The sequence below is a fragment of the Garra rufa genome, chromosome 6 (genome assembly GCF_049309525.1).
Source record: "Garra rufa chromosome 6, GarRuf1.0, whole genome shotgun sequence".
Taxonomy (NCBI): Eukaryota; Metazoa; Chordata; class Actinopteri; order Cypriniformes; family Cyprinidae; genus Garra; species Garra rufa.
Window position 1 is genome coordinate 9,506,816 of NC_133366.1, and position 125,424 is coordinate 9,632,239.

A 125,424-nucleotide genomic window follows, 5' to 3' on the forward strand; every position below is an offset into this window, starting at 1 on the left:
CGATTAAAAATTTTAATCTAATTAATTAGAGGCTTTGTAATTAATTAATCGAAATTAATCGCATTTTAATCGCATGTAAATATTTGACCTGAGAACAGTGAGAATTAAGATTTTTACATGGATTTTTAGTATACCATTGAATAATGACTGAATACATAAGCTTAAGCAACAAAATATTGTTTATTTTTGTTCAACCAAGTCCAACAGACCAGTACAATATTGCCATTAAAAGTGTAGCAAGAGGCACGTTCTTTAACGAGTCTTTCATTCCGAGAACTCTGCTCTTGTGTTTGCTTAATTATGCATTTAAATTTTAATGACCAAACCTATCATTATAAATGTTGCTGCACATGGAATATAACGCGGATAACATTTAAAAAATAGTTTTTATCAGGTTACACACTGATTATTTATCACTCAAACCCCTTTCTCTACCTGTCCGTTGGTCGCGTATATCCTCCATGTTTGTAGTTTTTTAACACTTTTTATGCGTGTTTGTAGTTCTAATCGAATCCTCGTTCACGGCGCAGTGTGTTGCGGGCAATATAAGCAGTTAAGAGTGTGCATTGATCGTTAAGTAGTAGACCATCCGGGAATCTTTGGAATACTTTTTAAACATACTACGATTTGGGACATACAATACTATTTTGGCTTGTCTGAACGCTAGTTTGTGCTCCAGTATAATCGTTCCGCCGAATCTCATCTAGTGAGAAACGTTCCGCGGTGCAAAACGTATTGCGATTAAAATGCGTTAAAAAATTTTAACGCGTTATTTTTGTGTAATTAATTAATCTAAATTAACGCGTTAAAGTCCCGGCCCTAATATATATATATATATATATATAAATATATATAATAAATAATACATTTATTTATATATGTATTATAACATCAGAACATTAAAATAATTATATGTTTTAAATGCTATAATATAATATTAATATTTATATATGTACCAGTGTTATAATTCACTGTAATAAACAGCAATATTATAGAGTTAAAAATAAGCATTTTGAATTGTTATGCAAACAAACTGATATTAAATTGGAAAAATGCCTTGAGTATCACAGACTACATTTTGTTTAGTTCTGTTATTCTGTTTTACATAACTGAGATATGAAGCTATATCATTAAGCCCTGCGACTCTAATGCCGCCCACCCCAGACCTTCATTTGTTTGCTCTGACAGACCTGCGGTTCCAAGGAAGAGGAGCACGGTGATCCAGTAAACCCAGAAGAGCATGAGCGTGAGGAAGGTCCAGAAGGGCTGCAGGGCCAGCAGAGGCAGATAGGTGAACACTTTACCGGCCACGTGAAACAGAGCGATGGTGAGCGCCACACGCTTCCTCATGAAGAACATCAGCAGCAGCAGAATCACCTGAGATGTACCAGCAATAAAATATTACATATTTGCATATTAAAAGTTCTGTTTATATAACAGTATGCAACTCCAAACGTACAGTGAAGACAGTGGCAGCGATGGCGTAGATGAGCAGGGCTTTCTGGTTGTCTTTGGCCACCTCCAGTTCCACAGCCGGGAGAGTGGCGTTCACAGATTTGGACTGATCCACATACAGCCACCACAAGATCCCCGTCCCACCTGCAACAAACAGTGATTATGACCTTCAGCTTTTCACAGTGGGTGCTTGTCCTTTTAGTTATTTCTATGTAATACAGTCTCACCAATCGACCCAGCCACCACCACAGCTGTGAGAATCCAGACCAGAACCAAGGAGATGTAGCGGATCACAACCATCAGGATCAGAGACAGAACTGCAGCACAAACAAAAGACAGAATGGTGTTTAACTTCTGCAAATCAGTTATTATAAAACTAAAATAAAACCAAAAAAAAAAAAAAGTAATACTTAAAACATAAACTGAAAAAAAAATAAAACTCTTATTTCAGGTAGTTGTAAAACTATACAGATATATAATAAAAACAAAAACGAATAAAATGACTAAAACACAAGACAAATTAATCAAACAAATTAACTTAAAATATATATTTAGCTAATAATTAATAAAAATGGACAAAAACTATTAAAATAATATAATTCATTTAAAAAACTAATACAATTACTAAAACACAACACATTAATAAAACAAATTAATTTTAGCTTTAAAAATCAAACTAGCTAGTAATTAATAAAAACTGACAAAAATAAAAATAAATAAATAATAAAATTAAATGACTAAAACAACACAAATTAATAAAACTATAGCTGTAATTAATAAAAACTGACAAAAATAATACAATTAATAAAAATAAAAATTAATAAAATGACTAACATGCAACAAAAAATAATAAAACTAAAATTTACTTTAGCTTCAAAAATCAAACCTTAGCTAGTAATTAACAAAAACTGACAAAAAATACAGACGTTTAATAAAAACAAAAATGAATACAATTATGAAAACAGAACAAAAAGAAAGTTGTTTATATATAAGAAAGTTTAAATTGAAGCACTAAAATGTGTATAAATATATAAAATAACAATAAATTCAATAAAAAATAAAAACTACATAGTAATGTTTAATAAGAAGCAAAAATTTGAAAAACACAATATAAGAAAAAATACTAAAACTAACTCAAATTAAGTTAAATTAGCTCAAATTCAGCTAGTTGCCCAGGAAACATTGGTGACATTTTTATTTAGTTGAACTTGTTCTAAAACTAATAAAACTTAAATAAAAAAGTAATAAAACTATATAGACATATTAAAAAAAAAGAAAAATAATCAATCAAAAAAAAAAAAAAAAAAACTAAAAATACATAAATAAAAAATAACTAGGATTAAAATAGCACTGATGCAATTCAGGTTTTATATTTAATATAATGTATCATTGAGACTATTATTTTCCGTTTTCATTTTAATGTACTAGTCATTTGTTGTGTTTCGATTTATTTATTCGTTTTCTTTTCTTTATGAAGGTAAGACTTGAGAGATGTTAATGGAAGTTTTGAGCATTGTAATTTGTACTAATGTTGGTTTCATAAGTTTTCATGAGAACAGCCCCATGTAATAAGCTGACCGAGTGCAAGCAGACACAAGCCCATGATGATCTCTTTGGATGTCATCACTCCAGCGATGACCCGGTGCACCACGCTGTTGTCACTGATGAAAGTAATGAAGGCCTCTGCAAACTTGGCATAGCAGGAAATGTCCACAGGCATGCAGCGGTGAAACACTGGTAAAGATGCACTGCAGAAAGAAATGACAAAATATTTTTGATCGAATAAATGCAGCCCAAGAGACTTTCAACAACACACTTCTAAACAGTAATGCGTAATAACATTAGTTTAGTCAATTTTTAGGTGAGCACTAGGATAAACATTACCTCAGAGCTACAGACATGAACTAAAAGAAACAAAACTTCCAGAACAAAAATTTACTTCATAAAGAAGGAAAACATTTCAGGATTTTTCTCCATATAGTGGACTTCTATGGTGCCCCAGAGTTTGAACATCCAAAATGCAGTTTAAATGCAGCTTCAAAGGGCTCTAAACGATCTCAGCCAAGGAAGAAGGGTCTTATCTAGTGAAAAGATCAGTTATTTTCTTTAAAACAATTACAATTTAAATACTTTTTAACCTCAAACGCTCATCTTGTCTAGCTCTGTGTGTATTCCGGTTCAAGACAGTTAGGATATGTCGAAAAACTCCCATTTCATTTTCTCCTCCAACTTCAAAATCGTCCTGCATCGCTGTTTTACCTTTTTTCGTAAAGGGTGTTTGAACTTCTTTGCATGTTCACTTTGTAAAAACTGGGTCAGTACTTCTGCAGCGATGTAGGATGATTCTGAAGCTGGAGGAGACAATGAGATGGGAGTTTTTCGACATTCCCTAACTGTCTTCAACCAGAATACAGAGTTCCAGCAGAGCTAGACAAACGAGCGTTTGAGATTAAAAAGTAAATAAATTGTGCATTTTATTTAAGAAAATAACCAATCTTTCCACTAAATAAGACCCTTTTTTCTCAGCTGGGATCGTTTAGAGTCCTTTGAAGCTGCATTTAAACTGCATTTTGGAAGTTCAAACTCAGGGGCACCATAGAAATCCACTATATGGGTTTTTCGACATACTCTATCTGTCTTGAACCAGAATACACAGAGTTCCTGCAAATCTAGACAAACGAGTGTTTGAGGTTAAAAAGCATATATATTGTGCATTTTATTTAAGAAAATAACCAATCTTTCCACTAAATAAGACCCTTTTTTCTCGGCTGGGATCGTTTAGAGTCCTTTGAAGCTGCATTTAAACTGCATTTTGGAAGTTCAAACTCAGGGGCACCATAGAAATCCACTATATGGGTTTTTCGACATACTCTATCTGTCTTGAACCAGAATACACAGAGTTCCTGCAAATCTAGACAAACGAGCGTTTGAGGTTAAAAAGCATATATATTGTGCATTTTATTTAAGAAAATAACCAATCTTTCCACTAAATAAGACCCTTTTTTCTCGGCTGGGATCGTTTAGAGTCCTTTGAAGCTGCATTTAAACTGCATTTTGGAAGTTCAAACTCAGGGGCACCATAGAAATCCACTATATGGGTTTTTTATTTAAGAAAATAACCAATCTTTCCACTAAATAAGACCCTTTTTTCTCGGCTGGGATCGTTTAGAGTCCTTTGAAGCTGCATTTAAACTGCATTTTGGAAGTTCAAACTCAGGGGCACCATAGAAATCCACTATATGGGTTTTTCGACATACTCTATCTGTCTTGAACCAGAATACACAGAGTTCCTGCAAATCTAGACAAACGAGCGTTTGAGGTTAAAAAGCATATATACTGTGCATTTTATTTAAGAAAATAACCAATCTTTCCACTAAATAAGACCCTTTTTTCTCGGCTGGGATCGTTTAGAGTCCTTTGAAGCTGCATTTAAACTGCATTTTGGAAGTTCAATCTCAGGGGCACCATAGAAATCCACTATATGGGTTTTTTATTTAAGAAAATAACCAATCTTTCCACTAAATAAGACCCTTCTTTCTCAGCTGGGATCGTTTAGAGTCCTTTGAAGCTGCATTTAAACTGCATTTTGGAAGTTCAAACTCAGGGGCACCATAGAAATCCACTATATGGGTTTTTTATTTAAGAAAATAACCAATCTTTCCACTAAATAAGACCCTTCTTTCTCAGCTGGGATCGTTTAGAGTCCTTTGAAGCTGCATTTAAACTGCATTTTGGATGTTCAAACTCAGGGGCACCATAGAAATCCACTATATGGGTTTTTCGACATACTCTATCTGTCTTGAACCAGAATACACAGAGTTCCTGCAAATCTAGACAAATGAGCGTTTGAGGTTAAAAAGTATATAAATTGTGCTTTTTTTTTTAAATAACCAATCTTTCCGCTACATAAGACCCTTCTTTTAGAGCCCTTTAAAGCTGCATTTAAACTGCATTCTGGAAGTTTCATAGAAGTCCACTATATGGAGAGAAATTCTGGAATGTTTTCCTTAAAAAATATATAATTTCTTTACAGCTGAAGAAAGAAAGACATGAACATCCTGGATGATTAAGGGGGGCAGGTACATTATTTGTAACGTTTCTACCTTGGATGGACAGGAAGTGTTGGGCATTTCGTAGCCCTACTAGGGTGAGTTGAATATGTGTCTCGTTGTATGTCATAGGAGCATAAATCAGATCCTATAGATAAAAACACAGAAAAACAAAACAACATTAATCATAAATCAACTATTTACCTTTCATGACATTCGGCTGTATATGACAGCTTACCATTCACTGCTGAGAACTTTGTGAGATCCTCGTACGTCTTCAGCTCGGCGTCTGGACACTTCGAGACGCACAAAGCCACAGATTTAATTTTTCGCCCCAGTATGTCGATGTTACAGGGGTCCAGGAAAAACACATATCTGTGAGAAAACCATTGAACAGACGGTCATTCAACTTCTGTAAAATCACTGAATCAATGTACATATCTACAGAGGAAGCAGCTCTGTTTCACACACTTTCTAGAGGTGTGGTCGCGGCCGCTGAGCTCTATTCCTGGGATTTTGGCATTCTTCTGACCACAGGTGTTCCCGTAGCTATCGTACCCTGAAATGAGTCTGGAGGCGGCTCCTGTGGCTATAGCGAAGCCACAGATGCAGAGCTGCCATAGAAACACAACACGGGATCAGGACACGGGACACAAGCAGTAGCAAATATTAAACATGTTATAAATGGACAACATTTGCTCCAGAACTGGTTTTGAGGTGCAACTGAAATCATTTAACCCTCCCAAAGACTGCAGTATTTTACAAATACAAGCTTTTCTGAAAATCCAGGGCCTTATAAAAATGCATCTACAATAGATTACTTGCATATTAAAAGTGATAATGCCAATATATAATGTAATGTTTTTGAGTTATAGGATTTTTTCATAACAGCTGTGTCACAATTATTCAACCCCTATTCAACATTGCTGTTTTAAGTTACTTATTTTAACGGTAAGGAACAAAATTGCCTTAAAACGCAGTTAAGCCATTAGAAATTCTGTTAAAACAAAACTGAATTAGCTTTGAGTGTTACACATACATACATTTAGCCCATGCATGTGTTGAAGTTGAGTAGCAAATATGGTAAAGTCAACAGAGCTCTCACAAAAGCTATTGAGAAGAAATTGTTTATTATATTAGAAATTCTAAAATCTAATAAAGATTTCCAAGACATTAAGGCCTGGTTTCATAGACAGGGCTTAGCCAAAGCCAGGATTAGACCATAGTTCAATTAAGACTTTTAAGTAACTTTTATAATCATGCCTTGGAAAAAACATCACTGGTGTGCATCTTGAAACAAAACAAAGGCACTGATATATTTTAAGATCAGTCAGTGCAAGTTTCCTTCAGTTAAAACAGGTCAGACTTACATTTTAGTCTAGGACTAGGCGTAAACCTTGTCTGTGAAACCGGGGGTAAAAGTTCCCAAAGAGCTGGCAGCCTTACTCCTTTGAGGGTGTTGAACAAAAAAAAAATCACAATATCATAAAATGTTTGATCAGAGCAACTGAGAAAACCCTGCAATGTACAGCCAAAGACTTGCAAGACGACCCAACAAAAGAAGGAATATTTCAATGCAGAGTACAGGATGAACACTAGACAAGCATGGCCTTCATGTTGAGACATCTTGCCGACTACTACTCTTGACCAAGAAGAACAGAAAGGCAGAATTGTACATGCTAAAATTCATTTGTATAGACCTGTGGAGTTCTGGAAGAAGGTTTTATGGAGTGATGTGACCAAACTAGAACCTTTTGGACCTATAGATCAGTGGTATGTCTGGTGCAAAAACGCAGAAGAACACCATCCTCATCGTCAAACATGGAGGTGGATCAGTCCTGTTATGGGGTTGTTTACTGTAGCAGGGAGTGGAAAACATGAAGGATATCTTGATTTCTTTGAAGTATCAGGCCATTCTGGCAAGAATTGTGATGCCTTTAATGCAAAGACTGAAGCTTTTCTGTAGGACAATACTCTCAAAGCGTACATCCAAATCTACTTATGCTTGGTTCAGGGATCAGTCATAATAATGCTCTTGAGTGGCCTGTTTAGTGTCTAGATTTAATTCTTATTGGAAATATATTGTTGAATTTGAAGAAAGCAGTGGCAAAGCAGGCACCAAAACCAAGCGAAAACCAAAGATTATTGGTGATCTAAATGCTTTTTCAGGTGAGGAATGGGCCAAGATTGCAGTAGAGTGCTGACGGAAGCTTCTAAGCACTTCCAAGCCAGCGTTTATTGGTGGTTTTAAGGAATAAAAGATTCTGCACAAAACGTTACCTTTGGAGGTTGAATAATTTTGAACATAAACGTTTAGAGCCGTTTATTTTATTTTTTCGTTATCCATCAATTTACATTCTCAGAAATAGTACTCAAATGTGTTCTAATAAATTTTCTCTCTAGTGTACTGATGCCTTTGTTGAATTGGTTTCACAAAATGTAGTTCTCTGCAGCAAAATGTCTTGCAGGTTAAAGAGGTTGAATAATTTTGATTGCAACTGTATATGAAGGCACTTACCATACAAAAACAGACAGCATGCTGTCCAATTAATACAAATACTTAAGTTGAACCAATTAAATACATTTCATTTAAACACTTACAACCGTTACGCGAATATTGATTTGACAGGTCCGTTTTCCTACCATGCCGACATTGAAGAGGATGAACAGGAGCAGCCATGGTATATCCGTGCACTTCCTCTGCTCTAAGGGTTTCCACTCACGTGTTTTCTGTAAACGGGAAGTTGACATAGTTGATGTGACACATGCAAACTCTCTTTTAACATAAAAAATAGCTAAATAAATAAATAAATGTGACCCTGGACCAAATAACCAGTCAAAAGGCTAAATTTTTTGAAAATGAGATTTAAAATTAACCAAAATCACCTTTAAAGTCATCCAAATGAAGTTTATAGCAATGCATATTAATAATCGAAAGTTAAGTTTATATATATTTACGGCAGGAAATTTACAAAATATCTTCATGGAACATGATCTTTACTTAATATCCTAACAATATTTGGCATAAAAGGAAAACTTATACAATGTATTTTTGGATATTGCTACAAATATACCCATGCAACTTAAGACTGGTTTTGTGGTCCATTGTGACCAGCAGTGTCATTTTAGTATTATTTATATACATGATTTAGTACTTTTATATTTTCAGTTATTTTAAATTTCAGTTTCAATTTTAAGTTTTAATAATTCTGTTATGTGCTTTTTAAAAAAATATTTTTTACACTTTAACCTGTTTAATATAAAAGTTACTTTATTTCACTTAGCTGCAAATATAGTATTTTAAAACTGAATTTAAATTTATACACACTGTCAATCAAAAGTTTTTGAACACTAAGATTTTTAATGTTTTTTAAAGAAGTCTCCTCTGCTCACCAAGCCTGCATTTATTTGATCCAAAGTACAGCAAAAACAGTCACAATTGGAAATATTTTTACTATTTAAGATAACCGTTTTCTTTTTTAATATATTTTAAAGTGTAATTTATTCCTGTGATCAATGCTAAATTTTCAGCATCATTACTCCAGTCTTCAGTGTCACATGATCCTTCAGAAATCATTCTAATATGATTTGCTGTTCAAGAAACATGTTTTATTATTATTATTATCAGAATTTAAAACAGTCAAGTACATTTTTTCAGGACTTTGTAATTTTATACACCATACCATTCTAAAGCCAGTATAAGTAAAGTCAGTATAATTTTTTTTTCAAATAATACTTTTATTTTGCAAGGATGCTTTAAATTCATCAAAAGTGATGATAAAGACATTTGTAAAGTTACAAATGATTTCGGTTTCAGATAAATGCTGTTCTTCTGAACTTTCTATTCGATTTCTATTTCTATAAAGTTATTTTAATTTGTAAAAATAATTTAGAATTTTAATGTTTTTCCTGTACTTTAAATCAAATAAATGCAGGCTTGGTGATCAGAAAAGACTCTTGCTGTTAAAACTATTTTATTTCAGCTTCATTTCAATTCACGAAGTTAATAGTTTTAGGTAATAATAATATTAACATCAGTCGCAGTTTCCAAAACGACAAGCTTCTCTTTTTATCCTAAAATCTTATTGTTGGGAAGAGTTCAACTGCACAAAACACGAAAACACAATGAAAGCATCGTAGTGAATGAATGGGACTGACTAAACACACCTCACTCGTTCTCAGTAAAACCCGGAAATGAGCTTTACATTGTTGACAAATAAAGTTCTAAAATGATTTATTATTATTCTGGTGTGATGAAGGCGTTCGGCTCAATAGCTCCCTGTATAAAGTACACAGCCCTTATATTTAATAAATCAACAAGACCCTTGCTTGCTTATGAGTTACTGTAATTATGAGTGTTTGCTCTTGCGCTCACGCTCATAACTTAATGCAATGCATGTAGCAGTCAAAGTTAAAAAGTTTCCAGTTGTCAATCAGCATGCATTTACACGAATTGTGTTTTATATGATGTCTTACCTGTGTGCTACCGCAGCATCCCATAATTCCTGAGTTGGCGAGAATCACAAACACACATGAAACAGATACTATTGGCTAAATCAGGGAGTTGGCAGCGTGTGATCAGCGTGTCCTGCAGCAATTTCGGAAGAATGCAGTGTAAAAGTTGCACATTGGTAATAAATACGCGTAAATACCCTTAGAAACAAACACGCGTCCGCTATGGCAATCACGCATGAATATAAAACACAGTCAAGCCGCTACTGTTAGTAAATGGATTAGGATCTGTTTTTTCAGGATCTGACGTGCTGTAATTCTCCCTTGCGAATTCCGTGACAAGGTGAAGGCGGAGCTGTCCTGTCCTCCTCCTCCTCCTCCTCCTTCGTCTTTGTCACACTGGAAAGCATTGAACTAAGATCAGATATTGTACACTCCAGTTCCGTCAGTGTGACATTTTTGTGAGCTACTCGAGTTTGACTGTCCATACTCGAAGACAGATTAATAATAGAGCACGTTTCACGTTTGTTATGCTAGTTTTGTCATTGAAGGAATCTTGAATGCGCCTTTGAACAGATTCTTTGTAATGATTCGGTTCATATGATTCGAACTTTGTGAATCACTCGAGTGCAATGGATTGATTTTAACATATTAATCTTATTTCTCTTGAGTGTTAACTACGATAGACGTTGTTTAGGTGAAAACAATACAATATTGGACACTGCTGACACACCTTATTGGGAACTATTTTATAACACACACTACCAGCCAAAAGTTTTTGAACAGTAAGATTTTTAATGTTTTTTTTTTAGTGAACTCCCTTCTGCTCACCAGTTATTTGATGCAAAGAAACGCAAAAGCAGTAGGCTAATATTGTGGAACATTTTTACTATTTAAATTAATTGCTTTCTATATGAATACATTTTAAAATGTAATTTATTCCTGTGTTTTCAAAGCTTCATTTTTAGCATCATTACTCCAGTTTTCAGTACACGGTCTTTCAGAAATATTTCTGATATGCTGATTTGCTTATTTTTTATTTTATTTCATTTTGTTCAGGTTTCTTTGATGAACAGAAAGTTCAGAAGAACAGCGTTTATCTGAAATAGAAATCTTTTGTAACATTATAAATGTCTTTATCATAACTTAAAAGCATCCTTGCTAAATAAAAGTATTAATTTCTATAATTCCCCCCCCCCCCAAAAAAAAAATTATACTGTCTCCAAGATTTTGAATGGTATGGTGTTTAATGTTACAAAAACTTTCTATTTAAATGTTTTAAAATGTAATTTATTCCTGTGATTTCAAAGATACATTTTTAGCATCATTACTCCAGTTTTCAGTGCTACATATCCTTCAGAAATGTTTCTAATATGCTGATTTGCTGCTCAAAAAATGTATTATTACTAATAATATGTTGAAAGCAGCTGAGTAGAATTTTGTTCAGGTTTCTTTGATGGATAGAAAGTTCAGAAGAACAGCGTTTATCTGAAATAGAAATCTTTTGTAACATTATAAATGTCTTTATCATAACTTAAAGCATCCTTGCTTAATAAAAGTATTAATTTCTATAATGTCTTTCCCCCCAAAAAATTATACTGTCTCCAAGATTTTGAATGGTATAGTGTTTAATGTTACGAAAACTTTCTATTTAAATGTTTTAAAATGTAATTTATTCCTGTGATTTCAAAGATACATTTTTAGCATCATTACTCCAGTTTTCAGTGCTACATATCCTTCAGAAATGTTTCTAATATGCTGATTTGCTGCTCAAAAAATGTCGAAAACAGCTGAGTAGAATTTTGTTCAGGTTTCTTTGATGAATAGAACGTTGATGAAAAAAGAACAGCATTTATCATATAACATTATAAATGTCTTTATCATGACTTATGATCAATTTAAAGCATCCTTGCTAAATAAAAGTATAAATTCTATCATTTCTTTCCCCAAAAAAGTATGCTGACTCCAAGCTTTAGAATGGTATAGTGTTTATTGTTACAAAAGCTTTTTAATTTCATTAAATGCTGATCTTTGAATCTTTATATTCATCAAGAATCCTGAAAAAATTGTACTCAACTGTTTTAAATATTGATAATAATATGATATGTTTCTTGAACAGCAAATCAGCATATTAGAATGATTTCTGAAGGATCATGTGACACTGAAGACTGGAGTAATGGTGCTGAAAATTTAGCTTTAAACACAGGAATAAATTACATTTTAACAGATAAAACAGATATTTTAAATAGTAAAAATATTTTACAGTTGTTGCTGTACTTTGGATCAAATAAATGCAGGGTTGGTGAGCAAGAAGAGACTTTTTTAAAAACCATTAAAATGTAACTGTTCAAAAACTTTTGACTGGTAGTGTATACTAATGTAAGTAATACTGGAAACAGTATTGCTAATTATGTTTTATAACAGTGTTGATAAGACTGATAAGAAGTAATATTAATTAAAAATATATATTTGAGGATAGTGCGAAAACTTTCCTGGAAAGAATCGGTGAATCAGGTCTTGGAAGAGCTTCATTAAAACGAATCATTCGAACGAACCGATTCGCTACAATGATTCAGACTATTAAACTCGTTTTCAAAATATACAATATTAAGCTCGTTTTCTGTGAATTTAGCACCATCTAGCGAGGAAAAATAAGTAGTGTCCGCAACCATTTTATGGCTTCATTATGGAGTTCCAGTTGACATGGTTTGGACGCAGAGAAGCAATCGTGAAATTGGTAAAGTCACAAGACTGCAGCGTTGTTTTGTTACAGTCATTACCATTGATTTTCCTTCGAGATAAGGATCCAAACAACATACCAAACTGGTAGGATAAAACGTCAGTCCATCTGACAAAGTGGAGATGCCGGGGATTGAACCCGGGGCCTCATACATGCAAAGCATGCGCTCTACCACTGAGCTACATCCCCGCTGGTCCACTAGGTAGGGAATAGCGCTTATCCACATTCACACTAGGACAACTTGATTAATACGGTCTAATACCGCTCGTAAGCTAACATTAAATATGTTTACAAACCCTGTTTTTTAAATAACGGCTATAAAATGTTTTGTTTATATGAAAAATAAGCCCTTAGAGAGCGTCCCGCGTTGATTTGAGCTAATTTACCTGTCAATCACATTGTGCAATTGGTGTTACAGACATTTAATTGACTGACGTGACTTTAAAGGGCGGGGTTTTGGGAATTAAGGTGATTTAGATAATTTTTTTCTAGAATCTAGACCAACCAAATAATCAGTCTGTTTGTCTTTTATAAACTTTAAATGACATAGAATGAAAGAAAAAGACACGACAATAACGATTAAAAGATGATTGTGGTGTCGTTGAGTCTTTTCACTCTTGACAAAAACTATCCGCCTCATTTTCTCTAAGAGCGGACGCGGCCATTTGCATTGCAAATTTTTATAACAAAACAGCTTGTTTTGCTGCTTGATATTGCAAATTGATGTCTTACGCTATCATTTTAATGTATTATCTTAATTATGAACACACGGGTTTGTAGTGCAAACAGTTTTACCGTTTACCATTGTTATTCTTCTCGCCATTTTAGCGGCAATTAATGTAAACAATACCACTAAACCAAACAAAACTCGCATATTTTGCTGATTATTGCTGCTGGAAATGGTCAATTATTGGCACGTTTTGGTACTAATCGGCCAGACCAGGAAAAATGTTCGGAGTATTAGTAAAAGTTATAACAAATCAAGGAGAAGAGTGCAAAAAATGTCTGAGGAACAAAAGGCGTTTGTGGTTGGCCAAACTCAAGCACGATTTCCAAGGCAAGAATCTTGACATTTTTGTTTGTTCTTATCATTTCCAGTCAGGTAGGTGAAATATTAGGCTATTAATACTGCTTGTATGTATCTTTACCACCTATTAACTTTAGTTTGTCAAACTATTGTGCCCTTTCCAATATGATTTAGCAGCTTCCACATGTTTTTTTTTTGTGATTTAGACAACATAAATTAGCAGAAAAACATATTCAGTAGTACATTATCGGTGCAATCTATGCTGTTGTTTACATCCAAGTATCGCCAATATGGCCACGCATCTGGGTAACTGATGCAGGGGTCACCACACTCGGTCCTGGAGGGCCGGTGTCCCTACAGAGTTTAGCTCCAACCCTAATTAAACACACCTGAACCAGCTAATCACATCTTAATAGGTATACTTGAAACTTCCAGGCTGTTGTGTTGAGGCAAGTTGGAGCTAAACTCTGCAGGGCACCGGCCCTCCAGGATCAAGTTTGGTGACCATTGGATAAGTGCAAACTCTCTATAGTGGATAATGTACCGGAAATCTCGCTCATAGGCTTACTTCCATGTTGAAAAATAAATTGGATACTTTCTGTGAATTATTAACATTTATGCTAAGAAAACATGCTTTTAGCCATCAAAAAGTGTATTTTTTTTTAATTTGCCTGCATGTTTCTTAACGCTCTTTCCAGCTGTGTATATGGGACCCTGGACCACAAAACCAATCATAAGGGTAATTTTTTTTTTTTTATTATTATTCCATTTTTTTTCTCCATATTTTTGTTTAAAAATGAGATTTATAAATTATTTGAAAGCTTAATAAATAAGCTTTTCATTTATGCATGGTTTGTTAGGATATTTGACAATACAACTATTTGAAAATCTGGAATCTGAGGGTGCAACAAAATCTAAATATTGAGAAAATTGCCTTTAAAGTTGTGCAAATGAAGTTCTTAGCAATGCATATCACTAATCAAAAATTAGGTTTTAATACATTTACGGTAGGAAATTTACAAAACATCTTCATGGAACATGATCTTTACTAATAATCCCAATGATTGTTGGCATAAATAAAAATTGATAATTTTGACCCATATAATGTATTTTTGACTATTGCTGCACATATATGATTATATATGTGACCCTGGACCACAAAACCTGTCATAAGGTTAAATTTTACAAAACTGAGATGTATACATCATATGAAAGCTCAATAAATAAGCTTTCTATTGATGTTTGGTTTGTTAGGATAGGACAATATTTGGCCGAGATACAACTATTTGAAATTGAAATTGAAATTGAATCTGAGGGTGCAAATAAATCAAAATACTGAGAAAATCACCTTTAAAGTTTTCCACATTAAATTCTTAACAATGCATATTACTAATCAAAAATTACATTTTGATATGTTTACAGTAGGAATTTTACAAAAAATCTTCATGGAACATGATCTTTACTTAATTTCCTAATGATTTTTGGCATAAAAGAAAAATCAATAATTTTGACCCATGCAATGTATTTTTGGCTATTGCTACAAATATACCTCAGCGACTTAAGACTGGTTTTGTGGTCCAGGGAAACATATATGACATGCGTGATTATAGATGACATGTAAGTACACAGTTGAGAAATTACACAGTACACAAGAAGTGACTGAAATAGCTTTTTAATATTTAAAATGTAAACACATACATTGTAACACAGAAAATAATGGCCACGGTGGCACATCTAAAACTGTCTAGTAACTTTTTGTTAAACACTAAACGTCCTGTTTGTGAATTATGAATGTCAAGACCCAGTTTTTAACAATATAAAGTGCTTCAGTTTTGGACCAAAGACAATACTCTTTTTCTTTATCTTCTTCTTCTTCCACGTCATTCAAATGTGCAGCAGGGATTGTTGCATGAATTGATTTCTGAGGGTGTTTGACTAAAAAGCACCTCATGGATTTGAAAAACAAACTTAATTTGTAGCACCTCATTGCTTTTGGTCACTTCACGCTGCAGGCGAACAACGGTGCCAGTGGTCGAGATCATAAAAGTGGTTCAATAAACTAAAACTAAGCATCTGTGCAGGATAAGGAGGCACATCCTGAGATAAAATAACTCCTGTACCAGAGGCCTACGAATGTCATTTTTATGAAAAAACGTAGCTGTCGTCTCCCAAGGCCTTAATGTACAATGAAAGTAACAACAAATATGTAACATTTAGTAGCCTGCTGAGAGTCACTACAATAATATCCAACGTTTGATACTATGTTCCTTTGCTATGACTTCAAACCACTTGACCTGGTTTGGCACGGACATGATTTGTTTTTGTACAGTTTCACACAACATGAACTCGCCTCCGCTTCGTCCCGTTTCGGACACAAAAAAACAAGTCCTCGGCTCAAGATCAGCGAACACATCTGTTGAAACCCACACAGAAATACTTCTGGATAACAAAGCTGGAACATGCTGGAGCTTACGATGGCGTCCAAATCACGGCATCCACGTAAAGCATGCAATAAACTTGTAAAGTCATCCGCTCCGTCTTCACAGTAGACGTAAAATACCGCCGTAGCTACGCTGAGAGTTGTGCTCAGCGGAGTGTTGTTTCAAGGCACGACACTTTCAAACACTTGACAATAATAAGAATAGTGAAACATTGCACGTCGTTGCATCAAAATATCATTTGAGTATTGTCTTAAAATGCATATGTAAAAAAAGAGTAAAGTACAAAGACTAAGAGTAGTTGCTGAAATGCTGAAAAGTTTGAAGCCTGTGCTAAATGAGGAGATGAACTTCGGCCCTGAATTAGATCTCATTGGCAGTGTCTGATTGATATCTTCGCAGACGTCTCGTCAACCAAACATTCACCGCTAGTGGAGCGAACAGCTTCAAGTTTCCTCGAGACGGAGCGGCGAGCGCTGTGCTCTGCTTCGTTCGTTTTACTTCAATCTTCTTTCCTTTTTTTTGCATTGATTTGCATTGTTTGTTTCAGTAGTGTGTTTTAGGTCCAGCGCCCTCTTGTGGGCACGTATACACACGGCTGAAATTGAACAAAAAACTAAAGAGTACAAAAAAACAAAACAAATGACACTAGTCCAATGAAGGTGGATTTGTATCCATTGAATGGCGGATCACACCACAGTCTCTTTGGCCTTCTCGTCTGTGAGGAAGGCGCTCAGATGAGAAATGTCCACGACGGCATCGTTTTTGTTTATGGAAATGTCTTTTAAGTGGTCCTCGTCACTTTGGTCCTTGGCAAAATTGACAAATACCTGAAATGAACAGACAAACAGATATGTTACAACCGATGTCACTTAGATAAATTTATCATTTCATTTGTAATTTTGAGTTTTTGTATGAATTTTACTGTACATTTGTAGTTTTTGGTCTTTAGCAAACTTCTGTTTTTGTTTTTTAATTTGCAACGATTCAGTTAAAGGATTAGTTCACTTTCATAACAACAATGCACAGATAATGACCTCACCCCCTTGTCATCCAAGATGTTCATGTATTTCTTTCCTCAGTCGTAAAGAAATTATGTTTTTTTGAGGAAAACATTTCAGGATTTCTCTCTTTATAATGGATATGGATGGAGCCCCGAAGTTTGAACTTCCAAAATGCAGTTTAAATGCAGCTTCAAAAGGCTCTAAACCTTCCCAGCCGAGGAGGAGATGGGAGTTTTTAGACATACCCTAACTGTATTTACTTGAATCACACACACTTTGCATGTGCTGCGCAGAGATGAGACAAGACGAGTATTTGAGGTTAAAAAGTATATAAATTGTCAATTTGTTTTGAAAATAACCGATAACCGCCTTTTGAAGCTGCATTCAAAGTGCATTTCGGAAGTTCAAACTTCGGGGCTCCATCCATATCCATTATAAAGAGAGAAATCCTGAAATGTTTTCCTCAAAAAAACAATTTCTTTACGACTGAGGAAAGAAAGACATATTTGTGTTTTTTCTAGCCTCATCCATGCACTTTTAAATCTGAAAGGCATTGAAAATCCCATAAAGCGCTCTTACTTGGTCTAAAGTGGTTTGTGAGACAGAGTAGTCCTCGATGTGGAGCTGCTCTTTGTTGTTGGAGAGGAGGCTGAAGATGCGGGCGAGGGACGTCAGCGACGAGGGCAGCTGGTACTGCAGCATGTTCCTGTGCTTCTCCTTCAGGGTGCTGCCCGGCAGCTCCCTCTCGATGAACTCCATCACCGGTTCCAGCTGCGGATCGGCCCCCGTTACCCGCAGGATGATGGTGTACCCGTCACCGAACCTGGAACAGCCACAGCAGAACCATTCAGTGAACCGATTCAAAAGAGTCGACTCTCTGGAACGATTCAAAATGACGTGTAACTGCTTACTTGTTCTTTAAGTGCTGCACACTGCCCAGGCAGCGGAACCTGCCGTTCACCATGATGGCCATACGAGTGCAGAGCGCCTCACACTCCTCCATACTGCACAAACAAAACATACAAGTCATGCAAAGAACTCAAATTAAAGGCATAAGCCATTTTGACTAAGGGTCCCTCACCTGTGTGAGGTCAGGACGACCGAGCGTCCCTCTTTAATGATGCTGAGGATGCAGTTCCACAGGGCCCGCCGGGCTTTGGGGTCCATCCCAGTGGTGGGTTCGTCCTGTAACAACAGCGACAGCCAGGTTAACCGTCGCCCACAAATTCAGCAGGAAACACAAGCAGAACACCAGGAAGAGAAGGAAGAGAGTGATCATGTTCCTCTACTCTGATTGACAGCCAGCAGGAAAGTGGAGCGCTGCTCTGTCTCGCTTTAACTGCTAAGTGCGACCCAGTTTTTTGGGAATTAAACACTTTATGGTGTATTAAAAATGTGGCAAGAGCTAAAGGCCCACGTGGGTATCGCTTTTGTTCTGGGAAAATGAGGTCTGCCAAGTGGCCGATCTGAGGACTGTTATACAACAGCAGATCTTTTAATGAATTTTGGATGACCTATATAGAGTATGCCGTGTAAGAGCATCATTTTTGATGGTTTTGTGTATGTTTTGAATTTAGTGCATACATTTTGCTCTGGTTTAATGGTGAATGTTCTTTGAGGTCAATAATTCACCTCCCAAAACACACCATGGATGGCATAAAACATATGCTTGACTCATATGAACAGCAGGTGTTTTTCCTTCCTTTTGAATGCTGATAAAGTTTTTTTTTTTTTTTTTTTTTTTACTTTTATTCATTTATATGCTATACATTTTGATAACTATGCTTGGATAACTAAAAATGTTGAAAATATATAAAATTTATTTTTATTTAATTTATCTTATTTATTTTGCTGTACTGTGATAACTATGCAACATTTTTCAGTTTTTTTGTTCCTTCAAAATGTTGAAAATATTTAACATTTATTTGTACTTTTTTTTTATTTCATTTAGCTTTTTTTATTTTGCTATGCTTTGCTAACTATGCACAATTGCACATTTTTACTTTGAAATATCAATAATATTTAGCCTTTTAATTTTTTATATGATTTGGCTTTTATTTATTTTGCCATACTTAACTATACACAATTTTTTCATTATTTCTCATTTATTTATTTTAATTTTTTAATTTAATTTAGCATTTATTTATTTTGCTGTACTTTTCTAACTATGCACAATTGCACATTTTTTCTTTTTTTAATGTAAATAATATTCAGCTTTTTTATTTTTTCATACAATTTAGCTTTTATTTATTTTTCTAATTTGATAACTGTCAAATTGTTCAGTTTTTTTCTTCAGAACGTTGAAAATATTTAACAATTATTTAAAATGTTTATTTCATTTAAATGTTGATAATATTGATCTTTTATTGATTTTGCTCTACTTCAATAACTATAACCTTTTTTTCTATCTTCTAAATGGTTTATGTTAAGCATTTTGCTTTTATATTTTTATATTATAAATATTTTTTATTTTATTCTATTTTGCTATAGTTTTCTAATTATGCTTAACTGCATAATGTTTCCTTTTAAATGTCAATAATATTTAACCTTTATATTTATTTTTATTGTATTTAGTTTTTATTTATTTTTCTAACTATGCACAATTCTATAGTTGTGTCTTATTATTTACCTGTAGCCTTGTTTTTGCTTACTCTCCATAATCTATAAATACAACCCTGTGATGCATTTTTTGCTTGTGATCACACTCTTTGAATAAATGATCGCACACTCACCAAAAACACCACTGGTGGTCCTCCAATAAGCGCCATAGCTGTAGAAAGCTTCCTCATGTTTCCCCCGCTGTAGCTTCCTGCAGCTTTGTCTACATACTTCATCAGGCCCAGTTTACGAATACCCCAATCTGCCACCTGAAACCAACAAACAACCAATCAGATCCCTCAATAATCAGCCCTGACCTAAGCATTAGACTTTCCTTCTCAATGGCAGCTAAAAACTAACCTCGCACACTTCCTTCTCTGGGACGCCCCGCAGAATGGCGTAAAACTCCAGATGTTCTCGTCCAGTTAGCAGGTCATTGATAGCATCAAACTGCGGACAGTAGCCCATATTCTGATGCACTTCATTGATCTCTGTCAGCACGCTGCAGATAACAAATCAAGAGTTTAATACTATTATAAAAAAGGTCATGAAACGCTAAAACTAAAACAATGCAGGCATTATTTTTTAGCATATTAAAGGAGAAGCTTACATCCAGAGCAAAAATGTACAGATAATGTCCTCACCCCCTTGTCATCCAAGATGTTCATGTCTTTCTTTCTTCAGTCGTGAAGAAATTATGTTTTTTGAGAAAAACATTTCAGGATTTTTCTCCATATAGTGGACTTCTATGGTGCCCCCGAGTCTGAACTTCCAAAATGCAGTTTAAATGCGGCTTCAAACGATCCCAAATGCATTAGTAAATGATCCCAGCCAAGCAAAAAGGGTCTAATCTAGTGAAATTATCAATTCGTTTTTTTAATTACAATTTATATACTTTTTAAACCTCAAACCTCAAACTATTTTGAAAAATTCCCATCTTATTTTCTCCCGCAACTTCAAAAATCATTTCAAAGTCATCCTACATCGCTGCAGAAGTACCGACCCAGTGTTTACAAAGTGAACATACAAAAAAGATCAAACACCCTTAAAAAAAAAAAAGTAAAACAGTGATGTAGGATGACTTTGAAGTTGAGAGAGAAAATGAGACGGAAATTTTTCTACATACTCTAACTGCCTTGAACCAGAAAAAAAAACAGTTCAGGCAGAGCAAGGCAAGACAAGCATTTGAGGTTAAAAAGTATACAAATTGTATTTTTTTTAGAAAATAACTGATTGTTTCATTAGATTAGACTCTTCTTCCTCAGCTGGAATTGTTTAGAGTCCTTTGAAGCTACACTTAAACTGCATTTTGGAAGTTCAAACTCGTAGGCACCATAGAAGCCCACTATTTGGAGATAATTCCTATAAAGTTTTCCTCAAAAAACTAGTTCGTTACGATTGAAGAAAGAAAGACATGAACATCTTGGATGACAAGATCTGTACATTTTTGTTCTGGAAGTGAACTCCTTTAAATGTCCTCAAAGTAAAAAAAAAAACACTGTTTAAGATTGAAACCCATTAAATCAATGCATGCTGTTAATTTATGTACCTCTTTCCTGCCAAGTAGGCCTCTCCACTAGTGACAACAGAGTCTCCTGTTAGCATCTTGAAGGTGCTCGTCTTTCCAGCTCCGTTCACGCCGAGCAATCCAAAACACTGACGAGAAAACACAATATCATCAAAAACCTAATCAGCATCGGTTTAATCATACAACACCAGGCTGAATTAAACAAAAGGCTGTTATTTATTTACTAAGAAGATGATCTCACCTCTCCTGGTGGGATGCCTACACACAGTCTGTCTACAGCTGGCTTCTGCTTTCTCTTATAAACCTGCAGAATGAACAATATTATTATAGAACTGAACAACAACTGATGGAATAATTACTATGTGACAAAAAAACACAAACCTTGGTCAGCTGTTTGAGCTCAAGGATATCCGTCTGTCCACCTCCGCACAAGATCCTCTGTCTTTCTCTGGCCACGTCCTCATCTTCCTCTCCGATTGGCGTTAGCTTAGTGCTTAACGACCTATTAATACCAAAACAGGACATTTAGTATATTACATACATTGAAAATAGTTTTACATAACTTTGTTTTGCTCTGTGAGATATTGAAGTATCATCACCTGGCTTTGATGCAGAAACGGTACTGGATGAGGACGGTGATGCCGAAGAAAATCACACCCTCTATGGCCATGGCAAAGAGATTCTTGCCTACCATGTCCCACGCCAGAGGAGAACGGAAACGATTCTCACCTGAAAATATTCAGAAACGTGTCAGAAGAAGCCGAAACAGACTTCATGCACAAATGTTTAAAATTGCCAAGGTAAAATCTCAATACTCTAGTAAGTACAAAAATACACAGAGCACATAAATAGGTTTTAAACTATTTTTATCAATATTTTCGGTACTGAATGAATTATGTTTATAAATCTGTTCAAAAACACTTCCTATGTAGACAGCTCACTAGGTTTTGAAAGCAAGCCAAGGCCTTCAAACTGAATTCAGCTTAGTTCAGCCTTGGTGTCTTTCTTAGAATGTGATTATGTTCGGAGGAAAACATGTTTGAGCAGCTGCAATGCTAATGCATTTTCATGGAAATGATCCAGGACATGTTATGTCCACAACCTGATGTCACTTTGACCCAGGCGTGCAACTAAATCAATATCGGCAGTTATATCGCCAACAACACTGTTCAGTTAGAGTGGAGATTCTAAATCAGCATTCTAAATAGAACATTATTCTAAAAATAATAATTTGTGAGAAGGTTACACACCAAATCTCTCCAGTGCGTCAGCCATAGCTTGGTTCTTCACCATGTCAATGAGTCCTCTGCCCAGACAGAAGTGAGGGAAGATCAGGAACACGTTCTTCAAGATGTCATTGATTCCACCGGTCTCCTGATAAAACATAGAGGAGAAACAGACAGTTAATTTAGGGATTATTTTGAATCTGATTTCGTTATGCATATAGTTAAGGTCAAAATGCATGTTATTGTTTATTTAGTACTGACCTGAATAAGACATTTCACATAGAAGATGTTTACATATAGTCCACAAGAGAAAATAATAGTTACATTTATAAAAATTACCCTGTTCAAAAATGTACATAAACTTGATTCTTATTACTGTTTTTTTGTTTAGTGATAGTTGTTCATGAGTCCCTGGTTTGTCCTGAACAGTTAAACTGGCTGCTGTTCTTCAGAAAAGTCCTTCAGGTCCCATAATTTTTTTGGTTTTTCAGCATTTTTGTGTATTTGAACTCTTTCCAACAACGACTATGATTTTGAGATCTATCTTTTCATGCTGAGGACAACTGAGGGACTCGTATGCAACTATTACAGAAGATTTAAACGCTCACTGATGCTTTAGAAGGAAACAAGACACATTATAAGCTGGGGGTGAAAACTTTTGAACAGAATGGAGATGTGTACATTTTTCTTATTTTGCTAAATATCCTATTTTTTTCATTAAGTACTGCCCTTCGGAAGCTCCAGAAGACAAAATAAGTTAAATTTACCCTGATTTTCACCCCCTTGCTCTTAAAGCTTTGTTTTTCCTTCTGGAGCACCAGTGAGTGTTTGAACCTTCTGTAATATTTGCATATGAGTCCCTCAGTTGTCCTCAGTGTGAAAAGATGGATCTCAAAATCATACAGTCATTGTTGGAAAGGGTTCAAATATACAAAAATTTGTGGGACCTGAAGGATTTTCTGAAGAACAGCGGGCAGTTTAACTGTTCAGGACAAACAAGGGACTCATGAACAACTATCACTAAACAAAAAAAACAAAAAAAAACAGCCATGGATTATTCATGTAACAACACAGTATTAAGAATCAAGGGGATGTAAACTTTTGAACAGCTTCCTAATTTTTTGTATTTTCTCTTGTAGACTATATGTAAACATCTTTTAAGTGAAATATCTTATTCAGGTCAGTACTAAAATAAACAATAACATCTCTTATTTTGGTAAAATAATTAACATTTAGCAGATTCTGAAAAGGGGATGTAAACTTTTGACCTCAACTGTACAATCAAGCGCAGCTGAGAAATGTGAGCTTACATTGCTGCCGAAAAGCTCCAGGACAAATGTGGATACGCTGCCATTTATCCCAATGAGGATGTTAACGCTGGTCAAAACCACATATGCCGTACTGGGAATCTTAAAGAAGAAAGATGCTGGGTACATCAGGGGTGTTATGGACCACCTAGATGGACAAAAACAAATGAACACAACAAATGCTTTCATATTAGTGACATTTTTGGAGATGTCATACATATAGTCTATAAGTTAGGGCGTTTATGTTTTTTAAAGAAGTCTCTTCTGCTCACCAAGGCTGCATTTCTTTGATTTAAAATAACTGTTTTCTTTTTGAATATATTTTAAAATGTAATTTTTTCCTGTGATCAAAGCAATGTTTTTAGCATCATTACTCCAGTCTTCAGTGTCACATGATCCTTCAGAAATCATTGTAATATGCTAAATTGCTGCTCAAGAAACATTTCTTACTATTATCAATTTTTGTGGAAACCATTTAATGTTTTTTCAGGATTTTTGATGACCAGACAGTTCAAAAGAGCAGCATTTATTTAAATAGAAATCTTTTGTAACAATATAACTGTATTTACTGTCACTTTTGGTCAATTCAATGCACCCTTTCTGAATAAAAGTATTAATTTCTTTTAAAGAAATTTTTTTTTTGCATCTTACCCGTAGAGCAACAGCAGGAGAGCAAGAACAGGAAGATTGGTAGAGGACACATAGGCCTCTTGCTGGAAACAGACGAAGATGATGATGACCAGGGTCGCCGGGACAATGTAGTTGCACTGAAGGACAAAAATGCAATCAGTCAAATGGTATTTGAACAGATGTCGACACATTTAGAGTACAAGCATTTGACAAAATCCTCACCATGTCCCACACAAAGTTTGCAAGCCAGTAGAGGAAGGGCTGCACTCCACTGATGAACTGCATGTGTTTGGCTTTATTCACTCTCTCCTGAATAAGGAACACCACAAAGCTGGCCGGGACGAAAGACATGGCGAAGATGACGCAGATGGACACCAGCACGTCAACCGAGGTCGTCATTCTGGGAAGCAAATGCGGTCATAGGTCAGAGATATCTAGACTGCGCGGTTAAACGGAGTGGAGTGTGAACTGCGGTCAGAGTTACTTACAGCGCCACCTGTGAGAGCTGCTCTTTGGTGAGGTTGAGCGGATGGTTGAACGCTTTGATGCCAAATTTGGACCGATCCTCGCCGGGGGGCAGATTAGCACGCAGGACGGCATTGTTCATGACATTGAGGAACGCTCCGATACTGTGCCAGCCCTTATTATTGAACCAGATCTGCAATAGGACACAATCATGTCAGTCTTCTTGCTCTTCTAGAGCAACAAAAGCCCTTACAGCTTCTTGACTTTGTGCAATCAGCAATGTTTATGAGCTCTGTCCCGTCTACAAAAATAGATTAACTTTGGCCTCAAGTGACAATGTAGCCTTGTGTCAGCCTTCATATCTTAGATGCTTTCATATAAAAAAGCCCTGTGAATGCTTGTAGTTTCTTTATGCATTTTTATACATGAAGCTTTTATGTATTTTTGACATTTCATTAATGTACTTGTAGTTCTTTATTATATATAACGCAAATATAATAACTACAAGTGCGTATACAATTTACAATAACAAAATCTATCTGTCTATCTATCTAAAATATCAATAACTGTAACTATGTACATATTATCTAAGTAACTACAAGTACATAAAAAAATAAAAAATTAATTAGATATATATAACATTTTTATATTGTTTTATATAAATATATCAAAATATGTAATATATACATACAACATAAAATTATTTATGTACTTGTAGTTCTTTATTAGATAACATATTTATTACTATTATTTCAATATCAATAATAGTCATTATATAGTCATTAGTCAGTCTCTAACAGCCTTCACATCTTAGATGCTACGTATAAATATATATATATATAATAGCAATATTTGTAGCTATATATATTATCTAAAGAACTACAAGTACATAAAAATGACATCTAACTAGTTATACATATATATATATATATATAATATAAAATGGTTTATATATATGTGACCCTGGACCACAAAACCAGTCTTAAGTCGCTGGGGTATATTTGTAGCAATAGCCAAAAATACATTGCATGGGTCAAAATTTTTGATTTTTCTTTTATGCCAAAAATCATTAAGAAATTAAGTAAAGTTCATGTTCCATGACGATTTTTTGTAAAATTCCTACTGTAAACATATCAAAATGTAATTTTTGATTTGTAATATGCATTGTTAAGAACCTAATTTGGACAACTTTAAAGGTGATTTTCTCAGTCTTTTTGATTTTTTTGCATCCTCAGATTTCTGATTTCAAATAGCTGTATCTCGGCCAAATATTGTCCTATCCTAACAAACCATGCATCAATGGAAAGCTTATTTATTGGGCTTTCATATGATGTATAAATCTCAGTTTTGTAAAATTTAACCTTATGACTGGTTTTGTGGTCCAGGGTCACATATATGTATACAGTATATATATATATATATATATATATATATATATATACATATATATATATATATATATTTTTTTTTTTATTATTATTATTATTGTAAGTTGTTTATGTACTTCTTGTACTTCTTATGTAGTTCTTAAAACAAGGATATAAATACCTCACAAAACAATTTATATAATGGCTCCTTAAGTTTAGCCGATTTTCTAATGTTAACACTGTTAATAATGTGTTTACGCTTTGCCAGGATTGAAAGGATTGTTGAATTAATTGCACCAAGATGCATTTACATAATCACTTGAAAGTATTTACCTCACAACTTGCATAAAGAGTGTAAGCTTTCATCATGACTATGACAAACATGACATATATGTCTGTGTGCTCAGATAAATATATCCAGTCAGTACTCACCTTCACATTGTTCTTGGTATCGAGACCTCGGATGAAAGTCGACAGGCTTCCCAGAAAGCGGTCAGCTGCGGTTCCCTATGGATTGCAAAATAAATACAGGGTTAAGGCAGGTAAATCCCAAACATTAGGCAACAACTGCTTTCAAGTTTATGAGCCCTAGCTGGTGTTTAAACACCACTCATAAATGTAACGCAGGTGACATACCGTTTGAAGACTGAAGCGGTTACGAATGTGAGAGATGGCATCGGTGATTTCATCGCCAGGGGGGAGGGCCTGAGAGCTTCTAGCGCCTATTGAGAATCCACCATACCTGTAAAACAGCCAATGAGAAAGAGATTTGAGACCTACATCTTCCATTGGATTATTATTACTCTCCTCATCATAACAGATCTGAACTGACAAGCATACCTGAATTCGTTGACCCAGAGCTTGTTCTTTAAGCTGAACAGACAAAACAATGTGGAATTAAAGCGCTGCCATAAGATTTAAAACCAGAAACAACTCAAGCTTTATTTCTGGATTGGTTTAACTCACCTTTTCCCAATAATCTGTGCATAAGTTTTCACCAAGTAGTCTGAAATATTTCTTCCTGTCAGATTCTGCAGGGTTTCATTAATGGTGACTTTGATCTAAGGAAAATTAAAAGAGAGGGTCATCAGTGAAGTATCATAAAACATTATTTAAGCAGTACAGTATTTGGTGAATATGTCTACCTGAGGCGGTGGCAGACCACCAGCTCCTGGCGGACACTCCGGAAGCATCCTTTTCCTTGCTTCGCAACTGCACTCACACAGAGGCGACGGGTTTTCCATACTCCAGTTTCCTTTTACGAATATGTCCTGAACGGTCTCGGGAATCTCTGGAACCATCCACTCTCCATCTTTGATCGGACATGATTTGCTACTGATAACACACACATTTAATGAAAAAAATATTATTGGTGAGATAGAAATGCAATTGCTAGTTATAATCACAAGTCCAATTTTGAGGGAAAAGAAAAAATGTATATCTCACAATTCTGACTTTATAACTTGCAACTGCATATGAACTTGCAATTCAGACTTTTTTGCTCAGAATTGTGAGATATAAACACAATTGCAAGTTATAAAGTCCAATACTGAGAAAAAAAAGACTCACAATTTGGACTGTTTTTCTTTCAACTGTGAGTCTACATCTCGCAATTCTGACTTTTTTGCAATTCAACTTCTTTTCTCAAAATTGTCAGATGTAAACGCAGTTGCAAGTTATAAAGTGCAATACTGAAGGAAAAAAGACTATTTTGCTACAACTGCACATGTATATCTCACAATTCTGACTTATATAACTTGCAATTGCAATATTAACTCGCAATTCTGACTTTTTTATTGCATGACAAACTCACAATTGCAATAGTTTATATTTGCCATTTTATATTTTGACTTTTTTTTCTAATTTGACTTCTTTTCTAGAATTGTGTAATATAAACACAATTACAATTCATAAAGACCAATATTGAAGAAAAATACTATTTTCTTACAGTTTAGAGTTTTTGCAATTCTGACTTTTTTCTGGAATAGTTTATATCTAGCAATTTTTACTTTTTTCTTGCAATACAACTTCTTATCTCAAAATTGCGAGATATAAATGCAATGGCTAGTTATAAAGTCAAATATAGAGGGAGAAATAGTCTATTTTTTTTACAATTTCAAGTTTATATCATGCAATTTTTATTAGAATTGCATGACATAAACTCACAATTGCAAAATAGTTTATATCCTGCAATTCTAAAATTTTCTATGCAATTCTCAATTTATATAAACGCAATTCCGAGTTCTAAAGTTTAATACTGAGGAAGAAAAACTATTTTTTTACCATTTCGAAATGATATCTCACAATTCTGACTTTGTAACTTGCAATTGCATATGAACTCGCAAATTCTGACTTTTTTCTCTCAGAATTCCATGATATAAACTCACAATTGCAATAGTGTTTATCTTGCAGTTCTAACATTTTCTTGCAATTTTTTTTTCTCAGAATTGAGATATAAACGCAATGGTAAGTTATAAAGTCCAATACTGAGGGAAAATATATATATATCTCAATTCTAACTTATTTCTTTCCATTGCATGATATAAACTCGCAATTCCAATAGTTTGTATTTAGCAATTTTAAATTTTCTTGCTATTTTTATTGCAATTTTTTTTTAAAGAAATAAACTGAATTCGGAGTTATAAAGTCCAATACTGAGGGGAAAAAAAACTATTTTCTTACAATTGCGAGTTTAACTTACAATCATGACTTTGTAATTCTCAAGTTTTTTTCTTTCTCAGAATTGTAACTATATATTTTTTACACTTTATAACTCACAATTGTGAAATCTGAGAAAAAAGTCTGAATTGCAAGATAAAAAGACCTTTATCTTTTTATTTTTATTCTGTGGCAGAAACAAGCTTCCATACAAATCTATATAGATAATCTCTGTACATAAATGACTGAAATAAAGAACTGGGATTTTAATTACAGGAATTTTCATAGCTCATTGTCAATTAAATTAAGGACCCAATTAAAGTTATAATCATTAAACTTTTTACGTTAATATTTTTAATTTAAAACAGGGCAATATAGGAATAAGGTTTAAGGACTCACGCAGCGTTTTGATCTTCTGTGCATTGTTTGTTGTAAGTCGGATTGTCCATCAGAGCTTCCAGTAACTTGTTTGTGTGTCTGTCCTCTGGTGCATCATTGCTGTAGTCAAAAACCAATTATTAGACTCTCGAAGAATCATGGGAGTTAAAGTGCAGGCTCTAGTTTGTGGATAATAGCATTTACCTGACAAAGCTGATCTGCTCCTCATACATGCTGGGCTCCAGAGCGAGACTGGGGTACTTTCCGAAAGGAGGGACAATGAGGCTGAAGACCAGGGCAATGCATACGAACACAGCAGGAAGCACAATCTGTAAAAAAGGACATTACACTTAAGGAATGGCACAGACAAGACAGAAACGCTCATTTAAAAATTGTTTTAAAGACCATACCTGAGCAAAGAAACCTTTCCGGGAACGTCGAGCGTACAGGAATCGTTTCCATAGCAAAGCCACAAACTGCTGTCTCTTCAGACTCCAGCCCTTCACCTGATATGAGCCTTTACCATCAGCGCCGCCTAACCAGTCTGTCTCACGGGATTCTGCAAGTGCACATTAACCAAAAATACTTTAATAATAATAATGTTTTCCATATGACATGTGATTCAGTAAATAAGCTCAAAGAATAATAATGTATTTATATGCATTCATATGAAATCACATGCACCAAAATAAGAATACATGGCAATAGAATAAATGAACAAATGAATCACTGAATCAGGTTTAAAATGATTTACTGAAACAGACAGTTTGAACTGAATCAGATAATTAAAAGCATTCCAAAAAATGCAAACAAAAATTCATAAAAAATAGAAAAGTACAATTAAATCAGTGTTAGTAACATTATTATTCTAGATTATTCGAAATAAAATAATCATTAACTGCAATAAAATACAAATAACTTAAAACTAAAAACTTAAGACCTTTTTATAAAAATTTAAAATGAATAAAAAACTGAAAAGATATATTTAATAAATGAATAAAACAACAAAAGACATGAAATGACAAACTGTAAACTAAAATTTGTGAAAATGGAAAATATTAAACATATTTTTAAACACTATGAAAATATATTAATGACGCTATAATAACACTGATTCAGATGATAAAAAAAATATATATATGTGCTAGACCTGACATCAAACTTCAAAAAATGGTAGATTTCTAAATATAATTATTTAAAGTAAGTGAATAATTATGTATTTATATGCATTCATATGAAATCACATGTACCAAAATAAGAATACATGGCAATAGAATGAATGAACAAATGAATCACTGAATCAGTTTCAAACTATTTCACTGAAACAGACAGAACTGAATTAGAGAATTCAAAAGCACTCCAAAAATTCATTTTCATAAAATTAATAAAAAAATAGTACAATTAAATCAGTGTTAACATTAACTAAAATCTATATTATTTGTAATAAAATAATCATTAGCTGCAATAAAATAAAAATAACTTAAAACTAAAACTTCACATTTACACTAAATTTTATGGTGTAAAAAATAAAAATTAATAAAATCTATTTTTCATTTTTATAAAAAAATAAAAATTAATGAAACTGAAAAGATATATTTAACAAATGAATAAAAACAACAATAAAAGACATAAAATGACTGTAAACTAAAATTTTAAACACTATGAAAGTATATTAATGACACTATAATAACACTGATTCAGATGATAAAAAATTAAATGAAAATAAGCTCTAGACCCGACATCAAACTCCAAAAAATTGTTGATGGTTCAGATTTCTAAATATAATTATTTACAGTAAGTGGGATGGATGAAGGATGGGTAAAGTAACTACCTGGATCACCTTCAGAGTCATTGAAATCATAGTCGTCTTCAGTGAAAGGCTTCAAGCAGCTCTGATGGTCACCAAAAGCGTGTCTGCGGTTCCTGCGTGCGGGTAGCGTCCCATCTGATCCACAACAAAACGGGACAAACATAGTAACTTAAGTGTTTCCAAAGACACTACTGGACACTACTACACCACACATGAAGCACTGAAAACAGTGAAAGTAAAATGTTTTCGACTTTACCTGATGTTTCAGCATCAACACCGTTATCCTCCGCCACTTTGAGGAAAATCTGCTCAAAACAATCAAACACAAACCAATTATATTATTGTATTGACGTCCATTAAATTTAATACAGAGATTTAAAATATTTTCAATAAGCATTACAAGTACCTCCTCCAGGGTTGTGTCAGAGATGCCGTAGCTAGAAATGCCGAGGTCAGTGAGCCGGTCGTCGATCTCGTGGAAGAGCTCCACAAACGCTCCGTCTTTGGCCGACTTGTAAGGCAGGACGAAACTGATCTCGTGACCGAGGTCTTCAACCAGTCTGGCAGTAGGAACGTGCTTGAAAATCACATTGGAGATCAAGGAGATGTCTGGAATATGGAAAGAGGGGAGAAAACGTTCAAAATGTGTGTACGACTAGAGCTTTGCACCAAAACAAACGGGTTTGGAACAATATGTGACCCTGGACCACAAAACGTAATTTTTGATAGTAATATGCATTGTTAAGAACTTCATTTGGACAAATTCAAAGGCTATTTTCCCAATATTTCAATTTTTTTGCACTCTCAGATTCCAGATTTTTAAATCTCGGCCAAAAACTGTCTTATCCAAAAAAAAAAAAAAACATACATCAATGCAAATCTTATTTATTCTGCTTCTAATGTATAATTGATGTATAAATCTCAATTTCATCAAATTTACCCTTATGACGTTGTACAGGGTCACATATGAGGGTGAGTAAAGAATACATTTTGGGTGAAATATCCAAATTAAGTGTTTATTATCAGTTTTATTTAGCATTATTTGTTATGTGCTTTTGTCATTTTTATAATTTTTTGCTATTTTTATTAAACATTAATAATTTGTTTAATTTATCTTGATTCCACTTTTAGTTTTAGTTATTTAAGTCAGTAATGTAAGTGCTTTAGCTTATTCTCATTTCAGTCAGTTGCCAATGCAACATTTTTTTTATATTTAGTTTGAATCCTTTTTTTTTCACTTCTAGTGTATTAGTTCAGTTTTAGTTTTTTTTTATTTCAAGTCATTCAGCTTCATTCAGCATTTCTCATTGCTGTTCTTAATTTAATATTTAGTTTATTTTTTATTTTTTTATTTCCCTTCTAGTTTCACTTCAGTTTTAGTATCTTATTTATTTGAGTTAGTAATTTTAGTGTTTCAGTTTGGTAACACAATAAGGTGTCTTTTGTTAATTTTAATGTATTAACTAACATGAACAAACAATAAACGATGCATTTATTACACTATTTATTAATCTTCGTTAATGTTAGTTAATACAAATACAGTTGTTCATCGTTTATGTTAATTATCGTTTTGTGCATTAACTAATGGTAACAAGCATTTAATAGTGCATGCTGAAATTAACTTTAAGTTGAATAAATGCTGTAGAAGTATTGTTCATGTTAACTAATGTACTTAACTAATGTTAACTAATGAATCATATTGTGAAGTGTTACCAATAGTTTTAGTTAATGATAATAACTCTGCTATATACCTATGGTGGTGGTTTCACTTTCATGGTCGCTGCCCAGTCCGGCATCAGAACTGCTCTCAGATACACTGTCGTCCTACAGAGACAATGAAAATCACAAATATGGCACCAAGAAAACTTAAAATTTGAGATTATTTATTGCCTTATTGCCAAACTCACACATTAAACATTCATACCTTCTTAAGGCTAACTTTGGAGTAGGAGACGGTGCTGCTGGAGCGGCAGGAGCTTGCGGAGAGATCGAAGTCCTTCTTCACCAGCGTCAGGTAGTATCCCGTTCCCAGCTGGGTCTTGAGGAACAGAGAGGAACCCACACAGCACAGCTTCCCATGAGAGATAATGGCAATGCGATCCCCCAGGATATCAGCTTCGTCCATGTGGTGTGTGGACAGGATGATTGTGCGTCCTAAAGGTGAAACCATACGGCTTAATGGATGTTTTAGATATACCAAGATGACGGTGTTCACTAAAACAGAATCTGCCTACCATGGCGGTACTTCAGCAGCAGGTCCCAGATGCCCCGACGAGCATAAGGATCGACTCCAGCTGTAGGCTCGTCCAGGATCACGACCTTTGACCCTCCAACAAATGCCAGAGCGACTGATAACTTCCTTTGCATTCCTCCTGTAAGGATCATAATGGCTAGTTTTCTTACTGGTTCATCCTAGTCACAGTATATGAGTGATTTTATACCACAATATAGTTATTTCTTTGCATTTTTCCAACTACATTGTGACTCTGAACCACAGAACCAGTCTTAAGTAGCATGGTATATTTGTAGCAATAGCAAAAAATACATTGTATGGGTCAAAATTATCGATTTTATGGCAAAAACCATTAGGATATTGAGTAAAGATCATGTTCCATGATCAAAACTTAATTTTTGATTAGTTAGATGCATTGCTAAGAACTTAATTTGAATAACTTTATAACGGTGATTTTCTCAGTATTTAGATTTTTTTGCACCCTCAGATTTTTTAATAGTCAAATATTGTTTATTAACAAACCATACGTAGAAGGATTTTAGACGAGTATCGGAGTATGAATAATTTTCTTGTTTTGAGAAAAGCCAAAATTAAGTGAGTTTTTGCTTAGATTATTTTGCTTGTTCTGCCAATCTACTTTTTTCAAAAAGATTATTTTTGCTTACCCCATTGGCAGATTATTTTGCTTGTTTCAAGCAAAAACACTTAATTTTCAGTAGTTTTTTACTGAAAACAAGACAACAAGTTTTATTAGTCTAGAAAACCCACCTTGATTTAAGAATTTTTAGATATTTTGGCTGGAAACAAGACAAAAAATCTAAGTTAAAAAAAATCTAGTTTTTAAAAAAGTATCCATTTAGAAAGAAATTACATTCATTTTATTAATCAAGGATGCATTAAATTGATCAAAAGTGATAGTTATGACATTTATAATGTTACAAAAGATTTCTATTTCAAATGTTTTTTGAACTTTCTATTCATCAAAGAATCCTGAAAAATAATTTTATATCAGTTTCCACAAAAATATGACGCAGCACAACTGTTTTCAACATTGATAATAATAGAAAATGTTTCTAGAGCAGGAAATCAGAATATTAGAATGATTTCTGAAGGATCGTGTGATACTGAAGACTAAAGTAATGATACTGAAAATTCAGCTTTGATCACAGAAATAAACATTTCACAATATATTAATTTAAAAAGCAGCTATTTTAAACAGTAATAACATTTAGAGTTTTTGTTGCGTATTTGATTAAATTGATGCAGCCTCTCTGAGCATAAAAAGACAAAAATTTGTGTAAACGTCACAGCTAAATCTCTGCTTTTACACAATATAATTTCCGTACCTGAGAGCTGGTTGGTCCGAGATTTGCGTTTATGAGGCAGGCCGAGGTCCATCACGATCTGCTCCATCTCCGATTTCACCTTCTCCTCAGGCAAACCCTTCAGACGTGCATAAAACCAGATGTGCTCCTCTACGGTGAGCCTGAAACACATGGAGGAGAACATTGTCTAGATTTAGAGCTGCTATTATTTGCAAAAAACTGAGCAACTAAATCTGTCTTTGTCTCAACGTACATGCTAAACAGGACGTTATGCTGTGGACACACTCCCAGGTTTTGCCGTATAGTGTTCAGATCGGTGCGGATGTCTTTGCCCTGGATGTAAGCGGTGCCCGAAGTGGGTGGAAACAGGCCGGTGAGGATAGACCTAAGAAAGCAAGAAAAATTGAGCTCATCTTATTAACATGATCGCATTATCAGCATCAGATAAAAAAAGATCTTATATTGAGTTTTCGTACATGGTCGTGGTTTTTCCAGCGCCATTGTGTCCCAGGAAGGAGGTGATCTGACCCTCATAAAAACCCAGAGTCAAATCGTCCACTGCCAGTTTGCCGTTGCTGTAGACCTTCACCAGGTTCTCGATGTAAACACCTGGATCCAGGTGAGCTGGTTCTTCTTCAATGCATACAGCTAGGAAACAGATCAAACAGCTCATTTAGTCTTTTATTTATCTGCTTCACAGTAAAATTTTTGATTTTATATGTCCATCATTTTTTTTTTTATATATATATATATATATATATATATATATGTCACCCTGGACCACAAAACCAGTCTTAAGTAGCAATAGCCATACAATACATTGTTTGGGTCAAAATTATCGATTTTTCTTTGATGCCAAAAATCATTAAGATATTAAGTAAAGATCATGTTCCATGGAGATATTTTGTAAATGTCCTACTGTAAATAAATCAAAACTTAATTTTTGATTAGTAATATGCATTGCCAAAAACTTAATTTGAACAACTTTAAAGGCGATTTTCTCAGTGTTTAGATTTTTTTGCACTCTCAGATTCCAGATTTTCAAATAGTTCTATCTCAGCCAAATATTGTTCTATCCTAACAAATATACATCAATGAAAAGATAAAAAAAAAAAAAAAAACCCTTATGACTGATTTTGTGGTCCAGAGTCACAAATGGCCTATATTCTACACAAAATTTAGGGTCAGTAATTTTTTATTTATTAATAATTTAGAAAAAAATTACACTTATTTTATTTAGCAAGGATGCAATAAATTGATCAAACATGATAGTTAAGATATTTATCATTTATATTTATATTTCAAATGAATGCTGTTTTTTTTTACTTTCTATTTATCAAAGATCTTGAAAAAATAAAAATATTTGCTGCATTTTTGATCAAATAAATCCAGCCTCGCTGAACATAAATTTTGCTGGAGGGTCATATTTTGTAAATGTCCTACTGTAAATAAATGAAAATTTAATTTTTGATTAGTAATATGCATTGCCAAGAACTTAATTTGAACAACTTTAGAGGCGATTTTCTCAGTATTTAGATTTTTTTGCATCCTCAGATTCCAGATTTTCAAATAGTTGTATCTCAGCCAAATATTGTTTTATCCTAACAAATATACATTAACGGAAAACTTTATTCAGCTTTCAGATGATGTATAAATCTCAATTTCAAAAAATTGACCCCTGTGACTGGTTTTGTGGTCCAGGGTCACATAATAAAATCTTAGACATTACCTTCAGCATTTTCTTTCTTGTTGGTCAGTCCTGATGTAATCCCACCACATTTCTCTCCACACCAGTATGACTTGGTGAAGGGGAAGTACCAGGGTCGTGGGATGCCGTATTGACCTGTTGAGTGACGTTTTTAGACCGTGAGAAACATCCCAATGCCGTCCAGTGTCTTGCATGTACACCTTTTCAAATAGTCACTTACCTGGAAACACAGCTTCGATGTACCAGGTCATGATAGCGTAGAGCACTGAATCGAAGAGCATGAGTGAGATGGAAGTGGTTAGACTGTAGCTGTCCTCCTGCATGGGGCTGGACAGCAGGTTGCTCCACTGTATGCCCACACCCTGCTCCTCAAACAGAGCGAAGTACTCGCAGCCGAAGCCAAACGCCACCGGAGACAAGAGGCTCTGAGAACAGAGAGACAGAGGCGTTCAATATATGATGGGAAACACCAACAGAAATTTTAGGGGTGTAAAAATGTAAAAAAAAAAAAAAAAAAAATAAGAGGAAAATAAGTAATAAAAATGATTAAAATAATAAATAAAACAAATATTAAAATAAAACATTTCATTAAAATAACTAAATTAAAAAATAAAAATAAATTAATTAACAACAATTGCATTAAAATAAAAAATAAATAGATTAAAGTAAAATAATAATAGATAATAAATATAATAAATAAAATATTAAAGATTGTTAGATTAAATATCATAATAAAAATGAGTTTCAAATAAGTATATAACAGTGTAGTTCAAAATAAATAATATTATAATAAATGAATTAATAAAATTTGATTAAAATAAGAACAAAAAAAGAATAAAAAAAGAATACAATTAATTTAAATATATAAACAAATAAAATAATAATAGATAATACATTAATAAAGTTAATTAAAATAATAACAAAATTGATTAAAATAACTAAATAAAAATTTTATTCAAATAAATATATAAAAATTTAGCTCAAAATAAATAAATTAAAAATAAGATTATAATAAATAAATGAATAAAAAATTATTAAAATACTAAAAACAAACAATAAATACATTTATTTAAATAAATCAATTAAAATGTGATTATAATAAATGTATAAAAATTGGACAAAACAGAAATAAGATTAAATAACTACATAAAATTAGATTTAAATAAATTAATTAATAAAAATTGGATTAAGATAAAACAAATAATAGGTTGGAATAAAATAATAATAATAATAATAATAATAATAATAAATAAAACATTTATTTACAATAATTACAAAGTAACTAACTAAAAATTAAAATAAAATAAATATATAAACAATCAGTTCAAAATAAATATAATATTATAATAGATTATAATAAAATAAAATAAAATTAAATAAAAATTAAATAAAATTAGTTTAAATAATAAAATATAATAAAATAAATAAATAAATAAATATGCAAAAAAAGCAAAAAAATAAATAAATAAATACAAATTTGATTAAAAAAAACTATATTTTTTAAAGGAATAAATAATACAGTTTTTTAAGTTTTTACACATTTTACAATATAATCTTTATACAACTATACAATCTATATAGATGTCTCATTTTTGAGAGTATGATGCATCTAAAAGACGGAAAACCAGTGGAATTAGGTGATTGCAGAAGGTAAAGCAGATGACATTCACAAATAACATTCCCACTCACCACTACTACTTTGGCACCAAAGCCCACGTAATCCTGCCAGGCCACGCACAACACATAGGGAAGGTAGAGAGTAAAGTATATGATGCCCCCGCAGGCCGCGGCGAGGTTAGCGCGGGAGAAAAGCGTGCTGATCAAGAAACACTGCATGATGGTCACAATGGCAAACGAGGCCAGGAACAAGTAGACCACGCCAGGATCACTGTACGGCAGCAGATTCCCCATCTGAGCAAAACACGACAAACAAAAACATGTTAAATTGTTGTTGGGCTAATATTTTTATATCACTCTGGGACAATATGCACCTTCAGGATGAGCACCAGCAGGGCGGCGCTGATGAGCAGCGGGATCAGACTACTGATGAACCAGCTGAGCCACAAGATGCCGTTATCCAGACCCATAATCCTCATGGTCTCCTTGAGCCGGGCTTCCTTCTCGTACACCACACCCTTGATGATGATGGCCACCGAGTACATCCACGCCAGAGTCATGAACAGAGGCATGGAGCGGCTCATTATCCGTAGGAAACTAGGGCAGAGCACACAGGATGGGTTAAACCTTCAGCATCAAGATAAACAATGGTGTTTTGGTGTTGATAAAACACGCAAGAGCACGTCTGTATCAAAATATATCTGCGAAGATATCCAGTTTAGGGCAAAAGCAGCATCAGTGTAGTTAATAAATGGCAGTTATACCCAATATTTGCGTTTTAATGCTTATTATTATATCACATAGCACACCAAATTGGTAACTTATGAGGTTTTACTTCAGTTGGTATGGGATAACTTAGTAGTCAGCTGACTGTGAGAGATAGCTATGGAAATGTTTATAGAAAAACAGTGTGAAAAAATTAAAAAATAAATAAATAAAAATAAATTAATCAATAAAATGATAATAGTAATGAAATAATAATCAAATAAAATAGATTCAAATAAATAAATTATTAAATAAAAACAAATAAATAAATAATTTTCTAAACTGTACAGTAAAATAAATAAAAATTATACAAATTTAGATTTAAACTAAAGTAAATAAAAGTAAATAAAATTAACAGTTTTTTGTTATTGTTTATTTATTATTTATTTTAATCAAAATAACTTTAATTGTTTTAATTTGCCTTAATTTACATTTATTTATAAATGTATATAATTTTACTGTAAAAAGTGTTTAATGCATAAAGTAAAATTAAAGTAAATTAAAAAGATTAAAGTAATACACATACACACGCAAATAAATCAAAATAAACAAATAATAACAACAATTTGATTAAAATAAAGAATAAATAAACTACATATTGGATTCAATTTTTTTTATGATTTTAAATATATAAAAGTAAAATTAAAGTAAATTAAAAATTAAGAAATAATGTATAAAACTTTAAATTGAAATAAGCAAATAATAACAGCAATTTGATTAAAATAAATAATAAATAAACAATACAAATTAGATTCAAATAAATAAAATTTTATTTTAATAAATAAATAAATAAATAAAGAAGAATTAAAGTACATTAAAATGATTTAAGAAAAAATTGAACTGAAATAAACAAACAACAAAAGCTATTTAATTAAAAACACATAATAAATAAACTATACAATTTAGATTTAAATAAAATGATTTAAAGAATTAAAGTAAACTAAAAAGAAAAAGAAAATGAATAACAAATAAATAACGTATATATAAATATATGTATAACATTTGTATTTAAATAAATATTTGCAATTTGAAGATTAATAATAAATAAATAAAATAAATTAGATTTAAATAAACTAAAAAATATTTTTATTTAAATAAACAAACAAATAAACAAGTAGAGTAGAAAAACTAATAATATTTAATAAATGTTTTCCTTATCACATTTTACACATATTTATAATAATAGTCATTTTAAATAATAAATTATTATTAATTAATTTAATAATAAATTTTCACATTTTAAATTGAAAATATACATGAATTAATACAGCTGCTATTTTAGGATTTTAGGATGGGGTCGATCCCTCACATGAGGACTACCATATCTGGGAACCTGCTGCATCTAAAAGACTAAAAACCCTTGCATAAGACAGCAAAACAGCTCAGCACAGAGCCTAACTGTTACTAATTTTGTCTGAAACTATGAATGAAACACGATCGTGAATGTATAGTTGCTGTAATGTAAAATGTAAAATTTCTTACATGTCGTCCACATAGCAGGGATAAGGCATCTGCTGGATGTAAACTCCCGTTTTCTCCTTGCTACCCGTCAAAGCTCGTATGATCCCGTGTTCAATCACATCCTGCAGGTAGGAGAAGCCGCCCCAGATGTAGCGCAGGTCTTCAAACGGGTCCGCTCGAGGACCGGGATCCCAATATCTACAGCGAAACACAAGCTCCTATCATCAGCTTCCAACCGCTTCAGTTAAGATCCTGTTTATTTTCTCCATTATATTAAAATCGTATGTCTCCTACCCATCCTTGATCTTGTTAGTGCGCTCCACGTTGTCAATATCCATGCGTATCTTGTAGTTGACGTTGGGCGGCAGGTCAGACGTGTCGGCCTTCATGTCAGGAAACACGATCCCAGCCCAAAACTTGCGGTCATCCAGCAGATGAATGGACTTGTTGACCAAATGCTCCTCATTAGCCACTGGCTCCAGCTTATCCAAGTTCACACACTTCAGGAGAGGAAACAGTAAAATAAACAGTTTATCGGAAAGAAGTCAGGGTCGGGATGACAGAATGATGCAATTCTGGTCATCCAACAAATCTGGGCCAATTTAGACAAATATTTTGCAACATAATAAGTCAGTTCATCTGACTTTGGACTGCAAGCATAATTGATTTGTTAGTGCAATTTAGCGGAGAACAGAGAAGTGTCTGACAGAGCAACACACTGACCCAGAAAAACACACAAATTCATCCATTTAATTGGTTTCAGAGATCATAAGATGCCCATTTAATACTGTTTAATTCATTTGACTAGATGTTAAATATCAGATCAAGCCAATGTGTTCATCAAAGTCAACATCTTTCTTCCTTGATGGATGGATGTATGGATTTTGGTTTGTGTAATGAAGATGAGTGTATTTAATTGCGTACCTCCATGAAGCGCGAGATGGTTTGGATGGCCTGGTCTGTCTCGTTGAACACTTCTCTCCAGGTGTTTGCCGAACCGTGGGGACGCGTGTCCTCTGAAGCCTTGGACAGAAAGCTGGACACGTCCTCCACGCGCCACTCTGTCCCGCTCAGCTTGGCGTTAAAGAAGCGAGCGCTAGCGTTGTTCTGGAGGAGTGTCTGTTTCAGGAGAAGTAACATTCAGTTCGTTACAAAAATATTACGTAGCTAATATAGGCGTACAATACAAATGGCATAAAAAAAAATGATTTTCTATCAACTTAAATTACTTAGGTTTTTTTTTTTACTTATGTTTGTACTCTACTATTTGGTGCATTATTTATTTATTTTAATAAAATTGTCATTAATTAGTTTCAATCCAATTTTGTGCGTCAGTGAATGTGAACAAAAAACAAAATGTTAAAACTATGAACATTTTGTGTTCACTGTGAACAGAATAATATGTCTAAAATGTCATTTGGAAACTATTCATTATATATTAAGTATATTTGTATTTGTGCGGGTATATTTGTAGCAATAGCCAAAAATACATTGTATGGGTCAAAACTATCGATTTTTCTTTTATGCCAAAAATCATGAGGATATGAACTAAAGATCATGTTCCATGAAGATATTGTGTAAATTCCCTGCCGTAAATATATCAAAGCTTAATTTTTGATTAGTAATATGCATTGCTAAGAACTTCGTTTGGACAACTTTAAAGGTGATTTTCTCAATATTTAGATTTTTTTGCACCCTCAGATTCTAGATTTTCCAATAGTTGTATCTCGGCCAAATATTGTCCTTTTCTAACATATATGACCCTTATGACTGGTTTTGTCCCATATATATTATATATTTGTTATATTATATTTTATAAAGCATTTCATATACTTTATTGTAATGTATATTATTTATTTATTTAATAAAATCCAATTTTTATTTGTTTTCATCTAATTTTTATTTATTTATTTACTTTCTTACATGAAAGTCATGCACATAGCAATGTGACAGCAAATTATGCATTTTGTGCCTATGACAACAAAACACCTAATGTAATACACTTTTTAATTAGTTTGGCCACAAATAGGTCCTCAGAAATCTCCAAGGATATGAAGATCTCCAGTAATAAGTGTGCTCCTGCAGAGCACCACACGTTGTGTGCCATGTGAGTTCAGTAGTGAGGTTAAAGCGCACTATGGCTTATGTCCAAAAGGTGGCAGTGTAAACTTCACCATCTGAGCTCCTCATTACACAAAATCATGTGCTCAGAGACAACTAACAGGAACAGTGTCTTTTGTTACAGGAAGGTTATCTGCGTTCAGAAAAATGTGTGTATGTGTGTGGGACGTACCCGAACGAGGTCCATCTCTTCACTGTTCTCCATAAAGTTCCAGATTTTGGGTCTGACCTCTTCCCACATGCCACCGAGATCCCTGAGCACGCCAAACTCCTGAAACGTCTTGTTGACCTGAGAAAAACAGAGAGACAGTAAGGATGGTCCTCTAGATCAATATCCTCAAGATAATGCTAGAGAGTGCTGGACCGATACATATAACAACAAAGAGACATACACAATATTCAAAAATATCGAATGCTCAAATGTGGACATTTGTCTGAATTTATATTTCTCATGGCCTTCAAAACCTTTTGATCTATAGGTTTCTGCTTAAATTACTTTTGTAGATATTGTAATATAGATTGTGTTCACATAATATACAATTACATGAAATTAAGTTTAAATATGAGTGTTGATTGTTAACTTTTTAGTCTTTAGATTTTTACACGTTTTGATTTAACATGTTTTAGTCACTATAATCCTATATTTCCATTTTCTTTGGTATTTAAGTTTTTGCTAATTGAAATTGAAAGCCAAAATAAAATATAATTTAAATATTACACAAAAAAACTCACACTTAAACTTCAATGAACATTTAATAAACTTAATATTATAAAATGAAAAAAATAAAAACTGTTTAAGTTGAAGGTACTAAAACTACTAAAACTAAAAAAAACTAAACTAAACTAACTAAAAATTACTACAATCTAAAAAAAAATATTCGTCACTACATATTATTTTATTTCCATTTTTATGTTATTTCAGTTTTGTTATTATTAACTAATACTAAAACTATAAAAACAGTAAAAAAAAAAAAAAAAAAAAGTTAATTAAAATGGAAAGCCAAAGTAAAATATAATCTTCATATTAGATGAAAATCTTACACTTGAAAAAAGGTAAACTTAAACAACTAAAATTAACATTTTATAAACTTTGTCCTGGCAAACTAGCTGAAATAAAATACATATTAAAAAATACAAAACATATATGTTTTAGTTGAAGTTACTAAACTAAAATGACTAAAAATAACCAAAATAAAATTAGCAATAAATGTGATTTTTTTTTTAAAAGTGTGATTTATACATCAATAAAATAAGCTTTCCATTGTTGTATGGTTTGTTAGGATAGGACAATATTTGGCTGAGATACAATTATTTGAAAATCTGGAATCTAAGGATGCAAAAAAAAAAAACTAAATATTGAGAAAACCGCCTTTAAAGTCCAAATTAAGTTAGCAATGCACATTACTAATCAAAAATTAAGTTTTGATATAGTTACGGTAGGAAATTTGCAAAATATCTTCATGGAACATGATCTTTACTTAATATCCTAATGATTTTTGGCAAGAAAAAATAATATTTTTTGACCCCAAAATGTATTTTTGGCTATTGCTGCAAATATACCCGTGCTACTTAAGACTGGTTTTGTGGTCCAGGGTCACAAATAAATAACGCACAGAATTATTAAAACAAACTTAAATTAAAATACAAAAGCTAATTAAAAATATGCAATAAATACTACTAAAGTAAACTGGTTCTGATGACTTTACTACTATTAAAAAATATAATAAAACAGTAATACAGAATAATTATGTGAGTTCAAAGCTTTGACTCAGGGTAACCTGGTCAACACTAGTTTGGCATAATTAGTTTTACTTAATAGTGTCTCCTGACCTCGTGTATGATCCTCTGTGTGGCAGGAGTGTCTGGGGTGTACAAGATCTTCCCCATGAGCAGCGGCTTCAGAGCCCTCCAGATCATGCGGGATATGGGACTCGACTCCAGGCCCTTCATCAGGCTGTTACAGTAGGGTGCTAAGGAAAAACAGTGGTTTTTTTTAACAATTTAGCAAGGCACATTAGATATTTTGTATTCATAAGTGAGGTAAAGGAAAGAAATACTGCTTCGCTTACTGGAGGAGTTGTCATAAGCGGAAGCAGGCTCGTTTTCGCTGTCATTGCCGTAGTTTCCGAACAGGGCTTTGTAGTTGTTGTCCTCGTACCAGTTGAGAGACTTGATCTTCAGGCCTCCACCCTCTGGGTGTCCACAGACGATGCGGGACACAGCCTGGTACATGTGGTTGGGGGACTGAGTGCTGTTGCCCGTCAGGTACAGGATTTCGTTGCGCATGTCCCGCCAGCTCTTCATACTCGCAAGCTGAGAAATAATGAGAAAGATCAAAAAGAGTGAGTCTGCCATTCAAAAGTCTGCCATTGGTAAGTGGTGTTTATAGTTATTTAAAAAATCCAGTTAAAATACTAATGTTGTGAAATATTATTACAATTTAAAATAGCAGTTTTCTGTTTGATTATATTTAAAATGTAATTTATTTCTGTGATCAAAGCTAAATGTTCAGCATCATTACTCCAGTCTTCAGCATCACATGATCCTTCAGAAATCACTCCAATATGCTGATTTGCTGCTCAAGAAGCAAGATATACTTTAAATTAATTTATACAACAGATCTTTATGGTCCTCGAATCCGATTGGCTGATAAGACTGTGATAATAGAGCGATATCAGAACTGTTTCACAGTTTAATCATATCACCCCTCTTGGGGTACTTCTTACAGCGAGTGTCATGGCGGACACCCAAATCCAGTATAATTTTATAAACAGTTTTTGTGTCACGGAATGTAGTTTTAAGAGGTTTTCAGATGAGAATGTACTTGTTTATAGTTCAAATACACAGTTTGTTAAAGAAGACAACGTCTATTTGAAAATTTGTGTCAACGTTTTTGGACATGAGAGCTCGGCCAGATCTTCTGGAGTTTACCGCTGGCTCTGATGTCTCTAAAGTGGTTAAACATGAGATATAATTAGTTTTGGGTAAACCTTACGGGTAGTCTTTGGTCTCATTAAACTATTATTTGTTCCAAAGCAAACAGCTTTGGCAAAATCTCATCATGTTTATGTAAATCGTATGTTGTATATCAGAGCGCTGTCTTTGTACATTTGACTCAATTGCCTAACAAATATTATTATCCAATAAATAATATTTTATATCAAAAAACAGCTGTATTTAAAAGGTTTTAGTATTAAGAAATCGTGTTTGTGTTCGTGATGGTGATTTTAGTTACACTGTTCCATCTTTAGATGGCGACAAGAGACTGTCAGCAGTAAAGACTTTTATACTGAAAAGTTACCACTATAAACAAGTTATTTTTAGTTTCAACAACAGCTTGAAGCAGCAAACAAATGCACTGAGCAGCAAAATCACCCATAACAGATGAAAGGATATTAATGCTATGACAAAGATAATGCTTTCCTCAGCAGATATGTTTATTTTGAATACGAGACTGATCTGAAGAATGAATGCTGTATCAGATGCAGGTAATCACACTCGAGCTCTTATAATACTCTACATGATAGAGTGAGCTTTTAATACAGTAATACAATAAGCTTTCAATGAAGCAACTCAACATTCCTTTGTTACGTTTTGGAATTAGTAACAGAGGCTTGGGCTCAGCTGGTAAACTGTCAACTATAGATTTGAATTTGTGGCGGAAGGAAGTAGTTCTGCACAAAAGAGGGCTTTTGAAGACACTTATTTTATGTATTTACACACTCGTGCCATCAAGCTGTTGTATAAATGGTCATGTATAAAATACAATCAAATATCACTTTCTATAAAGAAAATACTTACTTTCAGAACCCAACTGTCTTTTGTATGAATAAAAAACGATTTAAATAAAAAACTAAATTAATGACGTTGAAAGTGCAACCTGTTTTCATAGATACACAGATGAGCGAAGAAGTGCGTGATTGTCAAAGTCACAAAACATTTGCTTATGCTAATGAATTACTTAAAACTCTTTGCTGACGCTGAGAAAAGCAAATTTAAACAAACCTCTACCTTGGCATGTGTTTATTCAGTTCTCTCAAAGTACGTCATTCATTGTTACATGTGCTTAAGGAAAGGGTGAGATTGATATTAATGTCAAAACTCGCTATCCCGTTACATGCCTTTGTTCGAAAGTAACCTTGATGTCTTGTTTTTGTCTTAAAGTATGCTGTCCACGTGCGTTCTGGACATTATACCTCTATGTGTCAGAGGGTGTAATATTTATCAAGTGTTGTCACTGTCAGCTAAAGGGTGTTACCGACGCTGACTAAACCCAAACATCACAATAATAACAATAATAATTCAGAAACATCCTTACTTCTCCCAGATGTCTGAGTTGTGCGGTCATTATTCTTCTTTAGTTTTATTACGTCATAATTTTCTCACCATTGTATGTTATGATATATACGGTTGTTTCAATGTAAAACAACAAAAAGAAAAAATCATATTTCATGATTTCTAAAGCTTTGTGTGAGGAACTGGACAAATGTAAGCTGATAGTCTTCGCATTTGTATTTACTTTTAGTAAATAATGACTTAAATTTCAGTCAGTCATCTTATGACTTAAAGTATAACACATTAAACCACTGTAATTATGCATTTATTGTTAGTTTTTAATACTTTTTAGAATTTTAAGTGAATAATCAATCATTCAAAAATTAATTTTGCATACAAAACTATACAGGTTTGGAAATGAGGGTAAGTAAATAATGATGTTGATTAAGTACTGAAAGAAAAACTGAGCAGAAGTATAAAAATAGATGACGAATGTAAGTATCTTCAGGGTAATCCAGAGCAATCCAGAGCAAGAATGAAAGGGAGTTTATGAAAACAGTATCTTGTGCCACTTGCTCGACAGCAAGCTGAACAGAGGCGCTGCTGTGACACGCTCACGCATGCCTGATGAGGACCAGGTTACTATCGGTCATTCTCCTGATGAAACGCGAAGAGACCTCAAGAGGACAAAAGATGCTGATAACCTGCTTTCTGGCATTTTCATCACATTAATGGATGTGTGCGGAGAAAGTGGGCTGTGTGAATCATGGCATGATGATAATGAGAATGCTTTATTTTTTGAGATAAATGGACGGCTTTACGTGGCGTTACATAAGCGTTTGTGTGAACGGGTTATAGTCGGTCAGGTTTGTAAAAGATGAGTCAATATGAATCATAGGGCTGTAAACATTTTTGCCGTGTGCAATTTACAAAATCACCATCATCACATCTGAGAAGAAAACAAACAAGGAGTTTTACTGGCGGGTTGATTTGCTTATCCCCAATTTTATATTCAGTTTAACAGCGAATGAACTCAGCCAATAGGAATCTTGCATTCTTTTAGACATTGACATCTTGTAACAGGGCTATTATAATTAACTAAAAATAAACCATTCAAAAATATTTTATTGTTCACTTTAGGAGTCAACCGATGTGTTTTTCAGGGCCTATGCCAATACCGATTATTACAGATCAAGTAGACCGATAACCGATATTTTAAAACGATACATATGTCTGGTGTACAAATTCAAATTAATGTCAAAATTGAAAATAACAAGGGCTCTGACAAAAACTTTCTTTTAATGCTTTTAATTTATTATTAGCAAATACATTTTTTAATTAACCGATAACCATAAAATGCTTACTATCTGTGCCGATAATCGGTCGACCCCTAATTCATTAAAAAAAAATTATAAAAACTATATAGCCATTTTTTAAAAAATTATACAAAAACAAAAAAATTACTAAAACATTAACTGAAATTTTACAAAAATATAGTTATTTAAAAAGACTCTAAGTTCTATATAAAAAATATTTAAAAAAATATAAAAACTATAGTTGATTCAAAAATAATTAAAAAACTAAAACATACTAAAAATGTAACTAAAATTAAAATAAAAACAAAAAAATATATAAGTAATTCAAAATGTTATTCATATTTATATTATAAATTAAATGTTAACTGCAATTAAAAAATAATAGTTTAAATCTAAAATGACTTCAGTTAGTTCTTATTTTCATTTAGTTTAACTTAAGGTACTAAAATAACTTATAAAAAATAATAAAAACCATATAGCTGTTTAAAAAAAAATACAAAAACTAAAAAATTACTAAAACTTTAACTTAAATTAAAATGAAAACAGAAAATATATAAAAAACGAATTCAAAATGTTATGTCATATTTATACTTAGATTATAAATGTTTAAAAAACTTACTTTAGTTAGTTCTTATTTTCAATTAGTTTCCCTTGAAGTACCAAAATAACCAAAAAGCTATAGTCTTTTAAAAAAGATACTTGAAATGAAAAAAGACTAATTCAAAATTCTCTAAGTTAAATATAGACAACACTAAAATAGCACTGTCCTTAATTCCTGCAAAGCTCATGTGCATTTTTACTGGAAGAATGAGATCAGTGACTTCGCCCACATCATCCAGGGGTTTCAATAGGGAAGGATTCATCTGTTCCCTCTCTTGTTCATGCAATTGCTAGTCACAGAAGAGAGCTATTGTTATAGCTATCATCTTGTAAGCTATCATGAGGTGTCTGAGAAAGCCCTGGAGGCCAGACAGACATGCAAACACGGCCGAGTAACTGGAGAAATAAAGCGCGACCTGAAGTAACCTCACTGCCGCTGGCTTTAGCGAGGGTTACTGAAGTTCAGCCCGCATGTCTGTGACACTTATGTGAGAACAAAGAGGAACTAATGCCGGTCAGGACAGCGTTGGCGTCGCCTCAATTTCTGTTTCTGTTTCAAACGATAAAACTGGGAAGAGATTGCTTGTGGGACACATTCCCCATGAACAAATGCACTGTGAGATGATTTGGAAACAGTAAGTGTGTCCCGGTTTGGCTTCTATGAGTGAGTTACTTCACATTTGTCGAGCTCTGCACTTTTGCAGCGCTGGCAGGAAGCCGGAGTCTTGTTGTGGGCCAAACTACTGCTAACTCACTTAACGCTCAGGTTTGGTTTCTAAACGCTGGACGCCAAGTACATGTGAGCGGCAGCACTGAGTGTATGACTAAAATGTCAAGCGTCAGCTCTGTGGTTTTTTCCAAGGGACAAAAACGTGTGGGATGCTAACCGAAATAGCTATTTATTAACAGATGTTTCTGTCCCGTTAAGAAAAAAACAAGTTTCTTGATTTCACTAAAAATAGGGCCTAAAGGGTTGTAGAAGAACCATTTAGGCTCCTTTAAGAACCTTTCAGTGAACAGTTCTTAAAAGAACATTTTTTTTAGTGTGAAGAATATTTGAATAATTTATAGAACCTTTTTTGGAATTAAAAGATTCCATGAATTCTTAAAAAGTTCTTCATGGAAGCATCAATGCCAATATAGAACCTTTGTTTTTAAGATTGTTGCGGCAAAGCAAAAAGCTTATATAACAATATAAATTGTTTCAGGACAAGCATAATCCAACATTATACAATAAAAAACAGTAATATAATCATAATTACAATTTAAAGATTAGAATTAGCAAGATGTTTTTATCAACATTTCTGTCTTGTTTTTAATCTGTTTATCTGACTAATCCAGATCCACAGGCCTAATACGGGATAAGGACATTTGGGAAGCTGGGGGTGGGAATTAAACACTTCACTCTGGTGTCTAGTTCGGTCCCTAAATGCGGGGTGAGGGATATTTTCGGGGGCTCTTACCTCCACCGCTAATGCTCCCAAACTCTCCAGAAGACTGTCTGTGGCTATGGAGACATCTTGGATATTCTTCGGGTCAGATTTCACATCCTTCTGCATGACAAAAACATACAAAACGACAATATTAGCTAACCAAAGTAGTCATATTGTACACACTTTACTCTCAGAATTATCTTATGTAATTTACTGTAAAATAAGCAGCTGTGGTTGATGGAAATTCACTTAAACAAACTTGACAATGTTACCAGTATTTTTTTTTTATTTTAATTCTGTATATCACTTATAGAGGGTTTGCACTACCTGGATGCGTGGCCATATTGGCGATACTTGTATGTAAACAACAGCATGGGTTGCACAGTTAATTTACTACTGAATACGTTGTCCTGTTGATTTATGCTGTCTAAACCATTGAAAAAATGTGTGGAAGCTGCTAAATCATATAGAGAAGGACTCAGTAAGCAAGAAAAGGTGCAATATTTTGACAAACTAAAGTTAATAGCTGGTAAAGATACATTCAAGCAGTATTAAATAAGATATTAGCCTAATATTTCACCTAAGTCACCGAAAATGATAAGAACAAACACGAATGTTGTTAAGATTCTTGCCCTGTAAATCCTGAAAACACTTGAGCTACCAAAATAAACAAAAATGCCTTATAAATTCAAGACAATGGGGGACAAATGCCTCTGCACAATTAAGCAATGCATTACAGCTGTCGCGATTAAAATGAAAATATATCAGATTGCTTTTATATGTTGTTTTGTGCATTGTTGAGCCTTTTAACCAATCAAACACGTTTCTGTTGAATTTAGGAATGCATCGGCCAATCAGAGGCGCTTAGGTTAGTCAGAGCTCAAAGAGTTATTGAGTGGGTGCATAGGCTTGCAAATTCCCTCATCATAAACAACAAAGTGTAAATAAAAATTTTAATTTCGTAGCTTTCGTAGTTTCTGCATAACTTGTGCTAGACTTCACTAACATTATGGACCGACATGTTTGTCTGTGAAGCCATAATCTGTCGTCCCCAAGACAAAACAAAAATGTTTTATATTGTTTTCTATTAATATTAAAACTCATTACTACAATATAAAGAGCAATAATCTACAATAATGATTTTGGTCATAATATTGCAGCCCTGTGAGCTTCTGTTTTGACAATAATTTATTTATTATCATTATTTTAACAAAAGTTTAAAATATTGATCAAAGTAACTGGATTAATTTAAGTGTTTGACATTAAAGATAACATGTTTTTTTTATTATTTTGATGATTATAAAAATTGCCCTGACAAATGTGAAAAAAGAATTCCACGTGGAAAATATGGCCATTGTAATATGATGTTACTATAACAAACCATTTTAACTACCAACATCTGCTTTTACCTCAAAATGTCCTTATGACCATCATAATAATACACGTGGCAAATGAAAAGCAACATGATGAATTTTTTACAGAATTTACAGTTCACAGTGAGTCACCTTTCCATAAAACATGAGCAATGTTTTAGATTGTACACACAAAGATAAAACACCATCAGGGTAGCAGACATGACAATATAATAATGCAATAAACGTTTCATAAAATGTAACCCAAAATACCCTGATGTGCATTACTGATAGCAAAAATATGTAGAACCTAAATGATTTATAGACAGTATAATCATATGTGATTATGTCATTTGATGGGACTTTAGGAATGTACTTTTACTGCTTTTCACTATTTATAACATGCATTAAGCATCTTTTAAGTCGTGATCTATTAGTATGGCAATGTAAAGCATGCAAGCCACATATGCAAACTCTAGACTATAATGTTGTGATTAAGGGAAAAAAAAAGTCACAGCTCTCATTGTCCCCTTGCTTTCATAACTGAATCGCTCTGCAAAAATAGCAATGACCTGGCATCTCGAAATCTCATTACTCAAAGACAAAGAAACATTGAGTCTAAAGCGAACATACACAAAGACATCAATATGTGAAGACTCTTGGCTGATGGCCAGCGCTGTTCTCTTTTCATGCACAAATATGCTGAAATAATTATTCTGATTGGCGAAAACATATTACGTAAAAGCGGCCATTATGTGACCACAATGTGATTCTGTCAGGCTTGAAGACAAAGTTCACTGGGTCTTAAATACAAAAATATAAGCTTGTCCTAGTTTGTGTGTAATTGGTTTATTGAACTAGCGAATTCCTGCGTTTATTGTCACGCTTACTGTATTATCATAGTCCAGCAAGCAACTTCCATGTGAAATATATAGGACATAAAACACATCTTCACAAGCAATCGTTAACATCTTGATGAATTATGAAGTCTAGTAAAAGGGATTTATTATGTAACACTTGTATTGACTTACCCGTATTGGCTTCAGGAAGTCCAGGTTGGACAGGAAGTGGCTTTCTGCATTGTTCAACCATTCTGCAGATGATTGGCAGATGATGTTTTGCGTCAGCTGAGACACGTCTTTGTCGGCAATAGTCACAAAATCCTCCAGAGATGTGGTATTGCACAGGTCTCTGAGATGAACGCTGAAGCCTTTAATAAGCACCTGTGGATCACAAATAGCAGTTGAAACCAACTTATCAAACTTTTTGCATTTCTGCCATTGTTGTTTCAAGGGCACTTTTTGAGCCAGTCATCTGAGCTATAAATGTCATGTGACTATTACAAGTCAAACGATATGTTAAAAGGTATAGTTCACCCAAATATGAATATTACCCCATGATTTACTCACACTTAATCCAACCTAGGTGTATATAACTTTCTTCCAATTTTTATAATGGCAGTGGATGGGTGTTGAGATTTATTCTCCAGTTAGAATGTGGAAACGGAAAACCAGTTTCCTCTTGGTTTATATTAAAATCCTCTGACATTTTTCTCTACAAATCCTTGTTTTGCACTTTGTGACTGGTGTTTTGTTTTGTTCGTGACACAACAGTTAGCGAAAGCTAGATATTTCGGTTTATAAATTTTTCTTACACAAACACATCAATTCACTTTAAAGGGCCTTTATTAACCTATCAGAGCCGTGTGAAGCACTTTTTATGATCGATAGATGCACTTTATTGGACTTCAAAATCTCAACACCAATTCACTTCCATGATAAAGCTTGGAGGTGCCAGAACATTTTTTAATATAACTCCGATTATATTCATCTGAAAGAAGAAAGTCATATATATCTAGGATGGCTTGAAGGTGAGTAAATCATGTGGTCATTTTCATTTGCAATTTGAATGGTTGCAAATTCTAAGAATTGTAAGAAAGTACATTACGTAATCACATAATTACACACTCTCTTTTTGTGAAAGATGCCATGGACATCCTTTGCCAACAGAGAGACTAAAACACAGCCTGTACGACAAACAGAAGCTTTGTTCTTTCTTGTTCTTTTTTGTGAGATTGTGTACAAACCACCATTCAATTATTAAGAACAGGATGTGCTGAAATGATGTCTAATTTGGGAAACTCTTAAGATATGACTTATGACAATGACCTCAGTTTCTTATTTGAATGTCGGCTTATATGCCCATACATTATCGTTCAAAAGTTGCACAAGAACAGTTGGGTCTCTTCTGCTCACCAGGCCTGCATTTATTTAATTAAAAATAGAGTAAAAACCCCTAATATTGTGAAATATTATTACTATTTAAAATAACTCATTTCTATTTGAATATATTGTAAAATGTAATTTATTTTTGTGATGCAAAGCTGAATTTTCAGCATCATTACTCTAGTGTTCAGTGTCACATGATCCTTCAGAAATCAGTCTAATATGCTGATTTAATTATCAAGAAACATTTCTTATTGTAGAGTACTTACAATATTGAAAACAGCACATTATTGTTAAAAAGTTTGAGGTTGGTTAATTTCTTTTGAGTCTTTTTTGCTCAACAGGGCGGCATTTATTGAATAAAAAAATACAGTAAAAACAGTACTATTGTGAAATAATATGACTCTTTAAAATATTTGAATATATTGTAAAATGTCATTTATTCCTATAATGCAAAGCTGAATTTTCAGCATCATTACTCCAGTCTTTAGTGTCACATGATCCTTCAGAAATCAGTCTAATATATAGATTTGCTGCTCAAGAATCTGAGCGTTCTCAATGTTGAAAACAGCTTTGCTGCTTCATTTTCTATATGTATATATATATATATATATATATATATATATATATATATATATATATATATAATCATTGTTCAAAACTTTGAGGTTGGTTAATTTCTTTTGAGGTTCTTTTGAGTCTCTTCTGCTCATCACAGCTGCATTTAATTGATAAACAAATACTGTAAATACTGTAATATTGTGAAACATTTTCACAATTTTAAATACTGTTTTCTATTTGAATATATTTTAAAACGTAATTTATTCCTGTGATGCAAAGCTGAATTGTTAGCTTCATTACTCCAGTCTTGAGTGTCACACGATCCTTCAGAAATCATTTCAATATGCCGATTTGCTGCTCAAGAAACATATCTTTAAATTATCATGGTTGAAAACAGCTGTGCTGCTTTATATTTTGTCAATTTTGATCAACTGAATGCATCCTTGCTTAATAAAAGTATTAATTAAGTATTATAAGCTTAACGTTTGTTAATTTCAAATGATAAAAAGCAGATCTGATGTTCAATATTAAGATCAAAATTACCTGATTATCAAATGTTTCTGGAATATTTCTTATGCAATAAATCTGATAAAGATGAATCTATTTTTAGACATTTGCTATGCGAAGAATGAAACGTTGGGCATATTTTCAATAAACGGAAGCCTGGTGTTATCAAAGTTGTGTCTATCTTGCAACGCATCTGTCAGAGGTGCTGGGAATCGTTTGGCCTGTGTCAGTTTTCCAGGAATTGTCCTGTGGCTGTGGTTCTGCAGGGCAACAGTCATGTGACTCCACCCTCCACTCCCTCCTCCCTCCCTCCAGTGGCACAGCAGCACGTGTACAGCTGTGCAGGACATCCATCATCGGCAGCATCTGCCCGTGATGTTGTATCCCACCACACCAAGGTCATCCGCATGTGAGAGCGTGCAGACGCATGTAAAAATAGGATCGCTTCATATCTGGACGAACCAGCGTGTTACATAACGATCACAAGATAGAGGACAGACTGCACTTTAATGGCTACGCCAGACAGTGTGTGAAATATTTTAAGGCTGCCTATACATGTGTGAAGGTAATTAAAGACAACACCGTCAAGGCAAACAACATCAATTTGTGAAAAAAACATCAACTTGGTTTTTGTTGTTTTTATAGTTTTTAAGGGCTTTTAAACAGCTTATGTCGTGCAGTTTCTTTTACCTTCTCCAAGTTGATGTTGGCCTCCACTATCTGTCTCACAGCATGCTTGGGCAGGGTAGCATTTTTCTCAAGAAACTCAGACAACGTTTCATTATCACGGAGGAAGTCCTTCAGCTTAAACCCTAGGAGAAAAAGAAAAACCTTTAAGACTCAACAACTTCTTAATAAATGAACATGATCAAATATTAAGTAATAAAATATTTCATATAAATATCTAATTCTTTAATATTTATTTATATTGCTTAGATAATGTAAATAATATAAAGACATATAAAAAACTATAAAATGCTATAACATACATAAAATACTTTATATATATATATATATATATATATATATATAAACACACACACACACACACACACACTACCAGTCAAATTTTTTGAACAGTAAGATTTTTAATGTCTTTTTAAGGAAGCCTGTTTTTTTTTTGACCCAAAGTACAGCAAAAACAGTAAAAAATTGAAATATTTTTGCAATTTAAAATAACTGTTTTCTATTTGAATAATTTTAAAATGTCATTTATTTCTGTGATTTTAAAGCTGATTTTTTAGTATCATTACTACAGTCTTTAGTTTCACATGATCCTTCAGAAATCATTCTAATTTGCTGATTTGCAAAAACATTTATTATTATTATTATTATTATTATGTTGAAAACATGAGTAGATTTTTTTCAGGTTTCTTTGATTAAAAAAGAAATTTTAGAACAGCAAAGAACATTTATCTGAAATAGAAATCTTTTGTAACATTATAAATGACTTTTGATCAATTTTAAGCATCCTTGATAAAAAAAAGGTATTCATTTCTATAATATATTTCCCCCCAAAAAACAATTATACTGACTCCAAGCTTTTCTATTTATCAAATAATCTTGAAAAAAATGTACTCAACTGTTTTAAATATCGAAAATAATAATATAAAAATTCTTGAACAACAAATCAGCATATTTAAAAAGATTTCCGAAGGATCATGTGACACTAAACACTGGAGTAATGATGCTAAAAATGTAAGTTTGATCACAGAAATAAATCACATTTTAAAATATATTCAAATAGAAAACACTTTTTTTAAATAGTAAAAAATATTTCAACATTTTACTGTTTTTGCTGTGCTTCGGATCAAATAAATGCAGGCTTGGTGAGCAGAAGAGTCTTCTTTGAAAAAACATTAAAAATCCTTCTCTTCAAAAACCTTTTTATATTACTATATATACATACATTATATAAGGTTTAGTCATTTAATTTTAATTTAATAATGGACATACTTGAGTTAGATAACGTCATATCTGAACAATGCTGACTAACACTGGTCAAATTGCTGTTTTTCAATTGCACCATAAATGATATTTTTTTTAACAAAGGGTGTCATTGAGAACATTGTGAAAAGTATGACTCTTCTGCAATTCCCAACTCAATGATAAAGCGAGTGAGGTAATGCAACCGTTACTCCTGCACTCATGAGAGAATTGTTCATTTCGCTCTCAATTCCTAGTTCATCATGCAAGATGTCCATGGTAAAGGATGGAGGGAAAAACAAAAGCCAGACAGCAACTACAGCAGCATTCTTCACAGAGCTCATTGTGTTGTGTGTCAGAACATTCCAGAAGAGTCATCGGTATGAACTGGTTTGAGTCAGTCTCTTTCCTCTGGGGTTACTACAGGTCATTCCCCAGCCAGTTCTCTGAAATGATCAGATGCTCTTATTGTTGTTTAACTATTCAGGAAGTTTTTGGGAAATGAGCTATAGAAGATTTCAGGGGGTGCAGAATTTGTGAGAAAATAGTAAAAACGCCCACAAATGCGATTTTTGTAACATACAAGCTTGAAAAAAGATTGCAAATGAGGATTTTCAGAGTGATGCCTTAATAGAACCTCAAAGAACCTTCTTAAAAGCACCATGGAAAGAACATTTAAAAATGTAATAAAACATTTTCCCACTATAAAGAACCTTCTGTTGAATGGAAAGATTCCAAAGGTTCCAGGGTTCTGAATTTAACCAAAGATGGCAATAAATTATAGAGCTATAAAGAAATTTTGATTCGTATCTGAGAAGCAGATACTCTTTTTAAAACTCTTTGAGACATGGAGGATTACTAAAATTTTTCCTCAGGAGGCAAATCCGACAGATCTTAAGATCAGAGTCAGATCAAATCTCCACTGAATGCACTACTCTTCTAGAAGAAACAATTAAGATATCAAAGACATCTCATTTGCGATTTTTCTCCTTCGCTATACACTCTTTGCAGCTATGCAACAGAAGAGCAATTTTTGGTTCCCAAGAACCTTTCAGAGAACAGTAGTTCACAGAATCATTTTTCGTAGAGTGAAGAACATTTATATAACCTTAGAAACATTTTTTCCACAATAAAGGATCTTTTGTTGAATGTAACGTTAAAGGTTCTTCATGGAACCATAGAATGCCATTCAAAAGTTTGGGATCAGTAAGATTTTTAATGCTTTAGTGTCTTTTCTGCTCATTAAGGCTGTGTTTATTTGATTTAAAAATTTAGGAAAAACAGTAATATTGTGAAATATTATTGCAATTTAAAATAGTGGTTTTATATTTTAATATACTTTAAAATATAATTTATTTGTGTGATGCAAAGCTGAATTTTCAGAAATCATTCTAATATACTGATTTTTATCAATGTTGAAATCATGTGCTTCCTAATATTTTTTTTGGGAATTTTTGATACTTTTTCAGAATTCTTTGATGAATAAAACATTAAAAAACAGCATTTATTTAAAATAGAAGTCTTTTGTAACTATATACACTACCGTTCAAAGTTTGGTGTCAGTAATGTTTTTCTTTCTTTATTTCTTTGAAAGAAATTCATACTTTTATTCATCAAGGATGTGTTAAATGAATAGAAAGTGATAGTAAAGATTTCTATTTTGAAAGATTAGAATAAACAACATTTACTTTTTAAAGTTTAGACATCACTTCAAGCAGTTTAATGACACAAGCTCCTCCTTCACAAAACCTCAGAGCAGTTTTGACCAGATGGGATGAGTTAGCATTCCTTGTTCAAACGTATTAGCAGAATGCATGCACACGTATGCATCCAAACGGTCTCTGTGGCATGAAATGATCATGTTTTATCTATTATGACTCTTGAGGCTTCCTATTCCACAGTGGACAAAACAAGCATCCTATTCCTCAAGCCCCAGGTGCAAACATCAGCCCCTCTGGGAACATTAATTAAATGCTGTCAACTGTAAGAAAATGCAACTCCCACAAGCCTCCCTCAACAACTGTTACGTTGAGTAGTCTGTCTAAATAAAGGTCACAAGCTTGTCAATTTATGAGAAAGAGTATTGTGAATGTTAGTGGTTTTTGCAAGTACCACTTCTGCTACTTGGGGTTATAGAAAAATGAGCAAAAACAGATCATAAGATCTAAAGATCAGAACATAATACACTTATGCAGAGCTGCAATGCAACCAACCACCTATCAACTGCATAGCAATGCATTTAAAAGATCACAGCCATAGGCTCATATAACGCTATAATGACAATCTTTTAAGCAAGAGAAAAAAGCGAACAGATACGAGCAGATGACCACTTCTGTAGCTTTCAACAGTCAAAAAATGACTAATATAAACCGCTTCCTATTTGACCTTAAACGCTGAATCTCAAATGAGGAATCACACCTCATCTAAATGTCAGACAGGAAACAGACACACAAATCCCTCTGGTGTTTCCATTTCATTGGGTACATTGATGGTCGTTGGGAATTAGGGTGTGGGGACGCACTACTTAAACTTCACCACACACTAACCCAGCTAGTTATACTGTGACCGATGTGAGAGTAAACAATGCTTTAAAGTGGTAGAGTGCCATTAGAAATGCTGAAACTTGATACCAAGAGAAGAACTGCTACTATCTTTCAAAGCATTTCACATCATTCGCAAGAGACTTACAAAACATTAATCTCAATGTAAGTGAAGGGAAACCAAAAGATACTGATTGCATTTATTGATTCCAAGAACAATACTTTGTCCTGACTAAAAACTGAATAAATAACAAAGTTGTATTTGTAGAATACACTACTGTTCAAAGGTTTGGGGTTAATGAGAATTTATAAGAAATTACTTTTTTTCAGCAAGGATGCATTAAAGACTTCTATCATGTTCCAAAAAAATTCTATTTCAAACAAATGTTACTCTTTTGAACTTTATTTCATTAAAAAAATGATGGTTTCCAATCAGTGCTATGGTCTCTTACATTGATAATGAGCAGCAAATCAGCATATTAGAATGATTTCCAAAGAATCATGTGAGATTGAAGACTGGAGTAATGATGCTGAAAATTCAGTTTTGCATCACAGAAATAAAATTGCATTTTACAATATATTCAAGTAGAGAACCGTTATTTTAAATTGTAGTAATATTTCACATTATTAGTAATTTTACAGCATTTTTTAATGCATCCTCGGTGATCCTAAAATTTTCATTCAAAAAGTTTTAAACTGTAGTGTATGTCAGATTTTTAATAAAAAAATAAATAGCTACAAAAAAGTGTTTAAAGGTGACGTACCTTCAGTGTTTCTTTGCAGTTTTCTCAAGGCCCGAACTAGCCCTTTGAAACCTTCAAAGCTCTTGTCATGTTGGCTATAGAGGAGAATTTTCTTGGCATCGATGAAAAGTCGTGAGATGCTGTAAAAGATGACAGTGACACATAAATGAGAGATACTTTTATATATGTGACCCTGGACCACAAAACCAGTCTTAAGTCGCTGGGGTATATTTGTAGCAATAGCCAAAAATACATTGCATGGGTCAAAATTTTAGATTTTTCTTTTATGCCAAAAATCATTAGGAAATTTAGTAAAGATCATGTTCCATGATGATTCTTTGCAAAATTCCTACTGTAAATATATCAAAATGTAATTTATGATTAGTGATATGCCTTGTTAAGAACCTAATTTGCACAACTTTAAAGGTGATTTTCTCAGTATTTTGATTTTTTTGCACCCTCAGATTCCTGATTTTCAAAAAGATGTATCTCAGCCAAATATTGTCCTATCATAACAAACCATACATCAATAGAAAGCTTATTTATTGAGTATTCACATGATGTATACATCTCAGTTTTGTAAAATTTAACCTTATGACTGGTTTTGTGGTCCAGGGTCACATATTCTGTAAAATCCAACGCAGACCTAAAAATGAATATACTTACATGGAGTCATTGAAGTTGCCCACCACCCCTGGGGTCTCTCCAGGGGTCGGGTAGCGAAAGCAGGGGTTGTTGGCGTTGCAGATGATTCCCTGCAACCACGGTAATGTCCCAGCAGAGGGCATGGCCTTGTTGGGAAAGTGGCCTGGAAAAGGATTTACAACAAATGTGTGATATTAAATATTCAACACTTCAAGAAATGCCCTTTGCAACCATATTTCTGCAATCTGATGTATGCAATGCAATAAAATGAAGTTTATTTTATTTGGAGCAACATGCATACTTATGCAATGGCTATGTATTTTACACAATCTATGCACGTAGACAAAATTAGCATGTTTTCACAAACCAGATCTACTGTAACATATTACTGTCTGGTTCTCGTTTTCTGATTTGGAACTAACTCAAAAATAGTTAACATTTAGTTATGTCCGTTCAAAGTACAGGAACTGACACGCTGCAAGCAAACTGGGTTTCAGAGTTCTCGTGATATATAAAATTTCATGCTGTTCTTGGAGCTGTTTTGCTGTCCTTGACCTCCCCTGAGAACTGTGTGATTTCCAAAGAGGAGCAAATATTGACACTTGAATGAAGTAAGACGTGGTGACACAAGACATTAAATAAAATGCATGCAGGATATTTTCAGCTCTTCACTGCAAACCATTTGCCTTAAAAGTAGTTAATATAAAATACCTAATTTAGTTAATCTAATTTAGCTTATTCAATCAGATTTATAGTGCATGAAAGGCACTTTCTATAAGCTCAAATCACATATGCATTTGCATTCAATTGTGGTTGTGCTTTGGGAAAATCAAACTTAGGCCACTTACATTCATGTTGTTCGTATGGAGGATAGTGGAGTCTGACAGATATCAAGATGAAAAAAATAAAGAGTGGCCATATGATCTCGATCAGCAGCTGAATCTGGAAAAGAAAGGACACAATAGTGTAATATTTACACATTTGTTCTTCATCCCGGATTGTTTTGGTTCCTCCCTGATAAACTTTATTTTAAATTCAACAGCATACCATATCTGCTATTCACATATCCTGAATAAACCCTTCTAGTGAAGCCCAGAAAATCCAGTTTATCATGACGGTTGATGGCTTTCCTGTTGACAGTCTTGTTCATTTGCTGAACCTCCTGTTCATTCGCTCAATGCCAAGTGCGTGTATGTGCTGTCCGTGCCAATATCGTAATCATTTAATCAGCTTTTTCAAGTACGTTCACTTACAGCACATTATTTCTCTAAGCAAAGGCTGATAGGAACACTTTTGCTATCATTTTAAGTAATTCAATGACAAATATTTCCCTAATATTTCCTAAAAAACACTTCACAATAAAATGTGCTGAATAATCACAAATCCTAAGTAGTTAGTCTTTTTATTTATGTATTTATTCATGGCTGTGAATACGGGGGTTGGTAAGTCGTATAATGCGGTATATCTGTTGGTGACCCCCAAACCTCACAGATGTCACTAAACAAAAAAACTGGAGCCAGGGGACTCCATATGTTTCAAAAGGCATTCATTTGGTTGCATATGAAATTTTTTGATATATAGTTGATTGCTCAGATGCTCAATGCATTTGGTATGAACTTACAGTTTGTCTCCGTCGGTAAGTGAAGTTCTTCCACAACAGTAAACCCAACTGAGTGGAGACAGCCATCTTGCCACGGATCCAAACTGTCCGTGCCTCCTCTCTGCAACTGGCAAGACAATAAGAGTCAAACAAAAGAGATAAAGCTAAGGATGCCAAGCTCAATTTGATCAGTCAGTTGTCTATGGAACACTAAAGTAATGGTAAAGCATCTCATCCCAGGTCTTTTTTTATAAAGAGTTGCATTAAAGTAAACAGAGACATCAGGACAAGTAAACAGTCTACAGATCGATAGACTTGCTAACATTTCAGCTGATTTCTTTGGATATTTTAGATAATTCCAGAGCCAGAAAATCAAGTAGGTTATAACCATGACTACAGAATGCTTTTTGGATTCATTCATAATCAGCTCTTACGTTAGCAAAGTAAAATAATAATTAAAACACAATGTTAGTTTATCACTGAGTCATTCATCTTATCATGTACAAGAAGTGAGAGAAACCCGTGCACAATGTCAGAATGTGGGTTGGTACATTGCATAATGAACTGAATCATAAATATCATGATGTCCTGTTGGTGTTTCGCTTGAATTCTTTAGTAATGCATTCGAACTGAATGTAAATAGTTATCATTCCTGACTAAATGTATGAGTCAAGGCTATATTAGGGGAATTATGTCATTTTTACGCATCTATAATAACAATAATATACCATTTCTCATATGTATACATTTAATTAATGTTTAATGTTCTCACGTGACAAGAATTTTTTTTGAAAAATATGTTTGAAAGCAACCTGAACCATTTACACTCTCTGTATTATTTATCATGTGTGACCCTGGACCACAAAACCAGCCATAAGGGTCAATTCTTTTAAACTGAGATTTATGCATCATCTGAAAGATGAATAAATAAGCTTTCCTTTGATGTGTGGTTTGTTAGCATAGGACAATATTTCCGACTTACGGCTGTTTTTGTGGTCCAGGGGCACGTTTTGTACACTTCGTGCATATGTGGCACTATGTTAAATCATTTTCTTATGCGGTTGCTTTTTCATACAAAACACCATAAAGAGCGTCCCTAGCGGACGCGTGCATTTTTGTATTTTTCGTCTTGTTTATCATTTCCTTTATCATAACGCTTCTCTTGCGTCGTACTCTGCCAAGTCTGATAATTCTTGCACATATACATCAAATATCATTTTTTAGGCTTAAAAAGCATGAAAAATAAACCTGTTTATCACTGACTGACTGAAAATATGTTCAAGCAAGATATGATGTAAGAAAAACAGTCCTCTCCACATTTGTTTACTATAAAAATCTTGACACGAATTACCTCTATGGAGCAAAATTCGAAATGACACCGATTAAACACCGAGCTATACACCTAAGCTGTTGTTTTAACAACAAGGTTGATTTTATACATGGTGTTTTAAAGATGCAAAAGAGTTGGAGGGCTTCGTGTGCTTTTCATTGTTCCGCAGAGGAGAGGTTACTCTCGGTCATTTCGCGCAGACTCGGTTACGAACAAGATGCTGGAGCGACTGTCTTCTTTGTTCAACTGTTTTTCAACTTGTCATTTTCTCAAAAGCTTATGAATGCCAAAAAACAGTCAGTAAAACACATTTTCAACATATGTATCTGCAACGAAGCGTTTAAAACATCTGAACTCCTCAAGTGTTTACGATGAAAGACACAAGTTGTGAAGAAAAACAACAACAGCGCGTTTCTGAATAAAGAATTAGCTTAAAATATACATTTGCTTTTCTAGCACACTTACTAAACGATAAAACGTGACAACGTGTGATCTGTTTACAACATAAAAGACTGCCACTAAGCTTTCAGTGCAGCGCAACTCACCAAGTGTTCACCATAAAAGCAAAAACAGACACAAATGCGCGTTCGCGTAATTTGTGGGGAAGACAACAAAAGCGTGTTTCTGATGACAGAATAAGTAGGTTTAAGCACAATATTATTTATCTAGTAATTTGTATAAAATTTAACTTGACACCAAGCTCACTGCTCTAAAAGGAAAGAAGAAATGCAGCGTTACTCACCGTTATTTATTCTCTGGAACGATTATTCCTTTTTTCATATGAACTGTAATTCCTTTCGAGACTAGAGAAAAAAACAGCTGTTCTGACTCTCTCAAAGCGATATTGTGCTGGTGGTGCTTTGTGCTCTTGTGGACGGACCTTTTTGCTCTCCTCCATCCTTTTATAGCGATGTGCGAGGTTACTGTCGGTCAAACGCGCTGCTGTTTGTCTTCGAGCCTCCATATATGGAAAGCACGTGCGGACCCAAAACAGCTCTTAAAAGGGCAACGCGAATTTAATCAAAATCCGTTATTTTACTTCATTTTGTGTAACTTAAATTTCATGAGTCCCACTATTCTTAAGAAAAATCCTTCAGGTCCCACAATTTGTTTGGTTTTTCAGAATTTTGTGTATTTTAAACCTTTCCAAAAATGACTGTATGATTTTGAGATCCATCTTTTCACATTGAGGATAACTGAGGGACTCATATGCAACTATTACAGAAGGTTCAAACACTCACTGATGCTTCAGAAGGAAACACAATGCATTAAAGGGGTAGTTCACTTTCAGAACAAACATTTACAGATAATGTACTCACTCCCTTGTCATCCAAGATGTTTTTTGAGGAAAACATTTTAAGATTTCTCTGCACATAATGAACTTCTATGGTGCCCCCGAATTTGAACTTCCAAAATACAGTCTAAATGCAGCTTCAAAGTGCTCTAAATGATCCTAGCCAAGGAAGAAGGGTCTTATCTAGCGAAACGATCAGTTATTTTCTAAAAACATTTACAATATACTTTTTAATATCTAAACAGAGTACACACAGAGCTAGATTTGAGGTTAAAAAGTATATAAATTGTCAATTTTTTTTAGAAAACAACTGATCGTTTTGCTAGATAAGACCCTTCTTTTGTCGGCTGTGATCACTTAGAGCCCTTTGAAGCTGCATTTTGGAAGTTCAAACTCAGGGGCACCATAGAAGTCCATTATATGGAGAGACATCCTGAAACGTTTTCCTCAAAAAACATAATTTACTTACGACTGAAGAAAGAAAGACATGAACATCAAATACACAAACATACAGAAAAACCAAAGAAAAAACAGCTGTGGACACAGCTGTGGACCAGTATTAAGAAAGTATATGAAAACTTTTGAGCATGGTCATTTTTATAAATTCAACTATATTTCTCTTGTGGACTAAATGTAAAAGTCTTTTATGTGAAATACCTTTTTCAGGTCAGTACTAAATAAAAAATAACATGCATTTTGTATGATCCCTCTTATTTTGATAAAATAATCAACATTTCGCAGATTCTGCAAAGTGTATGTAAACTTCTGGCCTCAACTGTATATGAATGTTTGCTGTGTTCAGCCTAACTTATTTTCAGATATGTTCAGATGTAAAAATGGTAAAGTGAGTGTACATTTTTCAGCATTTAGTGCATTATATGCTATTCTAAGCCATGCTTTAGATGGTCTCACAGCCTAGCCAAGCTGGTGTTCAGCTAGTTTAACTGGTCGCAAAGTATATTCGGATGTTTTTCTTTCAGAAAGGATAACAAACCAAATCTAAAATATAGTATCCTGCATTTGTTTTTAACAATGAATCCAAATAAACTGTCAACTTTAAACAAAACAGCCATGTCAAGCAACTAACTAAAGTGTTTTTCTCCACATAGCAACATCTACCCACATCGATTTCCACTAGGAATAAAAGGATTGGAGAGAAAAAAAGACATGTCTTCTCTCCAGGTCACCGGGACCTCTGAGAAATGAAAGCAGGCTGTAAAACACTTAGACATAACCCAGAGCCGGGCTTTGAGTGAAGATAACAAGCAAGACAGATATATAGCACTAGCTTAGGAATTTAATTGATAAAGTGCCCTAGAAACCCACCTATTACTCAATATATAATGCATAGTACTGAAAACATAGGACAGGTGGCAGAAATATGCATGATGAAGGTGTAAAATCAGTTTCTATTTTTATACCGAATCTTTTCAGACAATATTAAAAGGATAGTTGACCCAAAAAAAAAAAAAAAAAAATTGTCTACTTACTCAGCCTCATGTTGTTCCAAACCTGGAAGACCGAAATCTGAGAGCTTTCTGACCCTGAGACAGTAACACCACTGACACGTTCAAGGCCCAGAAAGATAGTAAAGAAAATTTTAATATGGTCTTCTTCTCCTCTGAGGAGAAGAATTATTGAATAAAGCGTTTTTTTTTATTTTGTTTTTGAGCACAGGAAGTATTCTCGTAGCTTCATAACATTACGGTTGATCACTGATGACACATGGACTATTTTAACAAAGTTCTTATCTTTCTGGGCCTTGAATGTGTCAGTTGTGTTGCCGTCTATGCAGGGTCAGAAAGCTCTCGGATTTCATCAAAAATACCTTTATTTGTGTTCTGAAGTTAAACGATAGATAGACCAGTCTTACTAGTCTGGAACGACATGAGGGTGAGTAATTAAAGAGAGAATTTTCATTTTTGGGTGAACTATCCCTTTAAGTCATTTTCGGTTTGTCTTTTCTTAAATTTACAGATAAAGGAAATGCATTCTTTTGACCTATTCCATGGACTTTCTGCATCACTGGTCTGGATAACCATGAATGAAAGTCATCCATTAATGAAATATATCTCTGGGCCGTTTTTTACTTTTCAGATTTTAGGATAAACAAAAAGTGTGTATCTGGGGTACTAATAACTAATCCACAGTTTTCCACAATTTTAAATCCCTTTTTTTAATATTATTATTTTTATTTATTTGTGTTTTTGCAGTGTGTCTTGCAATAAGGAATTTTTAAAAGTACAAACAAATATTACATCTAATTTATTTTTTTAATATAAGGTCATAAATGTTAATGCATTATAAATATAAAATTATTGCAAAATGCACTTTAAAGTTGTATAGGAGTATAGCATGTCAACTACTCAAAGTATTTAATGTAATAACATGAATGGATGTCAACTCCCAATTTATTGCTATTTATTTTTGCATATGAAATTGTCATATGAAGTAAAAACATATGAAACCTATTAGAAGTTGGAACAATTTCATGTATTAATATATATGTAGCCTATACAAATATACGTTTATCACATATTTGGACGTACAGTATATATTGTTGACATACATGGTAGCTATATATAATACCATATAAAAATACTGTACAGAAGGTTCAAATGATCACTGATGCTCCAGAAGGAAACATAATGCATTAAAGGTTGTATCAGCGATTTCTAGCCTGAAACATAAAGTGTCAAATTCAGCTGACCTTTCATCACGATCCGTTCGCTGCCTGCCCCATAAATTGTCTGTGAAAAAACCGCGTCTCTCTGGTCAGCCTAGGGTCCGAGATATGCCAACCTTTCCACAGATAAACAAACAGTGTTCCAACCAATCAGCATCAGGGGTTTGGTGTTGTGGACTTTCGCTCCGCCTCCCTCACATCCCAGCACCAGTAGGAAAGTCCACAACACCAAACCCCTGACGCTGATTGGTTGGAACACTGTTTGTTTATGTGTGGAAAGGTTGGTAGTGCCGATTGTTTTTTTGGCATATCACGGACCCTAGGCTGACCAGAGAGACGCGGTTTTTTCACAGACAATTTATGGGGCAGGCAGCGAGCGGATCGTGAAGAAAGGTCAGCTGAAATTGACACTTTATGTTTTAGGCTAGAAATCGCTGATACAACCTTTAAGAGTCCAGAGTTTTTTTTTATTTAAAGATCAGGGTAAATTTAGCTTATTTTGTCTTCTGGGAAACTTGTAAGTATCTTCTGTAGCTTCTATAGGGCAGTACTAAGTGAAAAAATATGATATTTAGGCAAAATGAGAAAAATCTTATTCTTCATCCTTTTCAGAAGTTTTCATCCCCCGGCTCTTAATGCATCTTTTTCCTTCTGGAGCATCAGTGAGCGTTTAATCCTTCTGTAATAGTTGCATATGAGTCCCTCAGTGTTAAAAGATGGATCTCAAAATCGTAGTCATTGTTAAAATAGACAAAAATGCTGAAAAACCAAAAGAAATTGTGGGAGCTGAAGGATTTCTCTGAAAAACAGTGGGCAGTTCAAGCTGTGGATCATTCAGGTAACAACACAGTATTAAGAATCAGGTGTATATAAACATCAGTACTAAATAAAAAATAACATGCATTTTGTATCATCCCTCTTATTTTGGTAAAATAATTAACATTTTGCAGATTCTGCAAGGTGTGTAAACTTTTGAGCTCAACTGTATATATTGCCTTATAGCAATATCACTCTTAATGCACAATATATTACATTTTTACTACTTTTAAAGTAGTAAAACAATATTGATAATTGCTGTTTTCAGCATATTCAGTGACACTGTGAATCAAGCACCATTAAAAAAAAGCAGAATCCGGTCTGTCTGTTTCTAACCACACAGTAAAAAAGAACATTGTGATTCTGATTTGACTGAGGGTAGGTAACATTGTGCCTTTTGTATTGTTGGTCATATGATCAGCACTTTCATCCTGTTTTTCATGCCGTTCACCTCTTTGTGGTCACACAGGCCGTGAGGCAGCCAAGTGAATAACGCTGCCCTCCTGCCCCAGTATCCTCTGCCAGTTTTGTGGAGCTGAGCCTCAGGGGTGACACTGCACTGTTGACACAGAGAACGGGAGAGAGGAACGAGAAAGAGATAAACAAAGCATCTGAGCGTGACATGTGAAGACTGTTCACAAAGGAAACCACAATCTGGCTTTGAGTGCTAAGACAGGAAGTTTAATATTCAGACTGTGGTAAACTCAGCAGACATGTGATCTGAGTTTAGGGGACTTAAAGGAACAGCTCATCCAAAAAAAACGTCTAGGTTACGTATGTAACCCCTGTTCCCTGAGGACAGGGAACGAGACGCTGCGTCCTGGTGGACACTTTGGGAACTGCCTTCAGCATGACCGGTTCTGAAACAAGCTATAGAACAACGACAGTGAACTTGACACTGTCCGGCGCCAGCCTATGACATCATCAACAGGCGCCTGCTAGTATAAAAGCAGGTGCCTGAGAGCACAACACCATCTTTTTGTCGGACGGAGGTCTGAGCAGGGCCCGAGGCATGGCAACGAGACGCAGCGTCTCGTTCCCTGTCCTCAGGGAACAGGGGTTACATACGTAACCTAGACGTTCCCTTCCGGAGGGAACTCTACGCTGCGTCCTGGTGGACACTTTGGGAACGTTTATACCAACACCGCCATGCCGAGGGATAGGTGATCAAACTGACTGAATGATGAGTCAAGAAGGAAAATCACCCCTGCTTCAGCGAGAGTCGCTGGGGCCCAGTGACCTGCCACGGCTAGCTCGGCTACCTGTGCACGCAACTCTCAAGCGTGGAGGCCTAGAGGAAGCCTACTACACTTTAGCTCTCTAAGTGAAGGAGCTCATAAACGCCCTGACCATAAGGGGCGGAGTTTAGGGAATGGAGGTCTCAGCAGAGCGAATGTCTGCTCTAGGGACCTGACAACATTCAGTGCTAACAGGTATAGGTGGCTATACTCGACACTGGGGGTATTCAGTGAGGCTGAATAGCCTGTGCAACCAGAACTACCCGAGTGGAGCGTATGCTCAGAGGGAATCTACAAAGTGGAGGTCTCATGACCTAACTACACTTGACACTGACAATGGTCTGTGAGGCTGAATAGCCTGTGCAGCAGGCTTGTCTGAGTGGAGATTTCTGAGGAGTGGAGGCTTCGCCGAAAGGAAGCCTGGCAACACTCTGTGCCTTCCAGAGTGCAACTCTAAGAATGGAGGTGCCGCGGCACCTCTACACTCAAAACCTGGGGTTAGTCAGTGAGGCTGAGTAGCCTGTGCAGCAGAACAACCTACAGGGAGTTCAGAGGAGTGACTGCTTCAAAGGAAGCCAGAAAAGCACTCTGTGTCTTGCAAAGGAAAACTCTAAAAGTGGGGGTCTCGTGACCCACTTCACTTCAACACTGAGGGTAGTCAGCGAGGCTGAATAGCCTGTGCAGCAGAACTACCTGAGTGGAGTTTCTGCAAAGTGGCGGCTTTGGTAAAAAGAAGAAGCCTGGTACCACTCTGCACCCAGCAGAGGACAACTCTAAGGATGGAGGTCCGTGACCTATCTACACCCAATACTAGAGGAGGTCCGTGAGGCTGAATAGCCTGTGCAGTCGGACCGCCTATTTCTAGTGAGTCTCTGGAGGCAACGAAGGACTCAGGCTGGCAATGTTCTGCGAGCAGCAGAAGGACTCTAAGAGTGGAGGTCCCAAGACCTGCTACACTTCAACACTGCAGGTGTTCATCGAGGCTGAATAGCCCATGCGACAGTACTACCTGAGTGGAGTCTGGAGAGTGGAGGCTTTCAAGGAGGGAGCCTAGCACACCTCCGTGCTTAGCAAAGAAGAACTCTGAGAGCGGAGGTCTTATGACCTATCTACACTCTAATCCTGAAGGTCATCCGCGAGGCTGACTAGCCTGTGCGACAGAATTACCTTCGTTATGGAGCTCTTCTGGAGAGTGGAGGCCTGAAAGGCGTCGACACTCAATCCTGCTAGCAGTGCTATCTGGATTGGAGTTGGGAAACTAAAAGGTTTTTGAAAAAAACCAACTCAGAAGATGGACACGGAGGAATGCCCTGCGTGGTCCATACCGTATAGGATTTCAGAAAGGAACCTGCCTTTACGGGAGGAACCTTACCATAAATATGGATTTTAGTGAAGTGCCTAAGTAGTGCACTTACCACTTACGTGGATTTTAGCGAGTGCTCAAAGACTAGCGTGAGCAAACACCACAAATGTGGTTTTGAATGGGTGTCCTGAGCATAGCGAGGATCACCAGATTTGCAGTCTCTAGGCGATAGCAGAGCCTGAAAGCGGAGCTTCTGGAGAGGGGAGGCTTCAGCAGAAAGACTCTCTAAAACGAGAGGAGGCCTACGACGCTCTCCCTAGGGAAACTCTTAGAGTGGAGGCCTCAGGAAACGCTCTAGGCGAGGGGAGGCCTGACTACACTCGACGCTCAAAAAAGGCAGATACTCACAGTCAGCGCCAATAATGAAAAATTCTCATTTATCATCTAGCTCTGTGTAGTGGAGGCTCCGAGACTACATCTCCAGGGAGAGAAGCCTACAACACTAGTTTTTGGTGAGTGGAAGACTGCACTTCCCCCAAAAAATAGTCAGCGAGGCACTCATGGGCCTGCTAGCTGCTATAACTGTGAGAGTGAAGGTCTCAGTACTGTTGGCTGTGACAGAGGGGAGACCTATTACACTGTGCTTATCAAAGGAGTTGAAAAAACTTAAAGGTTTTGGAACCAACTCGAAGAATGGGCACGGAGGATTATCCTGCGTGGTCCAACCCGTGAGGGATTTGAAGAAGGACCCTGCCTTTACGGGAGGGATCCTTACCATAAATATGGATTTTAGTAAAGTGCCTATTTTTGTAGTGCACTTACCACTCGTGTGGATTTTAGGGAATGCTCAAAACCATTGTGTGAGCAAACACCACTAACGTGGTTTTGAGAAGGTGCTCTAAGCGTTTCGCGAGGAAGACACCTGTATTATTCCCGGGCGATAGCAGAACCCGGAAGCGGAGCTTTCAGTGAGGGAGGCTTTAATGGTTACAAGCTCTCTCGAACGTAACAAGCCTGACGACGCTCAACTGAGGAAGCTCTATCGAGTGGAGGCCTTGGTATACACGTCCTCTCAGGAAGGGAGGCCTTACTACACTCAACGCTTGTAGTGACAGGTCCATGAAAAGAATTCACAAGCTGCCTTAACCTTGTGTTTTCCCGGCCTGTATTTCTGGGAAGTGGAGGCTTAACAGAAACACCTCACATAGAGGGAGCCTGGCAACACTCGACCCAGTAAAAAGCTCTCCTGAATGGAGGTCTAAGAATGACCTGGCTACATTCAGCGCTAAGAAGTATTATCTTTATATGTCTCTCTTTACAGAGGACTGCACAGAGAGGAGGCCTCCTAGGCCTGCTACACTCAATTCTGGCGCACAATGCCAGAAGGTAATTTAGCGAGGCCCAGAATGGGGCCTGACAGCCAAATATATAAGATTTCTACTTCAAAGCGGGGCTTTTTAAAGAGAGCGGAGGCTTCAGTAAAACATCTCTCTCTCAGAGAGGGAGCCTTGACGACGCTCTATTCACCCTAGTACACAAACTCCTAGGAGTGGAGGTCTCACATATGTGTATATGAAATACACAGGGAAGGTACCTGACTACACTCATGCAAGAAGAGTATTACTCTTAGCAGGGTTTGAGTGAGCGGAGGCTTCAGCAGAGCGATTTCTCGCTTGAAGCAGCTTGACAACGCTCAAGAGGGTTTTTTTTTTTTTTTACATATTCTCGCATGTATATGTATGTTGGATCATGTCTATACCAAGCTCACTCTAGCGGAGGTTTCAAAACCTGACAACGCTTAACCCACGAGGGGATTTCTACGAGTGGAGGTCTTACACACTGTTTTCTTTTATAAAACGAGGGGAGACCTGGCTACACTCGGCACTTGGTGGCAGTAGAACTCAAGAGGAGCTCGAAAACTGCAATAGCAATCACCCAAGCGGAGCTGGTAGACAAAAGAAAACATACACTACACGCTTGAATATTTTATTAAAGTGTCTTTACTGTTCACGTACCGGGCCAACATATTGAGCCTCAATCTCATCATTGGCCCAGCCCCAGAGTCTTTGGTGAGGGGAAAAAGGAGGGGCAGGTAGCCCCACACTGGTGACCTGGCCTCGTCTCTGGCCCTTGGACCAGGACGGGCCTGGTTTCCCCCGGTGTTCAGGTGGAGGCGTGGACCGGCGAGGGATGCAAAGCCCCGGGGCTCGGTCCAGATCTTTCAGCAGATCAGCCCGGTACGCCTCTGCAACACTACCATCGTGTGCAGAGGAGCACCGGCCTGACCCACTGCCGCATATGTGCCTTTGGAGCCTTCAGGGTCGATGTCCCTCACCCTGAGAGATAGTTCGCAAACGTCTGCTCAGTGAGAGGCATCGTCACATATCCGCGCCCATGCATTCCCTCGACATCAGCATGATTCACATGCTGATGCCTGTGAATGCGGGCTGAATATGGCCTGTCCCATTCCCTCTCGATCTCTTATGCAGATCAGGAAGGAATGGGAGGCTCACAGGAGTTGGCTTTGTCATGGCCGGGAAGAAGCCGCTCGTCTAGTCTGCCTAGGGCGGCCTTTTCCCTGGCGGGCTTCCACAGAAGGGGTAGCCGCGCGGTCCATAACAGACATCAACTCTCCATATGCGGGGCAAGGAGGCTGCATGGGCTCAAAAAAGAGCTCATCTTGTCCCATTTCAACCTCTTGCTCGCCCTGGCTTGAAGCCAAAAGAGCACTCGCTGCAGGACCGGAGGATGTGAGAGACAACACAGCCTCCGCTAGCAGCGCATTCTCGTCTCCGGCTGACGTGCGCGAGAGATTAAACGCTCTCTCAAGCTCGTCAGCCAGCTCCACCTGTGATCCCCGCGATCTCAGCCGCCGGGCAGCCTCAGCCGCCGCGGGACCCGAGCCGCATGGGGCGGATGGATGTCCCAATTCCCTCGAGAAAAGAGACGGACGAGAACGGAGTTTCTTCAAAGTGAAACTCTCACAATGAACGCGCTCCGCTCTTTCTAGAGCAGAGCGCGCGTGCTCTTACACCTAAACACACCAAACAGAGGTCGTGTGCATCATCAGGTGTCAGATTACTCTGACACGGATCCGCACACTTCCTAAACAGTTTTACTCTAGGCATCGCTGTACTCACTCGTTTAGAACAGAGGAATCTGAAGACAAAAAGATGGTGTTGTGCTCTCAGGCACCTGCTTTTATACTAGCAGGCGCCTGTTGATGATGTCATAGGCTGGCGCCGGACAGTGTCAAGTTCACTGTCGTTGTTCTATAGCTTGTTTCAGAACCGGTCATGCTGAAGGCAGTTCCCAAAGTGTCCACCAGGACGCAGCGTAGAGTTCCCTCCGGAAGGGAACTAAAGATTTGCTATTATTTATTCACCCTCATGTTAGAGAAGATGGCAATTTTCTGAGCTACACAAACAAATATGTGACCCTGGACCACACACTAGTCTTAAGTAAGTAGCAAAAACCAAAAATACACTGTATGGGTCTTTTATATGCAAAAAATCATTAGGATATTTAGTAAAGATCATGTTCAGTGAAGATGTTTTGTATATTTCCTACCGTAAATATATCAAAACTTAATTTCTGATTAGTAATGTGCATCGCTAAGAATTTTGGACAACTTTAAAGGCGATTTTCTCAATATTTTGATTTTTTTGCATCCTTAGATTTCAGATTTCAAATAGTTGTATCCCGGCTAAATATGATCCTATCCTAACAAACCATTCAAATTATGAGATTTTGACTGGCTTTGTGGTTCTAGGGCCCAATATGTTAATAGTTTACCACCATGGTATTACCATGGTACTACAGTGTTTTTAGAGGGTCATCAACACCTGGTTGTTGTAAAGCAGTGGCACTGCACGTAACAAGTCTGTTGTGCTACTGTTAAGTCACTTCTCAACTGATATACAATGAGAAGATAAACTGTTTACTGCTTCAGTTAGTTTATAGGCTACGGCATATGAAACTGTACAAGTCCCAGCACGACCTGCAAAACCTGTTGCCCTTTTAAGAGCACGCACCTCGGTTCCGATTAATCTTGTATTGCACAGAAGAAAACTGTTGCCTTTGCATAAGAAGAGATCCATTGCTTATACGGTTATACATACAAACCGTGCGTTTATGTTGTCTTATGCTAAGAAAAACGCTGTTTTGTGGCACCATTAATAGCATACGTGTCAGTTATGATAACTAAGAAGAAAATGGAGGTCTATTAAAAGACAAAACCAATATGACACAATGCAAAACGATTAAAATTCGTTAAAAGGGAGTCCAACACGATAAGTAGGCTACATTTTCAAAACATATTTTTTCAAGTTGCGTGTCCTCAGTAAAAGACAAAGCGTTTGCGCAGCGAGTTTTGAACAATCTAGCAGTCTAAAAATGCCTTGAAATGATAAAATTATGCTAAGTCAAACAATATTTCGCCTTAGGAAGCGAATATCATCACTTATTTTCAGGCTCCTCTCAGCAGCTGAGCACAAAGAGTCGGTTTGTCCGATAGTAACCTCTCGAAGGGGGAGGGGGTGCTGGATAAATATAGTTCTGTATATTCGGTCATCATAACATCTTGCTTTTGATTGAATATATTCACGTTTTCTACATTTTCTTCGACGTTTCTTGATTAAATCGATTCATTCTTTGACTTTGACACCCTGTTGGACTCTTTCCACTACACATATATTATTAAACATTATTCAAAATGCATTTATCAAGTAAATAAAGTGCATTAAATGCATAAAACCCACATGTAATTGCATTATTAATCTGGAAAGATGTAGGTTTATAGAAAAGGACGACTTCCAGAGCTCTGCAGTGCTGCAATGACCGATAGTAACCTCGCCTCAGAACCAACGAGAGCGGCAGAAGAAACTGGGTGAAAGGGGACGTGACGTCACCCAAGACGAACCTTCTCGACTGCTGCGTTTACATGGTCATTAGCCGTAAGGCATGTGATGCTCTTACAGCTATGCATTCACTGAATACAAGTAGTTAGTTCCTGGTATGCTACTGAATTGAAATCAGGCCAGTTAATACAGCTACAAAGGAAGAACTCTTATTGGCCAGCTGCAGGTGATGCTGAAAACATTACATCATGATAGAAGCACAGATACAGGTACACAGAAAAACAACAGTAAAATGTCAAAATAATTATTTAATTTAACTTAAAATGAAATTTAGTTTAAGACTGGAGACTTTCGTGATTGATCAGAAGGCTATATTGTGGAGCAAAACGGCATTTTTGTCCATGACCTGGTCACACAGCGAAGATTTCATACATATAATACCATATAAAAATAATCATGATATTATTGTACAGAAGGTGCAAACGCTCACTGATGCTCCAGAAGGAAACATAATGCATGAAGAGTCGGGAGGTGGAAACTTTTTTAATTTAAAGATTGGGGTAAATTTAACATATTTTGTCTTGGGAAACATGTAAACATGTTCTGTAGCTTCTGAAGGGCAGTACTAAGTGAAAAAATATGATATTTAGGCAAAATAAGAAAGATGTTCACATCTTCTTTCTGTTCAAAAGTTTTCACCCCCCACCTCTTAAAGCATTGTTTTTCTTTCTAGAGCATCAGTGAGCATTTGAACCTTCTGTAATAGTTGCATATGAATCCCTTAGTTGATCTCAAAACCATACAGTCATTGTTGGAAAGTGTTCAAATACATAAAAATGCTGAAAAACAAAAGAATTTATGGGAGCTAAAGGATTTCTCTGAAAAACAGTGGGCAGTTTACAACTGTGGATCATTCAGGTAACAACACAGTATTAAGAATTAAGTGTATGTAAACATCAGTACAGTAGGCTATATTGTGGAGCAAAACAGCATTTTTGTCCATGACCTGGTCACACAGCGAAGATTTCATGGTAATACTGTTCCACCAGAGGGATTGTCAAAGTTAGAGTTTCAGCTGAACTATTTGCCACTTAACCTACTGATTATGTGTCACATCGATCAGATCTGTAAGGTTACATGGCCTTCAGAGGGTCAAAGGATATTTGTTTAAAATATATTTGTGACACTGGAGCACAAAACCAAGTCATGGGGTACACTGAAACTGAGATTAGTTAGTATAGGACAATATTTGGCCAAGATAGAACTATTTGAAAATCTGGAATTTGAGGGTGCAAAATCTACATTTTGAGAAAATCGCCTTTAAAGTTGTCCAAATGAAGCAATTCTTAGCAATGCATATTACTAATCAGAATTTAAGTTTGGATATATTTACAGTAGGAATGTTACAAAATATCTTCATGGAACATGGTCTTTACTTCATATCCTAATGAGTTTTGGAAAGATGGTGCAAGATGGTGATTTTCTGAACTATACACACACATATGTGACCCTGGACCACAAAACCAGTCTTAAGTTGCCAAAATGAAGTTCTTAGCAATGCATATTACTAATCAAAAATGAAGTTTTGATATATTTACGGTAGAAACGTTACAAAATATCTTCATGGAACATGATCTTTATCTAATAACCTAATAATGTTTGGGAAAAAATGAAAAATCGATCATTTTGACCCAGACAATGTAATGTTGGCTATTGCTACAAACTTACCTGTGTAACTTGGTTTTGTGGTCCAGGGTCACATTTGTGCATCCTTAAAACATACAGCAGCACTAATTTAGATACTTATGGACACTTAGGTTCAGATATGCTATAGTTTTTGTTAATATTTTTAATAAGATTGGTAAAACTTTACAATAAAGTTCAGTAGTTAACTACTTGAACTAAGAATGAACAATACTTCAGCATTCATTAATCTTAGTTAATGTTAATTTCAACATTTACTAGTTTATTATTAAAATCAAAAGTTGTGTTTGTTAACATTAGTTAATGCACTGTTAATTAACATGAACTAACAATGAACGACTTAAGCCGTAAGGCATGTGATGCTCTCACAGCTATGCATTCACTGAATACAAGTAGTTCGTTTGTTGTATGCTACTGAATTGAAATCAGGCCAGTTAATACAGCCACAAAGGAAGAAGTCTTATTGGCCAGCTGCAGGTGATGCTGAAAATATTACATCATGATAAACGCACAGATACAGGTACACAGAAAAACAACAGTAAAATGTCAAAATAATTATTTAATTTAACTTAAAATGTAGTTTAGTTTAATACTGGAGTCTTTCATGAGTGATAAGTACTATATTGTGGAGCAAAACAGTATTTTTTACCATGACCTGGTCGCACAGCGAAGATTTCATGGTAATACTGTTCCACCAGAGGGACTGTCAAAGTTTGAGTTTCAGCTGAACTATTTGCCACTTAACCTACTGATTATGTGTCACATCGATTAGATCTGTAATGTTACATGGCCTTCGGCAGGTCAAAGGATATTTGTTTCAAATATACTGTATTTGTGACACTGGAGCACAAAACCAAGTCATAGGGGTACATTGAAACTGAGATTAGTTAGTATAGGGCAATATTTGGCCAAGATACAACTATTCAAAAAATGAATTTGAGGGTGTAAAAAAAATCCACTTTTTGAGAAAATCACCTTTAAAGTTGTCCAAATTAAGCAATGAATATTCTTAGCAATGCATATCACTAATCAGAAATTAAGTTTTTTTGGAAAGATGGTGCAAGATGGTGATTTTCTGAAATATACACACACACATATGTGACCCTGGACCACAAAACCAATTATAAGTTGGCAAAATGAAGTTCTTAGCAATGCAAATTACTAATCAAACATGAAGTTTTGATATATTTACAGTAGGAATGTTACAAAGTATCTTCATGAAACAGGATCTTTGCTTAATAACCTAATAATGTTTGGAAAAAAGAAAAATCGATCATTTTGACTCATACAGTGTGTTGTTGGCTATTGCTAATTTAGATACTTATGGACACTTAGGTTCAGATATGCTATAGTTTTTGTTAATATTTTGAATAAGACTGTATGGTAAAACTTTATGATAAAGTTCAGTACTTGAACTATAAGAATGAACAATACTTCAGCATTCATTAATCTTAGTTAATGTTAATTTCAACATTTACAAATTTATTATTAAAATCAAAAGTTGTGTTTGTTAACATTAGTTAATGCACTGTTAATTAACATGAACTAACAATGAACGACTGTATTTTCATTTGCTAACAATAACAAAGATGAATAAATACTTAAAAAAAATTATTAAAAATATATATTTTAAATTTTTAGTAATTGTTGTGCTTCTGTTTATTTTTTGTTTATATATTGTTTTTTATTTTTATTTATTTTAGTGGCAACTTAAACGAAATGAAAACAAGAAATGTTGCAGCTAGCAAAAGTAATACAAGTTTTTTTTATAATTAATTTTTTTATTATTATTTTAGACAATTTTGTTTATTTCAAGTAACAATTTTAACAATAACCCTGCTTGAATGTCTGAATGCCTTAGACACAAAACCAAAAAATGTCATGCTGTCACAAAACTGTTTGTTGTAAAAAAAGTTTTTCTGGGAAAAGTGCTCATGCTTTCTATAAAATATTGTAATGTGTGACCCTGGACCACAAAACCAGTCAGTACATAAAGCTGAATAAATAAGCTTTTCATTGATATATGGTTCTTAGGATAAGACAATATTTGGCTGAGGTTCAACTATTTCAAATCTGGAATCTGATGGTGCAAAAATATCTCAAATTTAAAGTTGACCATATAAAGTTCTTAGCAATGTAGATTACTAATCCAAAAGTTATAATATATTTACAGTAGAAAATTCAAAAAATATATTCATTGAACATTCTTTACTTAATATCCTTATGATTTTTGGCATAGAAGAAAAATAGTTAATTTTGACCCATGCAATGTATTTTTTGATATTGCTACAAATATACCTGTGCTATTTAAGACTGGTTTTGTGGTCCAGGGTCACATATGAGACAATTAGGCTGAAACAAATAATGAGAATGACTGATGATTTATTTTATGTTGGGAAAAAGTACCTTATTTTTTAGCTAAATCTGGCTTTAATGCACTATAATTTTACCATGTGAATATTTTATACCAACACAAATATGAATTAAGAGATTATGATTATGCAAAAAAGACTTTGTTAATACTAACAACACAGTTTGATAAGTCTTGTCCAATCTGGAGCTGGTTATTTTAGGTTTTCTTCCATTTTTGGCTCATAACAGCACATTCCCTCTTAATCCTGCACCACATTTCAGCCATATTTCAAATAAGACTTTAAAACAGTGGCTAAACTGACAGAAGTGAAGTCTGACAGCCTCTGGATGTCATGTGTGCTCTCTGTGCCAAAAGCCTAGCAGCTGCTGTCAGACAGAGAGGGACATTCATAGGGAAACAGCTGTCAAGAACACCCCGCTCACGACACATGTGATTGTCCCGCTCCGAGTTTTGTCAACATCATCAGTGTGGGTTTTGAGGCCAGGGGGCTGGTGTAGGGCCCCTTCGACAGGGTCGAAAAGTGCTGACTGCGTGCACACATCGACTGCAGCCTTTCCTGAATTCTAACTTATTGTTTAGAGAGCGATAAAGCAAGGCTTATTAGCAGTGGTCAGCATTGTTTTTGTATGAATAAGAATATTATCCTGTACCTCAATAGTGGGCTACTCATGCAATTCTAACTAAAGTACGCATGCAAGCAGTGTGCCATTTTTAGTTTTTAAAAATAGGCCTAATATGCATTCATAGATTGATTTTCACAGAAAAAATGTAATTATAAATCTTCATTTCTGATTTTATGTTTTTTTTTTTTTTTTTTTTTTTTTTAGTGTTTAATTGAAGAATATAAACAAATAAAGTCTTGGATGATGGATTGTTCACCATATGATTATCTGATTTTTACCACGTGGCATTTTGGGAAACTGATGGTTCATATATGCGGTTCCCACAATTCCATGTCACATATTTAGATGAAATGTGTAGGTGGCACTTCATGTGAACCTCATGAACTTCATGTGAATCTCAGCATTGCTCAAAACAGACAAACATAGCTGAACATACATTACTGTTTCAACCTTTGCTTCCCTCGTGGGCAGGTTTATGTGATGCGACAAAGTTCACATCTGTTTGTGAGGGTCTGTGTATTACATTGAAGCCAAACAAGCAGAGATACTAATATTTAAGATGAGCTAAATAGTCTTCAAAGTTTTCAGCTGGATGTTCAAATCCAGTAGGTACATACCGTATGTGCATATTTGTGTGTGTGTATTTATTTATGTAATTTATTACTATAAAATATAATAAATAAATTTTAATAATTAACTGTTGTATAATTATATATTTATACACATGCATGCATGCTTTAAATAACATTAAGATCAGTTTAAAGAATTTTGAAGTCATTTAAAAAGTATTATATATTATATAATTTACTCATTATTAATAAAAAATATTACAATTTGTATTTACCACATTATTATTATTATCAATGCTTTTTTTATTAATGATTTAATTTTTACATTTTTTTTTTAAATACACTACCAGTCAAAAGTTTTTGAACAGTAAGATTTTTAATGTTTTTTTAAAGCCTGCATTTATTTGATCCAAAGTACAGCAAGAATAATACAATTGTGAAATTCTACTATTTAAAATAAGAGTTTATATTTTAAAATGTAATTTATTCCTGTGATTTCAAAGCTGTATTTTTAACATTAATATTCCTGTCACATGATCCTTCAGAAATCATTCTAATATTTTATCAGGTTTCTGAGAAGTACAGCATTTATCTCAAATAGAAATCTTTGGTAACATTATGCATGTCTTTATCATTACTTCTGATCAATTTAAAGCATCCTTGCTAAATAAAAGTATTAATTTATATAATTTCTATTGCAAAAAAATATTTTTGATCTTTTGAGTGTATAATATTACAACAGCTTTTATTTCAGATAAATGCTGATCTTTGGATCATTCTATTCATCAAAGAATCCTAAAAAAATACTCAACTGTTTTAAATATAGATAATAATAATAATAATAAAATCTTGAACAGCAAATCAGCATAGGAAAGATTTCTGAAGGATCATGTGACACTGACGACTGGAGTAATGATGATGAAAATTTAGGTTTTGATATATTAAATATATCACATTTCAAAATTTATTCACATAGAAAACAGTTGTTTTAAATAGTAAAAATATTTAAAAATTTTACAGTTTTCGTTGTACTTTGAATAAAATAAATGCAGGCTTGGTCAGCAGCAGAAACTTCTTTAAAAAACATTACAAATCTTACTGTTCAAAAACTTTTGACTGGTACTGTAAATGTACAAGAATAATTAGAAAACTGAACACATTAAATGGGTTACAAATATATCAAATTTAAAACCCTCCCAAGAGTTGGTAGGACCTTATTTGCCAGTAGTTACATTTTTTTTTTTGCTCAGGTCTTTGCTCATGTAAGCATTGCACATCTTGACATTGTAAATTCTGTCCATTTCATTCCAGCATTGCTCAAGCTCCATCAGACTGGATGAGAACTGAATGTGAACTGCACTTTTATGTCATTCCACAGATGCTCAATTGGATCGCAGTCTGGACTTATATTGTGTTGCTCCAGGTCATTCCTCGTTCAGGGTCGTAGCCATTTCTCTGGTCATTGTCCTGTTGAGAGATGAATAAAACTCATCTTCCCAGTCCCAGAACTCAAATCATATTCTCTTCAGGGAGCTTTGTTTCAGTACGTTTTGTACTCAAACATTTTTCCTAACGTCCTTCTCCTTTAGTCAGAGAAGAATTCTCGGAGCAGGATGCTGTCGGCGTTATTGCATGACTGTAGGGATGGTGTTTCTAGTGTCACACGCTCTATTAGATTAGACCTCACAAGTTCAGTTTGAGGCTGATCAGATCATAAATTTGGGAGTCTCCCATGGGTTCAGCCAAACACCAGCTCAGATGTAATACGAGTTCTCACAAAGGCTTTTTGTCATACAAGCCAGCGATTGTGTCATTACAGTTTTTCTCAACTCTGTCATGGTTGTGAGTCTCTTAGGGCTTAACCTTATCACCTATTTCTTAAAACAATAATTATTATATAATCAACTGTGAAATACGCCGTTGGTGATTAAGAGGCATGTGGATGAGCTTATGTTTGCTCAGATATGCAAAGTCAGTTCAGTAAATATTGTACCTATTTATCTTTTTTAAACAGAACAGAAGTGACAGTGTTTGCTGTCACAATAACATGAAGTTCAAGCTTTTCTCCCCCATAAATCATCCCATAAAGGTCCATAATAGACCTGGCATTGTTGTTCAGATGAAGAGGGGGCTGTTGACTCATCAGAGCATTATAGTGACCTTGCAAAGACCTTGAAGGTTAGTGAGAGGAGACCAAAATAACACTTCAATCGATACCCTCCCAGACGGTCTGCTTGAGCAGACACTTGTGTAAAGGGAGTGTGACGTTGCACTATATATGAGCTGCGTATGGATGGATGTACAGGAGGGGTTGGGTCATACAGTACATACAGTACATGTGCACAAACTCCATATCCCCCCTCGGACACCCAAAACTTAGTAGCTTCCACTTTACCCAAATAACCCACCAAATCTTCAATTTGTGAAGGTCCTAGCAAAACAATCTTTTACACTATTTACTTTTTTTATGCTTTTAAAGACATACCTCAAGTGTAGCTTTTATGCATGTATAAAAAATATTTTTCTATGCCCAGGAGCAGTAAGGGTCGTTTTTCCTGTCTTTACCAGTTTTGACATCAATATCTGGGCCGTGGTTCATTCAACAGAGAATAGGAAGGGAGATTTTGGGAGATATTCTGAGTAGGGGATGTACTGGCGATAAACAGGAAATCATGTGAAACATGCCTTTTGCATCATACTGGAAAAGAGATATGATAATATATTTTGCAATCACACAGTCTAAATATATGCCTCACAGAATTCTCTTCTTCATAATGTTAAAGTTTGTATCTGGTTTACATAAGGAAATGAACATATCCTTCAGAATTTAACATAATATCTTGACACTGGATTTTAGCTGCTGTGAGAACAATGTGTTCCTATCCGAAATGTTTTTTTTTTCTTTACCTTCAAATTGCTTTCGCCAACACAGGGCTAAAATAATATAGACAATGGCGCCATCTAATGATAGCAATGACCTAAAACAACATGCAATATTTGCCAAAATAAATGACCGTGCGTTGCATTTGCTTCGGGTCATTAGCAGTTTTCAACACAATCACATGCTTGTTCAATCATAAAAAAATCTGAAGGAAATAGGAATGGATTTTGATTCCAGACAAGTGACTAAGTTAGCAAGTTCAGCAAGGTCCAGTAATCATACATGATCAAAGCATGAGCTCAAAAGAAAGATCTACAAAAACAGCAATCTTATAGTTTATAATTTACATAAATCACATGTATTTTATGTCGATTTAACAACCCAGTCAACACATGACATTATGCAATGATCACAGTGACATCTCATCATTCTTATACTGTAATATTCAGTGTGAGCAGTAGAGTTCATTGGGAATTCAAAATGTTGAGCAGGGTGAGGGACATTACTGTTTCAAAACACTGGAAAACACATGGATACTGCAGGATTTGTTAAAAATGGTGAGCTCCTAAAAATTTTGACAAGTAAGTTGAACACTGCTAGAGGGTTTGCACTTATGTCACGATTTGGCCGTATTGGAGATATATTGATGTAAACAGCAGCATAGTTTGCACGGTTAATGTACTACTGAATATGTTGTTCTGCTAATATGCTGTCTAAACCATGGAGAAATGTGTCGAAGACGCTAAATCACATAGAGAAGCAGGAAAGGCTGCAATATTTTGAAAAACATAGGTTCAAATAGCCATAGGTGGTAAAGATACATGCTAGCAGTATTAAGATTAGCCTAATATTTAACCCCCTTGACTGGAAATTATAAGAACAAACACGAATGTACAGTCGTGGCCAAAGGTTTTGAGAATTTATAATAGCAATTTGCATATACTCCAGAATGTTACGAAGAGTGATCAGATGAATTGCATAGTACTTCTTTGCCATGAAAATTAACTTAATCACGAAAAAAACTTTCCACTGCATTTCATTGCTGTCATTAAAGGACCTGCTGAGATCATTTCAGTAATCGTCTTGTTAACTCAGGTGAGAATGTTGACGAGCACAAGGCTGGAGATCATTATGTCAGGCTGATTGGGTTAGAATGGCAGACTTGACATGTTAAAAGGAGGGTGATGCTTGAAATCATTGTTCTTCCATTGTTAACCATGGTGACCTGCAAAGAAACGCATGCAGCCATCATTGCGTTGCATAAAAATGGCTTCACAGGCAAGGATATTGTGGCATCTGGAAAAAGGCTTGTCCGGAGAAGAAAAGGTGAGCGCTACCATCAGGTTTCTACCAAAACGTTGAAATTTTGGCTCCATGGCCTGGAAACTCCCCAGATCTTAATCCCATTGAGAACTTGTGGTCAATCCTCAAGAGGCGGGTGGACAAACAAAAACCCACTAATTCTGACAAACTCCAAGAAGTGATTATGAAAGAATGGGTTGCTATCAGTCAGGATTTGGCCCAGAAGTTGATTGAGAGCATGCCCAGTCGAATTGCAGAGGTCCTGAAAAAGAAGGGCCAACACTGCAAATATTGACTTTTTGCATAAATGTCATGTAATTGTCGATAAAAGCCTTTGAAACGTATGAAGTGCTTGTAATTATATTTCAGTACATTACAGAAACAACTGAAACAAAGATCTAATAGCAGTTTAGCAGCAAACTTTGTGAAAACTAATATTTGTGTCATTCTCAAAACTTTTGGCCACGACTGTAGTCGAGATTTTTGCCCTGGAAATCCTGGTTCAGTTTGTGGCCAACCACAAATGCCTTTTGTTCCTCAGACAGTTTTTTTCAGTCTTCTCCTTGATTTGTTATAACTTTTGTCAGTCTATAGTAGTTCAAATGTTTTTCCCGGTCTGACGAATCGTACAGCTCAAAACATGACAATAATTTGTCATTTTCAACAGCAATATCAGCAAAAAATTGCGAATTCCCTTCAGTTCAGTGTTTACGTTCGGTGCCGCCAATATAGTCTATTGATGAGGCATCGTGAAAACACTTTATAGAAAGTGTAATGTCAAGAGCAGTAGTTATTAGCAACTGACTGCACTGATTTGCTCTTTGTGTTTCAGGATCTGTCAAGTCTTTTCAAGAGCAAAAACAAATAGAGGTCATAATTCACCCAAAAATGAAAATTCTGTCATTAAAGGAACACTCCACTTTTTTTTGGAAATAGGCTCATTCTCCAACTCCCACTGAGTTAATAATTTGAGTTTTACCGTTTTGAAATCCATTCAGCCGTTCTCCTGTTCTGGCGATATCACTTTTAGCATCTTAATAGGATAGTTCTCACAGTAATGGACATTCTGTCATTAGTTACTCACCCTCATGTCATTCCAAACCCGTGAGACCTTCATTCGTCTTCAGAACAAAAATTTAGATATGTTTAATGAAATTCGAGAGCTTTCTGACCCTGCATAGACAGCAGCGTAACTACCACGTTCAAGAACCACAAAGGTACACTGTAAAAAATTTGCTGTAGTTCTGCAGCTGGTTGCCAGTAACTTACTGTAGATTTTTAATTTATGTTATTTACTGGCAACAGTTTGTTCAAAGTTAAATGAACATTAAACATTAACAAGTCTTTGTCTTTACAGAATAAAACTATAAAATAACAACCTACTGCAAAGCATTCTGGGAACCAGAAACCTTCATCAACCTTTTTCTGTTTTTTCCTTCAGATTTTGGTTCCCAGAATGCTTTCCATGAGGCTGTTATTTTAGTTTTATTCTGTAAAGATAAAGACTTGTTAATGTTTAATGTTCAATTAACTTTGAACAAACTGTTGCCAGTAAATAGCATAAATTAAAATCTACAGTAAGTTACTGGCAACCAGCTGCCAGTAATACTGTAATTTCTACAGATTTTGTTTACAGTGTAGTAAGGACATCTATAAAATAGCCCATGTGACATCAGTTCAACTGTAATATTATGAAGCTACGAGAATACTTTTTGTACATGTAGAAACAAAAATAATGACTGAAATAATGACAATTTCTTCTCTTCTGTGTCAGTCTTCAACATGCGTTTGTGAGAATACCACATCAAAGACCGACACAGAAGAGGAGAAATTGTTGAATAAAGTCTTTTTTTTTTTTTTGCCTTTGCACACAAAGTATTCTCGTAGCTTCATAACATTACGGTTGAACTGATGTTCTGGCGATATCACTTTTAGCATAGCTTAGCATAGATCATTAAATCCTATTAGACCATCACGTTCAAAAATGACCAACGAGTTTCCATATTTGTCCTATTTAAAACTTGACCCTTCTGTAGTTATATCGTGTTCGTGTACTAATACCGGTGGAAAATGTAAAGCTGCAAATTTCTAGGCAGATAAGTTTAGGAACTTCACTCCCATTCCGGCGTAATAGTCAAGGAAGTTTGCTGCCGTAACATGGCCAAAGCAGGCGCAGTAATATCATGCAGCACATGTGGAAATGCTAACTTCGTCACATTGGAAGTTACCTAGCTGGGAACTAATTTCAGGCGCTGCGTGATATTACTGCTCCTGCTTCAGCCATATTATGGCAGCAAACTTCCTTGACTATTACACCAGAATGGGAGTGTAGTTCCTAATCTTATCGGCCTAGAAAATCGCAGCTTTACATTTTCCGCCAGTATTAGTACACAACAGAAGAGTCAAGTTTTAAATAGAACAATATGGAAACTCGTTGGTCATTTTTGAACGCGATGCTATTGGTCTAATAGGATTCAATGATCTATGCTAAGCTATGCTAAAAGTGATATCGCCAGAACAGGAGAACGGCTGAATGGATTTCAAAATGGTAAAACTCATCTTATTAACTCGGGGGCAATTGGAGAATGAGCCAATTTCCAAAAAAGTGGAGTGTTCCTTTAATTGCTCACCCTCATGTCGTTCCAAACTCATAAGACCTTCGTTCATCTTCAAAACACAAATTATGATATTTTTGATAAAATCTGAGAGCTTTCTGATCCTGCATAGACAGCAACATAACTGAAATGTTTTATGGCCAAGAAAGATAAACGATAAAATACAGTAGCCATCAGTTCAACCGTAATGTTATGAAGCCACGAGAATACTTTCTGTGTGCAAAGGCAAAAAAAAAAAAAGACTTTATTCAACAATTTCTCCTCTTCTGTGTCGGTCTTTGATGTGGTATTCTCACGAACGCATGTTGAAGACTGACACAGAAGAGAAGAAATTGTCATTATTTCAGTCATTATTTTTGTTTCTACATGTACAAAAAGTATTCTCGTAGCTTCATAATATTACAGTTGAACTGATGTCACATGGGCTATTTTATAGATGTCCTTACTACCTTTGTGGTTCTTGAACGTGGTAGTTACGCTGCTGTCTATGCAGGGTCAGAAAGCTCTCGAATTTCATTAAACATATCTACATTTTTGTTCTGAAGACGAATGAAGGTCTCACGGGTTTGGAATGACATGAGGGTGAGTAACTAATGACAGAATGTCCATTACTGTGAGAAATATCCCATTAATAAGCGAGAGGGAGTCACCAAAACAACAACCGGAATCGCATCTGTCGAATAGAAATATTTGTGTCAAATGCCAACACCAGGCTAAAATGAATACAAAATAACCAAGGAAACTGCATTTTTGATATGAAAAATATCAACTTCTACATGATGTTTGTATTGTAACTTGTGAAATCCCAGGTAGTGAGCTCACATTATGACCTTAGTATGAGCACACAGTGACGCTGTGAGGTTACACTTTTAGCTTGCTGTCACCTCACATTGTGACCACATCATGAGTATCCTGGGAGCTCATGGTGAAATCACTGTGAGATCAAATTGTTGACTGGTTAATGACTGTCCTGTCTGATGGAGTTTGTTCTAAAGCTTGTGCTTGAAAACCGCAGTCTGTCATGCTAGTGCAATGGTTTATTGTGTTTTGCAAAGAACTTGATTCTAACAAAGAAAGTTGTCATCATTTTTGATGTTCACTTTAATAAATCTGCATTCACATTCAACATCAAAACAATGTGACCATACCAACATGATTTGTTTTTCACACTTTTAGATCAAAGCAGGCATAAAACCATCATCAATGCATTTAAATATGAAAGCATTTTACTACATTCATTTTTGTGACTATATGTGACCCTGGACCACAAAATCAGTCATAAGGGTCAATTTTCTGAAATTGAGATTTATACACCATCTAAAAAGCTAAAGACTAAAGCTTTTTATTGATGTATGGTTTGTTAGGATAGGACAATCTGCAATCTGAGGGTGCAAAAAAATCTAAATATTGAGAAAAATCGCCTTTAAAGTTGTCCAAGTGAAGTTCTTAGCAATGCATATTACTAATCCAAAAAGTTTTGATATATTTACGTAGAACTTTTACAAAATATCTTAATGTAACATGATCTTGACTTAATATCCTACTGATTTTTCACCTAAAAATCGATCATTTTAACCCATACAATGTATTTTTTGCCCATTGCTACAGATGAAATCGGGCCCGATCACGTGGTTTCAGACTCGATCGGAATCGGACGTTACCTCCCGATCAGGACTCGGATATATATGTATATTCTCATTATTTTTTAACAGATCTATAGTTATGTGGTGGCACAGAGTTAGACCTCTTGACTCCACATAGAAACACAGCAAACACTATGGCTCCTTTATTTTTTTATTTGTTTACATGCCTGCGGGTATTTTAAGTTGAGGTGCTATGTTTTTATATTAGACCTTTTTTATATTTACTGTTGCGCTAAAGTCCAGAAGTGAGGAATTTATGTGATTTATTACTTGATTGTTAAAGCTACCTCACAGAAGTGCTCTGTTTGTTAACAGAGTTGTTGAATGTTAAAATAAGGTGAATTAAATCAAAAATAAGGAACATCCTGGATCTGTTTCTTTGCTCTTCTTTATTCTTTTGTTATGTATCATAGAAGTATCGGATCGGGACTCGGTATCGGCAGATACTCAAAATCAAATGACTCTGAGTCAAGGGCAAAAAAAAACTGATTAGGACATCCCTACTTAAGACTGGTTTTGTGGTCCAGGGTCACATATGTAATTTTTGATTATAAAAAGTTAACTTTGCACATTATGTACAATACAAACCATAAGCACATTATCAGTGATAACATTTACAGTACATCATAAATACAGCACACACTGTAATATATCAAACATGAACAAGACACAAAAGATATATGTATAGACCAGTAATATACATTCATTAGACCTTATTTATGAAACAGGCAGAACTTTGTTCAAAAAAGAGAATGGTTTGATGAGATTAACCTCCACTATTTGTGTCACTTAGTGGATGCAGCATATGGTTACACATTATTTAAAGTCAATTCGCTCTATATTTCCTGACATTGCTTCATGATTGATCTGACAGCACATATTTGAAATAAGTTAGCTGGCTCAGATGTGTTATTACAGTAAGTTTTACATTCAGTATAACTTTTGAAGTCGGTCTCCTGCGCAAAAGATCAGACCGAGTTATACTTCAGTACAGAAGAAATGCTGGCTATGTTCAGAATGCAAAGAATGCAATTTTTCTATATGCATGTATAGTAGAGAAACACCTAACTGTGATTGATTTGATGGTCCATTTCAATCAAAAGCATGAATTTAAGTATCATTTTAAACAAAACTGAAACAAATGTGCCAATTTTTTATTTCCTAGGTCATAAATATGTAGTGTAGCATACTATGCTTTCATGTTTTAAATGTTTATCATTGCATAATGTGTTCTATTTCAAGAAAAAGGCAGTATGTAGTATATACTAGGCAGCATGCATTGAGTAGTATGCTAGACTACACTAAAAACATTCACAGTTGTCCACTTGGAGGCAGTATTCCCTCATCATGAGTGCATTCAGTCTCAGTGCACACAGTATCTCATTTTTATTACGTATATAATATATGTATATTAGCATTGTTTTATGTTTGTAATGGAGCACCTGTAACAGAACCATGATCCAAGGCCCTTCAGCTGAGCTGCTCGGTTACAAACGTGGGCTCTCTGTGAAGACAGAGTTTAGTCGCTGCTGCGTTTTCATCTCTAACCTCCACCTGACACTGGGATTTTGTGCTCTTGCGTTTGCTGCGGCGGGGGTCCTCGCCGTGGACGCTGGTGTCGATGCGGGACAGGGTGCACATGCTGCTCTGGTTGCGTGGGTGGAGACGGGTGGGACGGAGCTCGAGTTCATCGTAGCTTGATACCTGGATGAAAGGACACCACCTGAAGGCCCGTTTGAAACCAGCCCTAAACCTGGAGGATTGGAAAAAATAATTTTTTAATTTAAATGAATGCCTAGTTTATCTCTCTATTAATATTATAACTAACTTCGTAATGAGCTGGGATGATAGATCTTGTATGTATAGGAATTGTTCAGATGGTCCAAAATTAATGCTTGTCGGCAGCAAAAAGCTTTGGCAAGTAAACAAAACCAAGTGAATTGTTAGTTGACCAGTAGGTTTATTAAGAACGTAAGAATATAAAGTTTAAGTAGAACTGTGATGATTATGCTTTTTAATATTCAAATAATATTTTCATTATATATTATTGTACAATTTGTTTGATTACAAAAAAGATATATTCAGCATTTAAAAATACTATTAAATAAAATAATAATAATGATATAAAATTAATATATATATATATATATATATATATATATATATATATATAGTTAACATTACTATATTATAACATTACTATATGAAATATAATTTATTACAAATATTAAATGAAATATTAAATGATTACAAATAAATATGATAAAAGTAAATATATATATATTTTTTTATTAAATAAGTAACTAGGCAGTTCACTGAATCCATAATTTATATAAAACTGTAAGGATGATACAGTACCTTTTTAAAATAATGAAATAGTATTATAAAATTAAACATTAAATGCAAATCAATCATTAATCAAAATATTTAATATATTAATAAAACAAAAAGATATATTTGATTTTTTTTTAAAATATTTATTTGTATTTATCTTTCATTTTGTTATTTGTTGTATATTTTATTTAATATTTTATACATATAATTTATAAAATATATAATTTAATTGTAATTTACATTTAATTATTTTATGAATTTGTATTTTATATTTTAGCGTGTGTGTATATACACACACACACTGTGTGTGTGTATATATATATATATATATATATATATATATATATATATATATATATATATTTTATCATTTTTAATTACTTTTTAAATTGTAATTTACATTTCATTTTATTTATTGGATATTTTATTTAATATTTTAGCATATATATATGTGTGCTTTCAAGACTACATAGCTTAAGTTTAACTTTTTATATTGAAACTAACAATACTTTTTATATGCAAACAATATTTATAAAAATATTTATAAAAAAAACTTTGTTATTTAGCATATATATATATATATATATATATATATATATAGATATATATATATATATATATAGATATACTATATGTTATATAATTTCTTGTTTACATTTTTTTGTAATTTACATTTCATTGTTACTTATTGTATATTTTATTTTACATTTTAGCATATATACAGTATATATATATATGTGTGTGTGTGTGTGCTTTCAAGACTACATAGTTTAACTTTTAATTTTTATATTCAAACTAACTATACTTTTTATATGCAAACAATAATTTAAAAATATTTATACAATTTATTTATTTATTTATTTTATTCGACATACAAGAAACTGTTATGACCAGAAAAAATGTTCTCCATTTGGCAGATGTTGCAAAAAGTTAATTTTGGACCTTTGCATATGAGTATATGAGTGTTTCATTACCTGCCATTCAGACAGCAGTAAATGATGGGGTTGTACATGGTGGAGCTCATGGCCAACCACAACACGAACAGATAGACCTGCTGGATGGACTTCCACTTGTTCAGACGCTTGTTCAGGCCCGTCACGATGAAATAGACATGATAGGGCAACCAGCAGAGGGCAAAGGTCACCACCACCACGATCATCATCTTCACCACCTGAGGAGAGAGCGAGTGATCATTTCGATTCACAACGTGAAGCATATGCCAGCAAAACACATGAGTTTCGGCTTCTTGTGTTCTGGGAGAAAACAGCATCGGGGAAAGTCACGGCTCAGCTCGCAGTCTGTTTGAAGTCTCCATCTGCCGACTCAAAGCCATCTGCTGCCATTGTTTAGTGAACAAAAACCCAAACCCGAAAACAGATAATGAATGACGAGAAGAAACGTGTCCGATAGTGATTTGGCACCACACTGGCTAGCTTTTGCACCGGTCATCAGACATGCGAGTCAACCTCAATTTAGAGCCCTGTTAGTTTTTATCATGAAAGAGCTGGAGGAACAGCACCGCGGTGTGCCGAAAAGTGCATAATTGCATATTTCGTATGTAAATTGCACCAGAGGATGATATTGTGTTTTGATTTGATGTTTCTGGCACCAGGAGGTCAGAATAGAGCAGATTGTGCAGGTCCTGAAGTCATTTGTTTTTGTTACACTAAACAGCTTCACATCTCACACAGCTTGCCATCTAACTAGCAGCATCTGGCCCGCATTTCAGCACATTCTTGAAAGTGCAGTGCACAAAGTGAACACTATTTAGAAAGGAAGAGACTGTCTGACCGACATGTTAAGCAACCAACCTCAGTTTGCATCGTTTAAGATACTAAAAAACTATTTTACACAGCAATGTTGTCTGCATAAATAGTGGAAAAAGTTGTGAAATATTGTCAAATGTAAAATAACAGTTTTCTATGTGAAAATATTTTTAACTGTAATTTATTCCTGTGATCAAAGCTGAATTTTGAGCATTACTCCAGTCTTCATTGTCACATGATCCTTCAGAAATCACTCTAATATACACTGCTGCTCAAAAGTTTGGGATCAGTCTTGTAATGTTTTTTAAAAAAGTCTCTTATGCTCATCAAGGCTGCATTTATTTGATCAAAAATACAGAAAAAAGATGTAATATTGTGAAATGTTATCACAATATAAAATAATGGTTTTTATTTTAATATCCTTTCAAATATAATTTATTCCTGTGATGCAAAGCTGAATTTTCATCAGCTGTTACTCCGGTCTTAAGTGTCATTATCCTTCAGAAATCCTTCTAATTTGCTGATTTATTATTAGAATTATCAATGTTGGAAACAGTTGTGCTGACAAATATTTTTTAGAACCTGTGATTCTTTTTGTCAGGATTCTTTGATGAATAACAAGTTAAAAAGAACAGCATTTATTCAAAATATCAATCTTTTTTTAACAGTGTAAATCAATTTTTTCTTACCCAATATTTTGAGGAGACACTGCCTCCTTTGGCTCCTTGGAGGAAACAACCCTTGTGTTTGTTTGTTTGTTTAGTGATAGTTGTTCATGAATCCCTTGTTTGTCCTGAACAGTTAAACTGCCTGCTGTTCTTTAGAAAAATCCTTCAGGTCCCACAAATTCTTCAGTTTTTCAGCATTTGTGTATTTGAACCCTTTCCAACAATGACTGTATGATTTTGAGATTTTTTTTTTTTTTTTTCAAACTGAGGACAACTGAGGGACTCAATATCACAGAAGGTTCATACACTCACTGATGCTCCAGAAGGAAACAGGATGCATCAAGAGCCGGGGGTGAAAACTTTTGAACAAAATGACGATGTGTACAGTCGTGGCCAAAAGTTTTGAAAATGACACAAATATTAGTTTTCACAAAGTTTGCTGCTCAACTGCTTTTAGATCTTTGTTTCAGTTGTTTCTGTGATGTACTGAAATATAATTACAAGCACTTCATACGTCTCAAAGGCTTTTATCGACAATTACATGACATTTATGCAAAGAGTCAGTATTTGCCGTGTTGGCCCTTCTTTTTCAGAACCTCTGCAATTCGACTGGGCATGCTCTCAATCAACTTCTGGGCCAAATCCTGACTGATAGCAACCCATTCTTTCATAATCACTTCTTGGAATTTGTCAGAATTAGTGGCTTTTTGTTTGTCCACCCGCCTCTTGAGGATTGACCACAAGTTTTAAGATCTGGGGAGTTTCCAGGCCATGGACCCAAAATGTCAACGTTTTGGTCCCCGAGCCACTTAGTTATCACTTTTGCCTTATGGCACGGTGCTCCATCGTGCTGGAAAATGCATTTCACCAAACTGTTGTTGGATTGTTGGAAGAAGTTGCTGTTGGAGGGTGTTTTGGTACCATTCTTTATTCATGGCTGTGTTTTTGGGCAAAATTGTGAGTGAGCCCACTCCCTTGGATGAGAAGCAACCCCACACATGAATGGTCTCAGGATGCTTTACTGTTGGCATGACACAGGACTGATGGTAGCGCTCACCTTTTCTTCTCCGGACAAGCCTTTTTCCAGATGCCCCAAACAATCGGAAAGAGGCTTCATCGGAGAATATGACTTTGCCCCAGTCCTCAGCAGTCCATTCGCCAAACTTTTTGCAGAATATCAATCTGTCCCTGATGGGTTTTTTTTTTGGAGAGAAGTGGCTTCTTTGCTGCCCTTCTTGACACCAGGCCATCTTCCAAAAGTCTTGGCCTCACTGTGTTCAGATGCGCTCACACCTGCCTGCTGCCATTCCTGAGCAAGCTCTGCACTGGTGGCACACCGATCCCGCAGCTGAATCCTCTTTAGGAGACAATCCTGGCGCTTGCTGGACTTTCTAGGACGCCCTGAAGCCTTCTTAACAGTGCAGTGGAAAGTTTTTTTCAGGATTAAGTTAATTTTCATGGCAAAGAAGGACTATGCAATTCATCTGATCACTCTTCATAACATTCTGGAGTATATGCAAATTGCTATTATAAAAACTTAAGCAGCAACTTTTCCAATTTCCAATATTTATGTAATTCTCAAAACTTCTGGCCACGACTGTACATTTCTTTCTAATTTTCCCTGAATATTGTTTTTTATTTTTTTCATTTAGTACTGCCCTTCAGAAGCTACATAAGATACTTACATGGTTCTGGGAAGACAAAATAAGGTAAATTTACCCTGATCTTCACATTCAGAAAGTTTTCACCCCCCGGCTTTTCTTGCATCGTGATTCCCTCTGAAGCATCAGTGAGCGTTTAAACCTTCTGTCCCTCAGTCCCTCAGTTGTCCTCAGTGTGAAAAGATGGATCTCAAAATCATACAGTCATTGTTGGAAAGGGTTCAAATGCACAAAAATGCTGAAAAACCAAAGAATTTGTGGGACCTGAAGGATTTTTCTGAAGAACAGCAGGCAGTTTAACTGTTCAGGACAAACAAGGGACTCATGAACTGGGTCATTTTTATAAGTGTAACTATTATTTTCTCTTGTGGACTATCTGTAAACATCTTTTATGTGAAATATTTTATTCACATCAGTACTAAACAAGTCACAAAATTTTTAATATAAAGCTAATAATCTAAAAGGTGTGACTCAAAAGTCTGATTTAATCCCTTTTCCAGAATGTCATGAATGGTGTTATAACAGGGAGATGAAATCTACTTTGTGTCTAGCCAGTCACACATCGAGTAGAAAACTAGCTGTACCTTCTTGACAGGTCAAGTTCACCTGCCCTCCTAAAGACAATGTGCTTTCAGACTGATTGAAGACCATTCATAACGCTTCCCCTGCAAAACTTCAGCTAAACCTGCGTCAAACTGGCATAAAAGGGCAGGTTCTCTGACTCTTCTGCCGCCCGTGGCTCACCGTATCCGCTGCTTGGGTTGCGTCATACCTAACCTTTCTCTGCTTTGTGTAACTGTCAATCAGCAATTATTCGCAAAGGCTCCACTGCGTCCCATTACTCATTAACTACAGCGGGGTTTCTTCAGGGTACAAGACTCTTGTCGCTTTGTTACAGACAAGGTGCAAATGAAAGTGTTCATTGATTGATGATGGATGGCGGTTCTTTGTCTTTTCCAACAGGTCCTTGTCAAATTATGCACAAATTAATGACGCCATTTGAGACGTTGTGAGTGGCTTTTCAAGGGTTGACATACACTAAAGTTAGCAAAGGATCCAGAGTCTAAAAGTACGAAGGAGGGTTGTACGGTGTTTTCAAAAGCGAAAGATTAAGATGTTAAAAACGTTTAACATTAACAACATGTTTAGATTTCAAAAAACAAAGGAGAAAGATATTAAGTCCATGTAAACGTCCAAGCAATAGTTTAAGATCTCGGTGTTATATCTGATTTCTTTTCCTACTGAATACTTTCTAGCCAATCAACAGGCTTCAAATAAATGACTGAGCTTTGGGAAGCGAGGCTGTGTAAAGGTGAGTTAACAAGTGCTTTAATCCAGCGTAAGCCTGCGGTTTTATTTGAAATGATTCCGTAATCTCTACTCCAAGTACTGGATTACATAGAGAGATCACAGTCATTAATATGAACCATTTTTGCACAATATCAGATGAACTGTCCTAGATTCATCCCTGAGAGGGTCCTATTACTCTTTCACATGTGCGAGTGTGTTTCTGAACACTGCGGCTCACAAAAAGCTCAGGGTTGACCTGCCAGATAAACCAGACATGACCTTAATCTGTGGAAAAACATCAAATAGATATAGCAATACAGTGAGATTCTCTCAGGACAGGTAACAGTAAATACATAGATTAATTTATGATTTACAAATGCACAGGCTCATTTCTTAAACAATGTCCTTTGGTCACCTCATTCTGATGCTATACTGAGAACACAAAGAGAGAAATCAGTCAGTTCTGAACAAACATATTTTCTCATTTTGATAATGTTATCGAAAAAAATGTTAAGAGAGTGTTCTATTTTATCATTTTGCAAACACTCCTTTGCAATAATCTTTGAACGTTTTGAAACTAGGTCCAAATAAGAATGTTTCAGAACAAAATTGTCCCTTGAATGACATGTAAATATTATTTTTTGATGTTTTAAGAATGATATCAAAGACCAGATAACTTTAAACAAACGTTACTGGAAGAATAAAAGTCTTATGTTCCATTCAATAAAAGTTCATGCAGTCAGAGATATTTTAGCATAAGTATATATTTTTTAATTTTTAATTAGTGCTTGCTTTCATTTTAATTTCACACTTTAAAAATAAATAAATAAATAAATAAATAAACAATTCAGTTCCTGCCTTCACTTTTAAAGTATAATTCAGTTGGTTTTATAAGTCATTTCAACTTAAATTATATTTAAAGATTGTGAAATAAATATTAAAATAACACAATCGAGCTGACTCTCATATAATTTGCATATACATTTCTCAACTTAGTTGAGTTAAAAACATAAGTTGCCATGACTTACTCAACATTTCCATTTTTTTAGTGTAGTTTTAGTAAATTATGTACCAAACTATACATACACTACTTGTCGAAAGTTTTTGAACAGTAAGATTTTTAAGTAAAGTTTTTTAAAGAAGCCTCTTCTGCTGGAGAAATCAGAGAAATGTATACTTTTATTTATCAAGGATGCTTTAAATTGGATCAAAAATGATAAAAATTCTATTTTAGATAAATGCTGTTCCTTTAAACTTTTTATTCATCAAAGAAACCTGAAAAATTCTACTTAGCTGTTTTCAAGATAATAATAATAAATGTTTCTTTGAGCAGCAAATCAGAATATTAGAATGATTTCTGAAGGATCATGTGATTGGAGTAATGATGCTAAAAATTCAGCTTTGAAATTACAGGAATAAATTACATTTTAAAATATATTCGAATAGAAAACAGTTATTTTATATAATAAAAATATTTCAAAAGTGTACTGTTTTTTGCTGCATTTTAGATCAAATAAATGCAGGCTTGGTGAGCAGAAGAGACTTCTTTAAGTTATTTTTTTGTTTCAATTGTAGTTTTAATAACTTTAGTCTATTTCTAATGTTATTTTATTTAAACTTATTTTATTTCAGTTAGTTGCCAAAGCAATAATTTGTTTATTTTAGTTTTTTTTTTTTCATTAACTTTTTTATTTCAGCTTTATTTCAATTAGCAAATACAATTATAATTTTATAGTTTTATTTATTACAACAATAACTATGCATTGGGGTCCAATGTTATTTTGGACAAGAAACATTCTTCAAAATGCCTTCTTTCACGTTCTGCAGAAGAAACAAAAGTCATGTTGATGAACTATCCCTTTAAGATAAAAGCCTAAGATTGATCTTTCGCCACAACTTATGCTATTCCAAACCATTTGACCCAAACTTTTGTGTAGACAAATTGTGTAGAATATGTGACCCTGGACCACAAAACCACAAAAGCTTTTCATTGCTATTTGGTTTGTTAGAATAGGACAATATTTGGCCCGAGATACAGCTATTTGAAAATCTTTAATCTGAGGGTGCAAAAAAAATCAAAATATTGAGAAAATCACCAAATTTTTAGTTCTTAGCAATGCATATTACAAATCAAAAATTATTTATATTATATTTAGGATTGTAAATTTACAAAATATCTTCATGGAACTTAATATCCTTATGATTTTTGGCATAAAAGAAAAATCGATAATTTTGACCCATACAATGTATTTTTGGCTATTGCTACAAATATACCCATGCTACTTAAGACTGGTTTTGTGGTTCAGGGTCGCAAATATGATAGTGCATCCTCTCACCTTTCTTTTGGCGCGCAGTTGTCCAACATAGTTGTCCGATGAATCTCCAGGAATCTCTCCTCCCCAAAGCGTCACCCCGACTATAGTGTAGGTGATACCCATGACCACAAGGGGCAGCATGTACACCAGCACAGTGACTATAATATGATACCTGCACAGGTGAGAGCACAGGAAGCCATTGTAAAAAAAAAAAAGTGTTTTTTTTTTTTTTTTATGTATATCGCTAAATGATAAATCCAAGTAGGCCTATCTGAAGCTTGGGGCTTGGGTGTTTAGACAATAAATTTGGATTGTGAGTCAGGAAGACTGTTTGCACACCATTTGGCCACTGGTAAATAGGTAATGTGTTTGGTTTTTCTAGCCTCACTGGCAGATGGCACTTAGTGTAAAGATAGCAGGCGATGTAAAGCCAGAAAGAGCATTACCAATATTTGAGCAGTGAAAGAGCAGGCTGTACAGAAATTACAATCAAGCAGGAAGAAAAAACAATCAACATCGGTGTGAAATCATCAGAGGAAAGCCTGTCGTCTTGCTTTCTGCACACGCATCTGGCTTCTAAGACAGAATCCTCAACGAAATCCACCTCATTAGTGACTGATTTGGGACTGTTGTTAGGAACAAATGGATCTCTTACATGAACGAATCCTCAGAAGGTCTTGGCCAGGCAACGTAGCAGACGGTTCTGCGAGGCATGGTCCTCGTGGTCGAGTAGAAACACAGCGGGAAGGCTAAAATCACTGCCAGGGCCCAAATGCAAACAATCACCACTTTGGTAGCGGTTGCTGACAGACGAGGCTTCAGAGGGTGGATTATGGCCATGTACCTGCGTAAAGAAAAAGATGGTTTCAATTAACCCTTCTCACACTTTCAGGGCTGTCACTTCCACAGCCATTGTATTAGAAACACTTATGCATCAGCATTAGTTTTCTGTAATTTAATGCCAAGGTAATAAACAAAGTGTAATGCATTCTCAGAAAAAAAGGTACAAAAGCTGTCCCTCTAGTGTATAAATCTACATTAATTGTTTAAAAACATAAAAAACAATGGAAGATTTGTGATGTTAATAACTGAATATGCGTCATCACAGTCTGTAAAAAAGGGTCCTTAATTAAATCTGAACTGGAGGACACCCTTTTAATGAGTGTGAGGTGTTGAATTAGAATCTGATTGTCAGAGGAATTTAATTAATGCAAAGAAAATAAACATGAAGTCACAAAGAAACTGTGTTAGTTCAAAACAAGCTTTGTGACCAAACATAAATGAGAGCAATTTTTTCTTCACTGATCAGACTTTTATTTCAACATAAAACAGATAATAAGCAGCTTCATGTTTTTCATGTTTTTGACTTCGTCAAATAGAACTTAATTAGAACATTCTCAGTAATGAAGTGCACTTCCACTGTAAGCTAATTTATTGAAAATATAATGAAATATGTCTTAATAAATCACAAAGGCCTGTAGGTGGCGTCTTAAATACTGATAGTTAATTTTGTCTCATGCTTATGCATGACGGCATATTTATGGATAATTCGGGGTCAAACACCAAGGGAAAGTTGCAGGAAAGTTATGAAAATTGGCACACAGATAGAGGACAGTCTCAACATCAACCATAGCAAGTTTAGCGTCTCTAACTCAAACTCTCTAGTGCCAGCACTTGTCCAAAGTTTCACTTATATTTATGTGAATAACTTTTGAACGGTAATGTCTTTCTCTGAATCCTTGTCTAATGCAGAGTCAAAAAAAATTAATTGGCTCATGCCCATACTAAAATTTAAAAAGGTCAAGTTTTTCACAATTTTTAATGGTTCGAAAAAAAAATACATTTTTTTTTTAACTTGTCCTAGACGGTTGGTCTGATTTTTACCAAAATTGGCTCAGATCATCTTCAGACCATGGTGCCAAAAATGTATGAAATTCAAGTTGATTAGTCAAACCGTCCTCAAGTAACGCACAAACAAATTTGACAAAAAGCATGCAAAAATGGATGTGAGGCTATATCTTTGTAATGCTTCGGCATATTGGGACCAAACCTGTTGTGTTTTATAATAACCACGACATCAAGCTATCAAGCATCACCTAGTGGTCAAGAGATTTGAAAATGTTCTGTTTTTGCTTATAACTTCTGATTGAAAACAAAATCCAAACAGGTCTCAGAGTCGAACCATACCCAATTTTTCCAATTTTGCCGTTTTGATAGTCAGCCATTTTAAACGGTCATAAAATGCTATATTTTATGAACGTGTTGGTGTATACGTACAAAACTCAGTATGTAACTTTGGCACCATGCCCAAAAAATGTTGTGTCCAAAAATTATAATGAAATCTCCAAAAATGCTAATAACTTTTGATTTTATTAACCTATAGTAATGAAACAGGTCTCAATATATTTCTTTATTTTACGATAGTCAGCCGAACTTCCTGTCCATCATTTTAATTTAAGTTGAAAACCTACTTTTTCGAAATCCTCCTAGACCATTTGTCCAATTCTCATAAAATTTGACTCAAATCATCTTCAGACCATGCTGACAAAACGTTATGGATTTTCTGTTGACATAGAAAATGATTTTCGTTTAACGCATCAATGAATTTGCTGTTATTATTGCCAAACTGCATCTGAGGCTGCATTTCTGCTTAACTTTGACATATTGACACCAAACTGTGTGTCAATATGACCAGGCCACATCAATTTGGTCAAGAGAGCTTAACCATTCATTAACCATAAGTAACACTAATAACTTTTGAGTATATTTGCCTATTGTAATGAATGGTTTCAATATATTCTTTGGGTTATGCCGAAAACATAGAAACCAAGTTTGCCATAGTCAGCCAAAATTCCTGTCCAACATTTTGATTTCCATTGAAAATCTACTTTTTTCGAACTCCTCCTAGACTGTTGGTCTAATTTCTACCAAAATTGAATCAGATCATCTTCAGACTGTGCTGACTAAAAGTTATGGATTTTGTGTCGATAGACAAAACTGCTTTTGTATAGCACCACAGCAAAGTTGAGGCATGATGCCAGACTGTCTGAGGCTGTATCTCAGCAAAGCTTTGACATATTGACACCAAACTTTGTGTGTGCCATTTTCACCTCACACAGAACACACCACATTGATTTGATAACAGCGCTACCTACTGGTCAAAAGTGATAAGCCATTAAATCATATTACTAGTGGTTATATTTATGATTTTTCAGCCATTTTGACTTAAATCATCTTAATATGGCTTCAGTTACTTATTGCCGCAGTTGGTCTAATGTTTGTAAGGTTGCTTGCTTCTGTAATGCTTGGCCTCTTAATTGCTGCTTGCAGCCAAATTTCATATTAAATCCGTGATTTACTTAAAAAAAAAATTTACTCAGAAACTGATTTTTACAAATAATCACAAAAAAACAGCATGCCACACTTAGAATTAAATGTGAATTCCTGAAGTTGAGAAACTGAAATAGTATTTTTCATTACAACTTCGAAATAAAAATTAAAATGCATTATTAAAAACTATTTTAATTCCACTTAAATTTAAATTTAAATTCCGCATCCTGTTTGCTCCCTCATTTTAAACTCACAAGTTATTCATTTCTGAACGGTGCACAACTCCCTGAAGTCAAACCTTTTGATAATAAGAAGGAATATGTGCGGCAGCATATGGATGAACACTCATGTATGCCTCAGGATTACACAGAGTTAAGATGAAGTGATGTTCTCTGGCTCCTACACAGCCACAGACTGAGCTTGTAATCTTTTAATAAAGGAAAAGCCCCCCTATGCTCTGGATTGTACAGATCAGTATCACAGATCTCATCTCATTAGATGCATTCATGAGTCATGACTAAACTGGATGCTATGAATGGTGCCTGGGTAATTTGGAAAACGAACAGGTATAGCTAAATAAATGTAGATAAATCCCGCTGCCGTACACCTCAGGGATATTTTGATCCTATGAAATGCAGCTGCCTGAGCTGTATGTCCCAAGTTCGTGGGCAGGAAATGAAGTTTCCCCTTTTTCATTGCAGTTAAATGACAGAGGGGTCAAACGGAAGATGTTCAATTTATGAGTTCCCTGAGGAGATCATAGATGGATATGCAGGAGGAAGAATGAAGCCAGTGCTGGTGGTCATGTAAAGCCTGTTCCTCTCAATGTGCTGTTCAGTCTCAATAGGCCAATTTTTCATCAGTAAATCAACAGGATTCTCACACATTATGAGCGATGAATTTCCATGACGTTTCTAGTCTTTAATGATTCGAATTTCTATTAAAAACACTCAAAAAGCAGGGTGATGTCAGGTGGGCCATAAGGTTGGGTTGCCATAGTTTTTAAGATTCAAGATCCAATCATTGCACTAGTTCTACTTTTGCTTAAGTGTTTTTTTTTTTCTTTAATTGCTATGTGACCTTTTTACACCACAGACTGAACAAAATTATGCATTGCTAATTAGGCAACAAAGTATTGATAGTTGTGTGAATATTGTCATAGTAACAGTCAGATTTTTTGGTTGATTGTAATCCATTATACCTTTATATTAAAGTTATCTGACATTATCAAGATGAATTTGTTCTGAGGCAGTTTAACTGTGTGAGTTCTTGTCCTATTTTATTACCATTTTCTAAACTATAGCGAATAAACTGATAATGTGAAAAATTTTAAAGGTGTCTGAATAAATTTTGGTTTGGGCTGTATATTCACATTCAATTACCAAAGATGTAAAAACAAGGTAAAATGAATGATATATTGAGCATTTCTATTAAAAAATGATACCAAATAACATGAATAAAATTCCTTATAGATACTAACCAATTTTGCCAACTAAAAATAGCCAACTTTATAATATTTAAAGACATTTTCAAGCCTTAAAATGTATGCTGACTTATCAACAACCTCTATTTTATCACATTTACTGGTCAAATTTAATTTTACTGTTTATATTGACCGGACATTGTGACATTTAAATAGCTCTCAGGCAGGTATTTTTGTATATTTTCAACATAAAATGATAGAAGAGACTTAAATGAACACAGAAAGAGCAGTGCAATCATTTTAGTACTTTGTATAGATTATTCTATATTTTACAAACTCTTTTATACATTTTTCCAAGCCTGCAGACCAATTACAGCCTGATGACGTTATTTAGAGGTCATTAAAGAGATAGTTCACCCAAAAATAAAAATTCTGTCATTAATTAGGCTACTCAACCCAATGCCGTTTCAAGCCCGGAAGACCTTTGATCATCTTCTAAATACAAATTAAGATATTTTTGATGAGATCCGAAAGCTTTCTGACCCTGCAATGCAATTGAAATGTTTTCAGAAATGTTTGGAAGGACATGAGGGGTAAATAATTAATGACAGAATTTTCATTTTTGGGTGAAGTATCCCTTTAAGGAATTCAAACAAATGCAAAGACTTTTTGGAATTATTAAAATTCTACATGGAATTCATATTAGCAATGTTTTACAGTCCTGTATGTGTATATTGGTTTAGGCATTGAATTAAATTTTTTTACTGCTGCCGGATAATTTGCAATGACATTTTTGTGCTTTCTTTATGTGATATTTTATACATACTGCACGATCAATATGTTATAATTAATCAAACAGTCTTACCTGTCGACAGCAATCGCAGTCATGGAGTAAATGCTTGCAAACACGGCGGTCACGGGAAAGAAATTGTGGAACTTGCAGTAAACCTCTCCAAAGTACCACTCTCCGTGCGTGGCGTAAATGAAGTTGATGAGCGTGTTGAAGGCGGCCATCGAGGCGTCGGAGAACGCCAGGTTGAGCAAGAAATAGTTGGTCACTGTGCGCATCCGTTTATGAGCCAAAATGATCCAAATAACGATGAGGTTTCCGAACACGGCGACCGCCAGCACGGAGCTGTACGCGACCGACCAGATCGCGACGCGCCACGGCGGCTGAACGAACTGATTTGTGAAATTACGCGTTATGTTTGAGCCGCTCTGAGGACCAGCCATGGTATACTTATTGTGGTGTCCTTCTTAAACAGTTAGGACTTGATCTGAGACATATATTTGTGCTTCTATAGTGTCAAGTATAGATCTGGCACGTCCTTATGCGCATCCTCCTGCGCTCCATCCAAAGTGTCCAAAATAGCTGTGACGCGCAGTCATGCCTCATATGACAGACGTCTGGAGATGCTGTTGCTCCTGCCATATGTTGCTGCTCAAATGAATTGAGAGACATGCAAAAGGGGGATAGTTTTAGTAGATTTGCAGTGGAGGACTGAACATTTGTTTACAGCCTCAAACAATTTAAATGGGAAACGACTTCTGAATAAAGGTATTTCATTTCACTTCAGCATTGAATTTAAAATTCATTCATTTGCCCCAATTTAGGTTTAAAATAATCTTTAAAGCAAATTTCTTAATGAAAAGTGATAAAAGGTATACTTTTAAGTTTAATTTGTGGTTCTGCTGGAGCCATGGTCCTACTTGTTCAAAGTGGTCAGTTCTAAACAGGTAACGGTTAAATAAAGGGTTTGCACTTAGGTCAGGATTTGGTCAGTTACCCAGATGCTCGGCCATATTGGCAATACTCGGATGTAAAGGACAGCATTTTGATTGCACGGTTAATGGAATACTGTTTTGCTAAAAACTTAATAAGCAGAAAGGGCGCAATATTTTGACAAACTAAAGTTAATAGGTGGTAAAGATACGTACAACCAATATTGATTAAGAAATTAGCCTAATATTTCACCTACCTAACCGAAAATGATAAGAACAAACACAAATGTTGTCAAGATTCTTCCCCTGGAAATCCTGGTTTAGTTTGGCCAACCACAAACACCTTTTGTTCCTCAGACAGTTTTTTGCACTCTTCTCCTTGATTTGTTATAACTTTTGGCAGTCTATAGTACTCCAGATGTTTTCCCTATCTGACAATCCCTATGGGATTTGTACAGCCCATTTCAGGCCAATAATTGACCAATAATCAGCAAAATATGCAAGTTTTGTTTGGTTCAGTGGCATTGTTTACATTCAGTGCCACCAACATAAAATTCTGTTATCATCTACCCACCCCGAATTGCATCAATTTCCTCCTTCTTTTGAACACAAAATAGGATATTTTGAAGAATGTTAGCAACCAAACAGTTGACGGTAACCATTGACTTCCATAGTATCTTTTTCCATACTATTCAAGTGATATTTGGAGGTCATTAACTCATAACCCGCCAGTGTTTTTTGAAAAAGTTTCAAGCCACTGCCAGCATTTTTGATTATTTTCACTTAATTTTCATGGCCATCAGAATATGTTGTTGTATGTATATCTAAACATGCAATACATCAAAATAAAGAACAGGATCTCTACTTCTAAACAAAAAAAAAATCTATTTTATTCTAACTTTAAGCATTTTTAACAACACTTGGATGTAGGTAAGTTTCATTAAAAAAGCAACACTTTGATCAAAAAGCTGAGAAAATTTCATTTTTATACAATCAATTATGACTTAATTACAAGATAAAAAGTAAAAATTATTAGATAAACAGTCAAAATTAATTTAATGACTTTATAAATGTTTATAGTCATTAAATCAATTTCAACTTTTTATCTCAAAATTTCAACTTTTTACCTAGTAAGTCATAATTTGTTTATAATTATATAATTACATAATTATGACTTGAGTATGTCATAATTTCGACTTTATAAGTCATAATTTCGACTTTGTATCTCGTAATCATGACTTTTTATCTCGTAATTATGACTTTAAGTATGTCATAATTTCGAATTTTTAAGGCATTAATTTTTTTATTTTTTTTTACCTGGCGGAAATGGGCTTCCATACCCCCAATTCTGTGTTTGGTGGGAAAGTGTTGTCTCACAAATAACGGAACTCTGTGTTTAGCTAGGAAAGAGTTAAGAATTTCAAAATGTCTTTGCAAACACATTTGGAATTCATAATTCCACATGGAATTCATATTAACCTATTTTCATTATATACTGAACTAAGGATTGTAAAAATTGGGTGTTATCGATCTGACAGACGATATTTATTTTAAGTTCACAGGTAATATTTTTAAAGCAGCTTTACAGAGAAGTATTCCAAGATGTTTAAGTGAGAATAAACCTTGATGAAACCAGTTTCTGCTGAGACTCTGCCCACCCTCCTCAATTACAATAAATTTACATATGCCAAATATTATCTATGTCTTACACTAGTCAAGCATTCATTGAAGAAATTATGATATTTAAAATGTTATTAAGTCAATGTTAAATTTGTAAAGATAATGATTAAATAGCATGGACGATGACTGATTTAGAGTCCTTTGAGGTTCATCTTAATCTGACTGAAAGGATGCAGGCAGTGGCGACTGAAGCGTGTGTCGCTGTCTAGCTGGTATAAACTGTAATTGGCAGTAGAGTTGCTTTGTAACGCCTCCCTACATTAATTCGCAGTCTTTGAAGTCAATCCTAAAACGGCAAGGAAGTGAAAGTGTCAGAGTTTGGAACTTTTTTTAAAAGCCTGAACTGTGGTCTCTGTTTCTTCTTCTCAAATGAACAATATTCACTGTCTGCGAATGAGTTGTCACAACGTTCCATAACGTTTTCCACATCTTTCTCTCTGGGCTGACAGATGACACAAAACAGCTTAGTGTCATGCAAATTCATATTCGGTGCGAGAAGAACATCTTGTTCGACAACAGTGCAACAATTTAATAGAGTTGTCAAACTATTTGGTTGTCAAAAAGACATCAGAAACAAACATTTTGTTATTATTTACGAATATTTACAGCAAGATTCGAGGAATCCTCACACAGCTATTTTCCTCACAAGAACAGGTCTGTCAAGATATGAAAAACACAATAAAGGAAACATAAAAATAGCAACTCAATAGCTTTGTGCAAGGAACAGATCAAAATGTACGGCTTCAAAACTTGGGAGATATGGATGACTCATTTTTTTTATGTTTTTTTTAAAAAGACAGACTTCATCCCTGCTCATTTTGAAACACACACCATGGGTTTGCAACAACATCAGAGATACTTCTGACATACTTAAAATTTTTGGTCATCTGTTCTTTTAAAGTAATTTTACGCTCTTAATGGAATAGTTCACCCAAAACGAAAATGTGCGGTCATCCAAGATGTAAATGAGTTTATTTCTTCATCAGAACAGATTTGGAGAAATCTAGCATTACATAACTCGCTCACCAATGAATCCTCTACAGTGAATGGGTGCCGTCAGAATGAGAGTCCAAATAGCTGATAAAAACATGTCCACATGTAATCCACATCACTCCAGCCCATCAATTCACAACTTAAAAAGTGAAAAAGTTGTGTGTTTAAGAAACAAATTCATTATTAAGGCATTTTAATGTTGAACAAAATCCACCGACATATTTGTTTAGAGTTGTTTTAGACTGTTTTAGCTTGTAAACAGTGCTTGAGCTGTGCACATTTCTCTCCTGATTCAGATGAGATTACTTTTTTTATTGGAGAAAGCAATATTATGAATAGAGGACTCTATATATTAACTGGAAACAATGGCTTGAAGTTTAATAAGGGAATTGCTTTTTACAAACATGCAGCTTTTCGCTTCACAAGATGTTAAATGATGGGCTGGAGTGGTGTGGATTATTGTGATGTTTTTATCAGATGTTTGTACTCTCATGCTGACGGCACCCATTCACTATGGAGGATCCATCTGTTTGATGAAGAAACAAACTCATCTAGATTTTGAATGGTCTGAAAGTGAGAACATTTTCAGCAAATTTTCAGTCGTGGGTAAACTATTCCTTTAAACTACTAGTCAAGGCACAAATGAGGCCTATGTACACAGTGTACGTGTTTGTGCTCATGCCTGTGTTTGTCTGTGTGTGTTCTAACCACAGAAAGGCCATGTTACACATCTCACCACGCACCCAGGGTTCAGGTGGTTTTGTACCTTTCATCTTGGACCATTTCATTAATCCTTTGATGCTTCCGCAGGTGTTTGAGCTCTCCGGGAAGACGCTGCCCTTTTATGCAGATCTGGAAACCTCCACTAACGCCTGTCGGAGGAGTCCGGCTTTCACACTCTCTGTCAGTGCCTGGGGAGAAGCTCTTCCAATTAAAAGGGATTAAATTCTGATTGAAGCACACTTAATGAATCAGATCGACAGTTGCTTCCTCTACTTCACAAGGGGGAATAATGACTAATGGCACAATGCGAGCGTGTGGTTGACTATTGGGATGAGTGCTTTTTTTTTGCAAGTGGACTCTGATGGAGGAATCACCAATCAACAGGTGAAGGTTTAAAATGTGGATTCTCAATTGGTTGCTGCAAATAGGGCTGCACGATTATTGGAATAAAGGCTGTGAGCAGCTCATGATTCAATCTGGGTTGCTTATAATGTGTTAACATGTGCCAACCATCTTTCTATACTTTTAAACCAGCTGTCGTCAACAAACACTCTTAAAAATAAAAGGTGTTTCACGATGCCATAGAATAACCTTTTTGGTCTAAATGGTTCTAAAAAGAACCTTTAACATCTGAAGAACCTTCCTGTTTCACAAAATGTTCTTTTTGACGAAAGAAGGTTCTTCAGAATATAACAAGGTAAGAAAGAGATGGTTCTTTGACTGAATGGTTCTTTGTGGAACCAAAAATCGTTCTTCTATGGCATCGCTGTGAAGAACCTTTTAAAGCCCCTTTATTTTTAGTATTATTAATAGTATTATTTAGTAATATTTTTAAGTGAACAAGAAGCTTTATGGATAGAAAAATTCTGTCATCATTTACTTACCCTCAAGTTCTTTCTAACCTGTATGAGTTGATTTTTTCAGTTTGGATTGCAACTAAGCTTTCTGATTTGGGAGGGAAACAACTGAAGAACAACAAAAGACATTTTGAAGAATGGTGGTAACCAAACAGTTAGCCACTGAATTACATACAAGTCAATGGCTAAAGTCAACCGTTTCATTACCAACATTCTTCATAATATCATCTTTTGTGCTTCTGTTGTGTTTTAATTTGTCTTCCCTAAATCGTTAAGTCCTAGTTGCGGGCTGAATGATAGGGTCTGTACAACAAGGTTTAAAAACAATGTAAAGAATAAAAGATAGCATATAATAGAGGGTTTGCACTTACGTCACTCAAATGTGCGGCCATATTGACGATAGAGACAGAGCGCATTTAGGCCACGCCCACACAGGGGGGGAAACAAACCAACGCTCTCCATTGACTTTGTATTGCGGGAAGCTGACTCCTTGTCCTTTCTGACTTGTAACAAAAAACAGAACAATGTCTAAAAGCTGCTATGAGACAATGTGTACAGTAAACAAGCTAAAAAACGCATAATTACGTTTTTATAAGCTGTCGACCCAAAAAACGAAAGTTTATAGACACAAATAGTTGTAGATGTCAGGGTATTTCACATTGGGCCATTCAGTTGGATCATATCTCCAACAAAAGGAAGGTAAGGAAAAGGTGCACTGACATACACCAATAAAATTTAGTTAACAATCTCCTCCTTTCAGGGTGGTGAAATAATCCTTTGACATGGTTAAATAATGAATGTTTACTGTCGCCGTTAAATTTCCCTCCAGCGGGCGTAGTTCTCAGAGTAATAAGCCACGTTGCGCTCTACTTTTGTGTTCTTAAACACTCATTTTTTTAGGTCGACAGCTTATAAAAACATACTACTGTGCTTTTAAGCTTGTTTACTGTTCACCTTGTCACCATAGCAGCTTTCAGACATTGTTCATTTTTTTGTTATAAGTCAGAAATGACATGGAGACAGCTTCCCGCAATACAAAGTCAATGGAGAGCGTTGGTTTGTTTTCCCCCCCGATGGGGGTGGATTTCAGATTATGTCTCTATACTCGGATGTAAACAACAGCATTGCATGGTTAATGTACTATTAAATACGTTGTTCTGCTAATTTATGAAATGTGGAAGCTGCTTAATCCTATAGCGAAGTTCTTAAAAAGCAGGAAAGGGCACAATATTTTCACAAACTAAAGTTAATAAGCGGTAAAGATACATACGAGTAGGGTTGGGAATCGAAAATCTGCCAGGACCTTACATGGTAATGTAAACATCAGTAGATAAGATGGATCGCGGTAAGCGTTTAAAAGTGTGTCTACGCTTTGTAAAAACCGAAGACAAATCTACCGCTGCACGCAAACTTCATCTTAGAGATCTTCAAGGGACGTATTTTAGTCCTGCGCCCGCCCGCTCCGGAAGGAACAAATGTTATTTCGTCCGGCAAAAGCCCACATAAAAGTAACTTATACCCCCGCGGGAAGACAGGTATCTACTTTATCTCTTGGCTGCATGAAACAAACCCTCCCATTAATGTAAAGGCAAAGATGATCAGAGTAATAGTAACAAACTCGCGCGTGCCTAATGTACTCATTCTTGTCTATCAGAGTCGTACATTAGGCACGCATAAGTCCGCTGTTGATTCACAAACCATTCATGATTTCGGGACTCTGATCCATAATATTTTTGCGTGAAATTTCAAAATATTTGCATAGTTTTCAAAATGAATGTCCTGTGAGTGTTTTATAATGAATGCTTACCCATAGAGGTGGATCTTGTAAGGGTCACTGGTGTTTATGCAAATATGAGCACCAGCATAAACAGATGTATTTACTGTATTTTTCATTTATAGGCTGTTTATTTTATAATAAATACAAACAGTAGATATTCAGTCACTTAAGAAAGAGTACTCTGAAGTTGTGAAGAATGTCTGAATTAAATAATTTAGGTGCTTTAAATCTGTATATGACTATTCATGTTAAAAAGTTAGAACAGAGGATTTTCTTTTAAATTCAAAAGTATAGCTTTAATTTAAAGTTTAGAGGAAATGTCAGGCATAGGGGGGCTTTACAAAATTGACCCGAGAAGAAGGGGGCCCTGATATAAAAAAGGTTGAGAACCCCTGTAATAAAATAATATGTTGCAAGCTAGCACTGAAAATAAACATGTTTGATATATTAATGTTTGACTTTTGTGTTTGTTGTTGTTTTACTAAATTGGAATCGAAACTGGGAATCGATAAGTGGAATCGGAATCAAAATCGATAAAATTCAAACGATACCCAACCCTACATTCGAGCAGTATTATCAAGCCTAATATTTCACCTACCTGACCGGAGATGATAAGAACGAACATGAATGTTGTCAAGACTCTTGCCCTGTAAATCCCAGTTCAATTTGGCCAACCACAAATACCCTTTGTCCCTCAGACAGTTTTTGCAATCTTCTCCTTGATTTGTTATAACTTTTCGCAGTCTGTAATACTCCAAATGTTTTCACCCCGACCGATTAGTACAGCCCAAAACATGGCAATAATTGTCCATTTTCAGAAGCAATAATCAGTAAAATATGCGAGTTTGTTCGGTTCAGTGGCATTGTTTATGTTCATTGCCGCCAAAAAGTCGATTGATAACGCGTCCTGAAAACACTTATGGACAATGGACTAGTTGTGTGACAAGCTTTCATCGTCAGAAACTATTAACTAAAATCAAAGGTTCAAAACATAAAGGTTTCTCACTTTTCTCCCCGTTTTCACTTCTGTCATCAGCTACCATCCAGCAGCGAGACCTCCTGAGATAAACAAAGGTTGCTGCGGGAAGAGGTGTTAGTGAGGTCAGCAGGGGGCGTTCATTTTACTGGCTGCAACGATTTTAATTGATCAGTCTATTAAAATACACTGTCCTTTGTTAAACTAACTGTGTGATGATTATAATTCATGGAGTGTTTCAAATTTGACTCGTTTCAGTCATAATGTCCTAATCAGCCCCATCTTCACCGCACTGATAGCTGGACACAAGGGTGGTGATTGAACAGACTCCCAGACACACACTATAAAATTATTTGAGTGGAGTGCCAAAAAAGCGCTGATTAAATTAATTGAATTGCTATTGATTTAGTTCATACACTCTTAGTCGTCTAATTCAATAACATCAGATGCTCATTCTGGTTTCTGAAGCAAATTCAGTTGAGATCAACAGGTCGAAAACATACAATGCCACATACCGAAGAGAGTTGCCTCACGATGCTCAGTGCTCAGTGAAAAGCCTCAGCAAGGCTGTGTTTAATGAGACGAACCTTGCGTGTCTTGACGCAAACTCCATAACATGCCACTATACCGTCTCTGTCTTCCCAGCACTCTTGTTGCTGAAGCTCTCAGCGGGGTCCTACTTCACATGTTTCTAGCACTTTCTATCTCTGATTACATCCATTGTGCACACAGCTAGTTTAAAGATTGCTTTCTCCGGCTTCAACAAGAGAAGACCCGGTGTTGTGCCGAATTCTGACCCCCGCCAGATTACTACCCCCCTAGTATTGGTAGGTTTAGGGTTAGGTGTGGGGGAGGGGTTAGGATTAGGGGTGGGGTTAGGATTAGGCAATCAGGTAGCGCTTTCAACGAGAGGGGGTGATAATTTGGCAGGGGTCGAAAAAAGGCACAACACCTGTCCTCAAAAGAACTACCTGATTTCATTCAAGCTCTCTCCCACATCTTTAATTTCTGGGGTATTTTTAAATCAACTCTAGGTTAGGTTAAATTACTCCTTTCAATCATATTGACTGAGTCGATTGCCAGTTTGAGTGGTACTGCTGCTGAGATTGAAAGAGAAAATGGATGGAAAAATCAGCCGCTTCTGTGCTTTCATGTGACATTAAGATGATTGAACAAGACACTGAATTGCTTTATAATAGGGTATATTATTTTTGGTTATTTCGTAGTTTTAGTCAACACCAATTTATACTCATTATGGGAGATGATTTGGGGAAAACATTCATCATATAAACTATAGTTGAACATGGATCTATTGAAAATATGAATCTAAAAGTAGACGTTTTGATTGCTGTGTGAGTTAGGAGGGAATACTTAAGGCATTATCGTGTAATAATGTAAATTAGGCTACTTTCCAGAAGAGGGCAGCAGAGTATGCAAACTGAAATAAACATTTGCAGTGCATCTTGAATAAATACACTACCAGTCAAAAGTACAGTAAGATTTCTTTTTTTTTTTTTTTTTTAAAGAAGTCTCTTCTGCACACCAAGCCTGCATTTATATGATCCAAAGTACAGCAAAAAAGTACAATTTTGAAATATTTTTACTATTTAAAATAACTGTTATAACTGTTTTGTACTTGAATGTATTTTAAAATGTAATTTATATTCCTGTGATTTCAAAGCTGAATTTTTAGCATCATCACTTCAGTCACATGATCCTTTAGAAATCATTCTAAAATTCTGATTATCTGCTCAAATATAATTTATTATTGTTATTATTATGTTGAAAATAGCTGAGTAGATTTTTTTTTAGGTTTCTTTGATGAATAAAAAGTTCAGAAAAACTGCATTTATCTGAAATAGAAATCTTTTGTAACATTACGAATATCTTTATCATCACTTTTGATAAATTTAAAGCATCCTTGTTAAATAAAAGTATTATTTTTTTCCTCAAATAAATAAATAAATAAATAACATAACATAAATAATAATCATAAATGCTGAACTTTGGATGTTTCTATTCATCAAAGATCCCTGAAAAAAATGTACTCAACATTTTTAAATATTGATAATAAAAATAAAAAAAGTTTCTTGAACAGCGTCTTGAAAATTTAGCTTTGATCACAGGAATAAATTACATTTTAAAATATATTCAAATAGACGTTATAGTAAATAGTTCAAATACTTCTATAATCAATTACTTCTTTAAAAAAAACAACATTAAATATTTTACTGTTCAAAAACTTTTGACTGGTAGTGTAGTTTAACCAAATATAAAAATAAGCCCATATGCTGTTATATTTATTTTTTCCTTTCAAAACAATTTCACATCGACCATAGCCACTGGTGGAACACAAAACAAGGTTTTATTTAATGCTAAACAGGTAAAGGAAAAGTTTAAGAAAAACCTATTAAGGCAAAAATAAGAATATTTTGAATGACTGAAACATTTGAGATTTTTAAAAACCATAGTTTCAAGTTTTTACATCATTCTCAAACTATTATCATCCTCAAACTAATCCAGATTTAAGAAGTAGCTCGTTAGGAGAGATATTGATTTGAGGACGCTGATTGGCTAAATGTTCTGTCATATCGAATATGTTTACATTTTCAATCAGCCATTGGCTAAACTGCTACATAGACCCGCCTCCTGTGGAAATTTCTCTGTCGCTGCAGAGCTATACTTAAGACATGCGAACAGACAGAAACTATATTAAAAACATATATTAATTATCAGTTAATATAATTTTTAATAACAATAATAATACTCATTGTGTTGAGACATAACAACTGAATCTCTGCATCGACCGTTTCATTTTCTCACACACAGCAGCTGTGCATGTGCTGAGGAAATACAAGAGAACGATAACAGGAAATGGTTTATGAAACGCTTCCCCACTTTCTCTGTCATTATGTAGAGTAGTCATGTTTTGGTAATAATAATAAAGTTCTACAGTCTGATGTTTCCCCCTCTTGTTTTTCATTCCCCACACTGCATCAAAACGCTTCAAGTTGAAACTTAATGTCCAGTGGAAGTGACTTGCATTATGTGTGAAAGATGATCCAGGGCTGCTGACTGAAGCAGGCAGAGAAGACGAGGTAAATCATTGTTTCCTATGTTTTGCATGCCCTGTTCCACCTCAACGTATGTGTCCAAAGGTCTCTTATATCTCGTATTTCTTCACTCAGTAGGACGATTAAAGGGACAAGCAGTTGTTGTCGGAGTGAAACAACAGTAGGAGATTTTCTTTCACTTTGACAGATTTTGCTCTGATATGTTAGGAATGCAGAATGTGAGACAGCTTGTAAAAATTGTCATCAATAAATGCACTGTTAAAAAAAAAAAAAGTACGCAGTTCTGAATGGAAAACAGCAACAGCTTAAACTAATACCATGGTCACATGTTCTTAAAGGTATACACACATGGATAGACACTCGCCAAATGAGAGTAAACATAGACATAAATAAAGTTACCTGCTAGTTGGCCAAAACTTTATTAGAAACTGCATTACACAGTTTACATGGAATTCTAGAAATGTGATGTATAAAGACAAATATATACAAACTGTCTGCTAAAGAAAGCTGACTCAGATGTCTTGTGTTTTGATATCATTAGATAAGTTTATCTAGGATGTATAGGTTTTTCCATTATGGGGGACAAAATCCACTGTGCACAAACAGTCAATTGACTATTATATAGTCAATTACATAATGATATGTGACTCTGGGCCACAAAACCAGTCATAAGGGTACATTACTTGAAATTGAAGTAAGCTTTCCATTAATGTATGGTTTGTTAGAAAAGAAAACAAATCAAAAATTATTTTTGATCTATTTGCAGTAGGTAATATTACAAAATATCCTAATATCCTAATGATTTTTGGCATAAAAGAAAAATCGATAATTTTGACCCGTATAATGTATTGTTGGCTATTGCTAGAAATATAGCAGTGCTACTGGTTTTGTGGTTCAGGGTCACATGTGAATTTCAGCAAAAATAACTGAATGGGAAATGCATTCTGAAAGACATGCATTCAAATACTAAAATGCTTAAAACAAAATAAGAGTGTTATTTTTTTGTTGTTGTTGTTGTAGATGGCATTAGCGTTCATGCCAGCTCTGGCTCGTATGGCCGTATGCGGCGGCACCCATGGAAACGAGCTGTCCGGTGTGTATGTGGTGCAGGAGATGGAGCGACAGTGGATAGAGAAGGGAGAGGGCGCTTGGCCGATTCCCGTTACAACTGTGCTGTCAAACCCACGGGCTGTGAAGGAGTGCAGAAGATACACTGAGACGGATATGAACCGCTGCTTCAACAAAGCCACGTTGAGGTGAGATGAGGAGCTGCAACATGGAATGTAGTTTTGTTGGTTAATGTCCTGTTAAACAAATACAGTATACACATTGCATACAAAATGCATGTTTTTTTTTTTATTTAGTTCTGACCTGAATAAGATATTTCACATAATTGTCCAAAAAAATAATAGTTTAGCTTATAAAAATGACCCCGTTCAAATGTTTACTTACGTTTGTTTCTTAAAACTGTGTTGTTACCTGAATGATCCACAGCTGTGTTTTGTTTAGTGATAGTTGTGCATTATTCCCTTATTTGTCCTGAACAGTTAAACTGCCCGCTGTTATTCAAAAAAATCCTTCAGGTCCCACAAATTCTTTGGTTTTTCAGCATTTTTGTGTATTTGAACACTTTCTAACAATTAATGTATACTTTTGAGACCTTTTCACATTGAGGACAACTGAGGGACTCAAATGCAACTATTACAGAAGGTTCAAACACTCATTGATGCTCCTGAAGAAAACACAATGCATTAAGAGGTATATTTAATGCATTTTGTCTTCTGGGAAACATGTATCTTCTGTAGCTTCTGAAGGGCAGTACTAAATAGAAAATTATGATACTTAGGCAAAATAGGAAAAATGTACACATCTTCATTCTGTTCAAACGTTTACACCCCCGGCTCTTAATGCATTGTTTTACCTTCCGAAGCACCAGTGAGCGTTTGAATCTTCTGTAATAGTTGCATATGAGTCCCGCAGTTGTCCTCAGTGTGATCTCAAAATCAGTCGTTGTTGGAAAGGGTTCAAATACACAAAAATGCTGAAAAACCAAATAATTTGTGGGACCTGAAGGATTTTTCTGAAGAACTGTGGGCAGTTTAACTGTTCAGGACAAACAAGGGACTCATGAACAACTATCACTAAAAAAACACAGTTGTGGATCATTCAGGTAGCAACACAGTTTTAAGCATCAAGCATATGTAAACATTTGAACTGGGTCATTTTTATAAATTCAACTATTATTTTCTCTTGTGGACTATATGTAAATGTCTTTTATGTCACCTCTCTCTTCCAGTTCTCCTGTTACAGACAGCAGCCCATATGAAGTCCGGCGTGCACAAGAACTGAACAATCTGCTAGGGCCGAAAGGATCCACAGATGCAATAGACATGATCTGTGACCTTCATAACACCACATCGAACACGGGTCTCACACTCATCCATTATACAACAAGTGACTGGGTGACCCTGCACATCTGCAAATACTTACAGGCAAGAACATCACAAGTGTGCTTCAATAAACACCATACTGGAAACTAAGGTCGAACTGGTGGAGGGTTTGACCCAAAATTTGACAGAGAGCATATTCAATGTAAAATCTGGTTCCTGAAACAAAACCAGTGGAGAACCACATACCTACATTGTTGTAAATGTTCCATTTCAAATATGTTGACCATTTCATAAGTAGAATAGGTTTTTTGCACCTGTGCACGTGTGTTTTGATGTTGTGTGTTCTCATGTACACATTTAAGACTAAGATAACCAAAGTGCCTGTGAGAGTGGTGGTACTGGATTTCCCAGTTAGTGACGCATATAACTTGGAGTCTGTATCCAAGCATGGCTTTAGTAAGTTATGTTGGTCATCTCAATGCATTTGCTTTGTGTATCTAACCACAAATGCACATTCAGATGACCTGTGTTTCTCTAGCTCTAGAGGTCGGGCCGCAGCCGCACGGTGTCGTCAGGGCTGACATCTATATTGTTATGAAAGAGGCAGTCGACTTGACAATAGACTGGATCCACAAATTCAACTCAGGTACTGTAGGCCCTAAAAAGGTGTGGTTTAAGTGTGTTGTAAGTGGGTTTTATTTCAAACTATGTTGTTTTCAGGAACGGTGTTTGAAGGCGGGGATGTAGAAGCCTTTAAGTATATCAAGAGTGTTGATTATCCCAGGGATCCAGAGACTCGGACTCTCACCGCTGCCATTCATCCTCAGCTGCAGGTGCTGATCGTTCTGCTGTTTATTATATTATAAAACAGAATCAGCAAAGATGCTGTGCATATCATATGTGACCCTGGACCACAAAACCAGTCATACAGGTCAATTTTTAAAATTGTGATTTATAAATCACCTGAATAAATAAGCTTTCCATAGATGTATGATTTGTTAGGATAGGACAATATTTGGCCTAGATGCAACTATGTGAAAATCTAGAATCAGAGAGTGGAAAAAAAAATTGAAAATCACCTTTAAAGTTGTCGAAATGAATTTCTTAGCAATGCAAATTACAAATCAGAAATTACGTTTTTATATATTTATACTAGGAAATTTACTAAATATTTTCATGAAACATGATCTTTACTTAATATTCTAATGATTTTTGGCATAAAAGAAAAATCGATCATTTGACCCATACAATGTATTGTTGGCTATTGCTACAAATATACCTGTGCTACCTATGACTGGTTTTGTGGTTCAGGGTCACATATTTCATGCCTAAAACTGAACTTGAAGCTTGTTTTAGCACCATTTTTTCCATTTTTATTACAGTAATGATGAAAGTCTCATTGTAATTACTGTAATGTGGGACAAAATATAAATTATTAAAATGGTAACGCATTGATTCATCACGGTAGTTTTTGTTGTACTGTTTTTTTGCTGATTTAAATTTACAAAAAAAATCTTATTGCAGTATATAAAAAAGGGATGGTGTACAATGTCTGTATGCAAGTATGGTTTGTAAATAAAAAAAAAATCATACTTTTTTAAAAATTAAACATCACACATTTTATGTGAAATTCATCTAAAAAGGTTTTTTTTTTTTTTTTCTAGGACAGAGACTTCTGTCTCCTCAAACGGGGAGACCCTTTGTTTTTTACATTTTCTGGAGAAACTGTTAAGTATGAGGAAGAAGACGAGACACTTCATCCTTTCTTTATCAATGAGGCAGCCTACTATGAAAAGGGAATCGCTTTTCACTTGGCCAAAAAGTTGACGCTGACAATTCCAACGGTGCAAGTGCAGAAAAACTGAATCATGATAGAAGAAAGGATATTAAACTCAGCACGATTGCCAGAAAAAATTAACATCAATCAGATGATTTCACAAGACAGAAATCAAATTATTTTACCAAATTTTCAATCACTTTTAACTCAGGTAGACATCATGTGCTTATTTGTAGCTGTATAAAAATGAAAGGCTTGTTTAATTGTCAAAATCCATACATTCATTACAGATTTTTAAAATTTTAATACAATATTTGGTCCAGTTCTTACATTTCTTCTAAATGTAACTTTGTAACTAATCTCTGCTGTTGATGCATTTACAAAATTGTCATTTCTATGTAATTTTGTGTATTGTTGGGCCTTTTCAGTTTACAGTAATAATAAATATTATTGCTTCTTTTGAAAAACCTTTTGTTTTCTTGGATCTTAAAAGCAAAACCAGTTGAGACCCACTGATCAAAGTGATGGTGTGAAAACATGTCTGGCCATCAGATCCTATATATCACAGATACACAAAACTGAGTGGAATGGTTCACAATCACATCTGCTACTCAGGCAAGCAAACACACATCTGTCAGAAACTGGTGCTAACATAAGGTTAGAAACATCATTCTTTCAAATTTTGCTCTCCAAAAATTGTACATCATGTAAAAATGATGTGTAGTAAAAGTTTGTGAAAATCGGTCACACGGTGGTTCTATAATAAGAAACTTTACATTTTTGTATGGAACTTAAAATTCTTGTTTCTTTGAAATCCTTGCTTTAAAGGGGACATATCATGAAAATCTGACTTTTTCCATGCTTAAGTACTATAATCGGATCCCCAGTGCATCTACCAACCTAGAAAACATGAAAAAGGACAACCTAGTAACTTTATTTTGGTAAGCCTTTCTCTGCAAGCTTGTTAAAAAAACAAGATACTCAGATTTCGCTTCTTATTACAATATTTCCGCCCTTTAATCTGCATGTTTTCACCCACGGTGCTGCCATTTTGTTTGCATGCTAACTATTTAGAGTCCCAGGCTCAGAGGAGACATAAGAGCAGTGGATTTACTGATTTATTTACTGTATATTACGCTGCTGCTTCACAGATCTAATATAAACATGCTATTTCTTTCCCAGCTGCATACCTTCAGACATAACCGGCTATTTTATCATTTTATAACTATTTTATAACTCCTGTGCGTTTTTAACATAAACCTTTGTGTGTGTGACAGTTTAAGCGCAATAAGACCTGAAAGAGAACTTAGTTTAGTACTCAAAGTCCTTGTGACAGCCGCTTGCTGTGCGCATGCTTCGAATGCGTGTACTCAGAAAACGCTGTATCAGAAGTTTAAACTAATATGGATTTAAAACGCATGATTAAGCGCCATAGTAGTGTTAATTTTGTCAGACGAGACGAGACGAAATATGTTCGTCAACGACCTTTTTTTTCATGACTAAGACGAGACGATGACAAGACTGCACCATTGTCCAAAAACGCTGACTAAGACTAAATTAACATGCATTATTGTTGACGAAAAAAGACGAGACGAAAATGTTTTGCATAAAATAAAAACTAAGATAAAATCTCTCATCATTTTCGTCTACAATCGTCTCTGCTTTTTCATCAGCTAACTGCGCTTTGGCGCGCTGGCTGGCGCTGAGCCAGAGACGGACGAGCTCTGCTCTTGTCATATAATCACAACTATGCAGTGTTTTTAACCACATAACGCTTATTTTAGGTTTCAGACATTTAAATACACGTAAGTACTAGTAAAAGGAGACATTTAGAGTTTGTAAAATACACACATAGGTCTATGGAAGCAGCAAATAACAATCTATTCAAATATAATTTGCCGATGTGTTTTATTCATATCACATACACATAGGCTTAGTAACTAAAAAGTTCACTCTATTCCTCTTCCAGTTCACCAGCCACTTACTTGCATGTATTTCGGGAGAAACGGATGAATGTATATGTGCTGTAAATACGGCTGACAGGACTCTCTGAGTCTGAACGGCAGCGCGAACAAACATGGCCGCGCCCATCTCACGTTACAGATTACGACCCAGATCATTTATATAGGGTTTTAAGTACGAAACATACTAATTCACACATATTTGTGAATCGGAATATTAGATAGTTCATGGCATGGTAAGCAAGTGTGTGAGTATTTTGGATAAAAATGGAAAAACGAAATAAAAGCGCTCTATCTGTCATACAGTGTTATTGTGTCTGTGTTGTGACACGTGACAAGCTTGGTGCGTCGCCATGGAAACAATAAGGACGAACGTTCTAAAATAACGGTCGCTTAAAAAAAACTAGAATATTTAAAACTCACCACTGAAAGGGTTAATCATTTGTGAATGTGTCTCCTAAATCAGAAATTGAAAACCAGACACATTTAACATTTGCATTCAACAAAAATCATTCAACAAGTGTATTTTGTCAGGTAATTATGACATTTAACCAATGTTTGAGGTGAAACACTTTTTTTGCTGAAATGTGTATCAGTAATAATCTCAGTAATAATGTGTTATTTTAAAAAAAGACTACAATTTTTTGACTAAACCTAGACTAAAATATATTGAGTTCTTTTTTGACTAAAACTAGACTAAAATTAAAAGACTTTTAGTCGACTAAAACTTGACTAAGATACCTTGAGTTTTCTTTTGACTAAAACTAGACTAAAATGACGAGACTTTTAGTCGACTAAAACTTGACCAACAAAAAAAGATATGTGAATGACTAAATATGACTAAAACTAACAAGGACATTTGGCACAAGACTAAGACTAAGACTAAATTAAAAATAGGTGACGAAATTAACACTACGCCATAGACATGATAATCAAAACTAAACAGATGTTTTTAGCCAAGTATCTGAGGTACAAGCTGTAACGGCACAGCTCTATTCTGGAAAAAAGGGGACAGTGAGCAGCAGCTCATTGACATTTAAAGAGACAGGCATGAAAACAGCATATTTCTGCTTTCACTCAAAATTGCCATTTTAAAAATTATATAATAAATGGGGTGCCCATAACAGTTTGTCTAGAAGGCATTACACTAGTCAACATTTGAAGTGGTTAAAAACCTTTCATCAAGGTTGTCCTAAAACCAAAACAATACCCGTTCTTGTCTTAGGACAACTTTGATTAACTTTTTTGATCCACTTCAAATGTGGACTACTGTATATGATGCTAGAAGGCACTATAATTCAGCACATGCAACTCCAACCACAGATGCTTTTTCAAAATTGGCTATTTTGCAACAGCAGGTGTTCACGCCCCGAGGAAGTATGAGGGAATCATGACTGGAAATACTGGTTTGTTTTGAAAAACCTGCAGGGGCCATTTGTATGGTTTAGGTAAAACTGTAGGTTCTGCAGTCCTATCAGTTGTCATGTTTCTCCTCCCCCTCTTGTTTTTCCTTCCACACACGCTCTCTCTTTAGTGCATGTATGAGTCAGCAAAACGCATGCTTCATGCAGGAGCTTCATAGCCAGTGGAAGTGAGAGTTGCTGTGACATCGGCATCATGTGTGAAAGATAATCCAGGGCTGGTGACTGAAGCAGGTAGAGAAGGATGAGGTAAATGATTGTTTTTGTATATGTTACTTCACTGTGTTTGAGCAATAGTGGAAGAATCTCTTAACCTATTTATGGGTGTGTGTGCAGATGCAGCTCCTGCAGTGTTGTGGCCCCTGAGGCTAGATCAGGCCTATACCGACTGAACGTGTGTCAGCACGCATGCCCTGTCACACCTCACCATATGTGTCCAAAGGTCTGCTATGCCTTGTGCAACTTCACTCACTAAGACGATTAGAGGGAAAGCAGTTGGAAGACGGAAGGAAACAGCTGTACTGTACTTCTGCATTGAAAATAACGGTAGATTTGCCTTTCATTTTTACAGCTTTTGCTCTCATATGTTGCATGTTATAAAATGTGAGATAGCGTGTCATAATGGTCTTCAATAAATGCATGTTATTTAGGAGAGCTACAGAACACTTAATTCTGAAGGAAAACAGAAAAGCTCACTCTAGCAACTAATACCATGGTCACATGTTCTTAAAGGTATATGCACATGGATAAACACTAGCCAAATGAGAGTAAACAGTTAGCTGCTAGTCGGCCATAACTTTATTTTAACAAAGTTTGCAAGGAATTCTAGAAATGCAATCTATGAAAGCTAAAGACAGACAAACCGTCTACTAAAGAAAAGTGATTGAGACTCGCATAACATCTGTTTTAGGTAAGTTCATCTAGGATGCGTAAAGTTTTTTTTTTTTTCCTCCAGAACTTTGTTGCAACACACATCTGAAATAGTCTTCAGATTCGTTAAATATGAGGAATATTTTTCTTGAACACTTCCACATCCACTCTGATTTTAGTATCATTGATATATTAGTAGTTTTTGGAATTAGTTTTTATTTTTATAGCTTGTTTTCATTTTAGTTAAAGTTTTACTCATTTAGTTTTCACTAACTTTAAAAGAAGAAATCTAGTTTTCATTAATTAGTTAATTTATTAAGTTTCATTAAGTATTTTAGTTTTAGGAAAGCAAGGAAAGGAAAGAAGTGACGTGTGGAAGGAACCCGCAACCTTCGGGTTACAAGCCCGACTCTCTAACCATTAGGTCACGGCTGCCCCCTAGCTATTTTAATACTTTGAGTCAAACTTAACCAAAATGAGAATCTGAAATAAAATAAAGTTATACACACTAGGTTTGCCTTTCATTTTTATAGTTTTTGCTCTCATCTGTTGCATGACATAAAATGTGAGATAGCTTGTCATAATGGTCTTCAATAAATGCATGTTATTTAGGAGAGCTACAGAACACTTAATTCTAAAGGAAAACAGCAAAACTCAGTCTAGCAACTAATACCATGGTCACATGTTTTTAAAGATATACGCACATGGATAAACACTCGCCAAATGAGAGTAAACACTTACAGTTACAACATTTTACAGTTTGGATTTTTGTTTTAGCTATTTTAGTACTTCGAATCAAATAAAATAAAAAGTTATATACACTACCAGTCAAAAAAATTTTATTAAGATTTTTTAATGTTTTAAAGAAGTCTCTTCTGCTCACTAAACCTGCATTTATTTGAACCAAAGTACAGCAAAAACTGTCAAATAAATGCAGGCTTGGTAAGCAGAAGAGACTTGAAACATGAAAAATCATACTGTTCAAAAACTTTTGACTGGCAGTATATATATATATATATATGTATATATATATATATATATATATATATATATATATATATATATATATATACATATATATATATTATATATAT

The 125,424-nt window shown here is 35.0% G+C and overlaps 4 protein-coding genes and 1 non-coding gene across 7 annotated transcripts in view; 1 reads left to right on the forward strand and 4 right to left on the reverse strand.

Moving 5' to 3' along the window:
• Positions 1-10,275, reverse strand: part of slc44a1a (solute carrier family 44 member 1a) — a 14,609-nt gene extending 4,334 nt beyond the window's left edge. The window contains exons 1-9 of the mRNA XM_073842551.1: positions 9,981-10,275; positions 8,148-8,234; positions 5,976-6,118; positions 5,743-5,879; positions 5,559-5,652; positions 3,034-3,203; positions 1,683-1,772; positions 1,460-1,599; positions 1,195-1,377 (exon numbers count right to left, since the gene is read on the reverse strand). Of these exons, the coding sequence (XP_073698652.1) occupies positions 1,195-1,377; positions 1,460-1,599; positions 1,683-1,772; positions 3,034-3,203; positions 5,559-5,652; positions 5,743-5,879; positions 5,976-6,118; positions 8,148-8,234; positions 9,981-10,004 (1,068 nt within the window). The 5' untranslated portion in view covers positions 10,005-10,275. The remainder of the gene's footprint in view (positions 1-1,194; positions 1,378-1,459; positions 1,600-1,682; positions 1,773-3,033; positions 3,204-5,558; positions 5,653-5,742; positions 5,880-5,975; positions 6,119-8,147; positions 8,235-9,980) is intronic.
• A 2,538-nt stretch (positions 10,276-12,813) lies between these two features.
• trnaa-ugc (transfer RNA alanine (anticodon UGC)) lies at positions 12,814-12,885 on the reverse strand. The gene has a single exon. It is a non-coding gene; the product is annotated as a tRNA-Ala (tRNA).
• Positions 12,886-15,379: 2,494 nt separating this feature from the next.
• abca1a (ATP-binding cassette, sub-family A (ABC1), member 1A) lies at positions 15,380-64,281 on the reverse strand. 2 transcript variants are annotated; one of them, XM_073842998.1, is made up of 50 exons: positions 64,158-64,281; positions 62,107-62,212; positions 61,334-61,427; positions 60,507-60,648; positions 59,862-59,980; positions 55,322-55,443; positions 52,370-52,561; positions 50,017-50,106; positions 44,432-44,675; positions 44,193-44,332; positions 42,535-42,651; positions 41,166-41,360; positions 40,536-40,741; positions 40,263-40,439; positions 38,390-38,612; positions 38,088-38,309; positions 36,619-36,823; positions 36,420-36,533; positions 35,167-35,338; positions 34,944-35,075; positions 34,712-34,851; positions 33,367-33,504; positions 33,057-33,286; positions 32,884-32,956; positions 31,539-31,741; positions 31,389-31,437; positions 31,163-31,267; positions 29,733-29,881; positions 29,527-29,651; positions 29,344-29,442; positions 27,432-27,621; positions 27,253-27,347; positions 27,127-27,159; positions 26,923-27,028; positions 26,719-26,793; positions 24,943-25,112; positions 24,677-24,854; positions 24,476-24,591; positions 23,828-23,972; positions 22,542-22,665; positions 21,891-22,020; positions 21,673-21,793; positions 21,533-21,595; positions 21,313-21,419; positions 20,124-20,265; positions 19,898-20,032; positions 18,247-18,350; positions 18,077-18,169; positions 17,745-17,988; positions 15,380-16,991 (listed from the first exon to the last, which is right to left on the reverse strand). In XM_073842998.1, exons 2-50 carry the CDS (start codon positions 62,170-62,172, stop codon positions 16,851-16,853), a joined length of 6,795 nt encoding a protein of 2,264 aa, XP_073699099.1. In that variant the 5' UTR covers positions 62,173-62,212; positions 64,158-64,281; the 3' UTR covers positions 15,380-16,850. The 2 variants fall into 2 exon arrangements, with proteins under 2 accessions (XP_073699099.1, XP_073699098.1); XM_073842997.1 differs by having other exon boundaries at positions 31,154-31,267.
• A 24,556-nt stretch (positions 64,282-88,837) lies between these two features.
• tacr3l (tachykinin receptor 3-like) lies at positions 88,838-105,438 on the reverse strand. Its single transcript, XM_073842348.1, has 5 exons — positions 104,975-105,438; positions 100,012-100,200; positions 99,378-99,528; positions 92,631-92,827; positions 88,838-91,075 (listed from the first exon to the last, which is right to left on the reverse strand). The coding sequence occupies exons 1-5, from the start codon at positions 105,340-105,342 to the stop codon at positions 90,793-90,795; spliced, it is 1,188 nt and encodes a 395-aa protein (XP_073698449.1). The 5' UTR covers positions 105,343-105,438; the 3' UTR covers positions 88,838-90,792.
• A 10,250-nt stretch (positions 105,439-115,688) lies between these two features.
• LOC141336057 (N-acyl-aromatic-L-amino acid amidohydrolase (carboxylate-forming) B) lies at positions 115,689-120,509 on the forward strand. 2 transcript variants are annotated; one of them, XM_073841562.1, is made up of 8 exons: positions 115,689-115,935; positions 116,026-116,071; positions 116,932-117,167; positions 118,208-118,403; positions 118,664-118,757; positions 118,840-118,947; positions 119,022-119,134; positions 119,966-120,509. In XM_073841562.1, exons 3-8 carry the CDS (start codon positions 116,932-116,934, stop codon positions 120,164-120,166), a joined length of 948 nt encoding a protein of 315 aa, XP_073697663.1. In that variant the 5' UTR covers positions 115,689-115,935; positions 116,026-116,071; the 3' UTR covers positions 120,167-120,509. The 2 variants fall into 2 exon arrangements, with proteins under 2 accessions (XP_073697663.1, XP_073697664.1); XM_073841563.1 differs by lacking the exon at positions 116,026-116,071.
• The last annotated feature ends 4,915 nt before the right edge of the window (positions 120,510-125,424 follow it).

Bases quoted from the DNA above. Each gene is read 5' to 3' on its own strand.
- abca1a (XM_073842997.1), bottom strand. From the start codon at position 62,172: ATGGCTGTCTCCACTCAGTTGGGTTTACTGTTGTGGAAGAACTTCACT. The intron at 36,534-36,618 runs GTAAGTGACTAT...GTCACTCAACAG, and splicing joins CATCGAAGCTGTGTTTCCAG to GTCAATACGGCATCCCACGA. The intron at 20,266-21,312 runs GTACATAAATTA...TGTTATCTGCAG, and splicing joins GCCTACTTGGCAGGAAAGAG to CGTGCTGACAGAGATCAATG.
- tacr3l (XM_073842348.1), bottom strand. From the start codon at position 105,342: ATGGCTGGTCCTCAGAGCGGCTCAAACATAACGCGTAATTTCACAAAT. The intron at 100,201-104,974 runs GTAAGACTGTTT...TTCTTTACGCAG, and splicing joins ACTGCGATTGCTGTCGACAG to GTACATGGCCATAATCCACC. The intron at 92,828-99,377 runs GTGAGAGGATGC...CTCTCTCCTCAG, and splicing joins AACTGCGCGCCAAAAGAAAG to GTGGTGAAGATGATGATCGT.
- LOC141336057 (XM_073841562.1), top strand. From the start codon at position 116,932: ATGGCATTAGCGTTCATGCCAGCTCTGGCTCGTATGGCCGTATGCGGC. The intron at 117,168-118,207 runs GTGAGATGAGGA...TCTCTCTTCCAG, and splicing joins TTCAACAAAGCCACGTTGAG to TTCTCCTGTTACAGACAGCA. The intron at 118,404-118,663 runs GCAAGAACATCA...TACACATTTAAG, and splicing joins ACATCTGCAAATACTTACAG to ACTAAGATAACCAAAGTGCC.